The 144,179-nt window shown below is 38.9% G+C and overlaps 1 protein-coding gene across 1 annotated transcript; it reads right to left on the bottom strand.

Annotated features, from left to right (window-relative positions):
- Positions 1 to 139,465: 139,465 nt before the first annotated feature.
- LOC122742938 (ubiquitin-like protein FUBI) lies at positions 139,466 to 139,951 on the bottom strand. The gene has a single exon (XM_043987542.1). It carries the CDS (start codon positions 139,909 to 139,911, stop codon positions 139,519 to 139,521), a length of 393 nt encoding a protein of 130 aa, XP_043843477.1. The 5' UTR covers positions 139,912 to 139,951; the 3' UTR covers positions 139,466 to 139,518.
- Positions 139,952 to 144,179: the final 4,228 nt, after the last annotated feature.

Here is a 144,179-nt window from a genome sequence, read left to right on the forward strand (position 1 = left end):
CAAGTGACCTCATTTCTGTTGATGGATTCCCAATTATAGCTATCATTCAGTCCTCTTGGAGGCTGTGGAAGTTGAGTTTCATTAATAAGTTTAGCCATTTTGATGCTACATTTTCTTAACTTTCTTGCTTATCTCTTACTAGTTGATCTTCTTGGCATCTTGCAGCATATTATCTTTTGATTCCTCACTGAACCATAGATTTCTGAGCTGGAAGAGACCATAAAGATCACCTACTCTATCCAATACCCTCATTTTCCAAGTGCAACAACTGAGGCTCAGAGAGGAGAAATGAGTTGCCCAAGGTGACATAGTTAGCCGATCTAGGAGAATGAATTCAGACCTCTGGACTCAGAGTTTGGTGTTCTTTCCACTCCATGCATGACAAGGGGGCAGGAAGAGATGCAGCTTCAGGAAAGCAGATATTTGTTAGATGATGGGGTTGTCTACCTTTGTAATATTTGTGCATTTTTGTCGAGTCCCGGAGGCAGTTACCACATTGCCAAGTTATACACATTTAGTGCTTTTCCATCTTTGAATCTACTCCTTGTAGCCTATTCTCTGAATCCTCTCTGTTTGGGGTATCTCATTACTAGGAAATTGCAGAGCCAGTGAAAAAAGGATTCCAGGAGAGATCAGCTTCCCCTAGAAAGGCACTGTTCTTGCCCTGCCCTGTCCTGCCCTGCCCTGCAGGACACAGGATCTAGATCAGGGAAGCTCCAAATTGCTCTGTCCATCTTTGCTCTCAGATCACATCCCAAATTGAGAGTTTTCTGACCATTCCCCATCATCTAGAGCTTCCTACTGGTCTTGCTGCACATGCTACCTTTGATCATGCCACCAGAAGATCAGCATTTGGATTTATTTTTCCCAGATGCATTAGCCTACATTTTTAACAAATTGAATATCATTTTGTTATTTTCTGCCCATGTTCCTAACCTCTCTGGGGCCTTTTATATTATTCCTCTGTCCTCACTGCTGTCTGAAATATCTCCCAATTTAGTATCATCTGTGAATTTAATTAACGTGCTGTTTTTTAAAAGATGAGCTCAAGTGTTATTAAAAAATATCCCTCCGTGGCCGCCTAATAAAGATATGTTTGTGCGATAGGGAAGAATAACTACCCTATTTCAAGTGGGGCTCTGACTTGTTAATTTATGATACTTTTAACTCTCTGTTTCTTCCTTCTTATGGCTCAGCTGTATTATCTCAAGTCGCAATTACCAAGGAAGAGGAAAAGTTTCATTAACTGCCGGTGCAGATAAGAATTTTATCTGTGGTTTTTAACTGGAAGCACAAGGGTGGTTGGTACAACTTCCTAATTCATACATTAGAAAAAGTACCAAGTCCTTATCCTTTGACTTCCACCTCCTTGAAACAAAGTGATGGGGACAAAGAGATGGACTGAAATAGGAGTCTAATCAGCCCAGGAGAGGGGAGGGGAGAAAGAAAAAAGAATTGTTTTTTCTTCTTCCTGGGTTTTTATAACAAAACCATATTTTAATAAAGTTAAATTCTTTGTTTTTTTTCTAATGTCATCAGAGCAATCAACAATGAATTCTGACTTTAGATGCTTTATTGTCTAAGAAGAGCTATAGCCAGGCGTCTTATTTTCATGCTCATTCTGCCCTTGGAAAGTTGCTACACAAAAGACCCTGTGGTACTAATGATAATATGTAGATTTGGAATGAGGACTGAATTTTTTTTAGCATTAGTATGTTTATCTCAAAAAGATAATTAACTGGTCTCTGTAACTATTCTTAGTACAGTGCCTGGAACATAATAGGTGCTTAATATACATTTATTGATTGATTGATTAGACTACTCCACCATGAACAAATAAAAAAAACACCTGAAAAATTAATCCCTCAGCGAAGAGATCCACAGTTTAGTAAAACAAACTGCCACTTTGGCTGAGTCTGAAAATCTATGTTTCATTCTGCATTGCAAGTTCTCAATCTCTCTGTTAGGAGACAAGTGATGTGTTTCATCTTTAGTTTTGGTCTCCTGGTTTATCATTACATTGATCAGAGTTTCAAAGTCTTTTACACTTGTTTTTCTCCATAAGGATATAATATAAGTAGTTCTCCTCACTCACTCATAGAGGTCTTCCAAATTTCCTTTGAAATTGTCCATTTCATCATTTCTTATAGCACAATAATATTCCATTTAATTCACTATGACACAATTTGTTTAGCTGTACCCCAGTAGGAGGATATCCCCTTAGTTTCCAGTTTTTGTCGACCATGAAAAGGGCAGCAATAAAGAATTTTGTATATACAAATCCTTTTCCTCTTTCTTTGATTTCTTTGGCTTATACACCTAGTAGTGCAGATATAGCACTGAACCTGGAGTCAGGAAGCCTTGAATTCAAATCCTAACTTCAGACAGTTACTACCTGTGTGACCCTGGGCAAGTCACCTAACCTCTGTTTTCATCAGTTTTGTCATCTATAAAAGGAGGATAATGATAATACCTACCTTCTAGGGTTGTTGTGACAACAAAATGAGATAATAATTGTAAAATGCTTAGTACAGTGTCTGGGACATAGTAAGTTCTACACAAATGTTAGCTATTATTATTATGGTGGTGGTATAACTAGGTATAAAGGTCATACACAGTTCAGTAACTTTTGGAGCATAATTCCAATTGGACAAGTTCCTAGTATGCTTATATTTCCAACCTTCCTTCCCATCACTCCCCATTACATGCAATGACTGAGTTAAGCTAGATTATTAATGGTTCCCCAGTCTTGTCCTGTCTCTCCAGCCTCTACACATTCATACAGGCCTTCCTCCGTCCTTGAAATGCAGACTTTCCTCTGACACGGCCATCACCCTGGTGTAGGCCTTCATCTCCTCATGCCTGAACTATTGAAATAACCTGCTGGTGGACCTGTCTACCTCAGGGCTCTCCCTGTTCCAGTTCCCCCACCCCCTGCCCCAGCTCTCAGTGATCTTCCTAAAACTCTAGTGGTTCCTTATCACCTAGGGGATCAAAGTTTAAACCCAGTTTCTCAAAGTCCTTCATAAAGTCATGCCTCCCTTCTTCACAACCTCCACAACCTTCCCAATTTTCTTATACTTTACACATCGACCCTCTATCCACTCTGCAGTCGGATGACACTGGCCTCCATAAAGACACTCCATCTCCCAGCTTCGGGTGGTTTCACTGGCTGTCCCTCATTCGTGGACTGTCCTTGCTCCTCATCTCCACCTCCTGCTCTCCTGGATTCCTCAGCTAAACTCCCACCTGCTTTTCCTGATCTCTCTCAGTTCTAGTGCCTTCCCTCTGTTCATTATTTCCAGCTTATCCTGTTTATAGTTTTATTTTTACCCAGTTGTTTGTATGCTGTCTTCTCCATCATGCTGGGAATCCCGCGAGAGTGGGGACTGTCTTTTTTTTTTTTTTTTTTAAGTGAGTCAATTGGGGTTAAGTGACTTGCCCAGGGTCACACAACTAGTAAGTGTTAAATGTCTGAGGCCGTATTTGAACTCAGGCACTCCTGACTCCAGGGCCAGTGCTCTATCCACTGTACCACGTAGCTGCCCCCCGGGGACTGTCTTTTACTTTTCTTTGTATCCCCAGTTCTTAGCACAGTGCTTGGCACATAGCAGGCACTTCATAATTGTTTGTTGACTGACTGATTGATTACCACCTACTTAAATCTTCCTCTACAATAAAGAGTCAGCTCAGGTAGCGTCTCCTCTATGAAGTCTTCTCTCCCCTCACTCCCCCCCATTGGAAGGCATTTCTTCCCCTCTCAGATTTTCCTAGAATATTGTTCCTATTCATATCCTAGCACAGTACCCTGCACATGATAGCCACTTAATAAATGAACTGATTCAGAGGATGGGATACTATGGCTGAACAACCCTGTCCCCAAACACATGATAGCTCTTCAAATACTTGAGGTATTCAGACAATCCATCACCAGCTTAAGTTTGAGTACAGAGTCCTCTTCCCATATTAGATGCTAGGATAATATACTTGGCTAAGTATACACATGCCCTGCTATCTAAAAACAAAACTTAGGTAACATCTTAAAACTAGTCAGTTATAAGTGAAAGATAAATGAGGAAGTGATCCCAGGCTTAGGATACTGTGATCTCAGTCTGTGAAGACATAGTGAGATGCTCCCTAGAATGGGCTCCTTTGTCCTATTATACGGAAAATTGTCTTTCATGTCTTTTGAGTGGACAACTAGGTGGTACAGTGGATAGAGTGCTGGGCCTGGAGTCAGGAAGACTTATCTTCTTGAGTTCAAATCTGGCCTCAGACACTTATTAGCTATGGGACCCTGTGCAAGTCACTTAATCCTGTTTGTCTCAGTTTTCTCATCTGTAAAATGAGCTGGAGAAGGAAATGGCAAACTACTTTAGTATTTTTGCCAAGAAAAATCCAAATGGGGTCACAAGGAGTCAGAAACGACTGAAACAAGTCTTTTGAGTATTACCTATATTTCATGGTGAAATATTCCAAATTTGAGGTAATGGAAGCAAATTGTGATAATTTTCTCAATTTCTATCCACTCTCCCAGTTCAATTAAAAACATTCATTAGGGGCAGCTAGGTGGCACAGTGGATAGAGTGACTGCCCTGGATTCAGGAGTACCTGAGTTCAAATCCGGCCTCAGACACTTCACACTTACTAGCTGTGTGACCCTGGGCAAGTCATTTAACTCCAATTGCCTCACAAAAAAACCAAACATTCATTAGGTGGCTAGTACATAAAAAGGAATATGCTGAAATTTAATTATACTGCATCAATAGCATTGTTCTGACCCACCAGTGTAGGAATTCTGTTAAAAATGGAAATGATGGTAGTCCATCATGCTGGCCTTTAGTGATCAGTGCATATGCAGGTGCTGACAAACCCTGCCCATGTATTCTAGAATGTGGCTGGCCATAGATATCTAGCTCCCTTATCTGCAATCTATAGACTCTACCCTCTTGTCATTCTTGAAACCTGGTAAATCAGTCCTCCAGTTCTATAGCTCTTCTCCACTTTAAGATCCATGAAAGCTTATTGATAACAGCCTAGCGATCTCATCTGCCAATTATTTCAGCACTCTCAGATGAAGAAAGGAAGGAAAGAAGCATTTATTAAGTGACGATTATATGCCAGGCTCTGCGTTAAGCACTTTACAAATATTATCTCATTTGATCCTCACAACAATCCCTATTGGTAAGTGCCATATTTTACTGTCGAGGAGTCTGAGGCAGACAGAGGTTAAGTGGTTTGTGTAGGGTCACACAGCCATTAAAAGTCTGACGTCAAACTTGGACTCAGATCATCCTGACTCAAGGCCTAGCAATATCTACTGTGCCATCTAGCTGCCTCAGATGTAGTTCATCCAGGGTTGGTGACTTGAACTCATTGGAGGAAGTTAGATATTGCCTGGATGTCATCTCACCTTTCTTGGGTTTTTACTCCCTGTTATACTCTTTTAACAAAGTATTTCTGGTCTAAATATTCTTCTTCTTGGAGTAGAGAACCAAAGCATTGAGTAGTTCAGTCTTCTTACTTTCCATCTACACCAGCAGCAGTCCAAGCTCTTCTTTGATCCTTTTCTTCTCTCCAACCTTGCTTTTTTTTTTCAGGGCAATAAGGGTTAAGTGACTTGCCCAGGGTCACACCGCTAGTAAGTGTCAAGTTTCTGAGTCCGGGTTTGAACTCAGGCCCTCCTGAATCCAAGACAGGTGCTTTATTCACTGTGCCACCCAGCTGCCCCCTCCAATTTTGCTTTAAAAATTCTTTTTGCTGTCCTTGGTGTTCATTGCCAACTTTAGCTCATTGTGGGCTTTAACACTCCTGAAACAATTCTTACACCACCATATAATTTGTTTTATTCATCTTCAGTTACTTAACCTTGCTTTTATATTCTGTGCACATCTTTTAAAAATCTGAATATACTAATGAGTTCCCTGTGCATCCATTTTTGGTCTCTTTAGACTAAGAGTTCTTAATCTGTATAGATTTTGAGGCGTTCATGGATGTGGATGGGAAAAATGAAATCTTTATTTCAATATCATTGATTTCCTTTGTAATCCTATGTATTTTATTTTTATGCATTTAAGACATTCTGGGCCAGAGTCCATGGACTTTACCAAACAGTCAAAAGGGTCCATGATACAGACAAGGTAAAAAACACCTCTGGACTACCTTTTTTGCCTTATTAAGATAATTATTGCACGTGTCTTCAGAATTTCATGCTGGAGAGGTTCCCATCCCTCCTGGGATGGCTTCCCTTATAAAATATGAGGCCACTGGAGCCCATCAATCATTCCTTTGATTCTTTTAACACCTATTCCCTCCAAATTTAGGGTATACCTTCCCTGATGGCAAATCTAGTGTGCTTGCCACTATGTCATCTGCTTATACAACCTCACTGGTTGTGAACCTGAGTGTGCTTTAGAAATAGGAGTCATTCTTACTATATTTATTCTATGGCATTATTTTGGGCCATCACTCAGAGCCTTTCCTGCCTGGCAGGAGGTGAAAGAGCTTTTGGTCTGTTAGCATAGCTTTGGAAATCCCAGGGTCATTCCCAGACCACCGTGAGGTATCAGAGGAAGATTCCAGTAGAGAATGCAAACCAGGTTATTTGCCAAAAGGCCCAAACCCCTCAATTCTGTTGGTGATTTCTACCCAGAAAGTGGTGTTGGCATTTTTGCAAGCCAGCCTCTGGGCCTGGGGAGAAATCAGCAGAGTGTCTGCAGTTTTTACAAATAACATGCTTCCCTTTGCCAGGATAGCTGTGCATATCTGGTGCCATTAGCCAGAGATTTGAAACAGCTTTGTTCCTAAATGGAGCTGGTATTCGACTTCAGCTAGCAGAAGTGTGTTTGGGTATGAATGGGTGAGGGGCTGGCAGAAACACAAGGAAATTGGGCTGAGAAATGAAACAAAGTGAGTCCTGTGGGACTAGAACCTACATCTTTACAGCCATTCCCTAAGCATCCTTCCAACACTATTCCCTATTCTGTTTAAACTGTGGGCACAAAGGCAGGCTGGAGTGGAAAGCAGGAGACCTAGACTCTAGTTTCATCTCTGCCACTAACTTTGGTCATGCTTCACCTCTCTGTCTTAGAGGTCATGTGGTCTATTGGAAAGAGTGCTGGGTTTACAAGGTTCAAATTTTGGATTTCATACTTACCCAATTTATGACTTTGGTCAAGTTACTTCTCATTTAGTCTCAATTATTTTCTCTGTAAAATGGGTATACTAATATTCTCATTATAGAATCATTATGAAGAAAATGGTTTATCTATCTTAAAGTGCTATATCAAAGGGAAGTATTATTATCTTGTCCAATCCCCTCATTTGTCACAGAAAGAAACTAGTTTAGTTTGGTTTAAATAGACTATGATCCAGATTTGATTTAGAGAATATTAATGATTTTGGCTTAAATTGGTCTAGAAAATATATAGCTGTTGTTTCAGTTTTAATTGGCTTACTGAGTAATTAAGTTGGTATAATTGCAAGGGGAAAACACTTAAATTCAAATTTTTTTTTTTGTGGGGCAATGAGGGTTAAGTGACTTGCCCAGGGTCATACAGCTAGTAAGTCTTAAGTGTCTGAGATTGGGTTTGAACTCAGGTCCTCCTGAATCCAGGGCTGGTGTTTTATTCACTGCACCACCTAGCTGCCTCCTGGTTTTTTTTTTAATCAAGAATTAAATAAATGTTGATACAGGAATTATCAAATTAGTCTAGTACCCCTCAGTCTGGAGGTCATGGATTAACATGAAAAAATGTGTAGTATAAAAAAGCAGGGGTAGTGAACATTTTTCTGTATGATAGCTTTTGAATAAAGATTTATTCTAAAGGATTCAGGAAAACCTGAGGTTGAGGGGTGAATGTCAAGGTCATTTAAAAAATTAATGTTTCTAAAATGTTTTTTAATGAAAAAAATTTTTTCCCTGGGCTAAATTTCCATTGCCATCCAGCACATTATATATCAAGGATTTTAAAAATTTCCCTCTTAGCAGCCTCCAAAATAGATTTGTCATTTTAAAGCAATTAGGGCACCAGGCTCAAGAACCTTGAGCCTAAATGGAATGTTTGTGTCATGTTGTGTCCCAGTTAGCTTTGCAATGTTGCTTTTCTGGGGCTTAGGCTCCTTACCAGAAAAGGGACATTAGCCAGCATGAGACATTAGCTTGCTTTAGCCAGTCAATCAGTCTGTCTGAGTAGTTGAAATACTGTGGTCCTTATCCTGGGCAAATGCTGTTCCAGTGCACTGCAGGGACTGAATAGGATCTGATCTCCCTGATTCTCTCCTCTTTATCTCATAACCAGCCTTTTTATCACACTTAGTATATTCCAAGAACTATGCTAAGTACTTTACAATCATCTAATTTTATCCTCTCAAACAACCCTGGGAGGTGGGTGTTATTATTCTTCCATTGTGCAGATGAGGCAAAAAGAGGCTAAGTGACTTGCCCAGGGTCCCACAAAGAGCAAGTGTCTGATGCCAGATTTGAATTCAGGAAGATGAGTCTTCCCAATGTCTAGGCTTGACACTTCAACTACTGATCCAACCATTTGCCATCCATGGCCCTGCAGCACACAGCTTGAGAAAGACCTCTACCTGATAATAAGAAGACCTAGGTTCTCTTTCTGTCTCTATCACCTACTATTTGACCCTGGGCAGGTCATTCTTGATCCTTGGGGGCCTTAGTTCCTCCCCAACTGCAAAGCAGACGATTGGATTCTATGGTCTGCAAACTCCACCCCTCCCTCACCGCCAACTTCCCCTACTGTGGATCCATGCTCAAAACCCTTTGATGACTTTCAAAGGAAATAAGTAATTAGATCTGGAAGTGAGACAAGAAGAAATTGAATGATTTTTTTTCCCCATAGGCTTAGTTCTTTTGGAAAGTTTGCAAACTAGATGGTGTCAATCCTGCCTAAAAAGTAGGTTGGTATCCCCCCTCCCCATACTAAAGACACTGGAAATTGTAGTGTCCTCCTCAAGGCTACTTCCCCAACTCAGCACTCACATTGCAGAGTACATCCCCAGTGGGATGAATTCTACCCCTTGGTTCTAGGTACTTTGTGGCTCTGTACTCCTAAAACTATAATTCACAAGCTACAGAGTACTTACTTCTCTCTAATAGCCAGCCAGTAGATGCGATTAACTCAAAGTAGCATGCTACAGCAAAAAAGATCTATGGGTTTGGGATCAGGAGATCTGGGTTCTAATTCTGATTGTCCTATTTGTGTGACCTTAGACAAGTTACTTTCCTTTTCTAGCCTAAGATGTATCACCTGTAAAATGAGGGGGCTGGACTAGGTGACCTCTTAGGTCTTTCACAGTCTTTTTTTTTTTTTTTTTTTTAGTGAGGCAATTGGGGTTAAGTGACTTGCCCAGGGTCACACAGCTAGTAAGTGTCAAGTGTCTGAGGCCGGATTTGAACTCAGGTACTCCTGACTCCAGGGCCGGTGCTCTATCCGCTGCGCCATCTAGCTGCCCCTTTCACAGTCTTAAAATCCATGATCCTATGAAAGTAAGGAATTTATGAAGATGGGATGGTAAGAACAGTAGCTACAAGACATCCCCTTCATAAAGCTGCATTGCACTCTGCCATAACTCCCCAGTGTTCGTGAGAAGAAAGGTCATTTACACAGAGAACACCGGTTTTTACTTTCTTTATTACATACATAGTTGTTTGCATGCTGTGTGCCCCATCAGACTGCAAGCTTCTTAAGAGCACAGACTTTTGTTTTTTTGCTTTTTCATGTGTCTTTAGTGCTTAGCACAGTGCCTGGCACATAGGAGTGCTTAATAAATTCTAGTTGATTATTTATTATTGCAAAAGCCTTTGACTCAATTCCACACTCCCAGCTGCTGAATACACCTACAAAATGTTAATGTATATAAATTGACCAAAGTATAGTGAGAACATTACAGTATTCTACATGGAAAACTGTTTTTCGTTTAAAACATACCACCAACACAATGTCACAAACAATTGATGTAAAACTTGGCATCTTCCAGGTAAACAATCTAAGCCCCTTGTTTTTCTCCCTAGCTTTAAACCCATGATCATTTCTCTTAATTAGAATTAAGTATGGCTTCCAAGTTAAATAGGGAGTTCTACCAAAATATCTTATTAATTACTTCCATGAACAATATTAAATTATGTGGCTCCATTAAAAAAAACCAAACCATTAAATTGCTCCTCAATCTCTTGGACTCTCTATCCAGTGATATCAAATGTCATGCCCCAAAGGAAAGGGAAGTAGTATTTATATAGCACCTACTAAGTGCCTAAGTGCTTTTTTTACAAATATCTCATTTGGACTCAATAAATGTAAAATTCTTAATGTAGGCCAAAAAAAAAAGGCAGAAGTTTTTGAGCTTGAATTTGGGTGTCAGATTGAATCAAAAGATGAAGGAGATACATATATCTTGTTTTTTTTCTCCAAGCAAGCTGCACCATGGAATAAATCTATAAAAGAAAAATCTGCAGTTGTATATGTTCTGAGACTTAATGGCATCCTCAAATCAAAGCTTAATTGTAATGACATGTTTGAGGCATTAACAACTACACAATATCATTCCTAACATGCACTCTTGGAACCGCTAAGTGGACTATAATAGATTTGGAAAGCATCCTAAAAAAAACATACTGTATGAATGAAGCAAAGGTCCCATCATCCTAAGGCAATCATGGGAAGGTTAATACTTCCTGGTCAGAAAGAAGGAGGATTGTTAGATATTTTCAGAGTGCATGAAAAACAGGCCAATACTTCAATGAGCAATAGTAATGGCTTCCAATAGGTACATGCTTTTTGATTTGTCAGATGTAACTGAAAATTGTTTGCCTCCAGATAGACCTTATGAAATGACTAAGATCCAAGAGGGGAATCAAAAGGCCCTCCGTGGACGGCATCCACACAAGTTCAACCAGCAATATGCTAACAAAGAAGCACTGAGAAATAGCTGGGTCATGTGGATTCTAAAAATAGAAACAAAGGGGTTTATGATGGCCACTCAGGACCAGGTCATTGCCAACAGAAATTACAGATTTGTTACCCTTAAGTAGACTGGACTTATTAATCAATGCAGATAATGCAAAGAAAGGGTAGAAAGTGCAGCATATCACCTCAAGCTGCAACAATTTAGCATTTACCACATACCTAGCAAAACAGAACCTAGTGCTTATAATCTTCTCCAAGGGACAAGTATGTGGCATAATGGATAGAGTGCCAGGTCTTATGTCAGGAAACCTCATCTTCCTGAAGTAAAATCTGGCCTCAGACAGTTACTAGCTGTGTGACTCTGGGCAAGTCACTTAACCCTGTTTGCCTCAGTTTCCTCATCTATAGAATGAATTTGAGAAAGAAATGCAAAACAATTCTAGTATCTTTGCCAGGAAAACTCCAAATGGGGTCACAAAGAGTCAGACACAACTGAAATGACTGAAAAACAACAATCCTTCCCAAAGTGGTAAACAATAAATCCCCATACTACAATATAGGCCTTAGAATCTCCTGGTGTATTCAACAAACAAACTGTATTGGAACCATTCGATTGTAAGAATCCATTAGATTGTCTTCTCCTTGAGGGCAGGAATTGTCTTTTCCATCTTTTTGTATCCCCAGCACTTAGTATAGTGCTTGGCACATAATAGGCACTTAATAGGTACTTGACGTTTATCACAGACAGAATTGTTGCCCACAAGTGCTTGTATATAGCATTAATTCATAAAAATTTAAGAACATTTTAGATAAATGGCACAACAATATGTACTCATAATCTCCAAGCTGCATGGAATAAAACATGCTTCTGCTACTGGAATGTCCCAAAGATGTTTTAGTGAGCCTAAAGAAGATAAGCGTATAGCCAAACACTTATATTTAATTACAAAAGGCAGTTATTTTATAGAACTGTGCTACAGTCAGCAGAACATTATGAAAAAAATGATATGATAGTGATTTGTCCCAGGACCCTTTCTATCTGAACATCATAAAAAATGAGGAAAGAGGGGCAGCTAGGTGGCACAGTGGATAGAGCACCAACCCTGGAGTCAGGAGGACCTGAGTTCAAATCCGGCCTCAGACACTTAACACTTACTAGCTGTGTGACCTTGGGCAAGTCACTTAACCCCAATTGCCTCACTTAAAAAAAAATGAGGAAAGAAATAATGACAAGCATAGTGATGCTACTGCTACTGCTACTGCTGAAGTTGTCCTTCTTGCTTTCTCCACAATCCCTTGGATTTCCTTTGTCACATACAGTCTATGACTACTCTTCTTAGTAGTATCTATGTCATTCTGTGGCCTCCCTTTGCGCCTCATTTACCTCTGCACTATTATACCAGTGGTGTCAAACCCAAATAGAGATGATCTCTACAGACTTAGGAAACCATGAATCAATATTATCCTTATTGTATTGTATTTTTATTTATTTTGTTTAATGGTTTCCAATTCCATTTTAATCTGGTTGTGCCTCTGCTTGGCACCTCTGCTGTATACTATATGGTATAAATCTGTAGGGCCTGTGTTGTCCCCAAGTCCTGATTTTGGTTTGAGGCAGAGGGGAGTAGCTCTCCTACAATCACTTAAGGTGAGGATCTAATCACTTATCTTTTTTTTATTTTAAGCATGATGATTTCAACTTTAAGCTTATACATAACCTGGTTGTTGTTGTTGTCATTTCAGTCCTGTCTGACTCTTTGTGACTCCACTTTTTTGTTTGTTTGTTTGTTTTTATTTATTTATTTTTGGGGGGGCAAAAATACTGGAGTAGTTTGTCATTTCCTTCTCCATCTCATTTTACAGATGAGGAAACAGAGGAAAACAAGTTTAAGTGACTTACCCAGGGTCACATAGTTAGCAAGTGTCTGAGGCTGGATTTGAACTCATGAAGATGAATTTTCCTGACTCCAATACCAGTGCTCTATCCACTGTGCCACCTAACTGCCCTCACCACCTGCTATTGCCATTCACTTATAGTCTACAAATCACCAAATAACCATCATTAACTCAATCATTTTACTAATTATTCCTAATGATCTTAACAACAGCCTCACAAGCTAAAGAGAACAGTTTGGATCTATCATTTCATTAGGCCGGGAAGTCCTGAATGAGGAAGCTCCCTCTACCAGTGCAAGTCAGCACTTCCTCTACCATTTATAAATCTTAGAATTGCCTAGGTTATTAAGAGATTAAGTGACCTGCCAAAGGGCTTACACTACCAGAATGTGTCAGAGGTAGAATATGAGCCCAGGTCTCTCCAACTCTGAGACCAGTTCTCTATCAACTTGAGTTCCTTTGAAATAAAATATGAAATATTGCTGCCTGGTGGTCACTACTTAGAGTTTTTCATCCAAAGCCTCAGAGGCAGCTATGTAGCACCAGAGTAAGAAAAGACCTGAGTTTTAATCCTGCCTCAGACGCTTACTTAGTTGTGTGACCCTCACCAAATCATTCAAGCTTTCTCTGGCTAGACTAATTTGATAATTCCTGTATCACCATTTATTTAATTCTTGATTAAAAAAAACCAGGAGGCGGCTAGGTGGTGCAGTGGATAAAACACCAGCCCTGGATTCAGGAGGACCTGAGTTCAAACCCAACCTCAGACACTTAAGACTTACTAGCTGTGTGACCCTGGGCAAGATGTGACAAGTATCACGATCCCTGTCTTATAGATGTGGAGACTAATAGTCAGAGTGAAGTGAGTTGGTTTACACGTAATAAATATCAGAAGTAGGATTCAAACTCTGGTTGTTCTTGACTCCAAGTTGAATGTGTTTTCTGCTCTCTCTCTCTTCTCTTGACATATGGAAATATTGTACCTACTGAAAACCTTGAGCAAGTTCCTTCCCTTCTCTTGTTCTCAGTTTCTCCATTTGTACAGTGGAACGATAGGGATAGGGTTGGACTAGAAGATCTCTGGGGTTCCTTCTAACTCTCAGGCACTCTTAAGTTTCTAAGGCTGTCCAGCCCTGGAGGACCCGAGTTCAAATCCAACCTCAGATACTTACTACTTGTGTGACCCTGGGCAAGTCACTTAGCCATTACCTCCAAGACAAACCAAATCAAACCAAAAAAGATTAAAAGATTCCAATGCCCAATGCTGATTCTAAATTGTGTTGGCAATTGAAGCCCTCCCCATGGTCTGTAAATGAAGCAGTTGGGGAGGAATGTCCTGAAATGAATTTTTCCCAAGATGAATGAATTTCCACTAGAACAGATACCCCTGTTCTGAGTGTGTTTTAATGTGTTAACAACTTGGAAACACTAGGAGTCCTTAAAAAATGCAAAACCCAAATAGCCTTTGTTTTCCCTTTTGATGAATCACCTCTTTGTTTTGCTCTCTCTGGAGAAGAGCTTTGCCAACAATAACCTCTGCCATAGACAATGCATGTGGTCTTAACAGGGAGATGTAACTGTCCCCCAATTGATCCAAAAATCCATGAAACCCGTCTTTCCTTTAATTCTTCACCAGCCAAAAATAATTTGGCCATTAAGTGAGGAAGGACTTAGAAATATCTGTCTGTTGACTAAGGAAGGATCCAGGAATTATATAACCAGTCTCCTGAGAGTTTCCAAATGCTCTTTAAAGGGCAGCAAACCTCTCTGGGCCAAAGAGGAGAAGCAGAGGTTCTCTTGCCTTCACATAAAACTCCCTAGGGATTTAGCACTTTGATGATCTCCAGATTATCTGCCCCAAGGAAAGGGAGAGTAAAAGTTCTGGGGAGGGGGAAAAGAGGTAGGGCAGGGAAGGGGAGTGGTTATAGATGGGTGGACAGAAGGAGGAGGTCAACAATCATATTTTTAGTAGCAGATTTCATCTAACTATATCAGTAGAAAGAGCATTGGACTCTCTCAGTCTAGATTCTCTGCCCCTAACTTGACACATGATTTGGGAGCAAATCTTGATACTTCTGTAGGCTGGAGGGCTAATAATGATTGTTAATATCCCTTCTGGCTCTTATATGTTCTCAGGCTCCTTTTAGCTCTGATATTCTAAGTTCTCTTTTAGTGCTAATATTCTATGTGATATGGGTCTAGGATAACTCTCCTTTGAGAAGCACCAGGGGACAGAGATAACTCCAGAAGCCAGGACTACCACCCCATTCAAGCTGTCCCCACCCCAAAGGGAACTTTCCATAGTCAAGTGATCACCCCATCCATCCCCTGCCCCCACCATCCATCCTCTATAAAAGCTTTGGCTTTTATTCTGTTGGATGAGCAAGATGTGTCTAAGATACCTCCTCCCCTTGAGGGAAGTCAAAGACTTCCCTCTTGATCACTTTCTCTAAAATGCCTAAATAAAAGACTATTTTATTCTAAGTGGACTGTGTGCTAGAAGGTGTAATTTTTTAAAAAGGAATATCTAAGGGCCCCTTCCATCAATTTTCCCCATGACATTTTTATGTTCTAAAGCCCCTCCAGCCTTAATTTTCTATGTTCTAAGATCCCACAGAGCCCTGACCTTCTGTGTCTGAAGTCTCTTCCAGCTGACATTCTATGTTCTAAGGTTCTTGCTTGGTCAAACATTCTATAATAATAGTTGGTAATTATATAAGGCTTTAAGGTTTCCAAGGTACTCTCAATCTCTCTCCCTCTCTCTCTCCCTCCATCATCTTTCTCTCTCTCTTTCTCTCTCTCTCCTTTCTATCTTTTCTCTCTTCTTTTTCCCTTCCCTCCCTCCCCTTTCTCATATATGTATGTGTATATATATATATATATACATATGTACATATATACTCATTTGATTCTCACAACAACCCTATAAAGGCAATGATCAGAACGATATTCCATCAACACCAATACCACAGGCATTACCTCTGTTTTATAGATGAGGAAACAGTTTAAAAAAGACAAGTGTTTACTCATGTTAGTGAGCCTCAGAGGCAGGGTTTGAATGCAATTTTCTCCCAACTCTATGTCTGGTGCTCTTTCTTCTATACCATGATCCATCTCCTCTGTTCTATGTTTCTTTCCTTTCCTTCTCACCTGCCCTAATTTGAGTCATTGTTTTGTGTCTTGGGTCTTGTGACTGTGCTGACTGAATGTCTGGGACACCTGAATATCAGTCTCCTGGGAGGAAGTAGGATCTTTATACAGGCAGCGATCTTGAACTAGTTCTCTCCTTGTTCTGGCTAATGAGATAGTCAGTACTAAGAGTCTAGAAGCAAATGGGTGTTGGCCAACATAAGGAGCATCTTCCTTCATATTAAACGTCTTTTTCCAGATACAGAGGAATGAATAGGTGACTTGGCTCAATCAGAACAAGTTATTACTCACTCTTTGGGTAAGTGTTGTGGCAACATGCAGTGATGATGAATTGCTGGGGGAGTTGTGTGTGTGTGTGTGTTAGAATCTAAACTGATGTGAATCAGTAATGATACTTCATTGATACTTCAAATGAACTATGATTTCATTGCTGTGGGTATTTCATAACACAGATTGAAATCTCTTCTTACCTTCCTAGACTGTCTAAGCCAGCTGCTGTAGTGAGAAAATGCTTATTTCCTGGTGACTGAATTTCTCATGGTGACCCTGCATACACTCGAAACTCTGCTGATCCTTGGGTAACAGGCCTACACTTGAAGCTTTTCTAGCTTGGTAAAATCTGCTAGAGCTTGTACTTCACTATTATAGTCCTTAAGAGCCCTGGGTCACTCACATACCACAGTGAGACTAGGATAGAGATCAGTAATGATAGCAGTCAGTGCCTGGAGGGATGCTCTGTCTACTTACCAGACTCTTTCTTGGTAAGGAGAGCTGAATGCTTGCAAGTCTATGCTTATCTAGGCAGCTGTGTCCTCCATACCACATGGGAGTGAAGAGGCACTCAGGCAGAACTTTAATGTCTTTATGGTTCTTGGAGAACTCGGGCTATGGTTCTGTCTCCAGTTCTGTCCTTTTTAGGTAGTAGCTATTTATCTTGTTATCTCAGAAGGCGTACATGGTCAGTATGAATCTAATACAGGTAGAATCTGAACTCAAGGTCCTACCCATTAAGAGACTCTACTTTCTTCTCTGCTTCATTTTCCATTCAGTAGACCCCTGTCAAGTGAACATGATAAAATGGCATGACCTTACCAAGCTTGGTTCAACATACACATTTTCTTTACTCATGAGCCCCAAATAAAAAGAAAATGAAGTAAATATATGCAAAATTATTGCATAGGCAACATACCTTTCCCCTTCTTTTAAAAATTATTTTTAAATGAACAAAACCAGATTTTTTCGCTCTCTTCTTCTCTACCCCCTCCCCATTGTATAATCAGGCAAAACACATTCCTGCATTGGCCATGTTCAAAAAAAGTCTATAACTCATTCTGTGTACTGAGTTTATGACTTTTCCACTGGGAGGTGGATGGCATGCTTCATCATTGATTCTTTGGAATCATTGCTTCCTCATCACAACACCTGCAACCTTTCCCAGATGTCTGTAGACATACGCTAAACCTAGGCAATGCTACAGTTTAGTTGGTTTAGACTTAGTGTCCCATCAGCATTTCAGCAAAATTCCTCAAAGCTGTTCCACTTAGTGTATCCAGGAGATGCCATGTTGGAGAGTCAGTCGAGGCAACTTGATTCAGAGTGACTTGTTGATCTCCCCCTTAAGGGCCACTACCAGCCATCTGGCTTCAGATCATGATCCCCTCCAATCATCCATATGCTTTAGGGTTTACTTGCTTAAAAGCCAGTTTCATTGTATTTTAGCTCACAGTTATCTATACCAGGGGGTACTGCAGACTGGGGTCCCCATATGGTAGTGGGCCATACCTCTTCATTCTGTCAAGGGGCTGGGGGAAAACATGTTTAAGTGCCCTAGTGCCATTGCCCCACTTTTTTCTCTTTATTCTTGAAGAACCCTATAGGCTATGTCATTTCTACTCATTCTGCATTCTCTTGGCTTTGTAGGCATGCCCACTTTCAGAAGTTTTTATGGGTCTAGTTCACTCATGGCTCAATTCTTCTGCCACCATTGGAACAGAATGAGGAATGGGTTATATATACAATTCTAATTCTCAGAGGGAGCTAGTGCTGAGCTAGGAGGGAGGTAGACCCTAAGTTTAAAACCTATATCAAACTACCTATCTTTGTGAGCATGAGCAAGTCCCTAAATCCTTCTAAGACTCAGTTTCCTCTTTTGTAAAACTGGAATAATTATAGTACCCATTTCACAGATTTGTTGTGAGGACCAAAAGAGCTCACCTTGAAAGGCTAAATAAATATAAATTACTATGATTATTTCTCTCCGAAGCACTGTACCCTATATTTCTCCATATCTCTTTCTAAACCCAGCACAGGGCTCTGAAAGAAACCCAGTAAATATTTGTTTACTGATTTATTGATTTTATCCTTTCCATTCCCACTGATTGTTTCTCTGCAGGGTAATTATTCCCCCAAACCACTGAAGATGTGATTACCACTGGTCACAGATAGTCTAGGTGGAGGCTACTGACAAATTGTTCTAATACTGATCCTAAGACTGAACCTGATAGTGGCTTGAAGTTGATTGCGTGTGAATCATTAGTCCATGTTAATTTTCCACTCAGTTCATCTTCATATCTATTTTGTGGTCTTCCTGCTATAAACTGACATTCAAATTCCTTAGTCTGGCATTCAAGGCCTTCCACAGGAAAGGCTGCCTTCCCTTTCTATACTTAAGTCCTACAGCTCTTCAGTTTCAACCAATGACTTGCTTGTACACGCTACACTTGGCTACCTCTCTGTTTCTACTCACACTGTTCCTTATGCCTGGAATGCCCTTCATTTCCCCACCTGATGAAATCCTACCCATGCTTCAGATATCATCTCAAATGCCATTTGAGGCCAAGGATTTTTCTTTCTTGGTCCATCACTGAACACAGTGCTTTGTAGCAAAATGCCTACTTGAATATTTGTTGAGGAGAACAGCCAAGAAGGCATAGGAGGAAAACTCCCACAAAAATCTAAGAAGAGCTTCATACCAAGAAGTGATTGGGAAATCCAAGGAGAAACTACAGTAAACAATCTTTCCAGTCCCCGACCAAATATTCACTCCATAGGCAAGTGATCAGGGCAAGATCTGTGGAACCAGGGGTGGGCCAGGATCACAGACCCAGATACCAGCCTAAGAAGAGGGCCAAAGTGCTGTTGTTCTGACCCTGGAATGGAGATCAGGTATGTAGTCCCTGGTTCAAAACAGGTCTTCAGCAGTGTACCTCTGACCCAGAGAGGTATCACAGACTTAGGCCCCTGGCTAAGAATAGGGTTACAGCACAATCTCTCTGACTCCCGAGCAGGGATTGCAGATTTGGCCCAGGCTCAGAGCCCAGAATTAGAGAAGTAGGAGCTCAGATAAGATAAGACCATGACCAAGCAAGGCCCCTTCAGTCATGCCAGGAGTGTACAAAGGCCCAGTCTTGGAGGTAAGACTGAAAGAATGACCAAATAGAGAGCTATTATGATGCCAGAACTGTTATCATGCCAAGAGAGTTATTATGATACCCAAGATACAAAGCCAGAAGAAGAGAACAACTGAAAAATATCTCAAAGTGAAACAGTTTGGCTACAAGATCAGTTAGAATTTCTAGAAGAAGTGAAGCAAGACATGAAGTTAAAAATGATAGTATATTTTGTTTTTGTTTTTTGTTTTTTGAGGTTTTCTCCCTTTTGTTCTGTTTCTTCTTTCACAACATGACTAATGCAGAAATATGTTTGATGTGATTGTACATATATAAACTATATCAGATTGCTTTCTGTATTGAGGAGGGGGAGGAAAGGGAGGGAGGGAGAAAAATTTGGAAATAAAATCTCATGAAAACAAACATTTAAAACTATCTTTACATGCAACTGGAAAATAATTAAATACTTCTATGATTTAAAAAATGATATGAAATTGCTAGAGTGAGGAATTGGAAAAGAAATGAGAGTTATGGAAGAAATACTTGAAAAAAGAATTACCAGTTTAGAACAAAAGTAAGAAAACCTTACCCAAGTAACAGGTGCCTCAAAAATTAGAGAGCACCAAACTGAAGCTAATGGCTCCAGGAAATAATAATAATAATAATAATAATAATAATATATGTATAAGTATATTTATGCATATATATTTTTTACATAGGCTACCTTTTCTCCTTTATTCAGCAGTGTGCTGGTAAATATTTAACAATCGCCTTACATGGTGGAGGAGAAGGAGAATATATGCAGGTCACACTTTTAAGCTTAAACTGCATTAACATTTTCTCCATCACTTTCTTCAACTTAGACAATCAATGAAACAATAAATCAAGCCCTGATTTGTAGCATTTGCTGATTTCCCAAGGTGTACATGTTCACACTGAAAATATAACAGCTTGGCTGAAGCTGGCTCCAGCATACTCTTATTCATCAGTACTTCTGATAACATCCTGCTTATCATTTCTTCCACAGTTAGTATTGCTAACTGTATTTCTCTCCATCCTATTCCCTCCCCTTAATATTTACTCTATTTTCTATCTTCTTTCACCCTATCCCCTGCCCCCTTCCCAAATCTGCTCTCCCTTCCTTCATCTCTCTCCCCTTATCCCCTTTCCCTCCCACTTTCCAATAGGGCAAGATATATTACTATACCCACTTGAGTGTGTATGTTATTTCCTTTTTGAGCCAATTCTGATGAGAGTAAAGCTCACTCACTCCCCTGCTCCTTCCCCATCTTCCCCTCCACTCCACAAGCTTTTTCTTGATTCTTTGATGTGAGCTACTTTACCCCATTCCACCTCTACTTTTCCCTTTCTTCAAGTGCATTCCCCTCACCCCTTAATTTTATTTTAAAGATGTTATCATGGGACAGCCAGGTGACACAGTAGACAAAGCACCAGCCCTGAACCCAGGGGGCCCTGAGCCCAAATCTGGCCCCAGACACAAACCACCCAACCCTGCATGCTCCACAAAAAAGGATAAACAAAAAATAATTGTTTTACAGATATCATCACTTCATATTCAATTCACACCTGTGCCCTCTGTCTAAGTATATTCCTTTCAGCTGCCCTAATACTGAGAAAGTTCTTATGAGTTAGAAGTATCATTTTCCCATGTAGGAATGTAAACAGTTTAACATTTTAACATCTCTCATGATTTCTGTTTCCTGTTTACCCTTTTATACTTCTTTAGGGTTTTGTATTTGAAACTCAAATTTTCTATTCAGTTCAGGTCTTTTCATCACAAATACCTTAAAATCCTCTTTTTCATTGAAGTCCCATCACTGCCCCGCTCCCTCTGAAAGATTATACTCAATTTTATTGGGTGGGTGATTCTTGGTTGTAATACCAGTTCCTTTACCCTCTGGAATATCATATTCCATGCCCTATGATCCTTTAATGTAGAAGCTGCTAGATTTTGTGTTATCCTGACTGTAACTCCAAAGTACTCGAATTGTTTCTTTCTAGCTGCTTGCAATATTTTCTCCTTGATGTGGGAGCTCTGGAATTTTGCTATAATATTCCTGGACATTTTCTTTTTAGGATCTCTTTCAGGAGGTGAACAGTAGATTCTTTCCATTTCTATTTTACCTTCTATTTCTAGAATATCAAGACAATTTTCTCTGGCAATATCTTAGAAGATGATATCAAAACTCTATTTTTGATCATGGTTTTCAAATTATCTCTCCTGGATATGGTTAGCTATTTTCCCAAAGAGATATTTCACATTGCCCTCTATTTTTTATTCATTTGGATTTGCTTTATTGTGCCTTAATTTCTCATAAAATCATTAGCTTCTATTTGCTCAGTCCTAATTCTTAAACAATGATTTTCTTCAGGGAGCGTTTGTACCTCCTTTTCCATTTGGCCAATTTGGCTTTTCAAGGTGTTGCCTTTTTTTTCATGACCCTTCTGCATCACTCATATCTCTTTCCATTTTTCCCTCTACCTCTCTTACTTTAACTTCAGAGTTCTTTTTGAGAGCTTCTATGGCCTGAGGCCAATTTATATTTTTCTTGGAAGCTTTGGATGTAGGAGCTTTGACTTTTCTTCTGAGGGTGTATTTTGATCTGCCTTGTCACCAAAGAAACTTTTGATGGTCTGCATCTTTTTTCTGCCTGCTTATTATCCTAGACTATTTCTTGGCTTTTAATTCTTTCTTAAAGTGGGGCACTGCTTCCAGAACACACTGTCCTAAGTGTCAGGGCATTCCAGGTGGTACAATTTAAGGAGAGGCTCATTCTCAACTTGCCTGGCCTGTAAGTAACCATGGACCTGCTTGCTCTTTAACCCAGAAACAGAAATCTGGTTTACTATGGTCAAAAACTTGGCATGCCTGTGCTCCTCCCCCACTGGGCCGCTGCCCCTCAAGTCTGCTTCCTGGGCAACACAACAATAGTCTACCTCAGTTCCAGCAGAGGTCCCTGCTATCACCCCCTGGCCAACCACTGGCCCTCCTCACTGGTCCATGAGCTGAGTTCCAGAAGTAGCTGCTGACACTGGTGATTCTGAGGCTCTGGAGGTGCAGCCTGCCTGGGGCTGGATCTGTGCAACAAAGCTGTGCTCCCCTCTCAGCCTGGTACAGCAGATCTTCCCTGCTGTCCTTTTAAGCCATATTTGGCTGGAAAATGATCTCATTCTGTTCTTTTGTGGGTTCTGCTACTGCAGGAATTGTCTCATGCCATTATTTGGAGGTATGTGAATGGATCATAGGAAGCTCTAAAAGTTATAGCTTTTCCTCTGCCATCTAGACCCTGTCCCCCAAATATATATATATATATGAAATATTAAAAGGAAAGAAACACCTATTTACATGATAATTTTATGACATATTTAAATTAAATAGCAAGTTGTACATAATAGATTTGCAGTTTCATGGATGATCATCTTTTTTTATCATACTGTGTTATGGAAATGCTTGTTTTATTACATAAATTAAAAAAATAAAATGTCCCAGATTGGGAAAAAAAAACACAAAGTGAAAAGATCGAAAGGTTATTTAATCCAATTCAACTCTTTGTCCTTCCTCTAAAAGCCACCCTAATGACACTTGGAATAGTAAGCAATGTGTGAAGGTGAGGTCTCTCTTAGACCATCTTCATTTACTAACTTCCTCCATCTGCTTGGGGAGATGTGAATGTGGATAATTGGTAATACTAGGCAGGTAGTAGATGACAAGTGAATCATCTAAGGGGTCTCAGTATATGGGAAGGGATTTAGAACTTGAATTTTGGATATCTTTAACTTTGTCTGACACCAGTAGAGATTACAACCTATTTATGATTTAGAAGATACATCGCAGAGATTTATCTGAGCCACATAGAGGTTGAAATTAAGTATAAAAGGTAGGACTTGAATCCAGATCTCCCTTTATCCAAGTCCATTACCCTATCTAATACATGACTCTGCCTCTTAGGTACTAATTCTGCACTATAGGTGTGTGTGTGTGTGTGTGTGTGTGTGTGTGTGTGTGCGCGCACACACATGTGTGTATTTCTCTCTGTCTCTCATAGCAGATGTACCTATGGATAAGTTATATGAGGGCAGGCACCATGACTAATTGTAATCCTTATATATTTTCTCCAGTATCCAAGCTATTGCTCTGTATAATGATAAAAGCATAATAAAGACTGTTGAACTATTCAACTCTTAACACACAATGCCTGGCACATTGGGATTTTGTTCAGTTGTGTCCAACTCTTTGTGACTCCAGTGGGGGTTTTTTTGGCAGAGATAACAAAGTGGTTTGCCATTTCCTTCTCCAACTTATCTTACAGATGAGAGAACTGAGGCAGAAAGGGGTAAGTGGCTTGCCCAGGGTCACCCAGCTAGTAAGTATCTGAGGCCAAATTTTAACTCAGGCCTTCCTGACTCCAGCTGGGCCTGGAGTGAGGAAGATCTATGCTACCTTCCCCTGTATCTTCCTTCTTACTATCTCATGTATAGAATCGGAAGTGGCATCAGAGTGGGCAAGAGGGGATGCTATCAAGGTAAAAGGTATCTAGAGCCTGAAACTGCTTTATCATTTAGATGCTGAAGATGCTGACCATCAACTAAAGTTCTCTATATAATAATTAACATGTGGTTGGCCCTCAGGGGTTAAATTAATCCAAGAAAAATTGTTATCATACTGGTGTGAGGGGACAGGACTAATCCTTGCCTTACAGGCTGGCATTGTATGGAATCGTATTTTGGAGGAAAAGATTTGACCTGGAGTATAGCTGCATTTGGGTTATGATGAGTGCAGTCTCACAACATGTATTTGAATTCCTGTGACTTACGATTGAAGCATAGTGACTTATGCTGTATTAAGTACAAAAGTAATTTTTGTTTCTGGTAAAAGAAACAACACATCTATCCTCTATGGTTCATTCCTTTACTTGTCATTAAAGCATACCCACCTGCCCCATAGCCACCTGTTCTAATGTATAATTTGGAGACCAAGGAGTTAAACTTGACTGTTGGAATCTGTCCTTTGTGTATGCAAGTTCACTAGCTATGCTCTGGATATTTCTGTGCCAGGGCTATAACTCAGGTGAGGCAATCAGAGTGTTGTCTCTGTGCACTAAAATTTAGACGATGCTGACAGCACTTGTATTCCTCACAAACAGGTTTTCCTGTTACTGAGCATCTGGTGTCCTGGACTTACTCCTTTCACTCCCTTAATTAAATTTGTCTTTAAAGCTGATTTGAGGGCATTCTTTGGGAAACATACTCTGGGTATAAAAATTGCTTTTTTGTACTCATTTATACATACAATACTCCATTTTGATAAATGATTACCTTTTCTAATTGTTTCTATCAATACTGAAAAAAAGAGAAGCCACATCAGACTATTCTTACAGGAAATATAGATTGATATAAGGGGTACCTATGTGTAACTAAATTGAATCCATTATTCTGAAGATCATATAATCATAGATTTAGAATCTAACATTCATTATTTTTAATACTAAGAGTTAGACCAAAGCTCCGCAAGACCAAATGCACAAGGTCACACAGATAAGTTAGTGGCCGACCTGGGATTTGAATCCTGGGTATTCTCCATTTCTAAATCTTTCCACTGTCCCACCTGGACTTTCAAGGGCTCCAAGAATTCAGCATTCGTAATCTTTAGGGAGGACTTTCCATTTAGTTTTAGCCACACTCTACCCACTATTGTGGAGAATTAGAAAACCTTACTCTGAAGAATGGTTAACCTTTATTGCTTTGAACCTCAGCATTTTGTTTGGCTTTTTAGTACATTTATCATCATTATTCTATATTATGATTATATATTATGATGGGTGCTTTATTCCATCATCAGACTATAGACTCCACAATGATATTTCTTATCTAAATATATCTGTCCCAGGAAGCAGCACAAGACTTTGTACAGAGTAGGCATTTAATATATGTTGTTGGTATAAATCAAATCAAATTTGTAGTGTTGAAAGAGAATCATAGCATTATAGAGAGAGCAAAAATGTCTAGTCCAGTGGTTTCCAAATTGGGGTGTATGTGCAGTAGGGGGTATGCAAGATAACCTATTGAGGGAGCAGTAAGAAAACATTAGAATTATAATTTGTATCAAATGCTCTAAATCACTATTGATTAGAGAAATGAAAATTAAAACAACTCCAAGGTACCATCTCAAACTTTATTAGATTGGTTAATATGACAAAAAGGGAAAATAATAAATTTTGGAGAAGCTGTGGAAAAATTGGAACACTAATGCATTGTTGGTGAAGATGTGAACTGATCCAACAATTCTGGAGAGCAATTTGAAACAATGTCCAACTAGGTCTGTATACCAAAGAAATCATAAAAAAAGGACCCAAATGTACAAAAAATATTTATAGCAGCTCTCTTTGTGGGGGCAAAGAATTGGAAGTCAAGGGGATGCCCATCAACTGGGGAATGGCTGAACAAGTTGTGGTATGTGAATGTAATGGAATTCTATTGTCCTATAAGAAATGATGAATAAGATGATTTCAGAAAAACCTAGAAAGATGTAAGTGGACTGATGCTGAGTTAAGTGAGCAGAACCAGGAGAACACTGTACACAGAAACAGCAACATTGTGTGATGATCAACTGTGACAGACTTAGCTCTTCTCAGCACTACAATGATCCAAGACAATTCCAAAGAACTCATGACAGAAAATGTCCTCCATGTGTGGATACTGAATGCAGATCGAACCATGCTGTTTCTACTTTTGTTTTTTCTTTTTTGAGGTTTTCCCCTTTTGCCCTGTTTCTTCTTTCACAACATGACTAATGCAGAAATATTTTTGATGTGATTGTACATATATAACCCATATCAGATTGCTTTCTGTCTTGGGGAAGGGGGAGGGAAAGAAAGGAGGGAAAAAAATTTGGAACTCAAAATCTTATGAAAACAAATGTTGAAAACTATCTTTACATGTAACTGGAAAATAAAATATTTTTATGATTTAAAAAAGAACTATAATTTGTATCAATGTTTTAATTTAAAAGGAAATTAACTTGGGGAAGCTAGGTGGTGCAGTGGATAGAGCACCGGCCCTGGAGTCAGAAGTACCTGAGTTCAAATCCGGCCTCAGACACTTAACACTTACTAGCTGTGTGGCCCTGGGCAAGTCACTTAATCCCAACTTTAGTAATATTTAATATCTGGACTTACACTGGCATCCTTATTTGGTTTCTGTCACTTCTAATTGCATTATTGCAGTAGCCTTTTGGTTGTTGTTCTTTTTTTTCATAAACATATTTTATTATTTCCCAGTTACATGTAGAGATAGTTTGCAACATTTGTTTTTATAAGATTTCAAATTTCAAATTTTTCTCCCTTTCTCTCCTCCCTCCCCCCTCCCCAAGAAAGCAAGCAATCTGACATAGGTTATATATATATATATATAATCACATTCAATATTTCTGCATTAGACATGCTGTGAAAGAAGATTCAGATCAAAAAAGAAAAACAAAAAAAATAGAAATAGTATGGTTCAATCTGCATCTAGATTCCATAGTTCATTTTTTTTTTTTGATTTGGAGAGCATTTTCCATCATGAGTCCTTTGGAACTAACTTGGACCATTGTATTGCTGAGAAGAGTCAAGTCTATCACAGTTGAATAACACACAGTGTTGTTGATACTGTGTACAGTGTTCTCCTGGTTCTGCTCAACTTACTCAGCATCAGTTCATGTAAGTTCTTCCAGGTTTCTCTGAAACTTGCCTGCTCAATACAATAGTATTCCATTGAATTTATATACCACAACTTGTTCAGCCATTCCCCAATTGATGGACATACCCTCAATTTCCAATTCCTTGCCACCACAAAAAGAGCAGCTATAAATATTTTATACATGTGGGTCCTTTTCCCTTTTTTTATGCTCTCTTTATTGCTGGGTGAAAGGGTATGCACAGCTTTATAGCCCATTGGGCATAGTTCCAGATTGCTCTCCAGAATGGTTGGATCAGTTCACAGCTCCATCGACAATGCATTAGTGTGGGGGGTGGAGCCAAGATGGCGAGAGGAAGTAGCAAGCTGCCTGAGCTCTCCTTCTGTTCTCTCAAAAAGAATATTAAATCAAGCCTCTGGATGGATTCTGAAACTACAGAACCTTGCAAAGGGACAGAGAGACACAGTCCTCCAACCAGAGATAATTTAGAAGACTTCAGGAAAAGGTCGGTCTGACTCGGGCAAAAGGGAGGCCCAGCGCAGGGCCGCAACCCAGCGCCGAGGGGGGCAGGGCAAGTCAGCAGGAACTACGGGCCACAGCCAAACAACTGAGGCCCCTGGAACCTGGTTCAAAAATCTGGTGGCCAAGAAGGACAGTGGAAAAACCTACCTGCACCGGCCGGGAGGGCCACGAACGGGTCAGGCAGGAACAGATGCCTGGAGCGGGCGCCTGGCTGGCCGAGTGCACCCAGACAGGAAGTGCAGGGCAGGGGATCTCCACACACCATAAAGGCCTCAGAGTAAAAAACCAGTCAAACAGCACCTATACCCCTGCACAAGAAGCCCAAAACAGGGACCCTGGTGCCTCCAGAGCAGACCTCAACTTAAAAAATAAATAAATAAGCTGCAATAATGAGTAAGAAACAAAAAAGAGCCCTCTCCATTGAGAGCTTCTGTATCAATAGGGAAGAAGCCAAAGCAAACTCAGATGAGGACAATACCCTCAAATTGCCTACATGTGAAGCCTCACAAGGGAAGGTGAATTGGTCTCAAGAACAAAAAGCCTTACTGGAAGAGCTCAAAAAGGATATTAAAAATCAATTGAGAGAGGTAGAAGAAAAAATGGGGAGAGAAATGAAAGCAAAACAAGAAAACTATGAAAAAAGAATCAGCAGCTTGGAAAAGGAAGCACAACGATTGACTGCAGAAAACTTCCTTAAAAAATTCATCTGGCCAAATGGAAAAAAAGGTGCATAATCTCACTGAAGAAAACAATGCCTTAAAAATTCAGTTGGCCAAATGGAAAAAAAGGTGCATAATCTTACTGAAGAAAATAATGCCTTAAAAATTAAAATTGGACACTTGGAAGAGAAGGAATCAATGAGACACCAGGAATCAGTCAAGCAGAATCAAAAGAATGAAAAAATAGAAGAAAATGTGAAATACCTCATTGGAAAGACAACTGATCTGGAAAACAGATCGAGGAGAGACAATTTGAGAATCATTGGACTGTCTGAAAGCCATGACCAGAAAAAGAATCTAGACACCATATTCCAGGAAATTATTAAGGAGAACTGCCCTGATATCATAGAATCAGAGGATAAAATCATCATTGAAAGAATCCACTGATCACCTCCTGAAAGAAACCCCAAAAGGAAAACTCCAAGGAATATTGTAGCCAAATTCCAGAATTATCAGGTGAAGGAGAAAATACTCCAAGCAGTCAGAAAGAAGCAATTTAAATATCATGGAGCCACAGTCAGGATTGCTCAGGACCTGGCAGCTTCAACATTAAAGGACCGCAAGGCTTGGAATATGATATTCCGTAAGGCAAAGGAGCTTGGATTGCAGCCAAGAATCTATTACCCAGCAAAAATGTTCATTTTCTTTTAGAGGAAAAGATGGACATTTAATGACATTGGGGACTTTCAATCTTTCCTGGTGAAAAGACCAGAACTGAATAGAAAATTTGATCTCAACATACAAGACTCAAGAGAAGTTTAAAAAGGTAAACAGAGGGGGGAGAAAAAAAAAAGGTTACCCTATTAGGTTAAACTGTTTATATCCCTACATGGGAAGATAATACTCATAACTCTTAAGAACTGTAAATGTATTTGGGCAGAGAGAAGGACTTTACACAGAGGGTATAAATATAAATTGTCTTTGATGTGATGATACAAAAAAAAATTTTAAGGGGTTAAAAAGGGAGTCTATGGGGAGGAGAGGAAAGGGGAGGTGGAAGGGGATGAATTATATCATATGAAGAGGTGAAAAAAAAACCTATTACAATAGAGGGAAAGAAAGGAGGGGGGAACATTGTTTCAACCATATTCTCATTAGATTTGATTCAAAGAGGGAATAACATATACATTTATTGGGATAAAGAAACAACTCATTCTTTAGGGAATCAAAAGGGGAAGGGAAAGGGGGGGACTGATAGAAGGGAGGACAAAAGCAAGGGAGAAAAGGGTAAAGAAAAGAGAGGGGGTGATAAAAAGGGAGGGCAGATTGGGGGAGGCAGGGGTAAGAAGTAAAATGTCAGTGAGGAGGAATAGGGTGAAAGAAGGGGGAAATTACAAAGGGGGTAAATAGAATGGAGGGGAATAGACAGTCAGTAATAATAACTGTGAATGTGAATGGGATGAACTCTGCTATAAAACGGAAGCGAATTGCAGAGTGGATTAAAAACCAGAACCCTACAATATTCTGTTTACAAGAAACACATTTGAAGCAGAGAGATATACACAGAGTAAAGGTAAAAGACTGGAGCAGAATATATTATGCTTCAGCTAAAGTAAAAAAAGCAGGGGTAGCAATCCTTATCTCAGACAAAGTGCAGGCAAAAATAGATCTCATTAAAAGAGATAAGGAAGGAAATTACATCTTACTTAAAGGTACTATAGATAATGAAGTAATATCAATATTGAATATGTATGCACCAAGTGGTATAGCATTCAAGTTCTTAGAGAAGTTAAATGAGTTACAAGAGGAATTAGACAGTAATACTATACTAGTGGGGGATCTGAATCTCCCCCTCTCAGAATTAGATAAATCTAGCCAAAAAATAAATAAGAAAGAAGTGAAAGAGGTGAATAGATTACTAGAAAAGTTAGACATGATAGATGTCTGGAGAAAATTGAATGGGGATAGAAAGGAATATACCTTTTTCTCAGCAGTACATGGCACATTTTCAAAAATTGACCATGTATTAGGGCACAAAAACATCATAGTGAAATGTAGAAAGGCAGAAATAGCAAATGCATCCTTTTCAGATCATGATGCAATAAAAATTACATGTAAGAAAGAGCCAGGGAAAAGTAGAATGAAAATCAATTGGAAACTAAATAATTTCATTCTAAAGAATGAGTGGGCCAAACAACAAATCATAGAAACAATCAATAACTATATCCAAGAGAATGACAATAATAAGACAACATACCAAAATCTATGGGATGCAGCCAAAGCAGTGCTTAGGGGAAAATTTATAGCTCTAAATGCTTACATGAATAAAAAAGAGAAAGAGGAGATTAATGAATTGGGCATGCAACTTAAAAAGCTAGAAAAAGAACAAATTAGAAATCCCCAGTTAGATACTAAATTAGAGATCCTGAAAATCAAAGGAGAAATTATTAAGATTGAAAGCAAAAAAACTATAGAATTAATCAATAAAACTAAGAGCTGGTTTTAGGAAAAAACCAATAAAATAGATAAAATATTGGTTAATTTGATTAAAAAAAGAAAGAAGAAAACCAAATTACCAGCATCAAAAATGAAAAGGGGATGTTACCACCAATGAAGTGGAAATTAAATCAATAATTAGGAATTATTTTGCCCAACTGTATGCCAATAAATTTGACAATCTAAATGAAATGGATGAATATTTACAAAAATACAAACTGCCCAGGTTAACTGAAGAGGAAATAAAATCCTTAAATAAACCCATATTAGAAAAAGAAATTGAACAAGCTATTAACGAACTCCCTAAGAAAAAATCCCCAGGGCCAGATGGGTTTACGGGTGAATTTTACCAAACATTTAAAGAACAATTAATTCCAATATTATACAAATTGTTTGGAAAAATAGGTGAAGAAGGAGTTCTACCAAATTCGTTTTATGACACAAATATGGTGGTGATACCAAAACCAGGCAAAGCAAAAACAGAGAAAGAAAATTATAGACCAATTTCCCTAATGAATATTGATGCTAAAATCTTAAATCAGATATTAGCAAGGATATTACAGCAAGTGATCACCAGGATAATACACTATGACCAGGTGGGATTTATACCAGGAATGCAGGGCTGGTTCAACATTAGGAAAACTATTAACATAATCAAGCACATCAATAAGAAAACCAACCAAAATCATATGATTATCTCAATTGATGCAGAGAAAGCTTTTGACAAAATACAACACCCATTCCTAATAAAAACACTAGAGAGCTTAGGAATAGGGGGAGCTTTCCTTAAAATTATAGACAGTATCTACCTAAAGCCATCAGCAAGTATTATATGCAATGGAGATAAATTAGAGGCCTTCCCAATAAGATCAGGGGTGAAACAGGGATGTCCATTATCACCCCTATTATTTAATATTGTACTAGAAATGCTAGCTTTAGCAATCAGAGAAGAAAAAGGAATTAAAGGAATTAGAATAGGCAAGGAGGAAACAAAACTATCACTCTTTGCAGATGATATGATGGTATACTTAAGGAATCCTTGAGAATCAACTCAAAAATTACTTGAAACAATTAACAACTTTAGAAGAGTAGCAGGATATAAAATAAATGCACATAAATCATCAGCATTTCTATACATGACCAACAAAGTCCAGCAGCAAGAGATAGAAAGAGAAATTACATTTAAAGTAACAGTAGATAATATAAAATACTTGGGAGTCTACTTGCCAAGACAAACCCAGGAACTCTATGAATGCAACTACCAAACACTCTTCACACAAATCAAATCAGATCTAAATAATTGGAAAGATATCAATTGCTCATGGATAGGCAGAGCTAATATAGTAAAAATGATAATACTGCCTAAATTAATTTATTTATTCAGTGCCATACCAATCAGACTACCTAAAAAATGTTTTATAGAGCTAGAAAAAATAATAACAAAATTCATCTGGAAAAACAAAAAATCAAGAATATCCAGGGAAATAATGAAAAAAAAATCACAGGAAGGTGGGTTAGTGGTACCAAACCTGGAGCGTTACTATAAAGCGGCAGTCATCAAAAGTATCTGGTACTGGCTAAAAAATAGGGTGGTAGATCAATGGAATAGGCTAGGCTCAGGAAATGCAGTAGTAAATGACACTAGTAATGTAGTGTTTTATAAACCCAAAGACTCCAGCTTCTGGGATAGGAACTCAGTATTTGACAAAAACTGCTGGGAAAACTGGAAGATGATATGGCAGAAATTAGGCATAGACCAACATCTTACACCTTATACTAAAATAAGGTCAAAATGGATACATGATTTAGACATAAGAGGTGATACCATAGGTAAATTAGGAGAGAAAGGAATAGTCTACCTATCAGGTCTTTGGAAAGGAAAACAGTTTTTGACCAAACAAGAGATAGAGTATATTATAAAATGCAAAATGGATGATTTTGATTACATTAAATTAAAAAGGTTTTGCACAAACAGAAGCAATGCATCCAAAATTAGAAGGGAAGCAGAAAGCTGGGAAACAATTTTTGAAGCCAGTACTTCTGATAAAGGCCTCATCTCTAAAATATATAGGGAACTAAATCAAATTTATAAGAACCCAAGTCATTCCCCAATTGAGAAATGGCCAAAGGATATGAACAGGCAGTTTTCTGATGAAGAAACCAAAGCTATCTATTCCCATATGAAAAAATGCTCTAAATCTCTAATGATTAGAGAGATGCAAATAAAAACAACTCTGAGGTACCACCTGACACCTATCAGATTGGCTAAAATGACAAAAAAGGAAAATAATAAATGTTGGAGAAGCTGTGGGAAAATTGGAACACTAATCCATTGTTGGTGGAGCTGTGAACTGATCCAATCATTCTGGAGAACAATTTGGAATTATGCTCAAAGGGCGATAAAGCTGTGCATACCCTTTGACCCAGCAATACCACTTTTGGGTCTTTTCCCCAAAGAAATCATGGAAAGGGGAAAGGGACCCACATGTACAAAAATATTTATAGCTGCTCTTTATGTGGTGGCAAGGAATTGGAAGTTGAGGGGATGCCCATCAATTGGGGAATGGCTGGACAAGTTGTGGTATATGAATATAATGGAATACTATTGTGCTGTAAGAAACGATGAGCAGGAGGAGTTCAGAGAAACCTGGAGGGTCTTGCGTGAGTTGATGATGAGTGAGATGAGCAGAACCAGAAGAACATTGTACACAGTATCATCAACATTGAGTGTTGATCTACTGTGATGGACTATATTCTTCTCACCAATGCAATGGCACAAAAGAGTTCCAGGGAACTTGTGATGGAAGAGGATCTCCAAATCCAAGAAAAAAAAAAAAGAACTGCGGAGTATAGATGCTGAATGAACCATACTATTTCTTTTGTTTTTGATGCTGTTGATTTTTTCTATTTTGAGGTTTTTCATCATTGCTCTGATTTTTTTCTCTTATAACATGACTAACGCAGAAATATGTTTAATGTTATTATGTATATATATATATATATATATATATATATATATATATATATATATATATATATAACCTATATCAGATTACCTGCTGTCTAGGGGAGGGGGGAGGGAGAGGAGGGAGGGAAAAAAATCTGAAATTGTAAAGCTTGTATAAACAAAAGTTGAGAACTATCTTTACATGTAACGGAAAAAAATACTTTATTAATTTAAAAAAACCAATGCATTCGTGTTCCAATTTTTCCACAGCTTCTCCAACATTTATTATTTTCCTTTTTTGTAATTTTAGCCAATCTGATAGGTGTCAGGTGGTACTTCAGAGTTGTTTTAATTTGCATCTCTCTAATCAATAGTGATTTAGAGCATTTTTTTCATATATCAATAGATAGCTTTGATTTCTTCAGAAAACTGTATGTTCATATCCTTTGACCATTTCTCAATTGGGGCATGACTTAGATTCTTATAAATTTGATTTAGTTCCTGATATATTTTAGAAAAGAAGACTTTATCAGAAATACTGGCTATAAAAATTGTTTCCCAGCTTTCTGCCTCCCTTCTAACTTTGGCTGCATTGCTTCTGTTTGTACAGAACCTTTTTAATTTAACGTAATCAAAATCATCCATTTTGCATTTCACAATATTCCCTATATCTTGGTTGGTCATAAACTGTTCTCCTTTCCATACATCTGAGAGGTAAACTATTCCTTCCTCTCCTAATTTACCTATGGTATCACCTTTTATGTCTAAATCATGTACCCATTTTGACCTTATTTTAGTATAAGGTGTAAGATGTTGGTCTATGTCTAGTTTCTGCCATATCATCTTCCAGTTTTCCTGTGGTTTTTGTCAAATACTGAGTTCCTATCCCAGAAGCTGGAGTCTTTGGGTTTAATAAACAGTACATTACTAAAGTTATTTACTACTGTGTCTCCTGTGCCTAACCTATTCCATTGATCTACCACTCTATTTCTTAGCTACTACCAAATAGTTTTGATGACTGCAGCTTTATAGTAAAGCTTCAGATTTGATACAGCTAGCCCACCTTCCTGTGCATTTTTTATTAGTTCCCTTGATATTCTTGACCTTTTGTTTTTCCAGATGAATTTTGTTATTATTTTTTCTAGCTCTATAAAACAATTTTTAGGTAGTCTGATTGGTATGGCACTGAATAAGTAAATTAATTTAGGTAGAATTGTCATTTTTATTATATTAGCTCTGCCTATCCATGAGCAATTGATATTTTCCCAATTATTTAGATCTGATTTGATTTGTGTGAAAAGTGTTTTGTAATTGTGTTCATAGAGTTCCTGGGTTTGTTTTGACAAGTAGACTCCCAAGTATTTTATATTATCTACTGTTACTTTAAATGTAATTTCTCTTTCTATCTCTTGCTGCTGGACTTTGTTGGTCATGTATAGAAATGCTGATGATTTATGTGGATTTATTTTATATCCTGCTACTTTGCTAAAGTTGTTAATTGTTTCAAGTAATTTTTGAGTTGATTCTCTAGGATTCTCTAAGTATACCATCATATAATCTGCAAAGAGTGATAGTTTTGTTTCCTCCTTGTCTATTCTAATTCCTTTTTCTTCTCTGATTGCTAAAGCTAGCATTTCTAGTACAATATTAAATGATAGGGGTGATAATGGACATCCCTGTTTCACCCCTGATCTTATTGGGAAGGCCTCTAACTTATCTCCATTACATATAATGCTTGCTGATGGTTTTTTGGTAGATACTGCTTATTATTTTAAGGAAAGCTCCACCTATTCTTAAGCTCTCTAGTGTTTTTATTAGGAATGGGTGCTGTATTTTGTCAAAAGCTTTCTCTGCATCTATTGAGATAATCATATGATTTTGGTTGGTTTTCTTATTGATGTGGTTGATTATGTTGATAGTTTTCCTAATGTTGAACCAGCCCTGCATTCCTGGTATAAATCCCACCTGGTCATAGTGTATTATCCTGGTGATCACCTGCTGTAATCTCCTTGCTAATATCTTATTTAAGATTTTAGCATCAATATTCATTAGGGAAATTGGTCTATAATTGTCTTTCTCTGTTTTGACTCTGCCTAGTTTTGGTATCAACATCATATTTGTCATAAAAGGAATAAGACAACCAAAAAATCCCAAGGAACTGATTTTCTAACTCTAACTACATTGTATTTAACTACCTTGGTTTTTAGGGGCCACTAGGTGGTGCAGTGGATAGAGAGTCTGGAATCAGGAAGAGGAGTCTTCCTGAGTTCAACTCCAGCCTCAGAAACTTCCTAGTTACATGACCCTGGGCAAGTTACTTAACTCTTTTTGCCTCATATATAAAATGAGCTGGAGAAGGAAATGGAAAACCATTCCAGTATCTTTGCCAAGAAAACCCCCAATGGGGTCACAAAGAGTTGACACATAACAACAACTACCTTGTTTTTGTTATATATTTATGTGCATGTTTATTTTGTTTTTATTTATATATGTACATTTTTCTTCCTTAATAAAATGATAAGCATCTAGATAGCAGAAACTGTTTCATTTTTTGTATTTGTATATTTGGTGCTTAGCATAGTGCCTGACACATAGGTAGAATTAAAGAAATGATTATTGTTTGATTGATTACATATCATTGTAATATACAATATGAATTGTAGAGGGGTTGATGACACTCTTATTCATTGGTTTACTTTTAGTGTATTGCAATTTATAGTGCTGAGTTAAGTAGATTTATGGGTTTTATTATCTAGTTTTAACTAAATGAATACTCACAAAATGGACACAAGGCTAAAGAGATTCCTTCGAAGAATTTGGGGATTAAAGATAATATTAGTACAAGAGAACAACAAAAAATGGTGGAGCTTTTATAGAAATATATACCTAGCACTGGATAAGACCTCAGAGGTTATCTAGTCTAACCCCCTTATTTACAAATGAGAAAACTGAGGTCTAGGAAGGTGAAATGCTCTCTGTACAGCCTACTTTTAGAATAAGGTCTCTGAAACTTTTTTGTGTTAAGACCCTTTCTTAGAATAATCTTTTTACATACATAAAATGAAATACAGAGGGCCATAAAGGAAGTCAATTATATTAAAATAAAATGATCAAGATATTTTTTTCAAAAACTCAAATTAATGGAACCCAGGTTAAAAATCCCTGTTGTAAAATGAGCTTTACAGGCACCATTTTATGGGGCTAAAACATTGATGATCTAATAAGGAGCAGGCTGAAAAATTAGAAATTATGAAGATTATTTGAAATGTGGGTGTATATCAACCATCAATAATGCTGAATCTCTCTAAGTATATGTTGTTTCTTGAGATATTAGCTAATATAAAGCCATCATAATTAGCTAGTCATTTCAAAGTATGATTTTTTATTTTGCTGAAAATAATATAATTGCATCACCTATGAAAACCTCACACCTGCAGACTTAAAAAACCAAACCAAAATAAAAACCTTTGGAACAGAATTCTCTACCCTATTTCAAAATCTTCCAAATAAATTATTTTAGTGGGTTTTAAATCAATTTGTTAAAAATATAAAAATGCAATGCCTTCAGATAAGTTTGCAAGAACAACTGATTGACACTGGTAAAGCTGGAATTTTACCAGCTGAATTTCAACAAAAGTCTTTGCAAAATTGGTGGATTGGATAGGAAAAGACTATCATGATTTAGTAAGTGCATCTTTTTTTTTTTAATTGTGACAGCCATTAAAATGGATTAGAATAAACTGATCTTAGAAGAAGTCTTTGAAATCACAGCCAAGATTTTTAAAAAGGGTCCCAAGTGTGTAACTTTGAGCAATTTACATAATCCCTCTGGGCCTTATTTTCCTTATAGGTGAAATAAGAGTTTTGGACTAAATGACCTCTAAGGGCTCTTTATAAGGATTGGCCTATTACTAAACCCTAGCTAATAGAAGTGACTACACGTTTGACCTGCTTATGTAATGGGAAGTCCCACAGTACCTAATTACCGGTTTAGCCAGCTTCACCTAAGCTATCCCTGCAAGGCTCTGCTAATCATAATCAATTTAGAAAACTTTTCTAATAACAATACCCATGTGGTCAATACGAATGAGGGTGGGTCTCAGTCTGGTTGCTCATTGATTAATTGCTAAGACTCCTTCTCACTTGATTCCTGTGGATTTTTCCAGAAACATCAATTAGATATAAGGACATAGACCCAGCGTTCTGGGCTCATGACTGGAGTACAGATGCTGACCAACCTGACTTGCCTATGGTACCAAAGTACTGGGGAGCTGCATGCTTGCTTGTTTGTAAGTAATAAACTACATGACTTGTGATCTGTGAGCATTTGTATTTCTTCTCAGTACCTCACCCATGATTTCCTCACTTCTTCTGGCTCTAAATCTATGATCCTATGATCCTATAAAGTTATAACAAGCCCCCTAACCCTTGGGGATTGTGTAGATATCCATCTGTCGTGGTCTGTTTAGACGTTTCTTTTCTTGAAGTGAGTGAGAATAGAATACTCAAAGCTCCTCTCAGGCTCAGATTTTATGAGATAATTATTCTATTGGGCTTTAGGGTGGAACTGACTGAGAAGAGGCAGTTATATCCATGAAGGCGGATGCCATGTCTCTTTAGCTTTTTACTGTAGACTCCTGAATGAAGTCATGAGTCTTGGAATAGTTACAGTCTGGGAGAGGTCCCAGTACATTCAGGCATCTAGGTAGTACAATGTATAGAGCACCAGGCTCAGAGTCAGGAAACACTGAGTTCAAATATGGCCTCAGACACTTACTGGCTGTGTGACTCTGGGCAAGTGACTTGACCCTGTTTGTCTCAGTTTCCTCATCTGTAAAATGAACTGGAGGAGTAAATGACTAACTATTTCAGTATCTTTGTCAAGAAAACCCCAAATGGGGTCATGGAGTGTCAGACACAACTGAATGACTAAACCACAGATTTGTACCAAAATGGATCTTTCTTTCCACTTGTCTACTAGCTCTTATAGGAGGAGCTAATATAGTTTGCAAAGCCTATGGACCTTTTTATAGAGTCTGAAAAGAGATTAACTGTGTGCTTGATTAAAAGTGGGCATGTTGGGGCAGCTAGGTGGCGCAGTGGATAGAGCACTGGCCCTGGATTCAGGAGTACCTGAGTTCAAATCCAGCCTCAGACACTTAACACTTACTAGCTGTGTGACCCTGGGCAAGTCACTTAACCCCAATTGCCTCACTAAAAAAAAAAAAAAATTAAAAAAGAAAAAAAAAGTGGGCATGTTACCTAACAGGGAAATAAGAGGAAAAGAAGTTCAAGGAAAGAGGGAAGAAATAAGAGGAAAGGTAGATTAAGGGGGGCAAAAGTCAGAAGCAAAACAGGTTTTTTTTGGGGGGGGGGAGTGGGGGTTAAGTGACTTGCCCAGGGTCACACAGCTAGTAAGTGTCAAGTGTCTGAGGCCAGATTTGAGCAAAACAGGTTCTTAAAGAGATGACATGGTGAAAAAGAGAAAGATAAGTATAATAGAATAGAATGAAAAGAAATACATAGTTAATAATCATAATTGTGAATATGAATGGAATGAACTCACCTATTAAATAGAAAAAATAGTGGAATGGATTAGAAACCCAAATCCAATAATATATTGTTTACAAGAAATACATTTGAAACAGAAAGAAATACATAGAGTTAAAAATGGGATTGGAGAAGAATCTATTATACTTCAGCTAAATTTAAAAAAAGACAGAGGTGGCAATCATGATCTTAGAGAAAGCAAAAATAGACCTAAATGAGATAAACAGGGAAACTGCATTTTACTAAAAGGTGCCATAAAAAATGAATAATTATCAATACTGAATATATATGTCCTGCACAGCATAGTATCTAAATACATTTTTTTGTAAATAGTATTTTATTTTTTCCAACTACATGTAAAGATCATTTTCAAAATTAATTTTCATTTTCATTTTCCCTCCTACCCTCTTTTCCTCCCTCCCTCCATTACACCTTCATCAACACAGCAAGCAATCTGATATAGGTTATCCATGTGCAATTACATTGAACATATTTCCACATCAGTCATATTGTGCAAGAAGAATGAGAACAAAAGGAAAAAGCTATGAGAAAGAAAAAACAAACAAAAAAATGAAAGTAGTATGATTTGATCTACATTCAGACTCCATAGTTCTTTTTCTGGATGCAGAAAGCATTTTCTGTCATAAGTCTTTTGGAATGCTCTTGGATTGTATTTCTGAGAAGAGCTAAATCTATCATAGTTAATCATTACATAAGGTTGTATTCTCCTGGTTCTGCTCATTTCACTCAGCATCAGTTTGTGTACATATATCCAGGTTTTTCTGAAATCTGCCTGCTCATCATCTCTTATAGCACAATAGTATTAAATTATATTCATATACCACATCTTGTTCAGCCATTCTCCAATTGATGGACATTCCCTCAATTTCCAATTCTTTGCCATCACAAAAAGAGCTGCTCTAAATATTTTTGTACATTTAGGTCCTTTCCCACTTTTATGATCTATATGGTAGCAGTATTGCTAGTATTTCTAGTAATGGTATTGCTGTATCAAAAGATAAGCAGTTTTATAGTCCTTTGGGCACAGTTCCAAATTATACCATCTAAATTCTTTGGTTTTGGTTTTGGTTTTTTGGCGAGGCAATTGTGATTAAGTGACTTGCCCAGTGTCACACAGCTAGTAAGTGTGAAGGGTCTGAGACTGGATTTGAACTCAGGCACTCTTGAATCCAGGGCTGGTACTCTATCCACTGTGCCAAATAGCTGTCCCCATCTAAATTCTTAAAAGAAAATTTAAATGAGTTACAGGAGAAAATAGTAGTGGGAAACATCTATTTATACCTCTAAGACCTAGATAAATCTAACCATAAAATAAATAAGAAAGAAGTTAAGGAGGTAAATAGAATTTTGTCAAAGTTAGACTTCTAAATAGAAATAGGAGTATACTTATTCTCAGTTGTGCATGACAGTTTCACAAAAACTGACAATGTATTATGACATAAGAATTTCACAAACAAATACAGAAAAGCAGAAATATTAAAAGCATCTTTTTTCTGACCATGATGCAATAAAAATTACAGTTAATAAAGGACTTTTGAAACATAGATTAAATATTAATTGGGGGCCAGCTAGGTGGTGCAGTGGATAGAGCACTGGCCCTGGAGTCAGAAGGACTTGAGTTCAAATCCGACCTCAGATGCTTATCACTTACTAGCTGTGTGACCCTGGGCAAGTCACATAACCCCAATTGCCTCACCAAAAAAAATTAATTGGAAACTAAATAATTTAATTCTAAAGAATGGGTGGATCAAAGAATAAATCATAGAATCAATAATTCCATGAAAGATAATGACATTAAGACAAAATACTGGGGTGGAGCCAAGATGGTGGGGGAAAGGCATTAAATGCTGAGACTTCCTGGCATGATTACTCCACAAAAAACTCTAAGCACAGCCAGAAAACAACTTCTGGAGCAGCAGAACCCACAAAAAGATGGCTGAGATAATTTTCCAGGCAAAGACACCTTGGAAATTTGGCAGAAGGGGGAACTGGGCTGGAAGTGGAGTCAAGCCCCATGATCACACCAACACAGATAAAGCCTCAGGCAGGCTATGGCAGAGAAACTTACCCCTGAGCCTCTGAATCAGCTGCAGTGCCAGTGTCTTCTGGAACTAAGCTCACCGTCTGGTGAGAGGGCTGAACGGCTGGCTGGGGTGGGAGGGAGAGTCTATGGGCATGTAGTAGTAGGCCTCCACCAGTCATGGACGACCATGGATCAGTGCCTTGAAGAGCCACAGGACACAGTGTGGCTGTGCAGTCCGATACAGGAGCCTTAGCTCCTGAGTGACTTATAACCGGTAACTGCCGCATCTCGTGTTGTATCCACCCCATGAGGATTAGCTGGAGTGTCCTCTCCAGGGTGCTGGCCTGGGCGGATCAATATGGAAAACAAGCTGTTGGCCATGCAGCAGGTTTTCTTTATTGCCAATGTTTATTCTTTCAATAGCTTTTCTTGCCCTTGCTATTACTATAGCTAGCATTTTTAGTATGATATGGAAGAATAATGGTCATAACAGACAACCTTGCTTCACCTCTGATCTTACTGGAAAGGCTTCTAGCTTATCCCCATTACAGATAATGTTTGCTCATGATTTTAGATGGATACTACTTATCATTTTAAGGAAAACTCTATTTATTCCTGTGCTTTCTAATGTTTCTTACAGGAGTTGGTATTGTATTTTGTCAAAAGCTTTTTTCTGCATCTATATTCCTATCATCTGCCCTAATATTCAGAAGGCTCTTATGATTTAGACATATCATCTTCCCATGTAGGAATAAAAACAGTTTAACCTCTTAACATCTCTCATGATTTCTTTTTCCTGTTTATCTTTTTATGCTTCCCTAGGGTCTTGTATTTGAAAATCAAATTTTCTATTCAGTTCAGGTATTTTCATCATGAATACCTGAAAGTTCTCTTTTTCATTGAAGTCCCATTTTTCCCCTGAAAGATTATATTCAGTTTTTGCTGGATAGGTGATTTTGGCAATAAAGAAACAAGACTATCACTCTGCAGATATCTGCAGATATTGTCATATTTAGAGGACCCTACATAATCAACTAAAAACCAATCCAAACTATTTACACCTTCAGCAAAGTTCCAGGGTAAAAAATAAATCCCAGTAAATCATTACTATTTCTGTATATTACCAACAAAACCCAGCAAGAAGAGATAGAAAGAGAAATTCCTTTTGAAATAACTATAGACAGTATAAAATACTTGGGAATCTACCTGTCAAGACACATGAATGAACTATATCAACACAGTTATGAAACATTTTCCACACAAGTAAAGATGATAAATAATAATTGGAGAAATATTAATTGCTCCTAAGTGGGCTGAGTAAAAATAACAATACAACCTAAATTAATTTAATTATTCAATGCCATACCCATCAAATTACCAAAGAATTACTTAATGGAGCTAGAAAAAAATAACAAAAATTCTTCTGGAGGAACAGAAAGTCAAAAATATGAAGGTAGGGGCAGCTAGGTGGTGCAGTGGATAAAGCACCGGCCCAGGATTCAGGAGGAGCTGAGTTCAAATCTGGCCTCAGACCCTTGACACTTACTAGCTGTGTGACCCTGGACAAGTCACTTAACTCCAATTGCCTCACCCCCCCCCCCAAAAAAGAAGGGAATCAAGGAAAAAATAAAAGAAGGGCGTCTAAAAGTACCAGACCTCAAACTATACTATAAAGCTATAATCATCAAAATATTTTGGTACTGGGTAAGACATAGAGAGGTTGGTCAGTGGAAAAGACTATATATACAATCAATACACAGAAGCAAAGTAGTACAGTAACTTGTATCACAAACCCAAATATCCTAACTATTAAGGTAAGAACTCATTATTTGATACAAATTTTGAGGAAACTGGAAAGTAGTCTGGCAGAAACTAGACATAGACCATATGTCTCATACCATATACCAAGATAAGCTCAAAATGTGTACAAGACTTAGATGCAAAAAGTGACATTTTAAGTAAATTAGTGGAGAAGAAATTGCCCATCAGATTTATGGATATGGGAAGAGTTCTTAACCAAAGAAAAGATAGATTCCTAGGAGGTAAAATGGATACTTTTGACTATATAAAATTAAAACATTTTAGCACAAACAAAATCAATTAATCTAAAATTAGAAAAAGGCATGAGTGTAGGGAAAAATCTTTGCAGTAAGTTTCTCTGATAAAGATCTTATTATATATACACATATACATAAAACATACATGTGGAATTGTGTCAAATTTACAAGAAAAAGAGCCATTCCCCAATTGGTCCAAGGTCAAAGGATAGGAATAGGCAGTACTCAGAGGAAGAAATTAAAGCTATTAATAGCCACAAGAAAAAAATGCTCTAAATCACTAATAATTAGATAGACATAAAACAATTCTAACTTACTACCTCATACCTGTCAGATTGGCTAAGATAACAAAACAAGGAAACTGACAAATGCAGAGGAGATGTTAAAAAAATAGGTACAGTAATGTATTGTTGGTAGAGCTATGAACTAGTTCAACCCTTTTGTGAAACAATTTGGACCCACATACAAAAAATTATTAAATCATATATACCCTTTGATCCAATTTATGGCTGCTAGACCTATACCTCAGAGAGATCAAAGAAAGAGAAAGAAGGTTCACAAGTACAAAAATATTTAAACCAGCTTCTTTTGTGATGGCAAGAATTAAGAACTGAGGCAATGCCCATCAACTGGGGAATGGCTCAACAAGTTGTGGTATATGAATGTGAAGGAATTCCATTTTGCTATAAGAAATGATGAAGAAGGTAATGATGCTACTACTACTAGCTAACATTTACGTGGTTCTTACCATATGCCAGTCACTTTACAATGTCATCTCATTTAAGTCTCACCACCACCCTGGAAAGTAGGTGCTATTGTTATCTCCATTTTTCAGATGGGGAAATTGAAGCAAACAGATATTAAGTGACTTGCCTAAGGTCACACAGCTAGGAAGTGTCTGAAGCAAGATTTGAACTCAGGCCTTACTGACTAGAGGACCAGTGTGCTATCTATCTACTGTGTCACTTAGCTACCCTTAGGTTTAAGAAAAATCTGGGAAGACTTAAATGAACTGATGCAATGTGAAGTAAGTGCAACTAGAACAATCTACATAGTAATAGCAATCTTATAAAGACAATCATTTTTGAAAGACTTAGTAACTCTGATCAATGCAACAAGCCACCATAATTCCAAAGGACTCATGATGAAACATGCTATCCACATCCAGAAATAGAACTGGCATATTCAGAGTGCAGATTGAAGCATATTTTCTATTTCTTTGTTAGTGTTGTTCCTCACCCTCCACTTTTTGGGAAGATGGCTAATGCATAAATTTGTTTTGCAAATCTATACATATTTGTAATGGGTTTCATTTTTCTTGACTCCTTAGTAGGTGGGGCAGAAGGAAGGAGAGGGAGAGATTTTGGAACTAAAAATAAAATAAAACAAAAGTGTAAAAATATAAAAAATAGAATCATTGATTTTTAATAATATTTGCAACATTACACCAACACTTGGTCTAGATTAAGTTCTGTTTTAAAAAATTGAGAACTATTGTTAAACTAAATGATTAAGAGGAAAGAAATAATTTTTAAAAAGGAAAGCTTAATAGCTATTAATATAGCTCTTTGGCAATAAGAGATTCATCCAGACATTCTCTGGATGCTGATAATGGGTATAGTAGTCTTTCAGGTACTTGTGATAGTATGATGAGAGAGAAAGCTATTGAACATAGAGGAACCAGTGGTGTAGTTTTGAAGGTGAGAGTGAGTAAGTAGAAGCATAAACCTGAGCTACAAGAGAGAGTGACTTGAGAGTGTTAAGAGTATGGAAGCTGTAAGTTAGTACAGGTATGGATCCCTACAGTTTATGGGTGAGTGTAGGTGTAGGTCTCTGGCAGGATGACTTTCTGCCGTGTGAAAACCTTGATTTAGAAAGTATGGGGAGGGGGGGCGGAGCCAAGATGGCAGAGGAAAGACATTAAGCTCACAGGGCTCCTGATACAATAACCCCAAAAATAGCAATAAAAGAAAGTATGAGGAGAGTGAACATTAAGGTAATATATGGAGGTGGGTACTCTCGATCATTGTAGCTGGTTAGTGAAATTGTATACATGCCAGGTCTGAACAGATCATGCCCTATTCATGGAGTTATTCCAATATTTTGGTGACAATGATGAAAAACCTTTCAATGTGGTATGCCTGAATTACACAGTTCTGAGCCCCAATTAATGTATGTTAGGGAAAAGAGAGCATAGAGGTGGTGTTTGGAGGGCAGGATTTTGGGGGTGGTAGAGGAGTACAGGGGAGGAAGGAAGAAAATGCTCAGGTTGTGAGCTTAATCAGAGTGTGAACAGTCCCATAATACTCATTTTTATCTTTAGAAATGATGGGCATGAAAGTCTGAAAAATGGGAGTGTTTTGCTACAGAAATAATTAAAAAAATAAAGAGTGTGGACTGACATGCTTTGAATATGGGGGAGATATTGGAGATATCACTGGGCTCCAAAAGATATACACCATATGCACACATGCATGTAGTGGAAAAATGTGTCAGATTTTCAGGTTGTTTTCCTCCAAGGTAACAAGCAGAATAAATTATGCCCAATCTCAGAAGATAGCAAAAGAAAAAGCTTGGGGTTGAGGGAGGAGACATTTTTCAGGGCATTCTAAGAAACTTTTTTAAAATGAAAAGAAATTGGGCACTGGATTAGACTATAATTGGAAGAGATCAAGTCACCTTTGCAGGAGAGGCTTGAGAATAGGTTAGTAAAGCCCATTAACAGGAATGTCAGACATAAGTGAGAATGTCAGGGATTAGGGGGGGTCAGGCTGGACGACGTAAGTGGTTTTCCCACTGATGACTCTAAGGGGCAGTCTTCCAGTTAATCAAAAGTCAAACAAGAGGAGAAAACAGCCACCTTCTCTGGAGAAAAAGTAATCAAGGGCAGAGGAAAGAACAACTCTTTTTATATGACAGGGTTGGCTGTCTTTTTGCTCAGTGGTAATCACTCTAGGGGAGATAAACGCCCTGTGTGGCAGCCAGCATGAACCAGCCCCTTCAATGGATGCAAAAGAATTCAGTGTCTTCATTACTTCAATCGTTTGCCTGGTTAGAGAAATTTTTAATGAAGGTCATAAGGCTGAAAAATATCATAGGCGAGATATAGCCAGATTGGTCCACTCTGAGAGGATGTTGGCTGTTTCTGAAGAGATGGGAAGGGATAAAGATGTTTAACAGGGGATCAATTAATATGGGGATCTCGCCTAGATTCTACTCACTTGGCTTGACCCCAGTTGGTTATCTGTGGAGAAATAGATTACTAAGCAAATTAGTACAAATAAGATTAAGAATAGTTTAACACACTTAAGAGAATAATAGTTTTTTAAGGACATTAGGACATCTATTGCTTATCTGAAAATGGATGCTGCTAGTTATAAATGAGGTTTGGGTTTTTTTTTGCATTTTTTCCAGGTTCAGCAGGAGATAACACTTGGTTAACAGTTAGTTGGAGGTACCCTTCAACCTGAAGACATTAAAAATGAATTTCTAGGGGCTGCTAGGTGGCGCAGTGGATAAAGCACCAGCCCTGGATTCAGGAGGACCTGAGTTCAAGTCCAACCTCAGACACTTGACTTTAGCTCTGTGACCCTGGGCAAGTCACTTAATCCTCATTGCCCTGCAAAAAAACCCAAAACCCAAAACCCAACCCAAAACAAAACAAAACAAAAATGAATTTCTAGAATTGACACTTTCCTACTAATTCAGACTGCCCTCTTTCCCTCACATTCTTATTTGTTCCTAATTAGTAAATCTGGGTTATAAATTTCCCTATTGAAATAGGAAATGTAAGGTAGAGTTGGCAGTCTGTCAATGACACCTGGTGGCACAATCCCATTTGCAAGAATCTCTGGATCATTTACTGAGATGAGAGTAAGGACAAAAGTCCAATTCCAGTGACTTCTTGTGATATTGAGATGACCTTTGATTCTTCCTTTCACTATTCTCTGTCTCTGTCTCTGTCTCTGTCTCTCTCTCTGTCTCTGTGTCTCTCTGTCTCTGTCTCTCTCTCTCTCAAAAAAAAAAAAGAATCATGAACAGTTATATTTCCAATTTAATGGAAATAGACAGGACTTATACCTGGACAATGGAAAGTAGCAATAATTTCCTTCCTCCCTTCCCCTCAGTAACTCTTGTCGACCTATTCCTCTGGCTTTCAAAACTGTGCCCTATCTGCAGGTGGCTCATCGGGGAACTTCCTCCTAGTACCTGGGACCTCCTTACTCTGGGACAGCCTAAAACCACCAAGGTATACTCACCAAGGAATACCCCTCTTCAAGGCCTGCCCCATTCTTCCATTGACAATTCCTTTAGAGCCTTCATTCATGAAGGGGCTGAGTTTGCTCTGCCTTCATTCTTCTCCTGTTCATGTTCCTTATTTCCTTTAGATTTCAAAGTTATATGCCAAAAAACCAACCAAACAAACAAAAACAAAGTTATGTGCCTAGTTTTGTACCTTTATCCCCCCAACACCCGATTTTGGTTGCCTTTTATGTATTGTTCTCTCCCATTAGAATGTAAGGTCTTTGAACTGACTTTCTTTTGGCTTGCATTTGTATCACCTACACAGTGCCTGACACATGGCAAGTGCTTAATAAATGCTTATTTCAAGCTGTGGGCTATGATTCTAATGGAATATTATTGTACCATAAAAATGATAAGCAGGATGATTTCAGAAAAAACCTGGAAAGACTTACATGAACTGATGCAAAGTGAAGTGAACAGAACCAGTAGAACATTGAACATGGTAACAGCAATATTGTATACTAGGAAGAATTGTGAATGACTTAGCTATTCTGAGCAATATGATTCAAGGACTAATGATGAAACATGTTATCCACCTTCAGAGAAAGAACTGATATTGTCTGAAAACAGACTGAAACATGATAACTTTTACTTTATTGCTTCTTTTTTTATTTGAGTCTTCTTGTAGAAATGACTAATATGGAATTGTTTTACATGATTTCACATGTACAACTTATATTTGATTGCTTATCATCTCAGGGAGGGGGAGGAAAGGATAGAATTTGGAGTTCAAAACTTTTTTTTCAAATTTTAAAAATTGTTTTAACATGTAATTGGGGAAAAATAAAATATTATATATATTTTTAAAAAGAAGCAAAAAATAATGTTTGTTACCTTCCTTCATTCCTCTTCCCCTCTAGAGTCTCTGTAACTTTTAGTATTTTCTTGGTGACCTCAGGCCCTTGAAATCTTTTCCCAAAGAGCTACAAGCTCTGGTAGATTGTTCCAAGGCTTCGATCACAGTCACAGGGATGGCCTGTGCCTGATGTCCAAGGACTAGCCTACTTATGTATATAAAGACTCATCATTTTATATTGTGGAATCTTTGGCAGTAGCAACCTATGAAAACTGTTAATATTGAGGATATTGAATTTGGAACTGGAGGTCTTAGGTGCAAGTCCCAGCACTGACATCAACTAGGCCTGAGATCTTAGGCAAATCACTTAAGCTCTATCAGTCTTTTCTCACCTGACAAATGAAAATAGTAATACCTGTGGCATCATCTCATTAATAGGGTTGGGAGAATGTTGCTTTACAAACTTTTTTTTTATTCTCTAGGATGGGAGGTGTGATGCCTTTCTGCTCTCTATTAGGTCCTATTGGAGCAGAAATCTGGGGGTGTAGAAAGAAACTTCGCTTGATATTATATATCCATTTTCTGGAGAGAATTGTCATGTAGCTGTTTACGATGTCATGTCATAATGATGATAGCATTCAACATTTCAACAAACATTAAATGCCTCCTATGTGCAAAGCATTGTAGATAGAAAAAAAAATCCTCTTTCTCAAGGAGTCTATGTTATACTAGTGTAAACACGAGAAGAGATAAGATAAGAAATGATCATTTGAGGAGGCAGATTGCACTCATTAATGAGTAAGGAGGTGGCAGTGGGAAGTCAGAAAAGCATATAAACGGAAGTAGCACCTGGACTAGCTCTTGGAGGAAGCAAGGTTCTAAGAGATGGATGAGGGAGATTGCATTCTAGGGATGGGGCACAGACTGTGCAAAGCTATAGGGCTGAGAGATGGAGTACTGATTTTGAGGAATAGGTAAGTAGGTTAGGTTATCCAAAATACAGAATGTGTAAAGGGGAATGATATGAAATAAACTCAGGAAAAGTAGATTGGAGTCAGAATGTAGAAGGTTTTAAATGTAAGCTAGGAGTTTGTAGTTTATCCTACAGGGGAAATAGTGAGCTCTGAAGATTCTTAGGAAGAATCAGACTTGAGTCATAGGAAGATGTAGCAGTGACTAGGGGATACAGTAGATAGAGCACCTGATATGCAGTCAGAAGGTCCTGAGTTCAAATCCTGCATCAGACACTTATTGGCTATATGACTAAGTCACTTAAGCCCTCTGAGCCTTAGTTTTCTCATGGGTGTAATGAGGGTGTTGGCCTTGATAAGGACCTTTTGGGATTTGAATATGTTAAGGGCTAAAATTCTAGCTAAACTGTCTAAAATATCTAATGAGTGGTTGCCAATAAATTATAAGCTTTAGCAAGAGTTAGGCTTTTAAACATTTATTAAGGAGAATAAGAATTTGGTAAAGAGAGAGAGAAAGGCCTAGCTTCATTTATCTATTAAAGGGAGAGCGCATTTCTAGCTCGGCTCTCCGCCAGAGTCCACAGGAAAGAGTCAGAGTCAGAGCGCCAGGCTCCCCCTTCTTCCTCCCACAAGCAAACATCACTTCCTGACGCCAAATAAAAGATGCATGGTCTTGCCCTCAAAGACCTTCACCTCATGGGCGGAGCTCTTCTATAGTAAGTCTCCAGCAGGTGGCGTCATTCCAATTGTTACAAATATAAGATGTCTGCTGTGTGGAGCATAGGTTGGAAAGAGTTGAGAGTGAAGACAGAGATACCAATTAGGAGGTTATTACAATAACCCATGTGAGAGGTGATGAAAACCTCAATGATGATGGTGGCCATTGTAAACAGAGAGAAGGGGAGGATGTGAGAGCTACTGTAAAGGTAGAGTCAATGAGATATAGTAACTGAATGGATTTGAAAGATGAGGAATGAGGGAGAAGAAAATGCTTCTAGCACTTATCTCAGTGCTTTGTTCATAGTAGGTGCTTAATAAATGTTGAATTGAATTTTTGAAGGATAATCCAGAAATAGATTTGGATTACTCCAAGATGGTGGTGTCTTCCACAAAAATAGGGACATTTGGGAGAGGGGCAGACTTAGGGTGAAAGATGATGAGTTCAGTTTTGGACATGGTGATTTGGAGATGACAAGAGGATCTATAGGGGGAGGTATCCAACAGGTAATTAGTGATGTCAGATTGGACTTAAGGGGAGCTATTAGGGCAAGATGGATAACTTTTGGAATAATAAGCAAAGAGATACTAATCAAGACTATGTGAGAGTATATGAGATTACCAAAGGAGAGAAGAGAAAGAGAGAAGATAAGGGAACCCAGGGCAGAAATGGATGATGAACCTATAGGAAGACCTAGAAGGTCAGACAGGTAGGAGGAGAAACAGGAGAAATCAGTGTCATGGACACCAAGGCATGGGAGCATGTTCCAGAAGAGGGTACTGGTCAATAGAAGCAATCAAGTAGAATAAGGACTGAGGAAAGGCCACTGGATTTAGCAGCTAAGAGATAATAGATAAAAGGATTACTATTAGGGCCTTCCAATCCATGGGTGGCCTAATGGGATTATCAGATTCTGGTAGGAGCTTTATCTGCCTGGGTCCCTCACCATGTAGGACAGGCTAGTTTTTCCTTAAAAAAGCATGGAAACTGTTCCTGAGAATAACACTCAAGTTAATGAAGTCTCTTGGGTGCCTAATGGTATCAAAGGGGCTGGTGAATAGGATTCAGTGCCTTTTTGGCTTAGTCAATATCCCACTGCTGGTGAGTCACTGCCTTGCCCTGCTGTGACCAGACACATTTTGGTGTAGAGGCGAGCAGGGGTATGTCCATCGGAAATAGGACTGCATTCTTCCTAAGTTTCCTTTATGTGCTAAAGGAAAGAAAACCCCTTTTTATTAACTGTTAAATGAGGTACCTATGAATATTTCATTTTACTTTGCCCTCCAACCTGAGTTAACAATCTAGTCTGAGTTAGGTCTAAATGACAATACAGCCCTTATTAGTATATGTCAATATTACAAAGACTATTTAGCATCATGAGATAGTGAATAGAGAGCTGGCCTCAGAACCAGGAATAATTGTGTTCTTGAGTTCTTTTTGAATCATGTCTGACTCTTTGTGACCCTATTTGGAGTTTTCTTGGCAAGGTTACTGGAGTAGTTTGCCATTTCCTTCTCCAGCTCATTTTACAGATAAGGATACTCATGCAAATAGGATTGAGTGACTTGCCCAGGGCCACACAGCTAGTAAGTGTCTGAGGCTAGATTTGAACTCATGAAGAGGAGTCTTCCTGATTCTGCTTTATCCACTGTGCCATCTAGCTGGATCCCAGAACCAGGAATACCTGGGTTCAAGTCCCACGGCTAACACATACAGACCTTGTGTAAGCCTGGACAAGTTTCTTTCCCTCTCAGTGTTATAGACAGTCTCTGAGACTAATTTGTAAAGAAGCTACTGAAATGATTAAGGAGTTTCTTCACTAGGGACTTCACTATTCCAATAAAACCACAGGTCAAGTTTCTATCACTGTCCTACAAATTCGGTTGGAAGGAGGAGGGAGTTTAGTCATCCAAAGACCAAGTGAAGATGATGAAATCTTTCTTTGCCCTTCTTCATGTTGTTATGACCAGAGAACCAAGTGTTCTTATTGGCCTTTGGTGTTTTCTCAGAATATGACTATAGTGTGAACTGCCCTGGCTTTTGATCAATAATTATGAGTCCTCAACCTTCTCCTTGTTCTAAGGAAGCCATGTGGTGTGGCGGAGGGGAGGGAGTACTGACTGTACTGTCAGAGAACCTCAGTTCAAATCCCACCCCTGATATTTGCTATTTATGTCACTTCTGGCAAGTCACAACCTTCCTGTCCCCTCAGCTTCTTCATGATCTGTGAGATAAGGAGGTGGGACTAGATTGTTTCTGAGGACCTGTATAGTTCTGAAAGCCCTATGATCTCATGCTCTGCATTTGAATTCCTGCAATGCTGCTCACTGGCTGTGTGGCTTGGGTAAATTACTCCTCTCTGTATGCCACTTTCCTCATCCACAATGTGAGGTGGTTGGACTCTTAGATGATCTCTAAGGTCCCTTTTACAGGGGCAGCTAGGTGGTGCAGTGGATAGATTACCCAATCTTCCTGAGTTCAAATCTGACCTCAGAAACTTATTAGCTCTGTGACCCTGGGCAAGTCACTTAACCCTGTTTTCCTCAGTTTCTTCATCTGTAAAATGAGCTGGAGAAGGAGAAGGCAAAAACCACTTCAGTATCTTTTCCAAGAAAACCCCAAATAGAATCACGGAGAGTTGGATGTGATTTAAATGACTGAACAAACATCAACCACAAAAAGGACCCCTTTAGCTCTGAATCATATAAATTGTCTTAATTTATTGAGGCTAATTATTAAGAAGACAACTTCAAAGTTTCATGAACAGAGATCATAAATTGGGGATTTACATGGAATACGTTTTCTATTTGGGAAACTAGTTCTTACTGACATAGGCAAGAGTGGACTTAGTCACTTCTCCATATCACATTCCAAACTATACTTGTGAACAAACCAGTTTCATGAGAACATCTGATCCATTTCCTTAAAAGCTCATTCATCTGAATACCATTATTGGATCATTGCCACCAATTAAAGAAGGTTCTGAAGGAGTTTTTGAATCCCATGTTTTAGCCAAGCTTTAAGGTGTCCTCTGAAGCCTTCTGATGTGTGAGCTTGTTCTTTCTCTCCCCATACCCTCATCTCACCAGCCCCCTCCTACGCTGATGGAGAGTTTGCCTACCCTGCCTTTATCCCTGCAAACAGACCCCAGCTGCTTGGGTTGCCAAATGTAGTTGCCATGGCAATATGAGGTGATGCCCTTTCCCAGTGTTTCCATTGTAAGTTTTTATGTATTAGTAATAATTTGTCACTGTTAAAAAATTGTTTAATTGGCAACAAGGGGATGCAAAGTTTTGCAAGGCCAGGTTCTACCACGTACAGTAAAACTGCAACGGGTTACTATCATTGGGCAGGCCATTTCTGCTCTCTGAGCCCTGATCTTCTCAGCTCTGCCCCCGTGGGAGGTTGAAAGAGGTGGCATGTGATGTAGAGCAGGGGTCTGTTTTTCAGGGAGGTGCTGGCAGGTTGTCTGGGTGAGAATCTTGGAAGCTGAGGCTGTCTGCCTGGGGGAGAGACAGCAGCAATGTCTGCATGATGTCATCTACTGGGTAGCAAGAGAGGGATTGAATGACCAGCAGTTAATTTTTTTTTTAAAGCAACAACTTAATTTAACCTAGTTTTTTAAAAAATAATTATTTTCTTTTGTTTTTATATCAAATTCATTTTCATATATATTCCTTGCCCCTCCTGTCTGCAGAGATTCAACCCTTATAACAAGGAATAAAAAAAAATAAAGAAAAAAACAGCAAAACTAACCAACCCATCCCCTGAAGCTCACAGAATATGCAATATTCTACATTCACAGCCACCCCCCCCCATCTCCTCAAAGAAGGGAGGTAGGGGCACTTTTTTCCCTCTCTTCTTCCTGGTCAAGCTTGATCATTCTAACTGTACAGCACTGAGTTTCATTTTGTTATTGTTTTCCATGCACATTGTTGTGGTCACTGTGTACAATATATCGTTTTTCCAATTCTTAATTTTTGTGACATTGCTCTCTCCTGGTTCTCCTTCTAACTATATGATCATTTTATCTCAGCCTCCTCTGCTGAATTTTTATCTTTGTCAAGCCTACTAACTGTGGGTGTTCTTAGTCAAGCCCACTAACTGTGGGTGTTCTTAGTTCTGTCCCAGCCCCTCTCCTGTTTACCATTTAAACTTCTTCCTCAGTGGTCTTGTTAGCTCCCGCTGGTTCAATGATCATCTCTATGTAAATAATTCTCAGATCTATACATCCAGCCTTAGTCTCTCTCCTGAGCTTTAGATATATATCACCGGCTAACTTTTGAACCTTTCATTCCAATTAGATATCCTGTAGTTATTTCAAACTTAACATGTCTAAATCATAACTACTTATCTTGCCCTCAAATCTTTCTCCTTTTCCCAGTCTCCCAATTACTGTGAAGGGCATCACCATCCTCTCAGTCACTCAGGCCCACGACCTTGGTATGATCCTAGACTCCTCACACACACTCACCCCACCAAGTGTTAATCCACTGTCAAATCTTGAGTCTACCTTTACTACATAACTGACATACATTCCCTGCTCTCCATTCCTACAGACATTACCCTAATTCATGCAAACGCTGCCTCAGATAGCTGAAGTGACTGCTAATTCCACTGGCACCTGTGCCAGGATATTTAAAATAAGCTGATAAAGGAAAAGTGAGGGGGAGTGGCTGGTGTGTTTTGGATCGAACCAACCTATATATGGCAATTATAAATAATGTGGTATTGGTGAATGGAGTGATTGTGTGAGGAGTTAAGAAAATAAGTATTTATGTAGTGCCCACCATGTATCAGGCACTGTGCTAGGTACTATTTTTTTTTTTTTTTAGTAAGGCAATGGGGGTTAAGTGACTTGCCCAGGGTCACACAGCTAGTAAGTGTTAAGTGTCTGAGGCCGGATTTGAACTCAGGTACTCCTGAATCCAAGGCCAGTGCTCTATCCACTGTGCCATCTAGCTGCCCCACTAGGTACTATTTACAAATATTATTTCATTTGATCCTCACAACAGTACTGGAAGGCAGGTGATATTATTATTCCCATTTTATGGGAATAATGGAGACTGAGGAAAAGAGGTTAATTTACTTGCTGAGGGCTACACAGCTAATAAGGGTGTGAGGCTAGATTTGAACTTGTCTTTCTTACTACAGACTCAGTGTTCCATCCACCATTCCACCAACTACTTCTATAAGAGAGGGAATGAGCATTTATTAAGTGCCTACTATATGCCAGACACTGTACTTAGCATTTTGGTCCTGGGTCTTTTGCTTATTTTGTCGTTGTGGTGGTTGTGGTAGGACGTTCATGAGTGTCTGTTATTGGTTCAGAATCATGGCTGATGTTGCTCTAGAGGTCCCTATATACCATATACCGGAATTGTGTTAGCAATAGAGAAAGTTGACATCAGATCCAGCCTAGAGCTGCTTGTCTGAAGCATCTCATCTGAACTCACTCCCAATTTTCCATCCCTGGTAAATGGTGCCCTCTGGCAGGCAGCAGCTATGTCATGGGAACATTTTTATATGCATTTATGCATCCTGTTTGCTGAACTTTGCAAAGGGGATTAATGGTCACAAGAAATAGGAATGACAAGGTGGAGTTAAAATGACATCCTGTCCCTATTTTGAGACCACACTAGGCTGTGCTTCATCTAACACCTCTTAAATCCATCCCCTTCTCTCCACTCACAAGGTCACCATCCTAATTCAGGTCTTCATTACATCTCATAGGGACTATTTCAGTATCCGAATAATTGTTATTCCTGTCTCCAGTTTATTCCCTCTCAAATTCATCTTCACAACCTTGATAAATTTATATTCCTAGGGTACAGATCTGACCATGTCACTTAGCTGCTCAAGAAACTTCAGTGGCTCCCTATTAACTTTAGGAAAAAATATAAATTTCCCTATTTCATCATCAAAATTCTTCATGATCTGATTTAGACCTATCTTTCTAGACTATATTCCAGCCAAACTGGTAAATGTGATGTTTTCTGTACATGGCCTTCAACCTCCTACCTATGTAGCTTTGTACAAGATATCCCCCAGGACTGAAATGCTCTCCCTTCTAACCAATTACAGCCAGTTTTCACTTTATATAAACTTGCATTATGCAAATTTGACTTTAAATAAAGAATTCTAAAAGAAATCCACATTCTAAAAAAGTACTTTTGTTAACTTTACTGTACAGTACTGTGAGCTCTCTCTCGTTCTCCCCCCTCCTCTGCTTGGTGCCTTCCTCTGCCCCAGCCCCCTTGATCCCCCCCCCAAAAAAAAAACCTTTAAAAATCCTAAGAAAAACTCTCTAAGTAAAAGTGGAAGGATGGATGTAGGAGAGACCACCACCTCTAGTGCCACAGAATGGTGGCTTGGATTAAGACCTCTGGCATTTAGAGAGTAGATTTTTCTCTCGGGGCAGCTAGGTGGCCCAGTGAATAAAGCACTGGACCTGGAGTCAAGAGGATCTGAGTTTAAAAGTGACCTCAGACACTTACTAGCTGTTTGACCTTGGGCAAGTCACTTAAGCCTAATTGCCTTGAACATCTGGGACCATCTCTAGTTGTCCTAATGTATATCTTGCCACTGGACCCAGATGGCTCTGGAGGAGAGAGTGAGGTTGGTGACCTCGCATAGCCCTCCCTCACCTAAATCCAATTCACTGCAAGTCATGACATCTGTCACGGTCCACTTTGAGAATGAAGAACAAACAACAACAACAGCAGCAGATTTTTGACTCACCCCATCTTCCCACCAGAGTGTCTGCCCCTATGTGTTCTTCCTATTGGCTGACAAATGAGATAATAGGCATAAAGTGCTTTATAATGGCAGTAAGGTGATGCAGCAGCATTTAGTGTTAGGCTTGAAGTCAGGAAGAACTGAGTACAGTTTTAGTCTTGGACACTTACTAGCTGTGTGACCCTGGGCAAGTCACTTAACCCTCATTACTCTGAAAAAAAAAAAGACACTTTGAGATTCTTTAAAAGGGCCTTTTCTACCTTAAACTGAAAGGTCTCATTATTAATTAAATGCTTAGGGAAGAAGTATCATTTGTGAACAAGATTTCTTTGTAACCCTTTTATAAAATAAATAAAAACAATGAAATGACTCATCTTTCCAGTCTTCTTAAATCACCATGTGTTTCTTAAATCTGAGACAAATCCCTAGATTAATGTGCTTATGACTAGTCTTTGCCATATTTAGCATACTCACAATACATATGCCCAGCAAGTTACTGTCCATTTTTTCTCCCCAGGGGGGAAAAATACCCTGCTCTCCTGGTCATTTACTGCTCTGCACAGGTTGGGGCTAAATCAAATGCCCAAAAGATTAGGAAACCAAAGACCCAATCCATCACTACCTAGACATGATCCTTCCTGGATCTTGTCATCACTGTTATCATCATTTTAAAAAATCATTTGAAAAGTCCTTTGTTTACTTTTTAAAACCTCTAAAACCTGGATCTTCCCTATGTTTCTAATCTTTTCATACAGATTTTGCTGTTATTATATCCATGGTTCATAGCAGAGTGTGTAGCATATGGTAAATTATTAATAAATGCTTGTTGATTGAATATTGATTGCCCTATTAGGGTCAAATTCAGATTTTCCTACTTGTTAGAAAGATATTTTAGTTAATTTATAGAGAGAACAGGTTTCAGCCTTATAGATGTTCCAATATCCATAGCACTTAAATATTTGCAAAGTATTTTTCTCATAATTACCCTTTGAGACAAATGTTCCTCATTCTACAAGTAAGCAAACCAAGACAGAGATGGCCATGCATTGACCATGTTCATACAATAAATAAGGGCAGCTAGGTGGTGCCACTAGTGGTTAGAGCACTGGCCCTGAAGTTGGAAGGACCGGAGTTCAAATATGACCTCACATACTTACTAGTTGTGTGACCCTGGGCAAGTCATTTAACCCCAATTGCTTTAAACATCTGGGGCCATCTCCAGTTATTCTGATATATGCCTCACCACTGGACCCAGATGGCTCTGGAGGAGAGAGTGGGACTGGTGATCTTGCACAGCCTTCCCTCACTTAAATGTATTTCAGTGCAAGTCATGACATCTCCCGGATGTCATGCTCTTCTTTGAGAATGAAAAACAAACAACAATAAAAATATGAGTTGAGATTTGACCTCAAGTCTCCTGACTCCAAGAGGAGAGTTCACTACATCATGTTACCCTCATAATGATGCAGCTGGTCACAGATGCTCCCAAGCAAACATCTTTACATTTTTATCAGAAATATTAGCCCTAATTCAATAGGGGAATAGTGGGGTCAACACCCACCTAGATAGAGAGGGAGGGAGAGCAGGGGCAGAGGATTCTTGTCCTATCAGGAAGTTCATCATATCAAAGCATGGGGATATTTGTACTTGTTACACAGCTGTTTAGTAAAATTTGCATTTCTGTGGGAAGGACTTGGTTGTGCCTTCAAATTATGGCCTGAGAGGGGCAGCTAGGTGGTGCAGTGGATAAAGCACTGGCCCTGAATTCAGGAATACCTGAGTTCAAATCCGACCTCAGACACTTGACACTTACTAGCTGTGTGACCCTGGGCAAGTCACTTAACCCTCATTGCCCTGCAAAAAAAATATGGCCTGAGGAACAACCCTGCAATCTTCCAGTTTAAAAGAAGTATAGACAAAGATCAAGAATTTTGGATTAATCTCCAGTACCACCACCCCAAGCCAAAGTGAGATTTGGAGATTGCAGTGACAGTTCTGTCTTTCTTCTTAACTCAAATATGTCTCCCTAAATCCCTGTGGTCAGACTATTCCCTTTGGGGGAGACTAAGAGGAATCATTAATGACTGGGGTAGGACTAGAAGGCCTGAAGTAGGATGCAGTATCTCATCTGAAGCATGAATAGAGCTACAGTTTCTAAGAATGTGGACCACTCTCCAGCTATGAGGTTTACAAGGCACTTCATATATATTAACTCATTGATCCTCACACTTACCCTGTCAGATAGGTACAGAAGACTAATCATTCACCTAGGGACCCATAGCTAGGAAGTATATGAGGTAGAATTTGAACTCAGGTTTTCTAGACTCTAGGTCTTACACTCTATACACTATACCATCTAACTGCCCTAAACCCTATTGAGTTTCAACATTCCTCTGTCCTTATTGGTTTTTCTTTTTTCATTTTCTTTCTTTCCTTTTTTATATCAGCTATTTTATTTTTGTATATTATTTTGTATTTTAGTTTTGTATATTAGTTATTTTATTTTCAACTTTTAGAACAAAACAAGCATTTCTATAACACAATAAATTATTGTGCCAACCCCGATCAAGGGATACCTTGCTGTCTGTGTGGGGTGGCTGCCCTCTTTAAAAGTTATTTTGTCTTTTTTTTGTGAGGCAATTGGGGTTAAGTGACTTGCCCAGGGTCACACAGCTAGTACGTGTCAAGTGTCTGAGGCCAGATTTGAACTCAGGTCCTCCTGAATACAGGGCTGGTGCTATATCCAATGTGCCACCTAGCTGCCCCTATTTCCTCTTTCCCTGATTATCTTTCTTCTTGGAGAGAGAGAGAGAGAGAGAGAGAGAGAGAGAGAGAGAGAGAGAGAGAGAGAGAGAGAGAGAGAGAGAAAGGACCAGATCTTTGGTTTTATTGAAAAAGACAAATATAAACATAAAAATCCATCAAAAGTGATTTATTTAGGGGGCAGCTAGGTGGCACAGTGGATAAAGCACTGGTCCTGGATTCAAGAGGACCTGAATTCAAATCCAGCCTCAGATCCTTGACACTTAATAGCTGTGTGACCCTGGGTAAGTCACTTAATCCTCATTGCCCCCCTGCAAAAGTGATTCATTTATATTAAAGCTATATAGTCATACACAGATTCCTGTAAATAGGACCTAATTAGATTACTTCTTCTGGGTCCATAGAAGCATATAGACTTGCCATCTTTATATCAAGGAGACTGAGAGTGATGATGAGGGCGGGGGACAGGGAGAGGAGGGAGAAAAGGAGATGGGAGGTTCAGTAGTGTCTAGCAATAGCCAGTCTTTGTCTCCTTACTATGGGTGTACAAATTTCTCTCCTTACTCCAGGCTTTATGTCTGGAGGAACAAGATTTTCTCTCTTACCCTGAGGCCTCTTGCATTTTCCCCAGGTCTTTCCCTGTGATTTCACAGCTTTAGGGAACTTCTAGTGTGGAAATTCCTTTTGAGGCAGGTCAACAACTTGACTCTAACAGGGTCTTAGATAGTGATTGGGCACACTGAGAGGTTAAATAATTTGCCTAGGCTCACATAGCTGGCATATGTGAGAATTAGGATTTGAACTCAGCTCTATTATTCACTATGTCTTGCTATGCCATTTTAGCGCACACAATATGTTATATATGTCACTTCTTCCTACTTTTATTTTTGGACCTGTGCTTGACTTAGCCTGAATTCCTTGACGCTATTTGAAGAGTTCCTCCCTGAAGGGTTGGACCCTTCTGGTTATAAGAAATATACATCAGAATTAGTAGAACTTAATGTTTGGTACAGCTTGTGTTTGGGACATAAAGTTTTCCAGGGTGAAATGTTAGCACATCTATTTTTGAAAAGAACAGACACAATTTCTTCTGCATTCCATGTTTGTGAAGTGTTTCTTTTTCAGAAACCAGCCTTCTTATTCTGGGCTACAATAATGATGCCCCAAACCTTAGCCCATAGAACTGCCACAAGCTTGCTGCTCATGGAGGATGGTCTTATGACCCGTGCCAGAGCACAATTTTTGTCCAGTATCCTCTGAGTGAGGATGAATCTACGGGTGCTCCTCTGAAAGTAACCTCAAATCTCATTGGGACAATATTATATTCTTCCATCCCCAGAAGCCCATAGAGGTACATAAATTCATACCCCTTTTAGACCTGCCCATCATGTAAATATTTACCAGCTTGGCAAAAAAAAAAAAAAAATTTAGGCACCTACAAGCAGACAGGCACTGGCCTGTTGACAAGGACCAGATTATGCTGTGTTGGGCTTATTGCCTAAGGGCACTAAATTTTAATAGTACAATTTATTAATTAACTGCCATCTGAGTCCATCCAGCTCTGGTTGATGAGTGAATGCTGGCTGTAAACATTAGCTCTTTATATCTACAGGTGTGTTTGCATTACCACAGGGCCTTCAGAAAATTGGCCTACCTTAAATGGGACATATTTTTTTTCTTACAAAATCTGCTGGGGTCATGAAACCAAACTGCATACAAGAATTTACTTCTTCTAACTGAAGCCAGGGCAGGCTGTGAAGCAGAGGAGCATTGTGGGAAAGACCTTTGGCCTTGTGAGCAGCTTCATATAATTCTGTTAGTGTTTGTTTAGCTCTGGGTTTCCAGCCCTGTGCTGTGTGCAATAGGTGCTGTGGAATTTTAATTCAATTCAGGAAGCCTTTATCAAGAATTCATTATATGTAAGGTGCAGTGGCAAGCAGACAAAGGTGAGAAAGACGTTGTGCCGTCCTCAGTCCTCATGAAGATGATATTCTTCTGGGGGGAAATGACATGTAGAAAGATCAATATCTTGTAAGGCAGAGTGTGAGGGAGAGAGATAAAGTACTTTAGGAAACTTGAAGAGGGGGAGATGATCATTGTTTTTGGGACCTTATCTGTGGTTCCTTAGAGACTGTACACTTTCAGAATCTGCAATCATTTAGCATGATGGGAATTTTGGGGGCAAGGAACAGCATTAAGCAAATCCCCAAAGTAAATACAGCTTATTCTTCAGAGATAACTGGGTGGTGCAGTGGGTATAGTGCTAGGCCCCGAGGGCCAGAAGCCCTGATTTCAAATCCAGACTCAGACACTTCAAATGTTACTCTGGGTAAGTCCCTTAATCTCTGTTTGCCTCAGTTGCATCACTTGTAGAATAGGGATAATAACAACATCCACCTCCCAGTGTTGTTATGAGGATCAAATGAGGTAACACATGGAAAGAACTTAGCACAGTACCTGGCCCATGGCAGGAACTTAACAAATGATTGTTTCCAATTGGAAAAATATTAATTGCTCATGGGTAGATAGAGCCAATATAATAAAAATGTAAATCACATCTAAGTTAGGGCCAGGTACTGTGCTAAGTTAGTGCCATACAAATAAAACTATCGATAGATATAGAAAAAATTATAAAATTCATCGGGAAGAAAAAAAGTTCAAGGATATGGAGGGAAACAATAAAAAAGTGTGATAGAAGATGGCCTTGTAGTACCAGATCTCAAACTGTATTATAAAGCAGTAATTATCAAAACAATCTTGTATTGGCTAAGAAATAGAGAGGTGGATCAGTGGAATAGAATAGGTACAAATTACACTATGGTAAATGACCATAGTAATTTAGTATATGATACACCCAAAGATCCAAGCTTTTCAAACAAAAACTCATTATTTGACAAAAACTGCTGGGAAAACTGGAAAACAGTATGGCAGAAATTAGGTATAGACCAACACCTCACACTGTATACTAAAATAAGGTCAAAATGGGTACATGGTTTACACATAAAAGGTTAGATCATAAGCAAATTAAGAGAGCATGGAATAGTTTATCTGTCAGATTTATGGAATGGGGAAGAATTTAGGACCAAAGAAGATATAGAGAGCAATACAAAATGTAAAATAGCTAATTTTGATTATATCAAATTAAAAAGCTTTTGTACAAACAAAACCAATGCAACCAAGATTATAAGGAAAGCAGAAAACTGGGAAAGAATTTTTGAAATAAGTATCTCTGATAAAGTCCTCATTTCTCAAATATATAGAGAACTAAGTCAAATTTATAAAAATACATATCATTTCCCAATTGATAAATGGTCAAAGAATATGAACAGTCAGTTTTCAGACAAAGAAATCAAAGCTATCTATAATCATTTGAAAACACTCTAAATCACTATTGATCAGAGAAATACAAATTAAAACAACTCTGGGGTTATCACCTCTCACTTATCAGGGTGGCGAATATAAAAGGAAAATATTGGATGTTGGAGGAGAGGTGGGAAAACTGGGATGCGAATCTACTGTTGGTGAAGTTGTGAACAGATACAACCATTCTGGGGAGCAATTTGGAACTATGCCCAAAGGGCTATAAAACTGTGCATATTCTCTGATCCCACAATATCACTGCTAGATTAATATCCCAAAGACATTCCCCAAAAGAGAAAAAAAGACATATTTATACAAAAAATATTTTTAGCAGCTCTTTTTGTGGTAGCTAAGAATTGGGAATCAAAGGACTATCCATTCATTTTGGAATGGCTAAACAAGCTGTGGTATATGATGGTGATGGAATATTATTGTGCTATGAGAAATGACAGAATGATTTCAGAAAGGCCTGGAAAGATTTGTATGAACTGATATATAGTGAAGTGAGCAGAACCAGGAGAACATTGGCATAGTGAAAGCAATATTGTTTGATGAAGAATTGTGAATAACTTGGCTATTCTCAACAATACAATGAACCAAGGTAATCCCAAAGGACTACTGATGAAACATACTACCCACCTCCAAAGAAAGAACTGATATTGATGGAACACAGACTGAAGCACGCTATTTTTCACTTTCATTTTTTCCTTTATTCAATTTTTCTTATACAGAATAACTAATATGGTAATGTTTTACATAATTGGACATATATAACTATATCTGATAGTATGCTGCCTCAGTGAGGGGAGAGGGGATGGACAGAAACAGCAATAGAATTTGGTACTCAAAACTTTAAATAAAAATGTTTACCAAAACCCTCCGAAAACTGCAAATGCTTCCTTCCTTCCTTCCTTCCTTCCTTCCTTCCTTCCTTCCTTCCTTCCTTCCTTCCTTCCTTCCTTCCTTCCTTCCTTCCTTCCTTCCTTCCTTCCTTCCTTCTTTCCCTTCTTTCCTTCTTTCTTCTCTTTCTCCCTCCTCTTATTTATCATTGTTTTTTATTTCTTTTCCTTCCTTCTTTATTTTAATTCATTCTTTCCTTCATTCCTTCTTTTCATTTTGGATCTAGTTCACTGTCAGTCAATAGTGCCTATCCAAAAGACATGCACTGATACTTTCTGCTTGTTGATTGATAGACCATTTCCACGGGCCACTTATTAAACTGCAAAAAGGCCAATACCCAAGAAATCACATTTAAAATACAAGAACAGGGGACAGCTAGGTGGTGCAGTGGATAAAGCACCAGCCCTGGATTCAGGAGGATCTGAGTTCAAATACAGCTTTAGATACTTGACACTTACTAGCTGTGTGACCTTGGCCAAGCCACTTAACCCTCATTGCCCCACAAAACAAAACAAAACAAAACAAAAAATACAAGAACAAAGAATGTTAGATCCGGAAAGGTACTTACAGGTCATCTAATCCCATCTTATTTTATATATAAGGAGATAGAAGCTGAATAAGAGAAAATGACTCAGTATAATAATGATGCACTTAATATTTGTAAAGTATTTGAAAGCCTTAAAGCACTATATAAATGTTAATTACTACTACTAATACTACCCCGGTTATATAAGGAGTAACTGGCAGAACTGATATTTGAATCTAAATCTTTTAACAACAAATAGTGTTTCTTTTGCTCAACTCTGCTGTGTGGATAGGAAAGCACAGTTCTTTGCTATTTCAGTGGATAACTAATATAGGTATATCCTCCACTGGTTCAGAATTCCAGATAAGGGAAGTAGACCAATCAAGTGCTGCCTGAAGGCTCAACCTGACCTCTGCCTTTTTTTCCATCATAACTGTTGTGTGTGTCCTTACATGCATCTTCCACAGAGGACTGACCTAACACATTGGATAATTTTCTCTAGATTTCTTAATATTTCATGGTTGCCAGTATAATATCCAGGCTGTTTAACTGTCATTCCTTGTTCTTCATACATGATTGGTCCACCGCCTATTTTCTGCTTTCCAGAAAGTTTTTCACTGGTGAGGCATCTTCTTACACTCACCATGGATGTCTCCAGTACATTTTAAGTCACTTGTAATTGAGACTTTAGATATTATAATTCTCAAGGACTCTATGTTCTTTGGTATTACTGGGAGAATAACACTAAAAAGATGAACTTTTTGTGTCAAGAGCAAATATAATATAATAAAATATAATATATAATAATATTAATAACTCATTTATAAAGAAAAAGGTTTTGAAGTGCTTTGCTCAATCTAAGCCTCTAATATAGATAATATAAATATGATTATCTCCATTTTCCATATGAAAAACCAAGCTAATGAGAGGCTAAATGATTGATCCATGATCACATCTAATAAATGTTGGAGGAATGATTTGTAGCCCATTGTCCTGTCTCTAAGGCTACTATTCTATTTTTCCCTTTACACCATGTTATTCTCCTGTTCAGTTCTAGGCCCAGCGCATTGTTCATCCTTCATACTTCTCTAGGGCATATGAATGATTAGAGGATTTTCAATGGCCTTTCCATTCAACTCAATGCAGTCATTGGGACAACACACATTCTTCATCCACTGGAATGGGACTGGGAAAGACCTTCTGCAGCAAGTGGAATTTGAGGTGAGGCTTAAAAGAAGCTAGGGAGAGAAGGAGGATCTGAGAAGGAAGAACATTCTAGGCATGGGGGACACCTTGTAAAAAGACATAAAGTCAGAAGGTGGAGTGTTATATACAAGGAAGGATGACATTGTCACTAAATCATGGAGTACATGGGGGGAAGTAAAATTAGGTTGTGAAGTTATTTAATTGTCCAACAGATAATGATATTAAATACTAGAGATAATAAGGAGCCACTGGGGTTTATTGAGTGGGTATGTTGGGGGGCAGGACATGATCAGACCTGTGCATTTGGAGGATTGTTTTGACTGAATAGGGGACAGACTGGAGTGGGGACAGACTGGAGGGAAAGAGACTAGTTAGGAAATTCTTTCAGTAGTTCAGGCAAAGAGTGGTAAGGGCTTGAACTAGGATGGTGGCTGTAGAAGTGGAGAAAAGGGGACATCTAGAAGAGACATTATAGAGGCAGAAAGGACAAGACTTGATGACAGATTGGATTAAGGAATGAGCGTGAGTGAGGAGTCAGGGGTAGCATTGAGGTTGTGAATATTAGTGACTGGGAAGATAGCATCTTTGATGGAAATAGGGTAATTCAGGAGAGGGAAAGGTTTTGAGAAAAAGAGAATGAGTTCTGTTTTTGACATTTTACATTGGAGATGTCCATCAGATATCCAGTTTGAGATGTCCACTAGGCACTTGTACAATGCTCTCTGCAAATGAGAACATCAGTAGGACTCCATTATTTCAGTCGATTCATGAACACTTCCCAAAGCATCTGCTATGTCAGGCATTGCTTTAGGCATTAGGAACACAAACACAATTCCTTCTTAAGGAGCTTTGCTACACAGAGAATGCATTTCAGTAATAATAATAGCATTCATATAGAGCTTTGAGGTTTGCAAAATGCTTTACAGATATTCATCTCATTTGATCCTCACAATAATCCTGGGAGGTAGATGTCATTTTTATCCCCATTTTACAGATGAGAAAACTGAGGCAGACCGAGGTTAAGGCCATACACTTAGTAATGATCTAAGGTAGGATTTAAACAGAGGTCTTCCTGACTCCAGATCTAGGACTGTATGCCCTGTACCACTTAGCTTCTTACCTTCTTCATTCATACCCTATACTGGACATTATCCACAATACTAACAAACCTTTGTCAAGCATGTTTTGTGCCCAACATTATTCTGCTAGTCAGAGGGAAATTGTTCCTGTGATTGCATCTATCATGGAATGACATGGATATAGGATCTAAAAGCATGAGCAAGACACACCTCCTGGATAGGTGTGTTCAAATGAACTTTGTGAACAGCATGGATTCTACAGGGGTTAACCTTTGAAACTTAATATTTATATGTTTAATGCTTTACAGTTTTCTTTTTGAGTAAATGTTTCATTGATATTGCTGTCACTTTCCAATAGCCCCTTAATAGAATTCTCTCTTGTAACAAGGGAGTCCCCACAGGAATGTGTCCCTATGCCTCAGTTTCTTCATCTGTAAAATGAGAGTTAGATAAGACGACTCTCTGAGATCCCTTCCAACTCTCCATCTATGAACTTATGAATACAAAGAATATAAAGATCAATGTAAAAATAATCACAAATGACTTTACAATTTACTAAATGATTTACCTATGTTGGAAGGTAGCCTGGCATTATGGATAGAATGCTGGGCTTGGAATCAGAAGGACTGGGTTCAAATCCTGTTTCAGATATTTAACAATTGTGTGACCCTGGGCAAACCACTTCTCTGACCAAGGTTTTCCTCCTTTGAAAAATAGGGTTGATGATAACCTTCTACCTTACGGGATTATTGTGAGGATCAAGTAATATATGGAAAGAGCTTTTTTGTTATTGCTGTTTGATCATTTCAGTTGTGTCTGACTCTTCATAACCCCATTTGGAGTTTTATTGGCAAAGAAACTGAAGTGGTTTGCCATTTCCTTCTCCAGCTCATTTTATAGATGAAGAAACTGAGGCAAACAGCACCAAGTGACTCGCCCACAGTCACACAGCTAGTAACTATCTGAGGCCAGATTTGGACTCATGAAGATGAGTCTTCTTGACGCCAGGCCTGGTATTCCACCCACTGTGTCACGTTGCTGCCCAATGCATAACTTTAAGTGCTATATAAATGTTAATTATCACCTCATTAGATTTTTACAAAAGCCTGACATTCAATTTAGAATGATTACCATCATGTTAGAGATGAGAAGGAGGCTCAGGAAAGTTAAAACTTACCTTAGGTCCCAGGAGCAAAGACTGGGACCCAGCTCTCCTGGCTTCAAATCCAACATAACTTCCCACTGGACTAAAGCTGCAACTTAAGCATCCCTGGCTAGTGTTAAGAGCAATGTGAACCCGATTACATTTCACAGTGGTGCACTTTTTAAAATGAATTTTTGGCATATCTGGGAACATTCCCAAATTGTACCTCAGAGTGATGATTAAGGAAATTATGAAAACATACTACCCTGCTGTTCTGGGAATCTTGTAGTCAGGGATGTTCTAGAACTACAATGAGTTTTTAATCAATAAAAGCAAATAGCACAAACACAAGGAGCATTCTGATCCCATTGGTGAGGCTGGGATGGGAACTCAGTAGCCCAAAGATTCCCATATTTCATTTTGAAGGTCACTGGGTATGAAGTATTTTTACATTAATGAATTCTGGGAAACAGGACCAGGGTGATTCCCATTTATTTTCCTCCAGATCTTTCATTATGGCATAGGGATGATGAGGTGTGGGGTGGAGACTGTGGTGGAAGGGGGGAGATGAAATGGTCTAAATTGATTGGTTATCCCCCCAGTGTGCTTGTTTCCTTCTACACTATACTGACCTTCTGGGCTTGACTGCCTGGTGGGAGAAACGAAGTCACAGAATTTGGTTGTTAGAAGGGATCTCATAAATGAAGCAATCAATGATCATTTATTAAGTACCTTTGGGTGAAAATTAAGAAATTTATGAAGACATGTTGCCCCATGATTCTAGGAGTCTATAGTTTAGTGGTGTCTTCAAACTTCAATGAGCTATAAATCAGCAGTCTGGTAGAGTTAGATTTGTCTTGTAGGGTTAGAAACATTGTCCTGTCATGTCTCCCTGATTTTGTAATTTTATTAGCCCAAGTGTAGACATTTACAGTGATCTCTATTAAAATGCATCTTACTTAGCCAATAATCATAGGCTGAAGAGGCATGAATATGCTGCAGATTGCATAGGGGTAAAGAATACCCATATTGACAATCTATTGAAGTAATAAAGTGAAGATAGATCTTAGAATGGTTTGGGTGCCAAATCCTATTCCAATAAGGCTGCCCTCATGGGTGACACCTTTACATCTATCCAAGGTCACCCAGAGAACATTTCCAAGGGTGTAGATCAATAAACTCCTCCACATAAAGTGTCAACAAAGTCTACCATGAGGAAATGTTCTCCCCTGTCCTATTCATCCAAATGATGCTCAGGTTTGGTGGAAATGGTTGGTTAGAAACAAAGGATGATAACAGACTCCACATAAGCAGACATTTCCCCTTCTGGAGAAAGTTAAAGACAGTCCTGATGAACAAGATATGGTGGAAGTACTTTAATTCGAAACTCTACTTGGAAAAGGTCCCCAAATATTTTGTCTTTCAGTCTCCCTTTCTTCCAAAAGGTGAGTGATTAGGGCCAGGCCATGAAGGGCTGGCCCACATACCATTTTCTGAAAGACACTTTTTTCCTTCTCCTTTGTCTTCTTCTACATTGCTGTCATCTCTTTTCCCAGTATGTTCTCATTAGAAAAATCAAATCTGAAGCAATTTTGAAAATAATGGGCTCTGAGTGGCAACGCTGTCTCTGAAGTGTCTCAGAGGACCTAGCCTGCTCTAGGCAGGTAGAAGTGGTATAGGAACAATGCTGAGAACCAAGCCCTGTCAAGTTCTTTGTGCCAGGGCCTGCCTTTTGATTCTGGGTTCCAGCTTTGATCTGCCATTTATTACCCTCCAGAGCCCTATGCAAAAGGACAGTAATGGAGCCTGGAGCAGGATGCTAGATGAGGGTTTTGGCAGAGCTGGGACGGCAAGTTGTGATGGAGGAAAGGATTGGCTGCCCAAGGAACCTTTTATTTGGTTTATGTATTCACTGTGGAAAGCCACCTCTGTCTTTGTTCAGAGACAGAGGAGAGTTACAGTCCTCATCACCAGACAAACGGATTGCTTCCCAGAGATTCCCTGGAGATGGGAGTCCAACAATCCTAGGAAATGAATGCAAGAAATGGTCAGGGAGGCTGACAGAGAGAAGGCTGCTGGCCTCCTAACTGATGGAGAAGTTGGTTTATAAATGTTCCTGTAGTTGTAGATTCATTAAGTCCTCCTCCCCAAATTATCACAGGCAAATGGAAGACTTTTGACTGTGACAGGGTGAAGAATAAAGAAATTTGGGGAATTGTAGGAATAGAATAAGGACAGCTAGGTGGTGCAGTGGATAGAATGCCAGACCTGGAGTCAGAAAGACTCATCTTCCTGAGTTCGAATCTGGCCTCAGACCCTAGGCAAGTCACATAATCCTGTTTGCTTCAGTTTCCTCATCTATAAATGGCAAATGACTCTAGTATCTTTGCCAAGAAAACCCCAAATGGGATCACCAAGATATGACGGACTCAACTAAACAAATGAGGAACAGAATATCTGGGGGAGATTGGAAGGCCACTAGGTCACCAGTCTCCTTGTTAGCTCTCAAAGGACAAGGTTCATGCACCCTTTCTGATGATTTGGCTATTAGGTTTATAACTCAATGTAGCATAAATTATTAGGCTGTGTTATCAGTGAAGACTAGTGTCTTAGAAGGACAATGTCAAGTCTGAGGGGCACAGGATCATAGGGTTTTTTCTGTTTTTGTTTTGTTTTTAGTGAGGCAATTGGGATTGTGACTTGCCCAGGGTCACACAGCTAGTAAGTGTTAAGTGTCTGAGGCCGGATTTGAACTCAGGTACTCCTGACTCCAGGGCCGGTGCTCTATCCACTGTGCCATCTAGCTGCCCCATATAGGTTTGGTTTTTAAAGGAAACTCAGAGTTCAATCAACTAATCCAGTCTGATAATTCTACAGATGAGGAAACTGAGGCCCAAGGAAATTAAATGACTTGCCTAAGGTCTCACAAGCAGTTATCAGACGTGGGATTTGAACCCAGTTTCTCTGACTCCAGAGCCAGTTCTCTTTCCTTTGTACCATGCTGCCTCCTATGTTGTGTCATAACATTGCTCCAAGAAGCCTGGGAAAGGGTTAGTGTAGACTATAGTGGATACGGCATTGGATCTAGAGTCAGTAAGATCTGGGTTCAAATCCACATAAAATACTTACTGTCTGAACCTAGACAAGTAAATTAACTTCCTTTTGCCTCGGTTTCCAAATCTGTTAAAAAAGGGATAACTTGGAAGGCTTTTAAGTTGCCTTCCAGTTCTAAATCCATGTTCCCATGACAGCTTTCAGATGATGAAAAGGCTTCTGGCTGCTGACACCCCATAACCTTGACCCAGCAAACATCTTGTGTTTCTCAGAAAGCTGGAGCAAAAGGAGTCATATTTTTTCTCCCACGCTTTTGATCGGTGGAGGAAATCTTGGTGACTCAGGTCTCCTCCTCAGTGTTTGCTCAGCTGCTGGAACTGCGGCCTCATTTCTAGGCATCAGCACCCCAGAGGTCTCTACAGTGCAGTTCCAGATGCCGGCCCGGGTTACAAAGATGTGGTGAGTGTGGTCTTTGCCAAAAACCATGTGGCCTGCAGGGCTTAGTCTTTTGAAGGGCCCTGTGGGATAGATGTTAGTAATAGTGGTAATAACTCTTATAGCATTGTTATTTTGATAAAATATTTTCTATACATTATCTCATCTGAGAGGCAGTATGGTATAGATAGACAGCCAGTCTTGAGGTCAGGATGATCAGAGCTTGTCTCCAGTACATACTTGCTGTGGAATTATGAGAGAGTCACTTAAATTGTCAGCATCCTAAAGCAATAGCTTCCAAAGTGCAGGGATGTGGCCCCATATAGAGCTATGGAATGACTCCAAGGGGTAATCAACCAATCAGATGCATCTAACCCTTCTCATGATAGTCAATGATCAATAGTCCAATAGTCAACACAACCAGACCTACCTGCCATAGCTTGGTGGTGCAGTGAAGAGAGTACTGCACCTAGAGTTACGAAGATCTAGGTTCAAATCCAGTTTTAGACATTTATTAGCTGTATAACCCTCGGCAAATGACTTAAGCTGTCTGTCTCAGTTTCCTCCATCTGTAAAATGGGGATGATGATACCATCCACCTCCCAGGGGTATTGTAGGCACTTAGTAAGTACCACTTGACTGACTGACACCAGGCATCCAAGTAGCCTCCTATTGACATGTCTGACTTCCCACCAGGAACATGCCCCTACCTCTCCAGCCAGCTATTCCTTGAGTCTTTTCTGAAGTTTTTACTGACATCAAGCCCAAAGTGGCTTCTTTGCAGCTCTCTCCCATTGCTTCTGGTTCTGCCCTCTGCAGCCAAACAGAGTAAATCCAATTCCTCCTCCATTTGTTATCCCATCAGATATTTAAAGATATTTATGTTCTCCCTTGGGCCTTCTCTTCTTCAGGATAAACTCACCCACTTACTTTGACTGACCAGCCTATGACTGGGCTCAAGCCCTTCCTCATCTTGGGTTGGTTTGCTTTCCTTTGAACATTTTCCAGCTTATCAATGCCCTTCTTGCATCAGAACACCCTGAACTGATCAAAATACTCCAGAAAAGGTCTGAGGAGGTCATGGTACAGTGAGACAGTTACTGACCTACTGAAGTTATACCCAAGATCAGATTAACTATTTTGACTCTCACATCACACTGCTGACTCACATTGAGCTAAGACCTTCAGATCTTTTTTAGAACAACTGCTGGCTTTCCCATTTTATACTTCTGAAGGTGATTTTTTTTGTACCCAAGGATTACTTTAATTTAAATCTTTTAAAATTACATCTTATTAGAGTCAGCCCAATGCTCTAGCCTGTCAAGATCTTTACTGATCCCAATCCTCATAAATAATATCAGTTAGGTGGTTGTTGTTGTCCTTTGTTCTCAAAGAGGACCAAAATGACATGACTGATGGGGTCAAGGTACAGTGTGTCCTACTGTAGTTGATCAGATTCATATGATCAGAAAGCTCTATTAGAAGTTGGACACAAATAGTCCATATGAATATTTGGAATGGAGATGTCTCACAATTTGTGCATCTCACTTTTATTTTGAGATACCACAATTTTGCTTTGCTTATAGAGCATAGCACCTTCTTTGATGTGGTTATACCATCTTGGACAGTCCTGTGCCAGTATATCCCATAACTCACAATCAATACTAAAGTTCTTCAGAGAGACCATGAGAATGTCCTCGTATTCCTTCTTCTGATCACTATGTAAGCACTTGCCTTCTGTGAGTTCTCTATAAAATTGTCTTTTAGAAAATGTATATTTGGCATTGGAACAACATGGCAGCCCATTGGAGTTGTACTCTCTCTAGTAGAGTTTGAATGGTTGGCAGCTTCCTGGAGGCTAGGTGGTACAGTGAAGAGAACACTAGGGCTACAAGCAGCAAGACCTGGGTTCAAATCTGGCTTCAGATACTAAATGTATAACCTAGACAAGTCAATTAAATTCTATTTGAATCAGTTTCCTCAACTGTAAAATTGGGAACCTACTTCCCAGGGTTATTGTGAGGATCAAATGAGATGACATCTATAACCCATGTAGCACAGTTCCTGGCACATAGTAGGGATTAAATGAATGCATGTTCCCTTCCCGATCTTCCATCCTTCCCAATTTTGAACCATCTGAAATTCTTAGGAGTATGCCATCTATTCCTTTACCTAAGTCATTGATAAAAATGTTGAATAAAACAGGAACAAAACAGCTTCCCTAGAACAGTCTACTAAACCTCCTGCCATATAGACATTGAACCACTGACTTGCCAAGTGTCACACAGCTACTAAGTGTCTAAAGCCAGATATAAACCTAGGTCTTCCTGACTCTGGTTCCATTTCTTTATACACTGTGTCACCCAACTGCCTGCTAATATAAGAGACTTTATAATACTAATGACAACAACAATAACAAAAACTAACACATAGTACCTACTATGTACCAGGCACTATACCAAGCACTTTACAAATATTACATCATTTGATCACTACAACTCTATGAAGTAGGTGATACTTAATTATCCCCATTTTACAGATGAGGAAACAGACAAATGGAGGTTAAGCGACTTACCCAGGAAAAGCTTTACTAAAACCTAAGCGAACCATATCCACAACATTCCTTTTATCTATTAGTTTAATTATCCTGTCAAAGAGGAATAAAGTTAGTCTGCTATGACCTGCTCTTTTTGAGCTGCCTTTTTTTTTTTTGGAGGGCAATGGGGGTTAAGTGTCTTGCCCAGGGTCACATAGCTGGTAAGTATCTAGTGTCTGAGGCCGGATTTGAACTCAGGTACTCCTGAATCCAGGGCCAGTGTTTTATCCACTGCACCCCCTAGCTGTCCCAATGACCTGCTCTTTTAAAAAATTATTTTCAGTTCCAAATTCTTTCCCTCCCTCCAGTGCCCTCCCCTCCCCATTGAGAAGGCAAGCAATATGATACCCATATATGTGTGAAGTCATGCAAAACATATTTCCATATTAGCCATCTTGCAAATAAAGCAAGAAAAAAAGTGAAAAAATGCTTCAATCTGCACTCAGAGTTCATCAGTTTTAAATCTCTGGAAGTGGAGCAAATGCTGTCTTTGTGTACAATCACTGCTTCATTTTCTGGACATTTATCAACTCTTTCTTTAATAATCTACTCTATAATTTCCTCTGGAATTGAAGTTAGGATGACTGCCATAACAGTTTATGAAACCTCTTCTCTTTTCCCCCCTTCACGCTTTTTGGGGAAAATCAGGACTTTTGGCTTTTCCCAGTCTTATAGCATCTCTCCTTTTCTATAACCTTTCAAGTATTACCAACAGTGGTTCAGCCATCACATTGACTGGTTCTTTCAATACCCTAAGAAGCAACTCATCTAAGCTCATCTAACTTGAATTCATCAGGGGCTCTCTTACTATATTTTAAATTATTCTGGATGTCAACTCCCTGGTAATAACTTTTGTTTTGTCCTGTCAAGGGTTTCATGATACCCATTAGGTCAAATTTGCCTCTGTGTTAGGACTTCTAGTGTCTAGTTCTTGCTTATCTCCCAAATTGTGGGAATTGATGTAGACACATTTAAAGCCATGAATTTTACTGTTGAATCTTTTCTTGGATTTTGTCTTCTGTGAATTTCTAGGTGTCTCAAATGACATTCTTTTTTTCATCATGAATAGTTACTCTATAGCATGAATTTATATAGGCAGTCTTCTTCCTCCCCCATCCCTTTTGCTTTAAACCTCTTTTGATTAGATTTGTAAGACACACACAGCAAATAACAGCCTTACCAGCTTTTATTAAATGTATTCTCTAGCTAGGAATCTGTCACCCCTAGATTTGAAGTCATGGTCTGGATGTCCAAATCTCTTTCTCAGACATTACCTTCTTAACCAGATATTCACTTAACATATTAATTTTTATCTTCTTCATCCTTTTCCTTTAATGGGCAATAATGAAGCAAATAACCTGTACTTATGGTCTTCAGTTTTAATTTGTTGTGGGTTTTTTTTTTGCCAAGACTTCATAATTTTTGGAAACACCTTTTAAAGGTTTTTTGGTAGTTATTTGTACCAACATAAATCACCAGAAATGGATATTTCATATTTTGTATGAATCTTGTATATGCCTGAATATATATATATATATGTGTGTGTGTATATATATATATACATATATATATATACATATATATATATACATATATATATATAGGTCACCTCCCTCATTGAAATGCAAGCTTCTTCTTGAGGGCAGTGATTGTTTTCACCTTTTTATTTGACTCCCCAGCACTTAGCAAGTAAGTATTTAATAAATTAAGCTCAATAATTTAATTATTAGTTGTTTAGTAAGCAATTAATAAATACTTGTTCATTGATTTGTAGTTGTCATCCATTTTGGTAAGTCTTAGGGACTCTGTCATGATTTGGAAAAAGTGCCCCAGTAAAATAACAGATCTCTCTATTGTTATCAGAGCGATTAAGAGTTGCCACAGTACTCCCTGAGCAGAGAATCTCTAGCTACCAATACTCTTCTCTTCTTCTGCTGACCCTTATTGGAAGAACTCTCACCTGATAACTTCAGTGACTGCTATACCATTCTTTGAGGGACAAGTAGCTTCTTTCTTCCTTGAGCACCCAGCTGCCTGTCCTTCAGGAGGAATATGAAATCTATTTTTAAGCTCTAAATGTGTAGATATAGTTTTCCTTCTTTTTCTACTCTGTGAAACACTCTTCCACTCTCTGATAGCCTGACAAGAGTCACAGTACCTATCTTCCATTCCAGAATGACATTTTCCCCATTGAAGCCTTTCTTCTGCTCTGTTTAGTACAATTTCATTGTCCCTAACAACCTGTAGTGTGAAGGAGTGTTCCTGAAGACCTCACTTTTTCCTCGGAGAGAAATCATCCTACATTTAGAATTCCGAGGAATCATTCAGGTGTAATGCAACTGTGATTCACTCAATGCAAGTCACAGCAGAGTAATCCCTGCTTTCTATACTGGATGAAATTTTCAGCCTTGGTTTTTAGTTTGTTTGTTTTACCTACTTGTGGGTGCTTTTGCCTCAGCCCATAACCACCAGATTAATTTATAGCCAATTATCACATCTTAATCACTTGAGAAATCTACTCAGCTTCCTTTCATTAATCTCAACTACATAGCTATACCACACTTCCTTTTCTGCCTTATGTGAATTTCTTATGTAACCAATTTTCTTCACCCACCAATCTATTCTATAAATATGCTTTGCCTTCTAATTGTTTTGCTTAGTTTTTCCTAAATATCCTGCTTTGTCTTGCCAACTACCTTCTCCTTTTCTTTCTTGAGTCTTCTTTTCTAACTTCTCCCTAATCTTTTTGATCCTCTTTAATTCTCTTTTACCTTTTATATTCTCCATAATTGTTCTTGATGCTGCTTCTCTTTCAAGAAATTCAATCTGCACCAGTAACTAGGCCTAGAGATCTTCTTTAAATTTTCCTCAATTTTTCCATCTGAAAGGGTTCAGTACCACTGAACTCCTCATTGAACATATGCTATATCATATTGCAATAAACCATAGGAACATGAATTTAGAGCTGGAAGGGACCTAGGAGCACTCTACTGTGCATCCTCACTTTACAGATAAGGAAACTGAGGGATGTTCAGCACCTTACCTAAGAGTACAAAAGTAATAGGTGGAAGATATAGGATTCAAATCCAGGTTCACTATCTCTAAATCCAGACTGTAGGTGCCAGGGCAAACTGAAGCCCAAGGGTCAAATCAGCCCACCTATTTCGGTAGACCCCCAGATAAGAATGGTTTTTTACATTTTTAAATACAATAAAACTTTATTTTAAAATGTAAAAACCATTCTTAGTTCACTACTGTACAAAAAATGGTGGTGTGCCAAATTTGGTTTTAGAGACCCCTGCTCTAAACTATGTCTTAATACTTTGGAAAGGTTGTTGTTGTTCAGTCACAACTGGAAAAATGGTGCTGTTATCAGAGGAAGGGGAGTCACTGTGTGCAAGGGCGATCAGGGAAGGTTCCTTGGAAGTGGTAGAGTTTGATCTCAGTTTTGATGTATCATAAATCTAGAGCTGGGAATATTCTCATAGACCATCCATCCCAGCTCTCTCATTTTATAGAAGAAACTGAGTTCCAAAGAAGTTGGGTTTGTATGACTTTCTTCAAATGCAAATACTGTTTTCACATGTACAATGTTGACTTTCATAAAGGTGGCTAGGAAGGCAATACCCCATAATGTCTTCATCTTGTCATGTGCTGGGTGAGTAAAATCCAGCTCTAGACTTTGCCTTGCAGTAAGATAGGCAGTCTGCCTCTCTTCCAGTCCTTCTATAAGTCTCTTGGCTTCTGACACAATTTGTGTGTGTGTGTGTGTGTGTGTGTGACAGATAGACTGAGGAGGCCAATTTAAACAAACTTCAGATTTTAAAAAGCACTGATATTTCTTCTTAACTTCCTTAAATTTTGTGTAGAGGGAAATTGGAATGTGAGCTTCTTGAGGGCAGAGATCATGTTTTTGCTTTTTTTTTTTTTAGCCCCAGTACGTGGTTTAGGGACTAGCATATTAAGTGGTTAATAAATACTTGTTAATTGATTAGTTAACAGGCATGATGGCTTTAGAAGAAAGTAGTTTGTATTTTGAGTAAGTTGGAGAGAAGTGATTAATGAATAAAGAGAACCACTATAGAATAACAGATCACATTTCTAGTGCTTTAAAGCTTACAAAACAATTTCCCCACAATGATATTGTGACATGGGTATTGTACTTTAAAAAAAAAATCTCCATTTGACTGGAACCCAGATAGTACAATTTTAACATATGCTAGCTGTGTGCCCATGGGCTAGTGACATGGCTTAAAATACAGTCCTATTTCCACTATTCCATGAGAATAGTGCTAACATTTCTATTGCTTTTTAATCGACCGACAAGATTTCATTAAGTACCTACTAGGTGCCAATTACTGTGCTATTTCCATTATCTTATTTAATATTCACTGAAATCCTGAAAGATAATTACTATGCATATGATCATTCCTACTTTATAAAGGAGGAAACACACTGAGAAGAAGGGAAGGAAAGAAGGGAAGAAGGGAGGGAGGAGAAAAAGGAGGGAGGGAGAAGGGAAGGAAGGGAGGGAAGAAAGAATGAGGGAAGGCTGAAATAAGGGGGAAGGAGGAAAGAAAGAAGGAAGAAGGGAAAGAAGGATAACAACATATATTAAGTATTTACTATATGTCAGGTAGTTTGCTAAGGGCTAGACATACAAACAAAAACAGAAGCAAAGGCAGACCCTGTCCTCAATGAGTGTATATTTTTTTTCTTAATTGAATAGATTTTATTTTCCAAAATATATGTAAAAACAAATTTTGACATCAATTTTTTAAAACTTTGTGTTCCAACTTCTCTTCCTCCCTCCCTTCCCACCCCCCACTTACAAGAACTTAAGCAATTCAAAATAAGTTATATATGAGTAGTCATGGAAAACATTCCCACATTACCTAGTTTGTGAGAGAAAACAGTTAAAAAACAAAACTTCAGATCAAGGAATTGTCAAAGAAAAAAAAATTAAAAATGTGTTTCCATCTGTTTTCAGATACTATCAGTTTTTTCTCTGTAGATGGGTTGCAATTTTCATCAGTCCTTCAGGATTATATTGGATCATTGCCTTGCTGAAAATAACCACATGCTTCCTAGCAGATCATCTTACACTATTGCTGTTATTTTGCATACAGTACATTTCACTCTGCTTCAGTTCATGTAGGTCTTTCCACATCTTTCTGATAGTTTCCTGTTCATCATAACCTGTATATAGTACCTTAAACTTGACAAATAATTTTCTTCATAATAGCCCAGCAAAGTAGGTACCATACGTTTTGCCATTATATTCAATCATTATAACCATTTCCCTCCATGCTATTCCTTTCCCATGATATTTACTCTATTTTCTATCTTCTTTTAACCTATTCCTCCTCAAAAGTGTTTTACTTCTGACTGTTCCTTTCCCTGCTCTGCACTCCCTTTTTCACCCTTCCCTCCTTATCCTCTTCTCCTCCTACTTTCCTGTAGGGTTAAATAGATTACTCCTCCCAATTGGGTGTGGATGTTATTCTCTCCTTGAGCCCACTCTGATGAGATTAAGGTCTTTGAGCTAATTCTGTGTTCTAAATTTTTCTTCCTACTTCCCTCTTTAACCCTCCCTATGAAATCAAGCAATTCAATATATCATACTTGTGCGGTAATGCAGAACATCTTCACCTTCCTCAAAACTGTTTTGCTTTTTACTGCTCTCTCCTCCAATCTGCCCTTCACTCCTTCCCCTCTACTCCCCTCCCCATTATTTCCCTCCCCTCCCACTTTCCCTGAGGGCAAAAATATATTACTATACCTACTTGAGTATGTATGTTAGTCCCTCTTTGAGCCAATTCTGATATTAAGGTTCACTCACTCCCCAACTCCTTCCCCCTCTTCCCCTCCCCTCCATAGGCTTTTTTCTTGTTTCCTTCATGTGAACTACTTCTCCCCAGACCATCTCTCCCCTTCCCCCTCCCCCAGTCTATTCCTCCTACACCTCAACCCTATTTTAAAGATGTCGTCATGGGTTAGTTAGGTGGCACAGTGGACAAAGCACCACCCCTGGACCCAGGAGACCCCAAGCCCAAATCTGGCCCCAGATATAAGACACCCCACCCTGTTTGCCTTGCAAAAAACAAAACATAAATGCTTTACAGATATTATCCCTTCGTATTCAGTTCAGACCTATTTCTTCTATGAATTCCTTACTGAGAATGTTCTTATGAGTTTAAAGTATTATCTTCCCACTTAGGAATGTAAACAGTTTGATCCTTTAATATCCCTCATGAAGTATTTTTCCTGTTTACCTTTTTGTGCTTCTCCAGGGTCTTGTATTTGAAAGTCAAATGTTCTATTTAGTTCAGGTCTTTTCATCACAAATGCCTGAAACTCCTCTTTTTCATTGAAGTCCCATTTTTTCCTCTGAAAGATTATAATCAGTTTTGCTGGGTACATGATTCTTGGCTGTAGTCCCAGTTCCTTTGCCCTCTGGAATATCATATTCCATGCCCTTTAGTCCTTTAATGCAGATGCTGCTAGATCTTGTTTTAGCCTTATTGGAGCTCCACAGTATTTGAATTCCTTTTTTTCTAGCTGCTTGTAATATTTTCTCCTTGACCTGGGAGCTCTGGAATTTGGCTATAATAATCCTGGAGGTTTTCCTTTGGGATCTCTTTCAGGAGGTGATCAGTGGATTCTTTCAATTTCTATTTTGCTTTCTGCTTCTAGAATATCAGGGCAATTTTCCCTGACAATCTCTTGGAGGATGGTTTCTAAACTCTTATTTTGGTTATGGTTTTTAGGTAGTCCAATGATTTTCAAATTATCTTTCCTGGATCTGTTTTCCAGGTCAGCTGTTTTTCCAAGGAGATATTTCATATAGCCCTCTTTTTTTTTTCTTCAGTTGGGTTTGCTTTACTGTGTCTTGGTTTTGCATAAGTTCACTAACTTCCATTTGTTCAATCCTAATTCTTAGGCAATTATTTTCTTGATAGAGCTTTACTATTTCTTTTCCCATTTGGCTTTTCAAACTGTTGACTTTTTTCTCATTACTTTCCTGCATTGCTCTCATTTCTCTTTCCATTCTTTCCTCCATCTCTCTAAATCTTCCTTTCATCTCTCCTACTTTCTCTTCAAAGTCCCTTTTGAGTGCTTCCATGGCCTGAGACCAATTAATATTTTTATTGGAAGCTTTGAATATTGGAGCTTTGACTTTGTTATTATCTTCTTCTTCTGAGGGTGCATTGTGGTCTACCTTTCCCCCAAAGAAGTTTTTGATGGTCTGCTGCTTTCTCTGCCTACTCATCGTGGCCGACTATTTCTTGGCTTTTAACTCCTTCTTAAAGTGTAGTGTTGCTTCCAGGACACACTGTTCGAGCTACAGTGTGGCCCAGGGGGTGATTGGGCTTCTTCTCAGACTGCCTGGCCTATGAGTAACCATGGCTGCTTTCTCTTTGACCCAGAAACAGAAGTCTAATTGAACTCTGATTCTCTATGGTCAGAAGCTTGGTGTGCCTGTGCCCCTCCCGCACTGGGCCATCACCACTCGATTCAGCCCACTGGTTCAGAACCCAGACGCTTCACCCTAACTCCAGCAGAGACTGACTCCACTTCACCCCGGCCTACTGCTGATCCCCCTCACCAGTCCATGATTGGAGCCTTAGAAGCTACTGGTGCTGAATACTCTGATGGGTGCTGGAAGCACTGTCTGTTCCTGGCTGGGTCCGGACTGCATGCTGAGCTGTTCAGCCTGGTCAGTAGGTGATCGCAATTGCCCTCTTTTGCTGAAAAATAGTCTCACTTTGTTCTTATGTGAATTAGGCTGCTCTGTTTTGTTTTGTTTTGTTTTTTAACCACATTATTTGGGCATGAGTGGATGGGTTTATCTGGAGCTTGTGGGAGTCACAGCCTCGCCTTGGCCATCTTGGCTCTGCTCCTGATGAGTGTACATTTTAATAGGGGAAGATAATACAGAAACGGAAACTGATAGGGTTGAGAGGGGGCAATGAAGATATAATTTTGAAGTCTAAAAGCCAGGATCTGGGCTGAGAAGAGAATGAGGGCCTGTCTCCTCCCCGCCTCCCTCACCAAATGAAGGCTCCAAGAGGAACTGTTGTTCTTATTCATGCTTTGTTTTTGAAGGGGACTAATGACATCATAGGGTGATATCTTGAGTTGTGCATGAAATGGATTTAAGTGAGGAGGAGTTGCACAAAGTCATCAGCCTCACTTTCCTCCAAAGTCATTGAAGTCCAGTGGCAAGACAAAAGTCAGAATTATTGGCTATGGCACAGGATGCATTGGATGACCTGGCATCTTCCATGTCTGACTAAGCTCCAAGTGCTCCTCAGCCGCCTGAATAACTATTGGAACAAATTGTTCTCATCTGCCCATTCTACAGGGGGGAGTCTTCACATGTTTGGCATAGACATCCCCTTACCTCACTGATGTGTTTGAGGTCTTTCAGTTATCCCCAACTTAGTTCAGCCCATCTGCCCAGATGGTTTTATTGATGTGTGGCTACTCTGCATACAGCTTCTTGGAACCATGGGTGAAACTTGGGTAAAGGTGGACGCCAAAGGTGGATGAGCAGCCCTGAAAAGGGCTCATCAAGCCCTTACATCAGAGGTGCTGGTACTCCCTGAACACCCCAACCTCCCAAAGAACTAACCAATGAAAAAAAAAAGACCAACATTACACAAGGGTTGTCCAGGTTACGAAGGCCACATCGAGAGTTGGATGTTCCAGGATGAAGAGGTTCTAGGTGCTGAGGATAGCTACAGGATCAAAGAGTGGCAGAGGGATAGTTCTCAAGTCTAGAATCCAAGAGCAGAACTGGGAAGTAAATAAAGGATGGCTTGGGCCCCTCCACAAAATGGAGGCTTAAGTTTCCAGGGGAAACTTAAGAGAAAAGTTCAATGACTTTCCTACCATCATTCAGTTAATGACTATAAGAAGCAGGATTCACAAAGAATCTCATGGAATTTTAGAGCTGGAAGGTACCTTAGCCGCCATCTTGTCCAATCCATGACCCTCAATGATCTCCATTATGAGATATTTGACAAGTCGTCTTGACATCTTCCTGGCTTGAAATTCAACCCTTTCCCTATTTTATTCCTCAATGCTTTTCAGGGGAGATCCACTGAAAATCTCAGACAACTACTGTTTACACTGGTTATTCTCCATGCCTGGAATGCTCTCCATCCTCATGTTCACCTCCTCTTTTCCTTCAGGTCACACCTCACATCCCACCTTCTATAGGAAGTCTTTCCCCATTCCTTTTTTTTTTTTTTTTTTGGTGAGGCAATTGGGGTTAAGTGACTTGCCCAGGGTCACACAGCTAGTAAGTGTCAAGTGTCTGAGGCCAGATCTGAACTCAGGTCCTCCTGAATCCAGGGCCAGTGCTCTATCCACTGTGCCACCTAGCTGCCCCCCCATTTCCTTTTAATTCTAGTGCCTTCCTTCTGTTGATTATCTCCAATTTATCCTGTATGTAACTTGTTTGTACATAGTTCTCTACATGTTCTCTCCCACTTTAGACAGTGAACTCCTTGAAAGAAGGTTTTAGTTTTTTTTACCTTTCTTTGTATCCCCAGCAATTATCAGAGTGCCTGGCAAATAGCAAGCACCTTAGAAATATTTATTGGCTGCCTAATGACTGATTGAGAAATAGGCTAAGAAACCTCTATCTGTTTGGGTAAAACACAATTTAAAAACCCCCCAAAATAAAACCTGCCTTCCCTTTAAAAAGAACACTTCATCCTCAGTGAGTTCCCATCCAATGTTTTATTTATTTATTTTTGGAAGCATACTCTTTTTTTGCTTTTTTCTTTCTTTTTAAATTAAATTAATTAAATTTTTAATTTATAGAACAAAATGAGTATTTCCATAATAGAATAAAATAGAAAAATAGAATAAATAAATATAGAATAAAAAGATGATTTCACGTGAAATGACAAATCTATTATGTGCAACTTGCTATTCCTTTTAAATATATAATAAAGTTATTATGTGCATTTCTTTTTTTCCATTTTTTTCCTTTTCCCTTGCCCTTTCCTAATGATGGCTGCCATTAGACACAAATATGTATATACATGTAAAAATAATTTTATGCATACTTCTATTTATCAGTTCTTTCTCTGTATGCATCTTCCTCATAGGTCCTTTGTACTTAATTTTGGTGTTTATAATAATCAAAATTACCTAGTTGCTCAAAACAATGACTTAAAACAATATTGCTATTACTGTATATAATGCTCTCTTGGTTCTGCTGGGTTTTTTCTTCATTATTTCATACAAGTCTATCCATGTTTTCCAAGATCATTGAGCTCAACATTTCTTATAGCACAGTACTCTTCCATCACAATCATATGCCACAAGTTGTTCAACCATTCCCCAATTGATGGGCACCCCCTCAAAGTCCAGTTCTTTGCCACCACAAAGAGAGCTGCTATAACTATTTTGAACATGTAGGGTTTTTTCCTTTTTTTCTAATCATCTCTGGAACAGACCCAGTAGTAGTATTGCTGGGTCAATGGGTAGAGGCAGTTTAACAACTCTTTGGGCATAATTACAATTGCTATCCAAAATGGTTGGATCAGTTCATAATTCCACCAACAATGCATGTGTCCCAATTTCCCGCATCCCCTCCAACATTTGTTGCTTTTCTCCTTCTATCATTTTAACCAATCTGACAAGGTGTAAAAATTATATAAAGGTTGTTTTAATTAGCATTTCTCTATAATTTGCATTTTTATATGATTTTTATTCTTATACACAAGCAATGTTTTGTTGATGCTTTTTTTCTTTATCATTGCCACTTTCTTGAAATTCCTCCTACCTTACCGAATCCTTCATTATTGCTAAGAGGTATAGTTAAACAAAGGGCCACTAGGTGATGCAGTGGATAGAATGCCAGGCCTGGAGTCAGAAAGACCTTAGTTCAAATCCATCCTCAAACACCAGCTCTATGACCCAGGGCAAATCGTTTAACTTTGTTTGCCTCACTTTCCTCATCTGTAAAATGAACTGGAGAAGGAAATGGCAAGCCACTTTCATATCTCTGCCAAGAAAACTCCAAATGGGGTCATGAGGAGTCAGACACAAGTGAAAAACAATGATAATAGTTAAACAAAAACAACCTGACATGTTGGACCATATCTGATAGCATATGCTTCATTTGGCAGCAGTAATTCTCTTCTTCTCTGCTGGGGGAGGAACAAGCTTTCCTTATCGTCTGAAGTCAATATTGGTCATTGCATTGATCTGAATTTTGATTATCTCTTGGTGCTGTTAGTTTTCCTTTATATACTTGTAGTCCTGGCATATATTGTTTAATCAGTTCTGCTTTCTTCAAACGAATCTTCCTCACTTTCCCAGAATTTTTATTATTTTTCATTTCTTGCAAAACAATAATATTTAATTTATTTTATATGATACAATATATTTAGCTACTTTCCAATCAGTAGATTCATCCCCAGATTGGAACAGAGATAGTCAGGGCTGGAATTAGGCTTGTGGCTGTGTAAATAGAAAGAAGAGGACAGAAACAAGAGATGTTGTGAAGGGAAGTAGAATCACCTGGACTTCACCCCAATTGGTGTTGGGGGTTATTTTTAGTTATTTAAATTGGGGAATTAGAATTATTGTCTACTCTCACTCCTTCCCAGTTAATCATGTGTATAGGAAGTCTGACTATTAGGCCCATAAGCAAGGCACCACCACTCACCTGGTGGCAATATATCAACCACGGCAAAGTGTCTAAGAGGAAATAAACAGCTTCCTGAGAGCTGAGCTTGCAAACTTAAGCCTATAAAGCAATGATGATGTCACACTCCCTCCCTATCCCCGGCTACTTTTCTCTGCATGGGAAGTCAGTACACAGAAGGGGCTGGCTTTCTCCCCACTGCACATCTGGAAGAGCAGCTGCTCTAGTAACTGAGCCATTCCCTTGGGCCCTATTTCCCAGACAGGGTGTTAGGACAGTTTGGGGCATTACAAGGACATTCTCAGTGTATTAGCAATGTCTTGGGTTTCTCTATTTCCTTTTGTTAAATCTGAACCTGCAGGGTGGAGGTGACTACGATGTTGTTTGCATGTGTGACATATGAAGATATAACTGCATTATGTACAGCCTTTGTGAATGTATATCATTATAGGTACTTATGTAAGTTTATATATATGTATATATGTGTGTAGATGTAGATGTAGATGTAGATAGAGATGTAGATGTAGATGTAGATGTAGATGTAGATGTAGATAGAGATAGAGATAGAGCATAAAAGATATAAGATTCTATAAGAACCCTTCTATTTCTAAATATATGATCCTCCTGGAATCTCTTAGCTCCCTTGTTTTAACCTCTTTTATACACTTCTTACATTCTAACTTGCATTGTAGATATTTGTATACGTCTTATCACAGACCAGACAATATGATCCTGGGAGGACATTTCCCTGGGGGGGTAGATTTAATTATTTTCATATTCCTAGTACTTAGCATTGCACATAGTAGGTGCTTAATAAATACATGTTTAATTAATTCCAGGTATCATTTCCCAGATCATGTATATGTATATGTGTGTATGCATACATGTATGTGGAGGCATACAAGTATGTGGATGTGTATTGTGCATGTACACGTATGTGTATGTATATGTGTGTCACACACACGAATACACATAGAGAGACAGAAGAGAAGAGAGGGAGGGAGGGAGGGAGAGAGACAGAGACAGAAACAGACACACAGAGAGAGACAGAGAAATAGACAGAAAGATATATCTATATCTATGCTTTGGTGCCTTATATTATGTGTATATATATATATATATATATACACACACATATATATATATGTGTGTGTATCTATTTCTATACAGTGTATATGAGGGGAAGTGTCCTTTTGTATATCTGTGAATCTCTAGCTTCTGCATAAGATCTTTCCTTTCCCTCCTCCCAGTTAGGAGCCTCCCCCTTAACCCAACAAGATTTCCTTGTATATGTTTTGTGTTGGTTTTGTATGTACCTATATGTGTGCATATCATCTCCTTCATTACAATGTAAGCTCTGGAGGATGAGGACATGTTTTACTTTTGTTCTCATTTCCCCAGCCCCTAGCATAGTGCCAAGCATAAGTAGTCACTTAATAAATACTCCAATATTTATTGATTGATATGTGTACATTTGTCTATATATTCACACATAGATACACAGACATTCTTTCACATCTTCCTGATGTGACTGGAAGCGAAGTGTAAATAACTGGATCATGCAGGGCAATGCATCTCTTCCCCCTGTTCCTTCTCCCTCACTCTAGTGTTTGCAAGTATACTAGAGTCAAAATACAGCAAATCCAGATAGTGGGTGAGAAGGGTCTCAGAGAATCCCTTAATGATCGATCTCTCCTTGGGTGGGAGAAAGAGCACTGAATTTGGAGACATAGTCAGAGCACCAAGATCTGAATCCTACTTTTACTACTTACTGACTGTGTGATCTTGGGCAAATTGCTACTTCTTTGGGGCTCAGTTGCCATATCTGTAAAATGAAGGTATTGCATAAAGGTTGTATAAGATTCCTTATGTTCCATGATCCCTTTCTGCCCAGAAGAGTGTGTCCCTTGGGTATGAAAACTGCCATAAGAAGGCAGTATTCTAGACATGTTTTCAGAAGACCTGAGTTTGAACCTTGGATCCGTGACTATTTGTGTGACCTTGGGCAAACCATTCTGGACCTCAGTTTTCTCATCTGTAAAATGAGTGGAACTCTAAATCATTTAGTTCAGCACTAAATTAATGATCCCATGACCTCTAGCCAGGCCAGTTAAACTCCTTTGAAAGAAATCAGTCACTCTTGCCATTGTTCTATTCCCAGTCCATCTGCATTTCTACCTTTTGAAGTCTGAGTTTATGAGGTGACACCAGTATCACATAGATTCCCCTGACTCCCCATTGAAAAATGATCTGTACAGTGAGATGGATAGAGCACTGGACTTTGAGTCAGAAAGGCCTGAGCTTGAATCTTGTCTCCAATTTTCAGTGTCTCAGTCACCTGGGCAAGGTTTTAAATTTGATTGGACCTCAGTGAAGGGTTGGACCTATATGATTCTGTCTAGTTCTAAATCTATGATCCTCCTGGAATCTCTTATCCTTCTTGGTTGAACTTCTTCTATACACTTAGTACACTCTAACTTGCATATATTTGTATAGGTCTTATCACACACTAGACAATATGCTCCTCGGGAAGGGTAGATTTCAGTATTTTCCATCTTTCTTTTCTTAGTACCTAGTACTGCAGAGAGTATGTACTTAATAAATAGATGTTCAATTAATTTCAGTGGTTATTGCCTGGATCTGATGAGGAAGGCATATTACCCAAATGGGGTCGAGCCATTTTGCTAGAGACAACCCTCCAAATAGCTCGCCAAGCTTTGTCTGCATTGCTCTTCATGCAAACTCCAAAAAGCAGTTTCTCATCACAGTTTGAAATTGAACCAACCAACCACTTTTTCCTTTGCTGACAGTCCGACAGGAGCTTGTCTAAACCATGTGTTTGTCTAAAATGCCAGCAACTGCTTAAAATTCATCTCACGCATGTGAATTGTTCACATCAAACGTGTGCAATGAATTATGCTTCCTTTCCAAAGAAAGCACCTGATATTTTTTTTAGACTTCAAGCTCATTGCTAATTTGAAACACTGGTGAGAGGTTGTGTTTTCTTCCTAATCTTTGAGTGAGGGAGTTGCATTAGTTCTCAGGTATAGGCTCACTCAAAGTAGGAGGTTCTAGGTTATGTGATTGGAGAACTGCTGGTCAGGGTTCCCTTGTCCCAGATTCTCTCCATAGCTTGTCAGAATTCTGGAACTTCCACCATCATGGATTTATTTATTTGGATCCTAAAGGCTTTTGCATATTAAAGGTTTTCCTACTAAAGACTAAATACTCTTTAAAGGGGAAGTACCTTAAGCTTTAAACTGTTCACCCCTTAGCAGAGGGAGATTAATTGGCAGCCAGCTGAGATGAAGGAGGCCTTTCAGAAATGAGACAGAGGATGGCACCTGTGGGGAATTGCAGGGTGCTCTTGAATTGGAGAATTTCAGAGCTAGAAGGGAGCTCAGTGGTCATCTAATCCAACCAATACTTGAAGTAGGAAATTCCTTTTGAAACATCCCCTGAAAATCAACATTACGTTTTTGCTTAATAAAGAACCCACTACCTCTCATGGCTACCCATTCTGATTTTGAATAGCTCTAATTATTGGGAAGTTTTCCTGAAAACCGAGGTAAAATCTGCCTCCCTATAACTTTCAATAATTATTTCTAATATTGCCCTCTGGTGACAAACAAGTTTGACCCTTCTTCCACAGGAGAGCCTTTCAGACATTTGCAGGCAGTGATGATGTCTGCTCTTCTCTAGATGAAACATCTCCAGTTTCTTCAACCCATATGGTAGGGTCTCTATTTCCCTCACCATGCTGGTTACCATCCTCTGTAGGTGTTATGTCTTATTAGTGTCTCCCCTAAAATTTGCCATAAAGAATGATCACCATACTCTGGATGTGGTTTGACCAGAACAGAGTATAATGGAATTGTAATCTTCTTTATCCTACATATGATACCTTTATCTAGAAGACCAAAACACACAGTGGAACTTCATGGAATGTGTATTGGACTTTGTGTCAGAAGATCTTACTTTAACTTCCATCTCCATTTTTATCAGTTTGACTATTAGAAAGCCATTTATTTATTCTCTTTGAACTTACCCATCTCCCATGATTGTTGTGAGAAGTTGTTTTTCAGCCCTGTTCATCTCTCTGTGATCCCATTTGGGCTTTTCTTGGCAAAGATAGTAGAACAGTTTGCTATTTACCCTTTCCAGTTCATTTTGCATATGAGGAAACAGAGGCAAACAGGATTAAGTAACTTGCCCAGGGTCACACAGCTAGTAAGTGTTTGAAGGCAAATTTGAACTCAGGTCCTCCTGACTCCAGGGCTAGTGCTCTATCAACTATGACACCTGAAGATGAGTCTTCTTGACTCCAGCCTGGATGCTCTATCCATTATGCCACCTAGCTCTTATGAGAACAGTGTTTTGTAAACCTTAAAACACTATGTGTGGTTAACATTAATCCAGACTAAGGTGATATTATATTCTGGTTGTCACATGGTTAATTCAAATAGAGTTTATGGTCCATTAAAGCCAAGGTTTTTGTTTTGTTTTTAGCATGAGCTGAAGATTATTTGAAACTCAAGTGAAGGACTTTATATTTATCCTAATTAAATTTTATCTTATTACATTCAAATTATTTTTCTAGCCTTTTGCAAATTCAAATTCCATCATCCAATGTATTAAATAGCCCTTTCAACTTCATGTCATTCAGGAAATCGATAAGCATGCTTTCATATATATCATTGAGAAAAGTGATAAACAGAATAGGAGTAAGGACAGATCTTTGGAACATTCCACTAGACCTCCTTCTCTTGGTTGACATCAATCCACTAATCACTACTTTTGAGGAATCTGTTCAACCACTCTTGGAAACATTTAATTGTACTGTCATCCAGCCTACCCTTCTCCATCTTACCCACCAGGATATCATGGGAATAGAGAGCAGAACACTAAAGGGGAAGGAGAAACATCAGAAATAAACTTCATCTACTTCAGTTTTTGTTGTCTGGTCTTTTCAGAGAGTTCTTAGAGTCTACTGATAAGATCTTCAACAACCAACTTTTCCATAGTATAAATTCCATACAAGACATTGGAAACTCCAGGTTTGTTGAGTGGTGTTTTATGTGATCATACTTAGGCAAATATAGTGCAAACCATCAGCATTCTCCAACAACAAATTGGATACTTTATGTTAAATAGCATAACTTTTAATTAAGACAATTGCAAAGCAAATTATTAGGGAAAATCCTCTGTACACAAATTTGTATAGTCCTTTACAGATTTTTAGGCTGCCAGTAGGAAAGAGAACATTCTCCCTTGATAACAGAAGACAATTCACATGCCCAGGCTAGATTACATCCTGGATAGAACACCTTTTCACACCTGTATCACAAAGTGACAAGCCAGGCCTCACTGATGCTGTAATTTGACTATTCTGTTACTGTTCCTCATTGGTAATTCACTACTTCTTTGCAGAGCTGCTGCTATCATCTGCTGCAACTATTTTACATTGCTGGGGCTTCTTCTACCTGAATGAGTGTTATTATTCTTTTTATGAAATTGCTAGGTCAACACACCTAGGTCTACTCAACATATTTTCATTTCTTTTGTTATTTAGCCTCACGACCAAGTCAAGATAGGCCACAAAAGGACAACTGAGATCAAGAACTTTTTTTATTCTTCTAATACTCCTTTCCACCCCTGACATCAAGTTCCTCAGGCTCTTTTGTTATTTAAGTTAGAGTGGCAAATTTATTTACACTCTTATTATATCCCTGATAGCTAACACCAGGCCTTTTACAAATTTCTTTGACACTTCAACAAGCCTCAAGAAGGCAACATTTAAGGGGATGAGGCAGGGCTGGTAATCTTTGAAATTCATTTCAGCCACTGTGCCCAGGTCCTTCTCTTCCATTCCTTTCTTTCTCCGCCCCCCCCCTCCGAGTCCTAGAAAAAGAAATTCTTCTCTTCTATGAGGTCCAGTGTTGGAAATCTAGTATGCTATATGTATTATCATGTATAAAAAGGATTTAACCAGCATTTATTGCAAATGAGTATCAAAAAGCTGATACACTTTAGACACAGTTCAAAGTCTACCACAACAAAAACCTATGGGGAACATCCTGTATTTCTTAATAATTCACCAGGTCAAAGATAGGCTCTGAGATTTCCACCTTCACCTGATGAACCCCTCTCTTGTACCATGAACTGAATAGTTTTCAAAGAGCCAATATTCTTTGTATCCACTTGAGATTCAAACAAATCTTTTTGTCTGTTTGGTTTTATCATGATATCCTCTGGGCCTCTTTTTATTGATAATGATGAAGGGAAGAGAGAGACAAGCTGGTAAAATGAAATTATCTCTGGTTTTCTAACCATATCTCTCTGCCTGCCTTCCTACCTACCTACCTACCTACCTACCTACTGCTCATTTATCTATCCAAGTCTAATTAATACATATTTACTAAGTCCCTTCTATGTTAAAAAAAAAAACAGTGTGAAAAGTAGTCCTGGTTCTCAAGAAGCTCACATTCTAGTGGGGAAAATGTCATGGGAAGAGTTAGCTCTGACACTGATTTACTGTATGATCATAGGAGTAGTTTGGTAGAGAGGAGAGTTATGAAGTACTCTTCAGTGCAATACTGTGGAAAATGTACTGGATAAAACAATGGGAGACATGGATTCTAGTTCTTTCCCTACCACTTATTTTAAGTTGCTGTGTCACCTTCAGTAAGTTTCTATCCTTTTTGGCCCTCAGTTTCCTCATCTGGAAAATGAAGAAGCTGGACTTCATTACTCATTTTTTCATTATTCTGTGATTGTGTTTTAAAGAACATATGAAAAGAGCAAAGAGGAGAAATCACAAGCTGCTTCCTCCCCCATCACACGACCATGTACTTTCTAACCATAATGTCTTGCTCAAATTATCCCATGAATTTTATATCTTATATTTATTACTATCAAAATGTAAGCTCCTTAGGGGCAGCTGGGTGGCGCAGTGGATAGGGAACCAGCCCTGGAGTCAGGAGTACCTGAGTTCAAATCCGGCCTCAGACACTTAACACTTACTAGCTGTGTGACCTTGGGCAAGTCACTTAACCCCAACTGCCTCACCCCCCCCCCAAAAAAATGTAAGCTCCTTGAGGGCAGGGACTGTTACTTTTATATTTATATTCCCAGGACAGTACAGTTCTTGGCACACAGAAGTATTTAATAAATGCTTTTGTATTTGTTAATTAATACATTTTCTAGTCTCATGCCTGCAGAGTTATGAGGCCATTTCCATCCATACCATCAATTATATTTATCATCACCATCATGGCAATGAGGGTTCAGTGACTTGCCCAGAGTCACGCAGCTAGTAAGTATCAAGTGTCTGAGGCCGGATTTGAACTTAGGTCCTTGGGAATCCAGGGCTGGTGCTTTATCCACTGTGCCACCCAACTGCCCCTTACCATCAATTATTTTCAACAATCCATGTGATGAAAGATAGAGGGGAAGAGAATATAAATCACTTTACAGATGGAGGGTCTGAGTCACAGAGAATTTAAATAACTTGTTCAAGGATACAAAGAAGGTCAGAAGTGGTTCAGGACTAGAACTCTCAAGTACAAGTCCAGTACTTTGTTAAGCCAGGGTCATAACTAGGAATTTTTGTACCTGGGCGAAGTACCACAAACCTCACCCTGTGCAAACAACACAAAGCTCACTTCCAGATGAGAGTAGAACCGAGGCCCTGGGACAATGGCATGAGGTTATTGCTGCCATGTGGGTAGGGGGTAGAGAAGTTCATTACAGCCCAATATTTACCAATCACCTATTTTGACTGATTAGTCTTGCAAATAAGGTGCATTATAACATCTGCTGTTTCTATGATTCTCTAGGTTCTCTAAGCACTGGCAGAACCCTCCAAATTCATTGCCCTGGTGCAAAGCCTTGGTCTCTCCATACTCATCACACCACCAGTCAAATCTATATGTTGTCTTATGGAGCATCTATTGGCATTCACTGGCTGTTGGCCCCCTTTCTGTAGATGTGGTTTTTTTTGTTTTTCTTACAAATTTGTGAACTTCTTCAGACAAAATGGGATCATTGGAACATTTATGATTTTTCTAAGAAATGTTTTAACAATTACTAAGGAATATGCAGTTATGTGGTCTTTCAGTTTAAGGGTTGACTGAGTATCTTTTTCATCATGTCCTGGAGGTTTTAACTCTTTCATCCTGGGTCCCTGCTCTCTTGATTGGTAAGTACTACTACGTTACCTGTCCTGATATTTCGGGCACACTCCCTCCAGGTTTTACTTTACACTCTCTTCTTGGTGTTTCACAGATATTCCCCCACTCCTCCCTATAAACTTTTTGGGTTCCAGAACCCCAGAAGATCACTTCTGCCACGGCTCTTAGAAGAGCTATGTCAGTCTATGGCTCCATTCAGCAACCCTATCCCTCCCCATGTGTATTGTCTACCCCTACTAGAATGTAAGTTCCTTGTGCATGAGGACTGCTTTTGTTTTTGAATATGCATTCCTATCACTGTGCTAGGTCCCTGTGTTTGGAAAGATAGATGTGTTCTCAGAGAAATTAGACTGTAAGGTGAGGTTGGGGTGATATGTAAGTCTGTATAAAACAAAGTGCAACATAAAAGACAAATGCAAAGGAGAGGCCCAGTCAGGTTTCTTGTGGAAAGCCTTGAATGTCAGGATCAGGAATTTAAACCTATTATGGTTTGCATTACTGCACATGTATAACCTACATCAAATTGCTTGCCTTCTCAATGAGGGGCTAGGGGAGGGAGGGAGAGAATTTGGAATTCAAAATTTTGAAAAATGAATGCTAAAAATGTTTCTATATGTAATTGGAGGAAAATAAAGCATTAAATAAATATATATTAAGAAATTTAAACCTACTTTGGTTGTCAATGGGGAACCAGTGAAAGTTCTTGAGTAAAGGAGTGACATGATCACATCTATGTACTAGGAAAATTAATATGAACAATGGATTAAAAAGAGACACTGGAGTCAAAGAGACCAATAAGGAGGCCATTACTATCCCACTGAAATCTGGTTTATATAAGCACTACTTACATCAAGGAAGAGACTATTCCATTTGTCCCAGGGGAGGAGGAAGCAGGAGCATTTTCCTTCAGGTTTTGTTGGCTTATTGTTTTCTTTTTTCTTCTTCCCATTTTTTACAGCTGAACAGTTAAATGCATAGTGACCATAAATTATAAATGAACAGTTTCAATGAGGCTGGTGATGGCAATGAGTGAAATCTCATTAAGTCGTTTAAGATCTAAGTGATATTGTTATTAAAGTGCTACATTAACAGAGCATTTGATCAGCTTTCTAATCTGTTATGTGAATTATCCTTGCAAGAGAGTACAGTTCTGATTGACACTCAGATCAATTCCTTTATACAGAAGAAAACAAAGTATAGTCGGATTTAAGTGACTGAAATAAATGGATCGGGAGGGCCCATGGCAACTATGACTTTCTTTTCACTGATTAATTATCTCTGCTTAATTTCTGGTAAGTAACTATTAGAATTAATTGGCTTTGCTTTTGAGCTGACATGATTATAAAACATTATCTTCTGGCTAATCTCCTGGTTAGTACTGGCTACTGGCCCTGAACCTTGGTTAGGTGATACTGATTCCTACATGGTTCTGAATGGATTCTCTAAATGGTTTTCAGGACAGCATGGTATGATAGTGGATAGAATCCTTGGCTTGAAGTTAGGAAAAACTAGGTTCAAATCCTATCTCTGACATTTACCAGTAATCCCCCCTAATCTCTATATGCTTCAGGCAACTCCTTATGATTTATTTGCTAAGTCTTTGGTGGCAATCTGCTTGATGGAGGGCCTTCCCCCACCAGGAATTCCCTATGTAGATGAAATTGCAGCTCTTTTATGCATTATTTACACTATCTGTTCACTTGGAAGTAATAATAAATATACCTGGCATTTGTATTGTGCTTTACATGAATTATGCCATTTGATCCATATACTATCCCTGTGAGGTGATGCATGAGGATCAATAATATAGGTATCACTATCACCCCCATTTTAGAGATAAAGAAATAGAGGCCTTAAGAAGTTGACTGATTTGTCCATGGTTATACAACTTGTGAGTGTCAGAGAAGGCTTCAGACCCAAGCTTCTTTTGACTCTAAATGCTCTTTCCACTATATCTTATAGCTTTTAAGGACTAATGAAGTTTATAGTGGTAGGTGACCTGGGGTTAGGGGACATTGAGGCTGGTCTTCATTGTGGTACTATTCTATTCTGTGACTGTCATGAGAATGGTATGCAGTCCTCGTGTGCCATCTTAGTTCACACCCACACTAAAACCCTCTAAAACCCTGAAAGTAGAATTTGCCTGGATTTAAATTGAAAGCAGGTAAAAGCAAAGAGTTTTCCATGACACCAATAAAGATGCTGCAGGGGAAAGGTATATTAGTAGTGAGACCATTTGAGTGTTCAGGACTCAAAGCCCTGAGTTATGGAGGAAATTAATTACCAGGATATCAAACACCAAATCCAGAAAGAGTTAGAGGCAAAGAAGAGTGTTCATATATCATAGGGTCATAGAATTTTAAGTTGGAGGAAATCTTAGAGATTATCTCTTCCAACTCACCCATTTTTCTGATTAGGAAACAGAGGCCCCAGTGGGTTATGTAACTTCTTTAAGGTTACATTGGTAGAAAGTGGCAAAGCTGAAATTTGCAATTAGCAATAATGAGTAATATTGTTGACTAGGGCAGGTGGAAACAATAGTTTTAAAACCAAAATGAGGTTTCAGAAAAACAGATAACAAACAGGCCAAGAAGATGCTGGAGCATAAGCAAACATTCATAAAGTTTGTCATGCCCAGTGAGTACATCTCATTCATATTCACAACTATGATTGTTAAGTTTGTGTCCTCCTCCATTAAATCCAATTCTCTTGGCTCTCTATTTAAAATAAGAAAGAAAGAAAGAAAATCCAGCATAAGAAATCTATAGTTAAATGATTTGGAACAGTTTGATTACAGGCTTCTATGCTCTTCCAGACCAGACTCAAATCACTGGGTCTTATCTTGTCTTGTCATTGTCATTTCGGGGCAATGAGGGTTGTCCAAGGTCACACAGCTAGTAAGTGTTAAGTGTCTGAGGCCGGATTTGAACTCAGGTCCTCCTGATTGATGTAGGGAACTCCCAGTCAGGAAGCCTACTAGCAATATAAATCATCAATTCTTCTGCAGCATATTGCCTTAGAGAATTTTTTGGAACACTTAAAATTTAAGTGTCTAGCATGAGGTCACATAGCTAAATATACACCAAAGTGGGGAGTTGAACATATGTTTTCCCAACTTGGAGACCAATTTCCTATTAATTATAGTATATTATTCCTCCTTAAGTAAATAGCCACCTTAAATCCCAAGATGTCCAATACCACTTATATCTGAGTTAGAAATCTATAGAGGTGGTCATTCTCTTAGTCCTTACCATTATTCCCAAACTCTTCTATCTCCATTATTTTGAACTCTGAAATTCCCCTCTTTGATGATAATGTCTTTCTCTTTTCCTCTATCCCTCCTTCTAAACAACTATTCTTGATCCTGAGACCTTTAGTTTTGACATTTCTCCCTGTTTGCTCAGATATCCCCTTCACTTTCCTCAACTTTTTTCTCTTCACAGACTTAACCCTATGGTTGACTAGCACACTTCTGTACTTTCTAAAATGACATTAGATAACTTTCCACACTGGTTCATCCCTACCAGCCAACTTTTCTACTACTATTTCTGAATTACTCGATACGACTGAAGGAAGCACTAATAGGGTTCACTATAAATTCATGTTACATAATTTTGTTTGGGGCTTCATTGCAGCATATCAGTCTATTTATTCTTCCCTTATTAACTATCATTTTCACTACAGCTGCCACAAACTTTCGCCTTTCTCTTTTTGATCCAAGAACTACCTTTTTACTGGTCTCTGCCATAGTCGATCATTTTACCTCTTTCTTGAGAAAATTGAGACCATATGGTATGAGCTTATACATTTCCCCAATTGTACACTTTAAAACACCTCTAAATTTTTCCCTCTCTTCTTTTCTTTTGCTCCATCTTCTGAGGAAGACTCAACTTTGTTCTAGCCAAGACCAGCTCTTCTTCTTTTGGTCTTGGGGACATCAACTCCCACTTTCTCCAAGAGACTGCCCTATCCACCATTCCCTCACTATTGGGTTTTTTCATGGCATCTAAAACATTCTCAGATGTCACCTGCCATTTTCTTTTCTTTTTTTAAATTTGTGCCTGTCATCCTATCAAGATATCTATCGTTTTTCATTGCCAAAATTTATGAAAGGGTGATCTATCTTGCTGCCTTCACTTCCTCAACACCCAGTCACTTCTGAACTCTTTGAAATATAGTTCCTAATACAACCACTGTCCTGAGACTGCCCTTTCAAAGGTTACCATTGTTGTTGTTTGTCCTCTATTTTATTTTATTTTATTTTATTTTTTGCAGGGCAATTGGGGTTAAGTGACTTGCCCAAGGTCACACAGCTAGTAAGTGTTAAGTGTCTGAGGCCGGATTTGAACTCAGAAACTCCTGAGTCCAGGGCTGGTGCTTTATCCACTGTGCCACCTAGCTGCCCCATTTGTCCTTTATTTTTGAAGAGGATCAATAACATCTTGGAGTGATGTCTTGATTCATGAGTGAATTGGATTTAAGTGAGGCAGAGTTGCACAAAATCATGAGCTTCACTCTTTCTTCCAGAGACATTGAAGTCCAGTGGCAAGACAAAAGTCAGGGTGACTGATAATTGCCAAGGATTCAGTGAATAACTTTGGTATCTTTGATGTCTGACCAAGTGCTAAGCTTTTCAAAATGCTTGCTTCAACTGCTTTAGTGGCCATTGGAACAAAGTGTTCTCATCTGCCCATTCTGCCAGGGGATGTCTTCACATGATTGAGATAGATACTTCCCTAACTCTCCAATGTGTTTGAAGTCTATCAGTTACCCTCAGTCTGGTTTAGCTCATCTGCCAAGATGGTTTACCAGAGTGTGGTCACTGTGCATGCTACAGCTTCTTGGAGCGACAGGTGCAAGTTGGGTGAATCAAGTGGGCACCAAAGGTGGGTGAGCAGCCCTGAAAAGGGCTTGGCAAGTCCTCATACCAGAGGCACTAGTCATTCTTGAATAACCTATATTCTACGTTACAAACGTTATTAAGAATATCTTTACTGCTAAATCAAATGGCCATTTCTTGGTCCTCATGATCTTTAACCCTTCATCTTTTGTCACCATTGATACTACTCTCTTCTTGAAACCCTTGGTTTCCATGACACTGCTCTCTTCTGGTTCTCTTCCTAACTATTTGATCCTTCTCAGTCTCCTTCGCTGTATCATCATTCGTCTTCTCTTGGCCATGTATGGCTGTCCTCTAATGCTCTGTTTTGGTGTCTTGGTCTCCTCCTCCACTTTCTCCTTTCCTCTTCTCCCCTTCCTTCCTTCTTTCCTTCCTTCCTTCCTTCCTCCCTCCCTCCCTTCTTCCCCTTCTCTCCTGTCTCTCTGTCAGTGTCTTTATCTTTGTATTACCCTTCTCTAGTTCTCCTGACCACTAATAATAAATATGCTAAATGAAGTAAAAGAAAAGCAATTAAAAAAGAAGCAAGAATCTCAAAAAATATAATAGCAGAAATGTCACACTATGGGCTCCCCCAATTAATTTTGCATTTTGTATACCTACCCAACTCAATGTTCCACCACCTACAAACATATTGTACCCACGCTCTCTCTACGTGGTGGTGACTCCAGTGGCTCAAGAGATAAGAGAAGGATGGTCACTCACCATGGTTTTCACCAACTGCCTAAACTCTATAGTTGCTATTGACTCTACACTATGTTTTATGCTCTGTGCACGGCACAGCTACACTGCCCCTTCCACCCCCCACCCCAACTATGTACACTACACTAGTGGTTACATATGGTAGTGGGCCAGCAGCTCCAGAGACAGGAGAAAACTAGATTTGTTTTCTTAGGCAGGATGACTACTCATCATGATACATTACCAACTAATGAACCTCCATTATTATTATTCGCTCCCCACTATATATATATCAGGGCAATGAGGGTTAAGTGACTTGCCCAGGGTCACACAACTAGTAAATATAAGTGTCCGGATTTGAACTCAGGTCCTCCTGAATCCAGGGCTGATGCTCCATCCACTGTGCCACCTAGATGCTCTCACTCCCCACTATATTTTGAGTTATAGGGAAAATGCTCAAATCAAAGCTCAACATCACCTCCAAGAACCTGATGTCAGGAATATGAGAGCTGGTGGGAAACACTATAATTGTCAAAATTCCATATCTCACTAGCATCTCCTCATCTTCGAGGTGCCCTCATCAAATGTATGCTCAGCTGCATTGTGTAAGGTCCCAATGTCTCCTTTTTGAGTAAGGAAAGAAAGGAGGAGAGGGCAGCTAGGTGACACAGTGGATAAAGCACTGGCCCTGGATTCAGGAGGATCTGAGTTCAAATCTGGCCTCAGACACTTGACACTTACTAGCTGTGTGACCCTGGGCAAGTCATTTAACTTCATTGCCCCACCAAAATTTTTTTAAAAAGAAAAAAAAAAGAAAGGAGGGAGATCTCAGAAGCATTGCAGTATATATTGGCTTTGTTACACTCCTTAAGTTTCTTGTTACTCCTTGAATCAGAATTTGTCTTCTCTTCATTCTGCTAAGTGGCATAACTGATTATTCTTTATATTTTTTCCCTTTGCTAGCTGTAAAACATCTGTCCTCCCCCCTTCTTCAATCTCCTGATATATATCTAGGTGGCATGGTACATAAGAGCACCAAGCTTGGAGTCAAAAAGATCTGGATTCAAGTCCTACCTCAGACATTTATAATTGTGTGACCATGAGCTAATCGCTTAAGCCTTCTCAGGTTTAATTTCTTCATCTTTAAAATCCAAGTAATAATAGCACCTAACTCAAAGGGATGATGTGAAAATCAAATAAGATAATATATTCAAAACATTATACAAACCTTAAAAATGTTATATAAATGTTAGCTATTTCCTTTCCTGTCTTAAGTCATAGAGAAACTAGGACTGATATTCATTTCATATTTAACTTGCTTTTCACTACTCTGGTACAAGAACCAGGTGTTCTTCTCCTTTTATTAATTTCTTCAGAGACATTCCAAGTTGGAAATAATTATCTGAGGTTAACTCTCTCTTTGGAGTAGGTGATGACTATTCTGAAATTTCAGCCATGGACTTAATCTGCACTGTCCCTCTTCATTACTTTGATTGAGTTCAGGAAGCAAACAGACTTGAAAGTTCCAAATTAATTTCCTTTATCCTGTGCCTTTACCATTTATGGAAATAACTTTCTAAAATCATTTTGGGTGGTTTCTGGAGCCCTTCCCTGTGATTTCTCCGGAACCACCCTCTGCCCCCACCCTGTGTTGTCTTTTTTTTTTTTTTGCTAGTAAAATATTAAATGTAAATTTAGCCCTATGAATGTATCTATATATGATTTATCCTGTTGTGGATAGATGGCCAGTTTGGGGATCAGGAAGACCTGAATTAAATTCCTGCCTCTACAACACTGAGGCGTTATGAAAGAGTTGGTTATTCAGTTAGTCAAAAATCACTTATTAAGCTCTTACTGTTGCCAGGTACAGAGGACATGTTTTCAACTCCTTTTTCTGCCACTTATTAACATTAACTAGGTAATAATGGGCAAGTAACTTCCAAGGTTCCTTCCAGCTCCAAATTTATGGTCCTATGAGCCTACAATACTATCTGTGTGATCCTGGGAAATTCACTGTTGCTCCCAGCAACTTTTTTTTTTTTTAACACTTTAAGTTGGAGACAACTCACAGATATGGATCTGTGAGGGGAGTTTCTATGCTAAAGTGTTCCATGTACTGATAAATTTGAAAGTCTGGATACCCTCCCCACCAAAGGTGTGTGTGTGTGTGTGTGTGTGTGTGTGTGTGTGTGTGTGTGTGTGTATGTACGTATGTGTGTGTGTAATGTACCTATTTTATGTGTATGTATGTATACATACATACATACACACACGGATATATCTGTTTCTTCCTGTATTATGTTTATCTTGTCTGGAATTTTTTGGTGGTTCTTAAAGCAATAATTCTCTTGAAGAGGGTCCACCTTTTAGAACTCCAAGATGTCCACCTGCTGTTTGAAGAAGTCTTCTTCATCCTCAGCAACAAAGCCAAGAGTTTGTTGTTCCTTCATCTCTTTTTTCTCTGAGGATGCTTTTGAAGTGGAGAAGCGGAAGGCACATCTTATGACACCGAATATAGTGAATCAAGGGGGAGGAAGCAGACTTGGGGAAGGAAAGACAGGGTCTAGGGATTTTCAAGTGGAGATCAAGAATCAAGATGGCTGTACTTCAAACTGGGCTGAGTTGCTTTTTATCTTTTTGAACTGCCCTGAGTTTGTTCTTTATTATTTCAAATGCTTCCAGTCTCTGTACTCTTTTCAACCGAACACAATTGTCCCTTGAGGGGAGGCATCTTTGGTAACTCATATATTTGTTTTTAAAGCCTAGGACCTTCCAGGGGTGGGAGGTGGGGGTGAATAAAGGAAGTGTTAGGTATGGAGCTTCAATGGCAGCATCTGCAGGCATTAAGCCTTGTAGAGAGAGCAAAGAGAGAATTGCAACAGCCAGTAAGAAAGTGTCTAAAGGTTATGAGTGAAACCCTCTTGGTTGATTCACACATGCATGTGCTACTAATCACTCTATGACAATAAACTTAACTTTCAGAAACTGACCTCTCCTTGAGTCCTATCCCCTTCTACTCTTCCTTTCCTATTTTGGAAAGTCTGAGAGAATTTGTCTCTTCCTTCCGTCCTTCCTTCCTTCCTTCCATTCCTCTCTGCTTCTTTCTTTCCTTCCTTTCTCTTCTCCTTTCCTCCCTCCCTCTTCCCCTTCCTTCTTCCCTTACCTCCTCCCTCTCTCTTTTCCTCTTCTTCACAATCATTATCATCATCATTTTCTTCTTATTCCTTTTCCTCCTCCTCTTCCATCCTTTCCTACTGCCTTCTTCCCATCATCTCCTCTCCCTTCATACCCTTTTATTTCCTCTCTCACCTTCCTTTTACATCTCCTTTTGTCTCAACCCTCTCTCCTTTTCCCTCTCTTCTTTCCCCTTTCTCCCCTTTTTTCCTCTTTCTTCTCTTCCTTTTCTTCCTTCTTTACCCCCTTCAACAGTAATTCTTAAGAACATGGGAAATTGATTCTGCTCTTGAGCTGATCTGAAATCTTCCTCCCACATGAGGCATTTCAGAACTTGGAATTGGTTTGGAAGATAATATTTATTGACTGCAGGAGTCAAAGTAGGATCCAAAGGGCAATCATCTTTAAATATTTAACCAGTAATAATCTGCTTCATAAAACTGACTGAGCATTTGTGGAAGATGAGACCACACTTACCCAATGTTGTTGATACAAGAGACACAGTTAATTGCTTACTCCCAAATATAACAAACCTATAAAAATCATTCTCAATCTCAACACATAAAAATTGTGTGTGCTTCTGGCTGAGTTTCTGGTGGAATGCTCATTTCTCTCTGCAGCAGTATCTATTGAGCATAGCTGTAACTTATCTCTGTATCTTCCCTTTGACTTGCATGCACAATATTTTCCATCGGTGTTACCACCTTAGCTCCCTAGTGGCAAATAGCAGTCTTTGTGAAATTCATAGAGATGTCCAGGTGCTCATCAGCTTATAAAACCTATCAGCTCTGCAGGAAATCCTTACAGCATGAAATATACCACATGGAACCAAGCAAATGAATGGTGAATAATCTATAAGTCTGCATAGGAAAGAAAGTTACCACTTTTCTTATTTTTCAAACTGTCTTTTGTGGATGTCGTAGCTGGAAAAGGAAGAAATTAGTGGCACTCTTACCACTAGGGCAGAAGATTGGAAAAGAGGAAAGGTCCAGTAGTCTATTTGAACTCAAGTTTATGTAGATCAGATGATTTTGATCTCAAAAATTCTCTAAGAAATCACTGGAGATGTGGTTCTTCACTAATGTTGTTGCATTTTATAGCTACTAAGAGTAGATTCTAGGTGCTGGTGGTAAATAATAATTTCAACTACCAGGTCAAATCTGTAAGTTCATTGACAACCTTCAGATTCAGTTTACAGTCCAAATATGTTATTCAGAATGGGATTCTTGGCTCTTTCTGTGTGTAACTCACTCTTCTGATAGTTTTAGATAGTGACTTTCTTAATACATTTTTAAGTGCCAAAATTTAATTTATTTTCAGATTTTTTTAAAGAAAAGCAGTTAAATGATTAGTTATCTTATATGATATTTTTATATAAAGGTTTGACAGATTTTTTTCTAAGAAAAAATCAGTAAAAATAAAATTGAGGGATATACTCTAATAATACCAATGTAGTAAAGCAATATGGTATCATGGAAGTACAATATGCTGTAGTTGGAGTCAGAAGATGTGGATTTAAATTCTGACAATATCATTTACTAGCTATTCGATATTGAGCAAATCTATTAATTTCTCTGAGTCTCAGTTAGACATGTACCTAGGATGAGATGAAAGGGACTTATCTTCTAGGTGCTGACATGTAACTACTGAGTGGCACAGCTGACCTAAGGAACCACCCACAAGGGCCCATCCTTTTTGGGACCTTCTTCTCCCTTCCCCAGACCCTGCAGGGACAGAGGCCATACTTCTTATGCATGGGCCAAAACCCTCCCCAGTGTATTTATACAAAAACTTAGACTCTCTTCTGCACTAAAGCTGCTACACCCTCTCCTTCACCCCCACCCCCCACAAATTTATCTATGTCAAACTCAAGTGTCCTTTCTCTACCCAGTCCTAAGTGGGTCCCAGGTATTTGATGAGTGTTGAACATACAATAGCCATTCAGTCAATACCTGTTGATTGACTAATTAATGACAGGGCTAGACTTCGAGATGAAGAATGGGTATCTTAGTATTGTGACATAGTAAAGAAATCACAACATCTGAAGTCAGAAGACATGCATTTGAATCAGTTCTATTTCTTAATAGCAAATTCCATTAAAGTTGATAGAATGTGTCGAATACATGATATCATTTGAGCTTTTCAATAAACCTATAAGGTAGGTGCTACATGTATTCCTAGTAACATTTTACAAATGAGATGCAGAAAATGATATAGTTTGCTTGTCATCACATTCCTAATGTTAGGGGTGGGATTTGAATCTAGTCCACCACTCTATCTGACTGAACAAGTTATTTCTTCTCTCTGAGTTCAAGTTTCCTTATTTGTAAAAGGGGATTGATACCACTCATAATACCTACCTCCTTTGGTTGTTGTAAGGAAAATGTTTTACGAAATTTAAAGTAACCTAGGCCTTAAGTTCATTTCTATAAGACTCTTTTCATTAATGAAGAATGATTACTTAATGATCTGTGCTGCATGAGGGGCAGAGTTTGTAAACACAGAGAAGAGAGAACTGTGTCCTTCTAGCTTCTGGCTTTGAAAGAGGAGATATGTGAGTCCAGATTCTCTTCAGAGAGAGGCCCCTGGAAGGAGAGAAAGACTTGAAGAAAAAGGCAACATGTAGAGAAGCTGGTGTCTTAATCATGTCTCTATGCCCAGCTTACCACATTAGAAACTTCAAGGTATTTTCCCTGAGTGAAATCTGTGTCTCTCTTTTATTGCTGAACTGAGAATTTTCACTTCTAGTAGGAGATCTAATTAACTGTATGCATTTCTGGTATAATCTAACCTGTATAACACATCTGATTTGTTTGTTTTCATTTTGGATAAATGAGTTTATTTCCTATTTCCTAAGTATGATGGTCTCTGTGGAACTACCATTTGTTAGGAAGGAAGTCAAGCCTATAACTTGGGAACTCCTCCATTAAAGGGATAGCTATCAGTAAAGCATTTGAACCTAAATTATAATTTTCCTAGACTAGCAATGTCTTTGGGGAGATTGATAGATACAATTATAGCACAATACCTTCCCTCTCTTTCTGATGAGAACAGGTTGGTTAGACTTATGAAACCAAACTCCTGCTTTGCTTCTATCAGTCATCAAAGATTCCCTTAGAGAAAAGTAGGGTGAGGAGACTCTAGAGATATTTATTTCCATCTCTCTTGTAGGGACCAAATTTAATATGTGGAGAGTTAATTGGGTGGCTCACCATAATATTGGGGTTCAGAAAATAATGAGGGACCTCCAGGTCCAAAACTTCCTCCCTTCCGAACTACCTTTTTAGTTATTTCTCCCAGGCCAATAAGAAAGGAGCTTAACAGCTTCTTTTCCAGAAACGAATCAGGTTTTATTAATGGGAATAAAATACACAGCAAAGGTGAAATTAATAAAGTCAAGGACAAGGGAATAGGGAAAGAGGAAAATGGACAATCCCCCTAACTCTAACAAAAACCTATACAATCCCCAAACTTGCTTCCAGCTCAGTTAATACAAAGGGCTGGATTTAACTCACCACCAGGGGTCTGTAATTTCTATGGGAGTCAGCAGCCAGTCACTAATCTGCTCTGAATGCTCCTCAAAAGCCAGAGAGGGAGAGGAAGTGTGTGTGTGTCTGCTACTTCCTGTTGAGGTCCCCTTTTCTACCTTTTTCTCCCTCCCCTAAAGGGGAGGTCCTTAAAGTAGAGTGACTGAGACTGGTTCCCTATTCATGATGCAGTCCACAGGAACGCTCCTTCTCAGGGTTAGACTAGGTTTAACAGGGTGGGCCAGGTGTGGTTCAAGATCTAATCACCTTAAGTGGGTACAAACACTATTAAGTCAATCAAGTCGGACCCCTGGGCATCTGCCAAATTCCATTATTTTGCCACACTCTGCAAATCACTTCTAGATTATGTGTGGAACCACATGACCTACAGAAGCAGTATCCCTTCCCAAGGCTAACATGCTATATAGATAAGAATCATATAAAAAAATCATATATGCATTGTGTTTGTGACCTTGTAACTATGTGTGTCACATATATTAATAAATATATTAGGTAAGGGAAGGACTATGCCTTATACTTTTCTCTATCCCCACCATCCTATGCAGAGGACATCTTTATGTATAATAGGTGCTCAGTAAATGTTTATTTAATTCAATCAATAAACATCTATTAAATACCCACTATGTCCCAGCCACTATACTAGGATCTGGGAATATACAAGGGCCCTGCCAAAATAGCTCCTAACCCCTAGGAGCTTACATAGGGATGGTGATAGCAGTTGGGAGGATGAGAAAAGACTTCATGTAACAATGAAGCAATAGAGCTGAACTTTGAGGGAAGCTAGGGATTTGAAGAGGCAGAAGTGAGGAGGGAGTGGATTCCAGACATGGGGGACAGTTTATGTAAAGGTATGGACACAGAAGATAGAATAACAAGCATGAGGAACAGCAAAGGGCATAGTTTGACTGAATTATGTAGTAGATGAAGTCCTTGGGATTTGTCTACTAAATCATAGGTTATTTGTTCTGGGGAAAAGAGTTTCCCATACCAAGAAGTCTCCACACTAATGAAATCATAAATCTTTTATTTCTCATATGTTCTTCTAGGAATGTCTTATGGTTATAAGATGTGCAACACCAAAACTTCTGTGGGGGCTGAAATTTAATATATGGAGCATTAATTGGGTGACTCACTGAAATATTGGGGTCCTGGAAATAATGAGGGACCTTTAGGTTCAAAACTGCCTCCCCTCTGAATTGCCCTTTTAGATATTTCTCCCAGGACATAAGAAAGGAGCCTTACAGCTTCTTTTCCACAAAAGGATCAGATTTTATTACTTGGGAATTAATTAAACAACAAAGGTGAAATTAATAAAAATCAAAGATAAGGAAATAGGAAAAAGAAATACAGATAAATTCTCTTAATTCACCACACCTGGAAAGTCTGCTAGCTTTCTCACATCACTGAGAAGACCAAGGAGCCACAGGTTGAGCACAAGAGCCTTTTGGAAGAGGCTCTCCTCCCCTCAGAGAGCATTCAATCTCCCTCCCCCAAAAGGGGAGGTCCTTCAAAACTGCCTATGGAGAGTTCTCTTTCTGACCTCAGTAGCATTTGTAACTTCAGGGTGGGCCAGGTGTGGCCCCTCCCAAATGAGTCAGCTAAAACTCCAATAATTTTTTACCACAAATAATTTTTACCACACTTCTAAAGATACAAAACTTCAGATGACCCAAAGGGCACTGGGGAGATATATGGTGGGCATAGGTAGGATGCAGCATACGGCCAATGATATGTAAGAAATTGTATTAAAAACATTTTCAGGAAATGTATGGTCAAAAAAGTATGTGGGTTGGTTATTTATGTAGTGTGCAAGAGTCATGTGGCTTACAGGGAAGCAAGGACATCTCTAAAGTCTTCTGCCAATCTTCTTCAAAGGAGACTGATTCAGAAGGGAAAGCAAGAGGTTAGGGCCAGAGGCCAGCCACTCTACTATCCTTAGAGAGATAGGGTACCAGGCTAGCATTACAGCTATCTTCTCGCTTTATAGTGTTAGTCTAGTACAGTTGTGTCAAACAAATAGAAACAGGGCTACTAAAGTATATATAAGGATCTCTGTGGGCTATATATTGACTTAGAAAAACCACACATTAACATTATCTATGCTTTATTATATTTTATTTTGTAAAACATTTTCCAATTATGTTTTAATCTGGTTCAGGCCACATTTGGGAGTGTTGTAGACTGCAGGAAGCTCATGGGCTGTATGTTTGACACCTCTGATTTGGGGCATGTAATTTTAAGGTTTAAGATAAATCCTGATCATTATTCATTAACAGGGCAAAGAAGACCCCAAGCTTTATATCCAAGATGTTATTCCATTCCCACCAAATAACAGTTCTACAGTAAACGCACATGGTAAATAGTGACGAAACCCATTTATTCAGGTGAATAGCAAAATAGAAATCAGAAAAGTAAATTTATGAAAATATATACTAGCCTATACAGATTAAAAGAATGCTCCCATTGGGAGTGAGGTAACTCATATCAGCTGAGTCCTGGAGCTTATCCAAAGGGAAATTATCTGAAGTCTTAGTGTAGAAAACTGAAAATGAGGATATGATCAAAAGCTTCTTCCCAGAATTTTCTGCCCTTCAAGGGTTCTGAAGAGAATTAGGAATGGTTCATCTTTTCTCTTGAAGCTAGAAGCCAGAAGATGACCCCCAAGAAATTAAAGAGGCCAGATCTCTATTCTTTCTCACTTTTGCCAACTCTGTCTACTCATGCAGCTGTGGAGCATTGATCTCCACCAGAAAGGAGAGAAACACATTGGAGCTCAGGTTATATTCGTCTCCTGGACAAAAACACTTTGTAGTCCCTTGCATAGACCAGTTGGGGGCAAGTCCAAAACCTATATAGTATAAACAGAACATCAGTACTTTAAAACAACAAAATTGATTTTCCTGGCATTACAGGTCACCAATTTTCAGTACTATTGAAACTTAACTAAAAAAACAAAAGCAAATTCACATTACCAGTACATGCAATAGACATGTTACTATATAGAGCATCACTTGGTAGGGTACTCTAGTGACAATATACCTAACTACATACAGGACATAACACGTGCACATTTCAAAAGCACGTGTTTATTCATAGTACACAACAATAAATCAAAAGCAATAAACATAGCTAACAACAGTACCACTTTCAGTAGACATATATATAAAACACAACTTCACTGTAAACACTAGAATATATGTAAAACAATGAACAATCAGACATTGCAGTAGCATGAACATAATAGCAAATAGTTGTATAAGCACAACAGTAAAGTAAGAAACAAGCATTCTTAAACAGTAATTTTCATGTGTAGCAATAAACATGTATTTATATACAAGGCATTTTTCATATGGGCAATCTAGTCTTATCACCTAGGCACATACAAAACTCTATCTTCAGGTTTATTTATAGAATCATTACTTAGCCTACTGACTGATCTGGTAAGTTAAGTTCTCTTGTTATTGATTGATCCCTTAGCTCCTATATCAGAGCCAGTAGTTTGTATGAACTGTTGTCCATAAGGGGCATTATAGATTTGTTTGTCTACACCTGGGCAGGAAGTAATGTCAGGTTGGTTTTGAGTGCATTCCTGCTCTCTAGGTTGAAGCTGTACTCTAAGAGTCTCTGTAATAATTTGGGGTAGAAAAGGAGTTGCCTGTGTTCAATTCTTCTGCCCTATAATAATACACACAATATACTTCAATGCCTATTTGTGAGTCATAAAGTCTTTGTACAGTTGGTGGATAGCCTCTTTTTTCTCACTCTTTGCCTAGGTAAGTGTTCACTAATTCTCTTCACCTACTCATTAGAAAATCCAAAAAGTTTCCTATGGACAATAAAGTAGTTGTGGTGAATAGACCTGATAGAGCCCCCTCCATTCTCTGGGGCTATTTTGTAAATGGGCATGTTGCCCAGTCTCTCAAACTGGTAAAAATCCAGCTAGACAGCTAAAAGCAGCCTTTTTGTTGTCTTCCTCAGACATAGGAATTTTGTAGTATCCAATTTATCCAAGTCAATAGTAAAACAGAAATCAGAGAAAGTGTGTGTGTGTGTATATGTGTGTGTATACACACATGACAATATGGATAGAAGGAGTTCCTCCATTGGGAGTGAGGTAAATCAGTGAAAGATAGATGAGAGAGAGAGAGAGAGAGAGATCTCAAATTTCACTCAAAAGGAAATTTCCCAATGTCTTTAAGGTTGTAAGGTGAGAAAGAGGACATGCCAAAATTCTACCTTTCCCAAAGTTTTTCTCCCTTCAGGGGGGCTGAAGAGAGGAATGACCCATCATCTCTTGAAGACAAACCTGCGAAAGTCTTCCCTCTCACTCTTGCATGCTTCACCTACCCCTAGTACAGGCACAGGACATTGATCTCCACCAATGAGGAGAATCTCCATACCAATGGCCTTTAAGACTCAGGTTATATTCAGAACAAAAATAAAGATGAATGAATGAAGGAGTTGGTGAGTAAAAGTGTACCCTCTGGTCATGTTCCCTCAATCTCTCTTTGTCACCATGTCAACTTCTATAGGTTTAGTTATCATCCCTATGCAGATAACTCACAGATCTGTATATTCAAGTCTACTCTATTTTCTGAGTTTCAGTGCCAAACCACCAACTGCCTATTGAAAATTTCCAAACATATCCCAGAGACATTTTAATATCAATATGCCCCAAAAGAAAAAAAGCCTATATGTTCTAAATTGTTTATAGCAGATGATTATTGATGGTGATGATGATTAATTGATGATGATAATAAAACATGTGGTACTTACTTTGCAGGGCTATTGTGAAGAAATTTCTTTGTCAGGTATAAGGTACTATATAAATTTTATCTATTATTGTTGTTGCAATAATCAACCTCAAGGGTTTATTGTAAGGAAATCTATCTTTAAAGTACTATATAGGGTCAGCTAGGTGGTAGAGTAGATAAAGCACTAGCCCTGGATTCAGAAGGACCTGAGTTCAAATGTGACTTCAGACACTTGACATTTACTAGCTGTGTGACCCTGGGCAAGTCACTTAACCCCCTTTGCCTGACCCCTCCCCCCAAAATCTAAAGTGCTATATAAATGTAGTTTACTATTTAAAAATTTATGAGCAGGATGCTATCAGAAAAACCTGGAAAGACTTCCATGAGCTGATGCAAAGTGAATACAAAATAACAGCAATATTGTAAGATGATCTGCTGTGAATGACTTAGTTATTTTCAGCATTACAATGATCCAAACAACTCTGAAGGACTTATAAAAAATGTAGTCCATCTACAGAGAAAGAACTGATGGTATCTGAATACAGATTGAAGCATAATTTTTGTTAGTTCCTTTTTTCTAAAGTTTTTTGTCTGTTTTCTTTCATAACCCGACTAATGTGAAAATGTTTTGCATAACTGCACATGTATAACTTATTGAATTGCTTGAGTTCTTAAGGGGATGTGTAGAGGGAGGGAGGAAGAGAATTTGGAACACAAAGTTTTAAAAATTGATGTTAAAATTGGTTTTTACGTGTAATTTTTGGCAAAATAAAATTCTAAATAAATAAATAACAACAAAAATAAAATGTTTATAGCAGCCCTCTTTGTGGTGGCAAAGAATTGGAAATTGCAGGGATGTCCAATTGGGGAATAGCTGAACGAATTGTGGTATCTCATTGTGATAGAATACTACTGGGCTATAGGAAATGATGAGCTTGATGATTTTAGAAAAAACAACAAGCATGGAAAGACTTGTATGAAATAATGAAGATCAGAGTGAAGAGAACACTGTATATGGTAACAGCAATATTGTTTTAAGAATGACTTTGAAGAAATTAGTTATTTTGACTATTATAAATACCTAAGTTAACTATAAAAGACATATGAAGAAAGAGGCTATTTGCATCTAGAGAAAGAACTGATAAATAGAAGTATATATAGAAATATAGAATAATTTTAGATATACATACACACATATACATACATACCCATACACCTATTTTGTCTAATGGTAGCCATTAATTATCAGGGCAAAGAGGGAGGGAAGCAAAAAAAAAATTTGCATGATAATTTTGTTGTATATTTCAAAGGAATAACAAGTGGATTTGCAGTTTCATATACAATCATCTTTTTATTGTACTATGTTATGGAAATGCTTGTTTTATTCAATAAATTAAAAAGAAAAGAAAAAAGAAAAAATCAACATACTCAGAACAAAACTCATTATCTTTCTCTTCTAATGAATTTTCCTACTTATATTGAGGGTACCACTATTCTTGTAGAGCCCCACATTCAGATCCTCAGAATCATCCTTGATTCCTTACTGTCATTCACCCCACAAAACCAATCAATTGCTAAATCTTGCCCTTTCTACCTTCAAAACATCTCCTATATCAGGCCCTTTCTTTATATTCCCATAGCTACCATGTTATTCAGGTCCTCTTTGTATCTCCAAAACCCAGAATAGTGCCTAGCCTATTATAAATATTAATAAATATGTGGTGTTTGATTGATTTATGAATGAGTGGGGAAAAACAACAACTATATGAAGTATATACTCGGAGCCAGGCACTAGGGACAGCCCATATGTTGCAATGCTGCTCACAGATATGTAAAAGATCTTGAGGAAACCATCCTCTATGTTGTATATTTATTTTATAAGTGTTTGTTAGAAGACATGGATAAGAATTTCATGGTATGAAAAATTATTGTTGAGTTTCAGTCTGTGCTATTGGAGGGGTACTTTACTGATGATTCACTAAAATACCAAGGTATTGAAGAATGCTAGCCAATGTATAGACTGTCCTTTTATTTCTGCCTTTTCTCCCTTTCTATTACTTATATGTCTCTCTAAATTTCTTTTCCCCCCTCATATTTTAAATGTTAATGGTACTGTACTTAATGATACAATACATCCATGTACCAGTCATTCAGCAACTTCTTTTAGTTTCTAAGGAGAAAAAAGTATGTCATTCATAGTGCTATAAGAGATTTCAGAGTCCATATTTTTCAACCCCTCATTTTACAGTTGAAACTGAGGCTCAGGTTTGCTTAAAATTGTACAGCAATGGGGGCAGGATTTTAACCCAGGTTCTCTGACCACTACCATTGTATCCCCTTAATAGAAAGGTTTTGCCTTCAGTGGGAGCGGGCCCCAAGGAAGGAACACAACATCACTCTCAAAGACATAGGTAGAAGACACATAGAAAAGAAACAATGTGGCTAGTCTATGATAAAATGTTTTCTTAGGCTCAAATACCCTGGGTTCCTTTTTCTAGGAGTGGAAGGGTTGGCCTCCAGGCCCTTACTCTCTATCAAATTGCTGGGAAAAGTCCTGGAATTGCACTGATATGTCTGTGGAAGGGTCCTACTGCCTGCCCTCCTCCCAACGTCATTTACAGTATTTAATTTCCATTGTTGCAAAGCTGTCAGTTGTCTGGTGCACAGCCAGGATTTTGTTTTGCATTTAAAGGTCAGGACTTGTTGCTGTTGACAATGTTCTCCATCCTTTATGCAGGCAGGCCCCACATGAGGACTTTCATGCACCACCCAGGCATCAGGAGGGGAGGCACGAAATATCACCAAGACCCGTCCATCACAGACCTGCAGCTGCCACTTGGAAACGAAAGAGACTCGTTTCATATTCACAATCAATTTCCTTCTGCCATTGCTGTCGATAACTGCTGGGAGGCCCAATCTTCCTCTCGACAGAAAGGCACTGGAGGGGGGGGGGTGTCAGTTTGAAGATCCTCTGGAGGTAAAAGTCAGTTGTTTGATTCCAAGCCTCCTTGCTGGGCTGGGATTAAGTTTGTTCTTTCGCTAATGAAATGGAATCTAAGGGGCTCAGTATGTTGGGGATTTAAATGGTCCTTTGGAGAAACAATGATGGGCAATAATAACAACACAATGTGTGTATAACCTTGCATTTAAAATTAAACCTGTAGAATACATTTGCAAGAACTCTAAGAACTTTGTAGAAATTATCAAAAAGCTTAGTAGGGTTCTGGGCACACAGCAGATGTCCAGTTCATGTGTTTTTTTTCCAGTTCATGTTTTTTGAATGAATCTGACAGATGGAAATGGGCTATTAATAATCACTTTACTGATGGCGAGGACAAAGAATTAAGACACTCACCTAAATGACATCACAGGTCTTGAAGATAGTTATCTTCTCTTTTTCAAGAGAGAGATTCCTAAGAGGGAGATTTTGAGGACAGAAATAATCCAAGTGAGAACATGTAATCCTGTTTGAATTTAGGCAAGAAGGGGGAGCTAACAAACTCTCCATTTGGTTTTGGTCATTCATTTTAGGGGAAGTGGAGAGGTCTAGGGCAAGGGCAAACCTCTAGCAACATTAGAAGTGAAGTCTTTAATTGAAAGCCATGGAGGGGAGCTTGTGTGTTTTGGTGGGTAAAGTCATGTAACCAGCAGACCTGCCTTTTCCCCTTGGGTCTGCTACTGACAAGATGATTTATTTTTGGTAGAAATGGTGACTGTATGACCTAGGATCGATTCCTGATTGACAATTGTGGTTAGAGTCAACTTCAAGCACAGAAAAAACAAGATGTTCATGCTTTCATCCATCCAGAGACTGAGCCAAAAGTCAGCCTAGAATGTCCTTCCCCCTTGGTCTTCACCTCCCTCATTCAAAACCCCAGAGGTTAACTGTGTTCTTCATGGCCACATAGCTAAATACTCCTGACTCTTAAATCAGTGTTGTTGTTTTTTTTTCATTTCCAATATTCTTTTCCTACTTTTTTCCCCCTTTTTTAGCAGGGCAAGGAGGGTTAAGTGACTTGCCCAGGGTCACACAGCTAGTAAGTGTCAAGTGTCAGAGGCCAACTTTGAACTCAGGTCCTCCTGAATCCAGGGTCAGTGCTTTATCCATTGTGTCACCTAGCTGCCCCCCCCCCAGTATTCTTTTTATATATGAGTCTTCAGGCACATATCCACAAATACAGCAAGGTCCGTGGGGATTCTTTAGTGATTCTGCTGTGAACCTTTACATGAGGTATACTTCAGTTGGTCAGCAGCAACAGATGTGACTCTGCCCAGCTTGTTCTTCATAAAATAGGTAGAAACCAAATTAGGAACAATTCCAGACATTTTCAGAATCTCATCAATTCAAGATTGGGTAACTGCTAGTCCAGTTTGGCTGGAATATAGAATGAACAAAAGGTAATAAAGTGGAATAAGGCTGAAAAAGTGGGTTGCAGTCAGACTGTGAAATATCTCAAATGCCCAGGTTGAGGAATTTATATTTTATCCTATAGGCATTTTGCAGGTATTAACAATCCTTACATTTTATCCTGTTGAAGTCCAGAGACAGAGGCTATTGAAACTGTAGTTAAGATGACAAATGAATGGTCTTCGTGATATTTTCTCCTTGGATTATCTCTAAATGCTCCACTTTCCTTTTTAATGCTGCCAACAATCTACACTAACTATGGATTATTTGGAAATAAATCTACAAACTAGGGAGAAAATACAGACTCTATTCACAAAGTGGAACTGTTAATCTAAGAAATTATTCTGTAAATAATAATTAGTTATTTAACTTTTAGGTTTTATTTAATAATAAAAAAATTATCCTCTTGATTCTGATTTTCCCTTCCCCATCATTATTGCCATGATATATGTGTGTGTATATATCCATGTATATGTATCCATGTACATATATATATATGTGTGTGTGTGTGTATATCTATATCTATATATCTCAAATGGTAACCATACTTTAATGAAGGAGAGATTCATTAAGCAAAGTATGTTAGACTAGGCACACATTATTGGCTTCATTTCCCAGGGCTCTGTGGCTATTTATAGAATCATAGGATTTAAATTTTTAAAAATTAGTACTTTATTTTTCTTTAATTACACACAAAAACAATGTTTAACATTAAAAAAACCTTTTGAGTTTCAAATTGTCTCTCTCCCTCCCTCCCTCCCCCTATACTGAGAAGGCAAGCAATTCAATATAGGTTATACATGTGTAGTAATGCAAAACACTTTCATATTAGTCATGCTGTAAAAGAAAATGTGGACCAAAGAAAAAACCTCAAGAAAAATAAATAAAGTAAAACACATGCTTCAATCTGTATGCAAACACCATCAGTTCTTTCTTTGGGGAGGGATAGCATTGCTCATCATTAAGTCCCTCAGAATTCTCTTGGATCATTGTATTACTGAGAATAGCTAAGTCATTCACAGCTGATCATCTTACAATTATTGCTGTTAGTTTGTACATAGTACATTTCACTTTGTATCAGCTCATGTTAAGTCTTTTCAGGTTTTTCTGAGAGCATCCTGATTATGATTTCTTATAGTACAATAGTATTCCATCATAATCACAGACTACAATTTGTTCAGCCATTCCCCATTTGATAGGCATCCCCTCAATTTCTAATTCATTGCCACCAGAAAAGAGCTGCTATAAAAATTTTTGTGCATATAGGTCCTTTTCCTTTTTTAAATCTCTTTTTGGGTACAGATCTAGTAGTGGTATTGCTAGGTCAAAGAGTATGCATGGTTTTATAGCCCTTTGGGCAATGTTCCAAATTTCTCTACAGAATAGTTGAATCAATTTACAACTCCACCAATATTGCATGAATATCTCATTTTCTCCATATCCTTTCCAATATTTGTCATTTCCCTCTTCTTTCCTATTGGCCAATCTAATAGGTATGAGGTAGTAAGCCAGAATTGTTTTGATTTGCATCTCTCTAATCAATAGTGAATTAGAACATTTTTCCCATATGTCTATAGATCACTTTGATTACTTCATCTGAAAACTTTGCATATTTTAATCATTTATCAATTGGGGAGTGACTTCAAATTTTTTCAAAGTTACTATTACTAACTCCTTTCATCCTTTCCCCACACCCCCCATTTATTCTATTCTCTCTTTCCTTTCACCCTGTCCCCCCTCAAAAGTGTTTTGCTTCTGACTACCTCCTCACCCACCTCCCTTCTATCACATGCCACCCTTCTCTTGTCCCCTTTCCCTCCTACTTTCCTTCAGGGTAAGAAAGATCTTTTTTTTTTTCCGGTTCTTTGCTCATTTCCCCAGCCTATTTCTTTACTTTTAACTCTTAATTAAAGTAGGGCTATACTTAGTGAGTAGAAGGTGCACTGTCCAAAGTTTCAGAGAGTTTTGTGCAGCTGTTTTCAGAGATACTTCTAGGACCTTGTAAGTTTTCAGTTCTTTCAAGGTGATATGATCTAAAGAATCATTTATTTACTACTCTCCCAGCCTGTGTTCTGGTCTGTGAGAGACCACAAGCACTCTTTTCTGCCCTGGAACTGTGATGAGGATACTTGCTCTACTGTGGCCACAAGCACTGGTGTGCTAGTGTTCCTCCTCACCCTGGGACTCCGCCCCACCGTGCCCCACCCCCACCCCAGTACTGTGACCTGGATAGGAGTATAGACAAAGCAACAGACTTCCCCCTCAGTGCTAGCAAAAAGATCCCTGTAATCTCCTTCCAACCAGTTGTTCAACCCCCTTAACCCTATGTGGGCTGATAGTTCCTGAAGTAGTCACTGCTGCTGCTGATTCAGTGCCTCCCAAGCCTGATTTGCTGGTTCTGGGTCTCTGCTGGTACAGCCTGTGCTCCACTCTTACCCTGGTACAACAGATCCTTCTTGCTGACCTTCTAAATTTTCTTTGAATGAAAAATTCTTTCACCCTGTCCTTTTGTGGGTTCTGCTGCTCCAGGCATTGTCTTAAGGAATTATTCAAAGGTATTTGCAGGGGTTTGGAGGAGAACTCAGGTGAGTCATTACCTTTCCTCAGCCATCTTCAGTCATAGAGATTTTACCTGGCAGGACCTCTGTCTTCTTTGTCCTGGGGATCCAGCTCTAATTTTTCTACATGACATATAATTACTTTGAAGGTTTGGAGAGTCCAGAGAATCTCAACAAGTGACTTGATGCATAATCCTCCTGGTCATGGGACCTGGAAGTTCTTTCCCTATATTCTATAAATTTTGATTCTGTATTATTACTTTAATTTTTAATAGTGTGAAAGCATAGTCATCAAGCATGATACTGAGCAAAATTAGAAAAGTAGATTAGTGAAATAAACTAGATAAATATGTTAGGTGCTCAACAATCTTCTCTTTGTTCTCTCTGGGTCTTACTGTTCATCATTAGCTGCATGTGCCAAGAGGCTGCTACAACTAATTCCCTCAGAGTTATAGAATTAATTCTAATAGATGGTTACTCTTTTGCTATTGTCCACTATAGCTCCTTAGCCCATAGTGGTTTGTTTAGGATTCAGCCAGTTACCCAGCTGATTTTGTTACTTTTTTGTGGGACAATGAGGGTTAAATGACTTGCCCAAGGTCACACAGCTAGTAAGTATCAAGTGTCTTAATCCAGATTTGAACTCAGGTCCTCCTGAATTCAGGGCTGGTGCTTTTCCCACTGCACCACCTAGCTGCCCTTTGTTACCTTTTAATGCAAACATTTACTAAGCAGAAGCCAAAGGAAGAATTATAACATAACATTCTACTTACAGACTTGGGACACCTTCTCCCACCTATGTACACAATGTCCATGGGAAAGAATGGGAACAGAGGAGTGTGCCCAGAACAACTCATCACTAATCCTCTGGAACTATGGGGCTTCATGTTCCTTCTTTTCTTCAGGAATAGTCTGTACAAAAATCGATTGGTTCAGTGTCATTGTTGGATGGCTCTCTTGTTGAGCTTGGCTGATCCATGGTTGGAATACTCCATTGCCAAGGCAGGCATCTCCTTTTCTGGGCTGCTTACCTCTTCTGCTATGTATTGCTGTTTCTCTGCTGATTATACTGTGCTCTTTCATAAAGGGCAGAGGCCATTAATCTGGAATTTTTAGAGCTTTTCTAGCTCTGTTCCTTGGGCTGGGTTCTGAGTGGTTTCTACCTCCTAGGTAGCAGGTGACAGAGAAGAAAGAGATTATCCTCTTCAGTAAGCTCCTTTAGGCACAGGTAACAGAGTAGAAAAAGATATAATCTTTCTTCTACTAGGCTCTGAGGTCCATTCTTAGAGGGCCCTTCTTGGTCCAAAGTAAGGTCTTTTTAGTGAAAGACCAAATTTCTAGCTCATGGTGATTAACAAAACCCTCATTTCATTCCATTAAGAAATAATTAGGCCATGTACATTTGTCCGATAATAATGTTTGTTATATTAATAACAATGTTTGTTATAAACAGTTATTAGATCCTGGGTCTCCCAACTATTAAGTCCAAAGTTCTCCTGTCAGTCATTTGAAAATTAGTTGCTGGGAAACAAGACTCTATAGCCATATTTACCCTAAGTGTCTTGCCTATGCAGCTATTTTTCCTCACATATAGTTTCCAAATTTATAGCTTTCATGTCTGTCTTTGTTTTTTGCCTCATTTCAGTGACTAAAATCATCAAAATCTGAAAGGCGCATCCCCTTAAACAAAGAATACATTTTAAAAGTATGTACAAAAAGTACATATAAAAAGAACTCTGGTGTTTGATGAACTAAAGAACACAAATCACTGGGGGAAAGGTATTCTTTTCAGTAAGAACTATTGGGGGGGGGGCAGCTAGGTGGCACAGTGGATAAAGCACCAGCTCCGGATTCGGGAGTACCTGAGTTCAAATCCGGCCTCAGACACTTGACACTTGCCAGCTGTGTGACCCTGGGCAAGTCACTTAACCCCCATTGCCCTGAAAAAAAAAAAAAAGAAGAACTATTGGGAAAGGGGCAGCTAGGTGGCACAGTGGATAGAGCACCGGCCCTGGAGTCAGGAGTACCTGAGTTCAAATCCGGCCTCAGACACTTAACACTTACTAGCTGTGTGACCCTGGGCAAGTCACTTAACCCCAATTGTCTCACCAAAAAAAAAGAGAGAGAGAGAGAGAGAGAGAGAGAGAGAGAGAGAGAGAGAGAGAGAGAGAAAGAACTATTTGGAAAAACTGGAAGCCATTTTGTCAGAAAATAGATTTAGGTGAGCAACTTACACTACATGGCACAGTAAGCTTCCAGTAGATATGAAACCTAAATGTAAATTCATATAATTTTTTAAAAATTAGAAGAAAATGAAAGTTACCTTTCAGATCTTAGGAGAAGAATAATACATAGTCTAATAATAAGGGAGAGAAACGATCCCAATAAACAAAAGTTGACTCCTATTATATAAAATTAAGAAAACCCTTTTTCATAAATAAAATCAATGTAGTTAGAATAACAAAAAAGTCTATTCCATGGGGGCCAGGTGGAAACATGGAAATAATTGCAATGATTAAATCCCTATACCAAGAAGTATAAGGAATTAACACAATAAATAAGACTAAGAGCTTTTTCCTAGTAGATACGTGGACAATGGAAATTAATAAATAGTCTGGGAAGAAAAAATGCAAACTAACAATAACCATCTAAAATGCTACATATTGCTAATAAAAGAAATGCAACTCTGAGGTTTCACCTTTTACCTCAGAAATAACCAGTGTTGGAGATACTGTGTTAGGTCAGGTACAGCAATGTACTGTTGGTAGAACTCTAAGTTGGTTTAATAGTTCTGGAAAAACAACTTAGGGTTACATAAATAAAAATGCCAAGCTGTTTATTCTCTGTCCCAGCAATTTCAATTCTGGGCATATACCACAGAGAGGTCACTGATGGAAAATATGATAGATAGATAGATAGATAGATAGATAGATAGATAGATAGATAGATAGATAGATAGATAGATAGATAGATAGATAGATGATAGATAGAGATATACACATATACACAGAGAGAGAGAGCTAAAACTATTTATAGTACCACTCTTTCTAGAAGCAAAACACTATAAAAAAATGTGTGCCCATCAATGGAGAAAAGGCCAAACAAATTGTGGTATACAAATAAAATTGAATGGTGCAGTACTATAAGAAATTATGAAAATGAGGAATTTAGAAATACATGGATGGGTTTATATGAACTGATGCAGAGTTTGGAAAGTGGAACCAAGGAGAATATGCACAATGTTGTTACCAACACAAATGAAAACAAAACTATGATGTCAAAATTCGGATTATAAATAATGTCTGATCTAAGTTTTAGAGAATTAGTGAGGCAGCATATGTCCATGCTTTCCATAGAGAAGTGATGAACTAGAGAACTGGACTGTTATGTAGGCCATGAGTCACAATTGCTTTGTTATTTTGTTTACTTAATTGTTTTTTTCTTCTCTGTTAGAAGAGAGAGTTCTATGTGCTTTAATGGTGGGGGAAAGGAAGTTATAAACTGGAGGTGGTGCAAAACACGAACGACATCAATGAAATATTAAAATACGTAAGCATTCAGGAAAATAATTTTGCCTCTTAGAATGGCTTAAGTAGCAATCCACAAATTTTGACATACTTTATTATTATTGTTATTACCCTAAAAATAATTTTCATTCTTTCTATATTTTTAAAAACCAAGCATTCTTAGACAAAGGAGACCATTTGGTCTCCTTTATCTTTTGATCATATTTCCTTTTTTTGATGCTAATCTAACTGTAATGTGGACTATAAAAGTAATGTCTACAATTTCTCCCTTTCTGAATTTATTTATGATTTCTTTATGCCCTCAAGTGTGATCAATTTTGTAAATGTGTCATTTGAATAAAAAGTACTCTCTCTAACAAACTCATTCCGTTCTCAGCTACCTATCAAATCTATTTTTCCAACATACTTGCTCAGTTCAATAACTTCTTTCTGTTTGACTTACAATGTGCCAGAAGAAATTTCTCACTATTAATGTTCATCTGTCTAAATCGCTTTGTAATTCAGATAATTGTTTTTGAAGCAATTGAATTACTATGCTATTATGTGAACATATAAATGCATATATATACAAATATATACACACATATATGTAATACTTTCACTGTCAGCAGTTCCTCTAATCACAATCTAATTTTCATGAAGGAAGGAATCAAGCATTTGTGAAGTACCTACTATGTTCCAGGCTCTATGCTAAGGACTTTAGAAATATTATCTCATTTGAGCCTCACAGTGATCCTCAGAAGTAAGTTCTATGATTATCCCCATTTTACAGTTGAGGAAATTGAGACAGACAAAAGCTAAGTGAGTTGCACTGCATCACAAAGCTGGTTAAGTGTCTGAGACCAAATTTAAACTCACATCTGCCTTGGACTCCAGATCCGATACTCTGTGTACTAGGCCACCCAACTTCCTAGATGCTATGATGTCTTTTGTGATAGATCCAGGTTAAATTCTTGGCCAGTTTTTGCATCTATCTCTTTTTTTCCCTGGTGACTGCAATCAGGAATCTTTTAATTCACATTTGTTCAACAAGTTGAATGCTTATTACCTCTTCCACTTTTTCATGCTTGCCTATTTCCTGGTCCTTGTTTATTTCCTGCTGACCTATTATTGGACTGTGAGCTTCCCAGTATTTAGCATAGTGCATGCTATGTAACAGGGATTTAATAAATGCTTCTGACCTGACTTCCCATTTCCTTTTCCAATTGGCTATTTTCTTTTGAGGGTCTTTATTCCCCTTCTCTTCTGTCTTTCCTTCTTTGGGGGTATTTTTATTCTCTCATGTAGGAGGATTTAGTAGCTCAACTTCTGCTTGGATTCTAATTGCAGATTTATTCTTTTTTAAAAACCTAACAATTCAAAAAGTATTTATTAAGTGCCTGCTGTATACAAGGTGTCGTGCTACACATTGGAAGTATATTGAAAAAGACAAAAAAAGAAGTCCCTATCTTCAAGGAGCTTATATTCATATATATATATATATATGTATTATTATTATTATTTAACCATAAGTATTTTATTATTTACGGTTACATGTAAAGATAGCTTTCAACAATTGTTTTCATAGGATTTTTGGTTCCAGATTTTCCCCCCACCCTCCCTTCCCTCCCCCATCCCCCAAGACAGAAAGAAATCTGATATAGGTTATATATGTACAATCACATTAAACATTTTTCTGCATTAGTCATATTGTAAAAGAAGAAGCAGAGCACAAGGGAAAAACCTCATAAAAGAGAAAAAAACAGCCAAGAAGTAGAAACAGTATGGTTCAATGTGCATTCAGAACCCACAGTTATTTTTTTCTGGATGTGGAGAACATTTTCTATCATGAATTCTTTGAAATTGTTTTGGATCATTGCACTGCTGAGAAGAGTCAAATCTATCACAGTTGATCATCACACAATGTTGCTATTTCTGTGTACAATGTTCTCCTGGTTCTGCTCATCTTGATCAGCATCAGTTCATGTAAATCTTTCCAGGTTTCTCTGAAATCCTCCTGCTCATTGTTTCTTATAGCACAATAGTATTCCATTACATTCATATACCACAGTTTGTTTAGCCTTTCCCCAATTGATGGACATCTCCTCAATTTCCAATTCTTTGCCACCACAAAGAGAGCTCCTATAAATATTTTTGTACATGTGGGTCCTTTTCCCTCTTCTATGGTCTCTTTGGGATACAGACCTAGTAGTGGTATTATTGGGTCAAAGGGTATGTATAATCCCAAGTCCTTTGGAAATAGTTCCAAATTGCTCTCCAGAATGGTTGGATCAGTTCATAGTTCCACCAACAAAGCATTAGTATTCCAATTTTTCCACATCTTCTCCAACATTTATTATTTTCCTTTTTTGTAATTTTAGCCAATCTGATAGGTGTCAGGTGGTACCTCAGAGTTGTTTTAATTTGCATTTCTCTAATCAATAGTGATTTGGAGCATTTTTTCATATGGCAATAGATAGCTTTGATTTCTTCATCTGAAAACTACATGTTCATATCCTTTGACCATTTCTCAATTGGGGAATGACTTGGATTCTTATAAATTTGATTTAGTTCCTGATATATTTTAGAAATGAGGCCTTTATCAGAAATACTGGCTATAACAATTATTTCCCAGCTTTCTGCCTCCCTTCTAATTTTGGATGCATTGCTTCTGTTTGTACAAAACCTTTTAAATTTAATGTAATCAAAATCATCCATTTTGCATTTCATAACATTCTCTATCTCTTATTTGGACATAAATTGTTTTCCTCTCCATATATCTGAGAGGTAAACTACTCCTTCCTCTCCTAATTTACCTATGGTATTATCCCTTATGCCTAAATCATGTGCCCATTTTGACCTTATTTTGGTATACGGTGTAAGATGTTGGTCTATGCCTAGTTTCTGCCATACTATCTTCCAGTTTTCCCAGAGGTTTTTGTCAAATACTGACTTCCTATCCCAGAAGCTGGAGTCTTTGGGTTTATTAAACAGTACATTACTAATGTCATTTACTACTGTGTCTCCTGTGCCTAGCCTATTCCATTGATCCTCCACTCTATTTCTTAGCTAGTACCAGATAGTTTTGATGACTGCTGCTTTATAGTATTGATTCAGATTTGGTGTGGCTAGCCCACCTTCCTGTGCATTTTTTCATTAGTTTCCTTGGTATTCTTGACTTTTTGTTCTTCCAGATAAATTTTATTATTATTTTTTCTAACTCTATAAAATAATTTTTAGGTAGTCTGATTGGTATGGCACTGAATAAGTAAATTAATTTAGGTAGAATTGTCATTTTTATTATATTAGTTTAGCCTATCCATGAGCAATTGATATTTTCCCAATTATTTAGATCTGATTTTATCTGTAGGAGAAGCATTTTGAAATTGTGTTCATAGAGTTCCTGGGATTGTCTTGGAAGGTAGACTCCCAAGTATTTTATATTGTCTACAGTCACTTTTCTTGTGTGTTTGAGGCAATTGGGGTTAAGTGACTTGCCCAGGGTCACTCAGCTAGTAATTGTTAAGTGTCTGAGGCCAGATTTGAACTCAGGTCCTCCTGAATCCAGGGCTGGTGCTCTATCCACTGTGCCACCTAGCTGCCCCTACAGTCACCTTTTTTGGGGGGGGCAGGGCAATGAGGGTCAAGTGACTTGCCCAGGGTCACACAGCTAGTAAGTATCAAGTGTCTGAGGCTGGATTTGAACTGAAGTCCTCCTAAATCCAGGGTTGGTGCTCTATCTACTGCACCACTTAGCTGCCCCCATCTTTTTCTTTCTATCTCTTGCTGCTGAGCTTTGCTGGTCATGTATAGAAATGCTGATGATTTATGTGGGTTTATTTTATATCCTGCAACTTTGCTAAAGTTATTAATTGTTTTAAGTAGTTTTTTAGTTGATTCTTTAGGATTCTCTAAGTATACCATCATATCATCTGCAAAGTGAAAGTTTTGTTTCCTCCTTGTCTATTCTAATTCATTTAATTCCCTTTTCTTCTCTTATTGCTAAAGCTAACATTTTAAATATAATATTAACTAATAGAAGTGATAATGGACATTCCTGTTTCACTCCTGATCTTATTGGCAATGCCTCTAACTTATCTCCATTACATATAATGTTTGCTGGTGGTTTTAGGTAAATACTGCTTATTATTTTAAGGAAAGCTCAAAGAGGGGGCAGCTAGGTGGCATAGTGGATAAAGTACTGGCCCTGGATTCAGGAGGACCTGAGTTCAAATCTGGAATCAGACACTTGACACTTACTAGCTTTGTGACCTGGGCTAGTCACTTAACCCTCATTGCCCCACCCAAAAAAAAACCCACAAAAAAACAGGAAAGCTCAAGGAGCTTATATTCTAATGAGGGAGAAAGCATGTACATACAGGTACACACAAGATACAGACAGATTAGATGGAAGGTATCCTTAGAAAAAAAGACACTGGGGGGGGCAGCTAGGTGGCACAGTGGATTCAGGAGGAACTGAGTTCAAATGTGGCCTCAGACACTTGACATTTACTAGCTCTGTGACCTTGGGCAAGTCACTTAACCTTTATTGCCCTGCAAAAAAAACAAAACAAAAAGGAAAAAAAGACATTAGCAGTTGATGGACAGGGCAGTGGGACAGGGAGGTGCCTCTGATGTGGGTGAGGAGAGAACATCCCAGGCATAGGGGAATAGCCAATGCAAAGGTGCAGATATGGGAGATGGAGAATCATATGTGAAGAACAAAAAGTAGACCAGTATAATTGGACTATAGAGTACATAGAGGGGAGTAATGTGTAAGATGACTGGAAAGGTAGGAAGGGTCCAAGATATGAAGAGATATAAATCCAAACAGAGGAAGTTAAAATGAAAATCAGAACCTACCTCCAAGGAGTTTACATTCTCTTGGGACCTATAACATGAACATAGATTAATAAACACAAGAAATTTGAGGGGAAAAAAGGCATGAACAAGGAGGGAGAGCAGGAGAGAGAGAGACATCTTTAAGATGTACCATTGAGCTGTGCCTTAAAGAAAGGTAAGGATTTCAAGATACAGACATGAGGAAGAAGTTAAAGGAAGTTAAAGGTATATGGACATTCAGTCGAGCCTAGTTTTTAAAATGTCATATGTTACTTGGTACCATTAGCAGTCAGCAATTTAAAATTATATTTTCACAGATTTTACTATGTGGCATAATGGTAAGACTCCTGGACTTTTTACAGGTGGCTGAACTCTGGCAGAGAGAGGAAGAAGTATATGCTCCTTCCTCGAGCCATGGGATTGTTTACTTATCTCCTCCATGTGTATATAAACTATTTCACCACCCCTTATTTTTATGGTCAACTTGGCTGTTTTTACAGTCTGCATCAAATCAATATCGATGTCTGTGGACCAAGCATGGAATGATGAGGTGAGTTCTATATAGCTCATGAGTGCCTTCATCAATGTTATTACCCATCAGTCAACTCTGTGAACAGAAAAATGTTACCAGATGTTCTCAAATGACAGGTATTCTTGAACTCAAAAGTGTGACTTGAGATAAGGGGGGATTTGGAGCCTTTATTGAGTTTTAAATTTCACTTTTCTTAGTGCCCTTTACCCACATCTTGGTTGTGAATGGGAGTAAAGGAATCAGCAAGTCAGTTGTATCTTATATGTCTGTTTCAAGGAAATGTTTTTCTTTGCTAGTCTTCCCAGAATGGCTTTGAGTGTAGAGAGTATATTGTGTATAGATGAGATAATGTTTATTCTTTCTTTGTTACTATAGCTTGAGGATTTTTTTTTTTTGTGGGGCAATGGGGGTTAAGTGACTTGCCCAGGGTCACACAGCTAGTAAGTGTCAAGTGTCTGAGGCCAGATTTGAACTCAGGCACTCCTGAATCCAGGGCCGGTGCTTTATCCACTGCGCCACCTAGCCGCCCCCGAGGATTTTTTCTAAAGTAGAGACAGACACAAATTTTGGTTGTGGATCTTATGGATGATTCATGAATCCATTACGCTATTAAATGAGACAACAGAATAGGAAGGGTCTGCACAAGATGGATTTCCCCCCAGCTTTGTGTCAATATGCAACAAAGGCATTTTGTCTGATTTATAGAATCCATAAGGAAGTTGAATAGGCATTAATGCATAGAGAAGTGATTAGATAGGACAGGTTCTTTCAGGCTATTAATAGTGGAGGAAGAGGAGGAGGTAGGCTCTGTTTTGGAAGGGTGTGGGAAAGAATCTAAGAACAGCAGCAGTACCTTCCTGAATCAGCCTCATTGTCCATTTAGCTCAGGATTCAGGGCTACCAAAGAGCCACTGGACGGAGAGAAGTCAGGGTTATCTGCCATCAGCATGTCCTCTTAATGTCAGGAGCAGAGACCAAACACTCCTTACTTCCCTTACTTTTAGAGTTCTGTGTCCCATTAATTTATCTTAATCTGTTTTTAATTTATTTATTCTTTTGACCTATGAGCTAGGAGGAAGTTGCTCTTCTTTGGAAAGTGTATAAGGGGAAGATCTAAATCCTGCCAAGAAATCGTAGACTTCCCCATTGACCATGATTTGGTGCATTTTCTTCCAAAGTGACTACTACAGCTTAAACCCAAAAAACCCAGCACTGGAGATTTAGGATTTACACAGTTCTTTCCTCACAATAAATCCTTGAAGTAGGCAGGGAAAGTATTCTTCTTTTTACTTTACAGATAAGGAAAACTGTGATTCAGAGATATTAAGTGATTTGCCCAGGGTCACCTAATAAACAAGTATCAAGGCCAGAATTAGAATTTAGGTCTTTGCCCTAAAATGACTGCAAATCCAGGGCTAGTTAGAACAACCATGCTGATTCTTTCTGAGAAAGAGAAATGTCTGTCTGTGCTAATGAGTATCTTAGATTGAGTCCCTTTTGTCTAACACAGCTCAAGTGCAGTTGTTAATTTTCTCCTTTAGCTGCCTCCTTTAGCTGTTTCTAGGCTATGGAGTAGGAATCATAAAATTTCAAAGCTGAACTGGAGTTTAGAGATTATTCAGATTATATGTATAAGGGGTAATAAGTAAACCCCCAAACTGCTAGACAAAGGGTACTTCCTATTGAGGTAGGCACAGAGCATAGGACTTTGGGTCTGTGGGGAAAGATACAGTTCGTGGTCCATGGCTAAAGGACATGCCTGAATGACCAGAAACTTGTGTGCCTGTGACAGAGCATTGTGCCAACAAGAATTTATGACTAAGAGAAGAAAAGCTACCCACTTAATGGGTTATAAAATGATGGCTTCTGGCCTCCTTTGAGGTGGTCTCGTTGTTGGGATATGATCAGCACCAGCTATCCTTGGCAGTAAGAATATGTTCTTGTCTGGGGAAGCCTGAGACTGGGCTTCATTATCCCCTGCTGCTTTTTCTTTTTTTTTTTCATTTCTTTTCCTGAGATTAGGGCACTCACCAGCAAACCTGAAAAATGGACATTTTCGGCCCTCTTGGGAACCTCAAGAGTTCAAAAAGTTAGAAACCTTGATCTCTCCTTGATCCCTATAACCCATACAACTATATGTTATTTCTGGCTTTCATGGTACCAGTGTTATTTGTGAATATATGCTGCCACCCCCCGCCCCCCACCACTGCCAAAGAGCTGTAACGATTGGAATGACGCCACCTGCTGGAGACTTACTGTAGAAGAGTTCTGCCCATGAAGCGAAGGTCTTTGAGGGCAAGACCAGGAGTCAGGAAGTGACGCGGGCTAGTGGGAAGAGGAAGGAAGAGACTGGCGCTCGCTCTCCCGCTCTTTCCTTTGGACTCTGGTGGAGAGCGGAGCTAGAAATGTGCTCTCCCTTTAATAGATAGGAATCTAGGCCTTTTTCTCTCTCTTTACCAAATTCTTATTCTCCTTAATAAATGCTTAAAAGTTTAACTCTTGCTAAAGCTTATAATTTATTGGCGACCACTCATTAGATATTTTAGACAGTTTAGCTAGAATTTTAGCCCTTAACAGAGCCAGAGTACACATGCCCAGCTCAATGGAAAGGGCCCCAATACAGCAGACCAAAGAACTGTCCTGTTCATATTTCTATAATGCTTTAAAGTTTACAAACTACCTTTCATGTAGCAACTGTGTGATGTATGTCATATAAAAATGGTTACTTTGATTTTACTGGAGGAAACAGGGTTGAAAGGGTAGGTTGGGAATTGACTTAGGGTAAACCAGCAAATTATTGGTAGAACAGGGACTGAATCCTAATACCACAGAGAATGTCCTATTTGAAATAACTGTTTTCATAAAAGAAATGCCCCTGTCCATAGTGCTGTGACCCAAGTATGGGATGCCTCTTGGCTCACTCACATTGTCACTCTCCTCAGGCCAATTTCTAAGGACCAACAGTAGCTCTATAGGTATTTCCTGGCTCCCATAAATGAGTCTAAGTGAAAAGGTCCTTTGAATGATTGGCACCCATGTCCACCCTTGCAGCCTTGGGCAAACAGCTCTTCCTTCTTCCTGGACACTTTCAGTCTCTGCCACCTTCCTGTTCCAAATCTAGTGATAACATAAATAGTTTTTCCATTGAATTTGCATGAACCAATCTGACTGTTACCAAGTGCTCCATTCACCCAGAAGTTGTAAGGAGGTCTGCTTGTAAGAACTCTTTCAGTGTGGTACCAGACAATTGAGGGGGTGGAGAACGGGCAGAGGGAAACAGAGACGGAGACAGACAGATAAAGACAGAGAAAAAGAGAGACTGAGACAAAAACAGAGAGACAGAGACAGACAGGCAGATAAAGACAGACAGACCGAGATAGAGAAAGAAAGAGAGAGGGAGACTGAGACAAAAACAGAAAGACTAAGATAGAAAGAGAGAGAGAGAGATGGAGAGAGGGGCAAGGAAAGTCAGAGACTGTGACAAAGACAGAGAGATAGAGATAAAGACAGAAAGATTGAGCTAGAGATGGAGAAAGAGACAAAGAAAAATCAGAGAGACTGAGACAAAAACAGAGACAGAGATGAGACAGAGATAGAGACAATAAGACAGAGAGATAAGGATAGAGATAGAGAGAGACAGACAAAGACACAGAGAGAGGGAGAGACAAAGAGGTAAAGAGAGGCTGCTATTCATTCCTCTGCTCACCAGGAAGAATTTCAAAGGAAAGTGAAAAATAACATGGCTTCTACTTGCTATAGGAGCCCCCGGCTCATCCATCTCCCAAGAGAAGATAAAGAACAGTGCTACTACATTTTGTTTTGCTCTCTGGGAAAGGGGACAAGAAGAAGAATGAAGAAGAATGAGGAGTGAAATCTTAGAAGTGTGTGTGTGTGTGTGTGTGTGTGTGTGTGTGTGTGTGTGTGTGTGTGTGTGTGTGTGTGTGTGTGTGTAAGTCCTGGCTATGCCTTCTAGGCTAGTCAGGTCAAATGTAATTATCTTCTTTCTTGCTAGAGCTTGCCCTTCATCACCTTCAGAGTGCTGGAGACGGTATCTTACATTCTGTAACCTTAGCTCTATGCCAGACCCGAGGGCCAATAAAAAAGCTCTTCTTTTTTAAGGGACTAGTCAATTTTAAATCACAGAGGTCTTGCTCTATTAACAAAAGAAAGACATTTCTGCAATCCTATCACATAATTCACTGTGGCCCACTTTCTCAAATCTTCTAGATGGAGCAGAGTAAGGAATGGGTGAGTGATTCCCTCCCCCATCCCAATTCCAAATAATTACAAAGTAATGAGGTAGAAATTAGTAAAGTAAATATTAACGAGACTAGCTAGAAAAGCAGGCTCTAGATACCATGTATCTCTGACTTTACTGACTGGCTATTCCCTCCATTGATACATATCACTTTTCCCCCATGACTTACTCTCTGGCCTTCATGAGTTGCTGTAGTCAAAGGAAACACCACATACGGTGATCTACCTTCTGATGATGAGACAACTATTATGTCCACTGGGATAGATAACAAACTGAGAGTCTCAGAGAGATTATGTGACTTGCCCAAGGTCACACAGCTAGTAAGCATCAGTCAGGAAGATTCAAAGCCACGTCTAACTCCATATCCAGTGCTCTTTTGACCATGCTGTGGGGCTTTTATATAGCTTAGACCTTGGGTAGGTTCAATAAATTTGTGAACTAGCCAGTCTCTGGTCCTTTCCCCCCTGTGGACTATTTTTGAATGTATTTTTTTCTTTGTAAATAAATGTACTCCCCAAATGCTTCTGTTATGTGAAGCTAGTAAGGGAAAGAAAGATGTTTGCAGCTAATAAGCCTTGTATAGTAGCAATGAAAATTGTGGAATGAGGCTAGAGATCAGAAAGAACAGAGAATATTGAGTGGGAGCTGGGTCAGGGACTTGAACCAGTGACTCACATCTTCATAATACTTTAAAGTTTACAAAACATTTTCCTCAGAAAAACTCTATGGTGTAGCTAGGCTAAGCATTATTGGTTCCACCTGATTGTTGAGGCAGCAGAAACTCAAAGGGCTTCAGTGACTTGACAGTGGTCACATAGCTAGCAGTACTGGAAGATATGATTCTGACCCAGAACTTCTGACTCCAAATCTACTTTCTACTTGACTATTCTTACTCTCATGCTGGTGATAGATTTCTTTTGGTCCAGGTCTAGTCATTTGTGTACCCTGGAGAGCCTGAGATATTGGTCAGGATCCAGACAGACGTTTTCTGTGCTTCCTGTCTACTTTTTTGGCACAGTGCTTGATGCCCTCAAGATTTTGTATATTGTATCCCAAATCCCATCCCATCCCATCTTATCCCATTCCATACCATCCAGTCCTGTCCCATCTTATTCCACTCCATCCAGGCCCATCCCAACCAGTCCAGTCCAGTCCAGTCCAATCCAATTCATCTTAATTCAATTTAATCCAATTCAGAAAATGATTATTAAATATCTACTATGTGTAAGGCTCCATACTAGATATTGCAGATTCAAAGCAAAAAAAAAAATTAAACAATTCTTACCCTCAAGTAGCTTACATTCTACTTGAGAGATACAACATGTACAGATATAAATAAATATAAAATATACAGAAAGTAATACAAGAGGGATGGTCTCCTAACAACTTGGGGAGAGTCAAAAGAGATCTCACACAGCAAGTGAGATCTATACTCTGCTTTGAAGTAAGCTAGGGGTTCTAAGCAGTAGAACGGAATAAGGCATGTATTCCAGATATAGAGAACAAACTGTGCCATGATACAGGGACAAGAGGTAGAATCCCATGTAAAGGAAATGTAATACTGATATCAAAATTCAACAAATATGGCACCTGAGTGTGAAGGGGTTGGGGGAAACTAGGGACATTGAAATGCCTGCTCATGTCGACATTATTCCTGAAACTAATCATTGTACTCATTTTTAGCTCAGGAATGATGTCCCCAGAAAATCCTTGTGAAATGCAAAGGTGTTAAGTTAAGGGATGGTAAGCCCTCTAACACATCAATTTGCATGAGTTTGGGCTATATGTATAGTAAGGCTAATAGGATCATCATTAGGTCCCTGAATCCACATCACATTGTGTTTCCACACACAGTTCTTCAATCACAGAATCTCAGAAACTCTGCTAGAAAGGAACACAAGAGATCACTTATTCTAACCTAACTCTGACATCCCTAATGAGTGGTTCTCCAACCTTTGCTTAAAGACCTCCAGTGACTGTGAATATACAATCTCTTGAGACAGCCCTTTCCACATTTGGATAATTCTAATTATTAGAGAGTTTTTCTTTTAACTGGGCAAAAACTCATTTCCATTCATCTTCTACCCATGACTCCTTGTTCTGATTCTGGGACCAAGCAAAAAAAAAAGTCTAATCCATCTTCCCATGACAATCTTTCAAATATTTGAAGACAGTTACCATGTCCCTCCTAAGTCTTTGAATGAGATTAGAGCTAGAAGGCCATCAGATCTAATACCATCATTTTACAAATGAGGAAACTGAAACTCAGAGAGGCGAGTTGACTTGTTTAATGCCTGGAGTTCACAAGTGGCAGACCTGGGATTTGAATCCAGTTTCACTGACTTTCTGTAGCCATTTTTTTTTTGTGAGGCACTTGGGGTTAAGTGACTTGTCCGGAGTCACACAGCTAGTTAAGTGTCAAGTGTCTGAGGCTGGATTTGAACTCAGGTCCTCCTGAATCCAAGGCCGGTGCTTTATCCACTGCGCCACTTAGCTGCCCCAGCCATTCTTATTCTGCTGTACATCTCCCAGTTCTTTCAACTTATTTTCTCTTATGTGGTATAGTCTACCATTTTCTCACTATTTCCTATCTCAATCATCTATCTCTGTATGCTTGTTAGCATCCTCCCTAAAATGGGGTGCCCATATTCTTTTGAATTAAACACAGTTGCATAGATTAGACAGGTATTGGATTAATCAACTAAAGAGAAACAATCATGTTCATTTAGTCAATAGTCAATAAATATTAAGTGCCTGCTATGTGCCAGGCACTATGATAATCACTGAGGGCACAAATAAGAGAAAGATTTTCCCTGCCCACAAGGAGCTTGTATTTGAATGGTAGATGATAATATACAAAAGGAAGCTGAATTGCTGTTGGAGGATGGAGGAACAGCGTGCCTAGTGCAGGGGCATGATATTCATGGTGTTGAAGCCAAACCAAGCAACTGACAGGAAATGAAGTTAATTAGAACATTCTGATCCCCCTATAAAGGGAAGCTTTGGGAGGAGTTTATTGCTTCACCCTCCAGCCCTCCAATCAAATGGAAGAAGCAACTGAGGATACAAAGGTGTTGAGGATCAAAGTTAAATCAACCTCCCTGATGATGAGATTCCAGGTAAGATCATAGGGGCAGCATGATCTTCGGGAAGTTGAAACTAAGTAGAGCAGCTGGACTTTGAATTAAGGTGAGGGAGAAGTCCAAAGTACTTGCTTCTAGATCTGAATAATGGTAAGAGCAACACTCAGATTTAAGGATTCAAATCAATGTGGTCCCAGAAGGTTGGACAACATGATTATAGTGATGAATTCTGTATTTTGAATATCTTGTTTGATTTTAGGTAAAACATTTTAGGAAGGACATAAATATCCAGTGAAAGGTGATCAAGATGGTGAAGGTATTTGAGATCATGCCATATAAAGATGAGTTAAAGAAATTGAGACTATTTAGCCGGGAGAAGAAAAGACCCTGAGGTGAAGAGAGTGAAAACTAACTTCAAGTATTTGAACAGCTGGTCTGTGGAAGGGAGATTAAATATTTTATGGTTGGTCCTGGAGGGCAGAACTGAGAATAATGGGTGTAACTTGTAAAGAGGTAAATTGAAGTTTGATGTTGGGAGTGGGGCAGAATAATTAAAATGCAGAATGTGGAATGGGATGCCTCAAGAGGTAGTAATTTCTCCCCTTTTTAGAGTTGTTCAAGTCGATAGCTATCAAGCATTTATATAGTGCTTTAAGGTTTGCAAAGCACTTTTCAAATATTTTCTCATTTTATTCTCACATCAACACTATTATTATTACAACAGGTACTATTATTAGCCTCATATTGAAGATGAGGAAACTGAGGCAGACAGACATTAAGTACTTTGCCCAGATCAAATAGCTAGTGTCTAAGGCAAGATTTGTATTTGTTTTTCTGACTCTAGGAACCAGTGCTCTAATAGGCTAAATGGTACAGGGAATTCTTGTTTAGGCATAATTTGGACTAGACAACCTCTGAGGTCTCTTCCAATTTAAAGATTATGTGATCTCAAAAGTCTTTCCTAGTTCTGAATCATTCATCTTATAGAAGGGGAGACTCAAACCCAAAGAGGTGAGATAGTAGTCTAGCCTTCAGAAGAATCTAGATAGTATAGGGGATAAAGTAATGGACTTGGATTCAGGTAAACTTGAGTTCAAATCCTGACTTAGGCACTAACTACCTCTATGACCCTAGACAAATCACTTAGCCTTTTTTAGCTTCAGTTTCCTCATCTGCAAAATGGAGACTATTAATAACATCTTACAAGACTTTTATGAGTATAAAATGAGATAGCATATGTAAAATGCTTTGTACACCTTACCATGTTACATAAATGCTGGATATTATTATTCAGAGAATATAATCATGACCTACAGAGAAAAGAACAGAAAGGTCATTGTGTAACTTTTTTTAAAAAAGGTTTTTTTCCCCTCTAGAGAAGGCTATTGCTGGTCATATCAACTGATCAATAAATAAACATTTATAAAGCACCTACTATGTGCTAGTCACCTATATGAACTGAAGCAAAGTTGTCTAGCTTCCTAAAAGAGCAACAAACTATGGTTTTGAACTAAAAGAGCATTGAGGAGCTTATTCTTCCCAAGGGGAAGTGTTAGCCTTAAAGCTGGACATTTCAGCAAAGCTAAAAGATGGAAGCCAAGAGAAGCTCTACAGTCATGTGCTCAGGGGTGCATACCTGGAAGCAACCAACAGAGACTACATGTCTAACAGAATAGTATCCAGTGGATCCCCATCTGGTAGAAGCTATAGTACATATCTGGAGAGCAACATCAAGAATATATTGCTCATTTACCAGGGAAAAGAGGCGAACATGCCTGGCAGGAGCAGCATGATGAAATAACTAAAAGATATCAATGATCTTACAGTATATTGCCCCTGAATGAATACATCTTGTCCACATGTGTGTTCCTCACAAATCTCTCTCTGTACTCACATTCCATATTTCATGAGTGTTCTTGCTGTGTATTTGTGGTTGCTGTGTATTTGTGGAACATTGTATCCCATGTTTGGAGGAAATGTTTTGCTGTTGTTTTTCAAATTTTATCAAATGCCTTTGCTGTGAACTGGGTCCTCCCCTGACTAGTAAAGCTGAACACATCAGTGTGGGGCTTGTGACTTATGATTTTAGTGGATGTAAGCACATAGTATACATTGAACTTGGGTTTTTTTTTTCCTCTGGAGATTATAAATCCAGAGATTTATAACACTGACAGGTGTTATACAATATGGGCTTTAACTAGGATCCATATAGATGCTTTGGCATTTCAAGGATCTACTAAAGAAAAATTAATTTTTTTCTTTTATTTTTATATTGTAATTCAACAGTTGGTTCTCTTATGTGTTCCTTTTTCAGTCAAACAACTTGCTTTAAGGTAATTTGCATGATTGTGTGCTTAAGTACTAATACATATTCTATAATACAAGAGGTACCAAACAGGGTCTCAGACCACATATGCCCCCCAACAATGCCAGCTGGAACCAAATTAAAATGCAGTTAGGAAGTATTCAACAAAATAAATAAAAATACAACAAAACATAGTTAATGTTACATATTAAAACTAAGTTAATATGAGGCCTGCATATATGAATTAGTGGCCTCCATTTCTTTTTGAGTTTCATTCTGCTGTATCATATTCTGTCTATGATGAATATGGAAGATGACATGAGCATAATAGATGCTGATTCCTTAGAACACTGTAGTGCAGCACTGTACCTAGAGTCTCATTCGAGACTGGTTTGTTGCCTCAGATACCATAGATACTCTAGGAATATGCAACACTCACTAGATGAGATGAGACAAACAAAACCATATCTGTTTTCTAGAAATTGATGGAACATGTAACCTATTCTAAAAATCTTTGATAGGATAAGAGTTTCAGAGAGTAATTATTGGGTTTTGGGGGGGTTTGTGAGGCAATTGGGGTTAAGTGACTTGCCCATGGTCACACAGTTAGTGAGTGTCAAGTGTCTGAATCCAGATTTGAACTCAGGTCCTTCTGACTCCAGGGCTGGTGCTCTATCCACTGCGCAACCCAGCTGCCCCTCAGAGAGTAATTAGAAACTGATCATTATACCTTTTCCTGAAGATTCAAAGATATTTCATGGACTCAAAGATCTCCTAGTTGAAGAGGGAGTATTCAAAGACAGATGGCCAGAACTCATCCTTAGGAAAGGAAAGAAAGAAGCAGTAATTAAGAGACTATTTGCCAGGTACTGTGTTACGTGCACTACAAATATTATCTCATATGATCCTCATAACAACCCTTGGAGTTAGGTGCTATTATTATCCCTATTTTATAGTTGAGGAAACTGAGGCAAATAGAGCCAAAATGACTTGCTCAGGGTCATATAGTAAGTATCTAAGGCTTGATTTTCACTCAAGTCTTCCTGATTCCAGGGCAAGAGCTCTATCTACTGTGTCACCTAACTACCTCAAAGTGGGAAAAGATATCCCTGAGCCCAGAAGCAGCTAAAAATACTAACAGGCCTCTGCACTAACCAGGGCATGGGCTTCACTACCTCAAGCTAAGGAAATTCTGAGGGGAGGACCTATGTCTTTCCTAGAAAAACAAAACAAAACAAAACAAAAAAACACTGGAAATTTGGATTGGATAAACAATACAGCATGAACAAGTAACAGATACAAGGAGGAAAAAGTATGCTAATTGTCTTAGAAGGCCAGCCGCTACATGTATACGAAATCTGAAGACTGAGAATCTTGCAGTCATATCAGTTATTCGTTCAATAAATCAACACCTACTATAAACCCCTGCCCTGTGCCAGACACTGTGCTGGATTCTGGGGCTTAAAATATAGATATTAGATAATCCGTGCTCCAATGGAGCTTATGTATTATTGTGGGGAATACATCATATTCTCAGATAAGTTTACATAGGATGTATACACAATAAATAAATACACAGTTGTTAGGAAGAGGGTGAACTGATAACTGAGGGAATCAGGAAATGCTTCTTGTAGAAGGTTAGTCAGTCAGTCAAAAAATGTTTATTATGCTCCTACCATGTGTCAGGCACTGTGTTTGATTCTGGGGATACAGAGAAAGGGAAAAGACTGTCCCTGCCTTCAACAAGCTCACAGTCTAATGGGAGAAGACAACACATAAAAAGAAGCTAAAAAGGAAAGGGGCCTACTTTACCTTACAGTCAGGTGGAAAATGATAATGTGTCTGCCCTAAGGGACAGCTAGGTGGCGCAATGAATAGAACACCGGCCCTGCAGTCAGGAGGACCTGAGTTCAAAGTTGACCTCAGACACTTAACACTTACTAGCTATGTGACCCTGGGCAAGTCACTTAACCACAATTGCCTCACCAAAAAAAAAAAAAAGATAATGTTTCTGCCCTGATGTCTGCCCTGGTCTGTCCTCCTTAAATGGAGGATATGGGAGGAGCTCTCTGTAATGACCACTCTCTACCATCTCTAGTCAGAAGAAGGGATGGGTCCTAGAGGAGAGAAAATGGATTAGCTCCCTCCCTGAGCTTATCTTTATCTCTATGTCTTTCCTTGTCCACTCTACTAACTCTACTACAATAATTTTTTGGAATTGAGAAATTGAGGGGCTTCATTCAATATTTCCAAATTGTGAGCTCCTACAAATTTGATAAGTATAGTCTAGTCTTCAGAGATTAAAGATGGAAAGTATAAGGAATCCTCATAATAAATTAGAATGGTGTCACTTGAAGAAAGCCAATCCCAGTGACCAGCAAGTCGAGTTCAAAAGAAAAGATGGTCTGAAGGCATTACTAGCTGTGGCATTAAGGAGCCTAGGACAAATAATTGCCCTTTGGGGATATAAAAGTTTCTATAAAAGACCCTAGAAAGGCTGACTATTGAAGGTAAACATGTCAGTGGGTGTTTGTGAACTGGTTTTTGCCTTCAATCATTTTTCCACAGAGCTGCCAAAGTACAGGTCTTATGAACCCTAATTTGTAGCATTTACAGATTTCTGAGGTGTTAATGCTCACATTGAAAAGCTGGTTGGAGCTGGCTCCAGAACAGCTCTTGTGAGTTGCTCCCCCACATATGTGTCTTGACTATATATAGTCTGGAGGTATATGCCCTTTCACACATGCACCCTGGACATTATTCTCTATTTGTTTCCATTCTTCCCATTGATGGTGTATGTGGGAGAGTATGCCTCCAGATTTATGGGGAAATGTTGTACTACTACCTTTCTTACTGAGTCATTTCATTAAATGCCTTTGCTTCAAACTAATTATGTTCTTTGGCTGATGACCAATGGTAAACATGGTAAACACATCAGTGGGACTTGTGAAATATAGTTTTAATTAATTTAGACCCAGAATATCTTGAACCTTCCTCTAGGGAAAGAACCCCGATGCTAGCTGGATGAAGCTGTCCCTAAGTGCTGTGTTGGCTACTTAATGAATAGATTTGGGTGGAGCATGGCTGAAATCACCCTTTAAACCAGAATCACATCCCAGAGCAATAACTTTTTTTTTTTTAGAGTCATAGTGGCTTTATTGGGGACAGACACTACCCAGGCCTAGGAGTTGGCATTGGGGCCCTTCTTCTTGCCAAAGGTGGGCACCACATTGACAAATCGTCTGTTGTACTGCATCCTCCTCTTGGCCCGCCCTGTCTTCTTCTCCTGCTTAGCCACCTTGGGAGTCTGACCCCTCACTTTTCCAGCTCGGTCCAGAGAGCCATGGACTTTACCTCCTAGCATTCGGCCAGCCACTTCCAGAGTGGACAGCGGCTCCAACCCACACTGGCCCAAGATGGCTTCATCCTCCAGCGGGGAGCCACCTAGAAGCAGGACCTGATCCTCGGGGGTGATGCCCTCTAGGGATGCCACATGGGCCTTGATCTGGGCGACGGTCTCCTGCCCAGTCACCTTGAGGGTGTGTAGAGCCTGCGCGCGGACAAACAGCTGCATGGTGGCGACCCGGACACACTAGTCCTGCTTCCGTCGCGGCGAAGATGGAGACCAGAAAGCCCAGAGCAATAACTTTGTTGGCTATCAGGTGATGAGCCTCTTGTCAGGCAAAGGTAAGGAAAGTCTAAGAAGGGACTTTCTCTTCATGTTAAAACCCAAGTCCTGGGTTCCCTGTAATATAGCTCTCTGTGCTGCAAATGAACTATTCTGCCTCGCTTGCTCACTTTGGTCTTACTTCCTCTTCCCCAGTCACAGATGAATCTATTTACTTAGACCTGTATTCCATTAAACCCAATCTCAGTGTCTGGGGGGTATTTAAACGAAGCATTTATTCTAAACAAAGTCAGCTGAGTCTGTCTCCCTTCTCGTTTCTGGCTAGCATGAATTTCTGGGGGTGTCAGGCACAAGGGAGCTTTTTGGGACAATGAGTCTGTACTCAGCGCTCCAGACGTCCAAACTGCCCGGTGCCATCAAAAGAGCTGGCAGCATGAGTCACCCGCCGCTGGCCCTATAATCTAGACCATTCATGCCTGAGAAATAATGGGCCAGCCAAGTGTGATCGCAGACTATTATTAAGGCTTTATTTCTGAAATTGGTGTAGTGGAGGTCAAACGTCTTTCACTGTATCCCCATGCACTCACTACTCTCAGCCAGCTTTCAATGGTAATCCCATCAGACCCTTCAAATAAAGCTTCTCTGCAAATTGCCAGTTAATTACTGGGCAGTGTTTTTAGCATTTGATTCTGCTTTTGAATAAGACTGTGTGTCATGGAGCCAGGAGCATCAGTGAATGCAGAACAAACAAGGAGGGAGCTAAAGGAGGGGAAGGGGCTAATAAACCAGAGGAGGCTGTGAGGCAGACCCAGGATGCTGGAGAGCCGCCTTCCACCTTTCTTATTGCAATTGTTTCACCCAGACTGACAAAACACCAGGGAGGGAGCAAATAGCCCCTTTGTAGCTCCCAGATATATGGCAGGATTGGAGGGGCTACTCAGCTGGTAGGAAAGGAGAGGTTCAATGGAGAACTGAAAACATCTCTTCCATGGAGAGGCAGTGCAGTGTACAGCCCAATGTGGAGGATGTGAAATCAGAGGACCTCCCTTTAAATATTTATCTGTTTCTTTCTACCTGTGACCATGAACATATCATTTAAATTCTCTGGACTTCAGTTGTCTTATCTGTAAAATGGGAGGGGGAGTTGAATTACAGTTTCTCCTAAATCCTTTTAAATAAAATATCAGTTTTTTTTTTTAAATCCATTCTCACACTCATCTCTTGAGAGCTAGATCAGCCAATTCCTGTTTACAGTGAAGAAGAGTAAGGCTCAGAGAGGGAAATGATTTGCCCAGTGATAAACAACTAGGTCATGAGAGAGGCAAGAATTCTGACTCTCATGGCCAAAAATATGGTTAATTTAAACTAGTTTCTCCCCTCTGCAGCCTACTTACATATGATTATTTAAATTAGTTTCTAGTCCTCACAGTCTCTAAAACAATGCTTTTTTAAAAAAAGTCAATCAGTAAACATTTATTAAATTCCCATTATGTGCCAGGCACTGTGTTATGTGCTGGGAATACAACAATAGACCCTCAAGGAACTTACAATTGAATGAGGAAGATGCAAACAAATATATACAAAGTAAACTGTGTACAGGATGAACATGAAACAATTAGCAGAGGGAAGGCACCAGAATGAAGAGGAGCCAGGCTTCCTGTAAAAGATGTGATTTTAGTTGGGACTTAAAAGAAGCCATAATATTTCCCCCCTGTCATTGTCCTCGTCATCCTCATTGTCATCATCATCATCAAAAAGCATCGTGCTAATCATTGGGTGTACCAAAAAAAATAAAAAAGAAAAGGAAAAAACCCAGTCCTTTACCTTCAGGAGCTCACAGTCTAAAGACAGCATGTTAAACTAAGCACATACAAGATACATAAAATATAATGGGAAGTGATCTTTAAGGGAAGTAAGTAGCCGTAAAGAGAGAGGAGGTGGGAGATGAAGAGAGAGGTTCTAGCAGAAAATTGGATTTGAACTGAGTCTTGAAGAAATCAGATTAGATATATGGAGTGAGTGTGAAAAAGGAGATAACATCAGGACTCAGTCTGGGTAACTGGGAGGATGATGGCATCCTCAACAATAATAAGGAAGTGGAGAAGAAGGGTGGGGTTGGGGAGAAAGATAATGAGTTCTGTTTTGGACACGTTGAGTTTGAGACATCCACTTTGAGATATACAATTGTTAATTGGTGATGTGAAACTAGAGGTCAGGAAAGAAGTTAGGACTGGATAAATAGATGTGAGAATCGTCAGCACTGAGATGATAATTGAATCCATGGGAGCTGATGATATCACTAAGTGAGACAGCATAGAGGGAGAAGAGATGAGAACCAAGAACCAACTCTTGGGGACACCCACTGTTGCTGGGCATGTTCTTGAAAAATCTCCGGGAAAAGAGACTGAGGAGTGAGTGGTCAGTCAGGTGGGAGGAGAATTGGGAGATAGCAGTATTATAAAAGAAACCAACTAGAGAGGAGACAGTAGCTAGAAGAAAAGCATGATTAACAGTGTCAAAGGCAACAAAGAGGTTAAGAAATATGAAGATTGAGAAAAGGTCATTAGATCTGGTGATTAAGAGATCATTGGTAACTTTGGAGAAAGCAGTTTTAGTTAAATGAAGAAGTTGAAAGCCAGATTGTAGAGAATTCAGAAGAAAGTGAGAGGAGAAGAAATGGAAACATTGATTATAGATTGATTTCTCAAGGAATGTAGCCAAGAGAGAGGGGAAAGATATAGGAGGATAAATAGTAGGGATGGATGAATCAAGTAAGATTTTCTCCCCTGAAAGAAGGAAGTATGGGCATGTTTGTAGGCAGTAGAATGAAGAGAATGAAGATGATAGAGTGGTCAATTTGTTGAAAAAATGGGATGTAATGGAATCAAGGGCACACATAGTGAAGTTTGCCTTGGCAAGGAGAAGGGCCATCTTTGAGTGACACGAGTGAAGGAGATAATAGAGAAAGATATCTGAGTGATATGAGATAAGGAGGAGGGGAAATAAAGGAACTCTTTGTGAAATGGTCTTAGTTTTTGTGTAAAGTATGAGACAAAGTCAGCTGAGAAGCTGGGGTGAGTGAATCCTATGGGAGGCAAAGGCTCCTAAGGTATGAGTAATTTCAGGCTGAGACTTGGCAAGACATGATCAGTGATAGAAAGGGGGCAAAGGATTATGGTTTAGAGGATAGTTTACAGGGGCAACTAGGTGGCACAGTGGATAAAGCACCGGTCCTGGATTCAGGAGGACCTGAGTTCAAATCTGGTCTTAGACACTTGACACTTACTAGCTGTGTGACCCAGGGCAAGTCACTTAACCCTCATTGCTCCACTAAAAAAGAGGATAGTGTACAGATGAACTAGTTCATCAAGGAATGAGAATGAGGACGAGAGGCGGGTGGAGACAGTTGCAGGGATGATGGCCTGGGAAAGAACTAAGGAGTATAAAGAGTGGAGGTCATAATGATGATGAAATGTAAGATTAGGGGTTGTTAAGGCAGAGGGAAAGGTAGAGTGATAAAAGATTATGACAGATAAGGGAATTTCAGGCTCATGAACATGTAAATAGAATACTTGTGGGTGATGACAAGATCAAGAGTATGACCATATCTGCCTCTAGCTGAACTGGGGTGGAAGAGAAGATCATGGGAAAAGAGTAGAGGAAGCAACTAGAAAAATAAAGTCATTGATGGAGTATTAATATGTATGTTGAAGTCCCCTAGTATGAGGGGGAAGAGTTAGGGTGGAGAAAAAGACAGTCATAACCCTCCTTCTCCATTCCTATTCTCACCCAATAGTCACAGACATTGGAAAACTTTCACAACTAGTAGAATGGGGAGAAGTTTCAGAGAGCCAGATTTAAGTACAAGATAAGGAAAACAAATGAATTTCCTAACAACTAATCCTCTCTAAAAGTAGAATCAGCTGCCTTGGTAAGTAGTAGGATCCCCCTTATGAAGGATCTTCCAGCAAAAAGTGGATGTCATAGAGAGTATTCTTATTCAAATAGAAGTTGAGTTAGATGGCCACTGAGGTCCATCCAATCCTGTGATTTTGTGATCATATGAGTGCTGCCCTCTATTGTTAATTTCCCCTTGTTTCTATATTGTCTCAGCATTTCAGCTGTAAATTCTCTGAGGGCAGGGCCTGAGATATTTTACACTTTTTGTGTCCACCATAGCAAATAGGCTGGATTTGCATAGATTAGATGCTCAA

The sequence above is a fragment of the Dromiciops gliroides genome, chromosome 2 (assembly GCF_019393635.1).
Source record: "Dromiciops gliroides isolate mDroGli1 chromosome 2, mDroGli1.pri, whole genome shotgun sequence".
Lineage (NCBI taxonomy): Eukaryota > Metazoa > Chordata > Mammalia > Microbiotheria > Microbiotheriidae > Dromiciops > Dromiciops gliroides.

Excerpts from the sequence above, each read along its gene's own strand:
- LOC122742938 (XM_043987542.1), bottom strand. The coding sequence starts at position 139,911 with ATGCAGCTGTTTGTCCGCGCGCAGGCTCTACACACCCTCAAGGTGACT.